At 40.8% G+C, this 122002-nt stretch overlaps 1 protein-coding gene and 1 pseudogene across 3 annotated transcripts; both read left to right on the top strand.

Annotated features, from left to right (window-relative positions):
* Window positions 1-43013: 43013 nt before the first annotated feature.
* Window positions 43014-108221, top strand: LOC148035829 (uncharacterized). Of its 3 annotated transcripts, XM_087677843.1 has the most exons (12): window positions 43020-43044; window positions 43125-43217; window positions 80287-80434; window positions 81161-81406; window positions 81988-83007; window positions 83098-84966; window positions 86714-87916; window positions 97852-97956; window positions 103598-103687; window positions 103794-103904; window positions 106172-107264; window positions 107376-108218. In XM_087677843.1, the coding sequence occupies exons 3-11, from the start codon at window positions 80324-80326 to the stop codon at window positions 107009-107011; spliced, it is 5595 nt and encodes a 1864-aa protein (XP_087533969.1). In that variant the 5' UTR covers window positions 43020-43044; window positions 43125-43217; window positions 80287-80323; the 3' UTR covers window positions 107012-107264; window positions 107376-108218. The 3 variants fall into 3 exon arrangements, with proteins under 3 accessions (XP_087533968.1, XP_087533970.1, XP_087533969.1); XM_087677842.1 differs by having other exon boundaries at window positions 43014-43217; XM_087677844.1 differs by lacking the exon at window positions 97852-97956 and having other exon boundaries at window positions 43014-43217; window positions 107376-108221.
* LOC148035830 (uncharacterized) lies at window positions 66307-69441 on the top strand (annotated as a pseudogene).
* Window positions 108222-122002: the final 13781 nt, after the last annotated feature.

The following is a 122002-nucleotide window of genomic DNA, read 5'->3' as shown; positions in this document are numbered from 1 at the left end:
TTGGTTTGTGCTTAGGTCTTTGATAAGCTCTCTCTTCTAAGTAGTTGCCTCGTGCAAACAATCCTTCGATACAATGAAAGTATGACAAAAAGTAACTCTTCAACAAATGGACTACCTTTCACTTTTGATAATAGGTCCACTTAACAAGCACCAATGAAGGAATGTTGGAGCATTCTACTTGTAGTTAGCAAATGGACTATCTATAATACCCATTTTTGTCAATTGAACCAGCATGGACAACCATATTAGCTATAGGTGTCTACCCAATGGTAGTAATAGAACCCCTTGAGGCTTGAGTACTATTAGCATGGCAGTAATCCTAACCATGTTGGTCACAACAATTTGAGCCATAAGTGAAGTAGCTTGAACTTCATTTTGCAGGTGAATTTTGGGCATATTGTCAACATGATTGTCCTCTTTTTCAAGCACTTCAGTTTTCTCATCCATTGCTAGCATTTTCTCTACATGAGTATCCTTTGTTTTAGGCACTTCATTTTTTCCTTGGATTTAGGAACTTCCACAACATGACTATTTATTGTCGCTTAGAATAATCCAACACAAGATTTAATTGTCTTGAGAAAACTGCGTGTGTAGAGCATATCTACGCCATAGCCTATAGCTCTTTGCCGGCCTTAAGAATACATAACAAGCCAGCAACCTTGAAACATAACTTGTTGTGCACACAATATATAGCAAATAAACAACAAATGCTCTCATGAATAGGCTACTATGAATCACAATGTATGTATTACGAACAAATGAGTGGACTCATGAAGGAGCTAAAAGTTGAAATTTTCTCATTTATTGAATAAAGATAAGTTGTTACAAAGCCAAAATGTTCAAGGCTTCAAAAGAAGATTGTTGTAGTCATGGTAATAATAGGAAATAATTATGTCTACATATGATTTTTGTTTGTAATGGTTGTAGCATCTTTCCTTTTAGCTTATTCTCATATCTTTGGCTTTGCAGGCACCTCTGTTGCAATATATGCTTTTGACGTTGCCTATGCACCTTTAACACATGGATCTATAGTTTCCTCATCTAGGTTTTTTGTACCTTCTTCTACATGAAAATACCTATAATGGCTAGGACCCAAGTCTGCACAATATGTTGTACTGCTACAATAAAGTCAATTACCATTTGCAATCTTTCTTTTCCATTTTATTTCCATCATCTTTATCTTTTGAAGAATACACTTACTAATTTTTGCCACTTTATCAAAATAGATGTTCAACAAGGTATCAGCATTGTCTACTTTATTGTGAGATGTGTTGATAGCACCCGCTCCTCCCTTACATCATCCTTTATGGCAAAAACGTATTATTTGTATTCATATACAATTGAACATGGCTTCTTTGTTATAATGTCTATTGTCGATTGACCTTGAGAAATTTATTTCTCTACCATCTTGTTTGGTGTAGAATTAAGTTTTCAATTCATTATAACTTGTACGTAAGAAATCACCAATTAGAGAAATGAAAATAATGCAACAACAACTCCTTGTTCCACCAGTAGCTATTAGATAGCTACTAGTTCAAGACTAAAAATTTGTGGGGGGCGCACCTATAAGAAATTATCTTTATAATGTGCATTCAAAGGCTATTAAGAAATACCCTTTCTTTACATGCTACAAGCCATTAAATGACCCCTTTTAATTTACTTAACTTACATGTTTTTATCAAATTATAATTAAAAATCCCTTTCGTAAATATAATCCTATAAAATTTACTAAATAAAATACCATTTCCTTTGAACTCATGTGGTATCTTACATGTTCTATAAGGTGGACTCCCCGTGGAAAAAACTAGTCCTACCTATGGTAATTGTCGGTCTCAAACTAGTCCATTGGCAGTTACTACTCCTAGACTGATTGCTATATCTTCTAGATTGATAACTACCATCCAGCAACCCTAGACTAGTAGTGTGGTAGCTATCAATCTATTAGTTTGGAACTCTAGTAGCTACCAATCACCAACCTTTGATTGGTAGTAGCTACAAGTGCTAGTCCCAATGGTAGCCACTTGGTAGGGACTTGTAGCTACCAACAGGACTATGAGCTAGTTTAGAGCTACTTGGTAGGAACTAGGAGTTACTAGTCCTAGTTGTAGCTACCTATTAGGGACTAGTAGCTACCAACTAGCTACGATTCTAAACTAGTAGACTAGTAGTTACTATGCCAAAAGGAGCCCCCAAATGGGTAGCTACCAGTCTAGGATTGGTAGCTACCAACAAGCTATGAGTTTGGTAATGATAGGTGGTATCTACTAGTCCTATAAAATGGCCACTATGAGATCCCTAGTTTGGTAGGTACCAACAACTAGCCACCAATTTGGTAATGCTAAATTGGCCGGCACAAATCCATGAAAATGGCAATTGTGAAAACCTCATATTGGTAAGCTAGCAAATCAAGGAGTCCCCTAGACTGGCATCTACTAGGCAAGGACTAGTAATCATTACAACAAGCTACTAGTATTATGATGGTAGGGTGGTATCTATCAATCTAAAAAAATGGTAACTATGAGATTCCAAGTCTAGTAGCTATTAGTCTAGGATTGGTAGCTACCAACTATCTAGTAATGGTAGACGATCCCAAAAAATGGCAATCGTGGGAATCCAAACTAGCAGCCACCACCTATAGTTTACTAGTCTAGAAGTGCTAGCTACGTGCCCCATATTGGTAATTGCCACTTCAATCCTCTCACCATCATGGATAAAAGTTAATTATATTTTAAAGCTCAATGGAAAACTAATTTACTTCATATCTTTTTTAGGATTACAATTGCTAAATAGTATTGAAGATGGTATTGTTTATGGATTAGTACTCTCTAAGATAAATGAAGACATGATTGCTTGTAATATTTCTTATTTACAACCTAACCCCATGGATGTCCACTCATGCATGGTAGTAGTACGGGGAAAACAATAAATATGATAGCTATGGTTGCATGGTAGTGCGACTGTGGCAAGTGCATCCTTGTTATACATCAAAAGGCCATAAGTAGTATAATTCTTGTCAAGATCAGACATGCGGGCCCTATCATTAGGTGCCAATTTTAGTGATGAGACATGTAATTAAATCATAGTTCTTATTATCTACATGATCATGCAATTGTAAATATTGTAAAACAAAACAATTTAATACCTCTATATTTAGGGTATTTAGATCTATCATCATAGTGCACTTTTGCTCCTTTGAACCATTGGTCGTGAGGATGGAGAGGGTGAATGTGAATCCAAATCACTATTGGATGATGGCATCGATACTAGTGAACTATATGGGGAGGGAGAGGAAGGTGGATGTCTCTTTTAATCCTTGGATGACCTATCGAGGGGTATTCTTTTTTTTTAATCCTTGCTATTATGTTGTACATATCATGGAATTATGTTTATCATGGTATTTTAGCAAAATTTATAATTGATTTTTTTAATTGCCACATGATCAATGACTTATCACACAAGGTACACGTGTGATACTAGTCACATTATGCTAGGGAGATAGATGGAAGGATACTAATATGTGTTGTGTTGTGCTGAGAAGATAACTAGACAGAGCTAAGGAAAAATATTATTTTTGGAGTGCGCACTTTAGTGCATGCAGTTTATGTGCTCTATAGTATAGAAAAAAATTTATTGAAAGCATTATATTTTGTATACACCTATTAGAGCAAGGACTTTGCGTGCACACATATGCAATAGATTTATTTTGATGTATTTATTAGAGAAGATAAAATATTTTTTTTATAAAGCTATTAGAATGGAGTGTATTTTGATTTTGTACAAAAGCAAGTTGTGCAAAGTGAGAAAAAACAAGAAATAGAAAAATGATACTTTCAATGTATTTTGGATATAAAAGCTTATTCTAATATTATAAATATATGCATGGGGGAGGTGCTCACCCATGCATAAGGCGAGATTGTACCCAATCTTGTGTCATGCATGCTTTCTCAATTTCTCTTCTCTCGTCTCTATTTTCTTTCTTGTTCAATTTTATTCTCTTTCAATTTTGGTTAATAATTGGTTGTTATATGGTGACTCACTATTTTCTTTCTTGTTTAATTTTATTCTCTTTCAATTTTGTTTAATAATTGGTTGTTATATGGTGAAGGTGCTCAACATTGGTATCAGAGCTAGGTGATTGTTGGATGTGTCAACATAATTGAGTAGGCATACATCTGTCTTTGCAAGCAACATCATTATCAACATTAAGAGGCTTGCTATGGTATGTTGGCCCAAGCTATTGCATATTGGTTAGTGGTTCTAGATTCTTTTTCCCTCGCTAATTAGAGTATATACTCCCTTTCGAAGGTAAGAAATCTCTCTCCTCTTTCTCCATCAACCTTTAGGAGTTTTTTATGTGAGGTAGAAGCTTGTACTAGACCTTTTCCTTTCTCTTAACATGAATAAGGGAAATTTTTAAAAAGTACTTATACAAAAAGGGCAAGCTAATGTATTTCCCTTCAACCTTTCCCTTCAACCCTACCATTGACTTGTCCACTCGAGAATCATCAATGATGCCAAGTTATTCTGCTAGCTCTCGACTGAGCTTGCAGGTCCTATGCAATCCAATCTTTCCCATTCCATAGAGCCACGGCTGCCATCATTCGTTTATCAAAGCAAAAAAAAGGTTGAAATCTTTTTAAGCCTTAAAGCTTTAGGGTGTTAAAAACTTTAAAGCTTATACATTCTTAAAAAACATCGACATGTTAAAAATTGTAAAGCTTATTAAAAAGAAAATGCCAACAAGCAGGGCCCACATTTATTTCAAAGAAGGAGAGGGACTTTTTGTCCCCTTCCTCACAACACATGTCTCATCGATTGGCGCTAGTTTAGAGTAGTCGTTCATCAGTACTTGTGTTTACCACTACTAGCATAGTCATGCCTAGTGCTCACAAAAAACTTTTTTCTCATCCAATGGATAAAAGGAAGAGGTTTAACCCCGTATGGTTTTAAGGGAAAAATAGTGGTTTTATAACAAAAATGCCCAAAAAATATCCAATTTTCATCAAAATGGGCTTCAACTTCAACCAGTTTTTTAATATCTTACCTAGAAAAAATCTCAGGTAAGTTACTCACAAATATATGTGTGCATCATGTGGATTCAAAATAATGTATTTTTAAAATATCATTTTTATACATTTTTTACATACGGAAGGGTGTAATATAAAGGGGTTATTTATAGATTGTATAGAAAAGGGTTATGTTTTATTCAAGAAAAATTCAAAGGTAAGGATATTTATAAATAGGCCTTGAACACATGTGATGTAGAGGACATACATATAGTAACTTCCCCAAAGAAAAAATACATAGATAAGGGTATTTATAAATAGGCGTTGAACACACGTGATGTAGAGGATATACATATAGTAACTTCCCCAGAGAAAAGGGTTATGTTTTATTCAAGAAAAATTCACAGATAAGGATACTCATAAATAGGCCTTGAACACACATGATGTAGAGGACATACATATAGTAACTTTCCCAAAGAAAAAATACACAAAATGACAGTTTTATGTGAACATTGGTCACACCAATATCCCTCTCCTACCACAACCACTGCCAACCTAGCAAACTAATGTCGATGACTTCCAAATTTGGTTTTCTTTTCTTCTCTAACCTTTGTTGGCCACCTAGTTTACCCCAACTAAAACTTCCTTAGTTCAAGTAAAGCTCGATTAAAGTTTTTGCCGAAAGGATTTGTTTCTTTTCCCATCTTCCTCATTGATTATTTCAATCTTTTAAAGGGGGCTATTTTCAATTGGCTTCCTTCCCAAAATCGACTTCTTCTCTTTGCTTTATTACTATTTTAGTTTATTTCTTTCATAGACACTAAAGTTTAATCTTTAAAACTCCAAGCATGTAATTCACATGTAAGGAATTCCAAAAATTGATTGTTTGTCTATATAAACAACTTGGAACATACCAACATGTTAGAAGAAGAATGCAAAGAGTGAGTCTAGCTTCCACAACAACTCTCTACACTAATAAAGACTACACTTTTTGCCATAGCTCCAAATTTCAATACATCACATACCAAAGGACAATTGGAGTATCCGCATTTTAGAGAGGTATGAGAAAATTCAAGTTTGATATCCAAGTTATATTAATTGTAAGACTTTAATTATATTTTAAATATCATTAATAAATTTATTATACTTTTATTATTTTAGAATATTTATTTACAAATATGTTTGTTGCATGTTAAATTTTTAAGAAAGAGAAAAAAGCATGCACATTTTTCTTAATCTTTGAGACAAAAGTTGATTTTTTTTAACTTGAATTTCATTAATTAGACATTGTCATTACATGGTCACTTTGTTCACAACAATGTATTGTTTGTTTTCTTTGTGTTAAGTTGTGATACATACCACGTTCTTACATTGGATGACTTGATGTGTGTTACCTCAAGAACTATGAGTATTTATTTGGTATGGTATTTGCCAGTTAATCATTTTCATATTATTACACTAAAACATTGTTAAAAGATTAACATGGTTTGCCTTAGTTTGAGAGATCAAGTTTTTGACTTGGGATTATTTGCCAAATAGATGATAGTCCTTACCAACTTAGGTGATTCAATATCTATATATCTAAGTGTCTAGCTATCAAATTATAACTAAGTATTTATACAAATATTGGCAAAGCACCTATTGAGGAAGTTTATGGCAATAAATTTCCTATCCTTATATTATCATAGTTGTTGGTGTTCTAGAAACTAATGCTTAGGTCATTGACAATCTCAAATCCTAGTAGAGGTTATTATATTATTATATAGATCGCTAGAGATAAATTTAGACTATAGTCCACTTATAGAAGTAGTATGATGAAGATAGTTGTGTTATGATTCTATTGAAAAGAGAAGACTACAAAACATTGATCGACATCCAAAGTTCAATTTAGATGTAAGATTTAGATTGTCCATCCCTCCTCACTAGCAAATACACAATTCTTTCCTTATCAATTTGTTGAAAGTATTCAAGGGAACATCTCCAATTGTGCTCGCAGTTGATGGTCCACATTTGTTTGAGGCTGATACTCAAAGTTTAGTTCCTAAAACATTCTTTGACCATGACCACACAATTACTAGAATACGAAATTAATACCATAGGTATTATTTAGTCAAGTATAGAAATCATTCTGTGGAAGAATCACAATGGATTCAAAAATCAACGATTTCTCCACAATATGACAATCTAATTAGTGCCTACCACTTAGAATCACATTAAATATCCCATGAGCACAAATTCAATACACACTACAATATATAGACCCAACACCGACGTTTAAAGTGATAGAATTATTCATAGAAAAAATTGCCCCTATCATCACTATTCGCATCAAATCTGTTGCTATACGCATCGCTATTTGCGTAGCGACGCAAATAGTGATGCAAATAGTGACAATTGTAGAGTAAATTTTTGATGCAAATAGCGAAGGTTACAAAGGGAAAAAAATGTGATTGAATATTCTTGCACAATTCATTTACCAATGTAACATACATATAATGTTTAAAAAGTATATGTAATGATTTTCCAAAAACAAGAAATCCATTGATTGTAAAAGCTAGATACAATCAATTTGAAAAAGTATTACTCAAGGAGCTTTTTCATCACTTGCTTCAACTCGAGACAAAGAGCTTCACTTCAAGCTTTCATGGTAGTCACACCCTAAGGTATGCATTAGGCCCATTGATCTTTTGCTTACTCCAACTTGTTCCAAACTTCTAAACCTTTCTAGGGGAACATTTGGGCATTTGTAAGAGTTCCATTATATCTCACTCCATTAGCCACATTAGTAGAAGCCCCATGACAACCAATGTGATCTGTGCTACATGATTTGGTTGTCCTAACTATCCCCCATTTTCTTACAAACTCTATTTGCACTAAATAAGGAGGAAAAAACTCCCCTTAGGTAGGGTAAAGATGGCAAATACAAGTATTCAAGTGACTACATATACCAATAAAGCAAAAACATCATATACAAGGTTAACATACTACATCATCAATGTGTTGCATGATAAGCGACATTGGAATTTCCACTATGAGGTTCCACTATGAGATTTTGACTGCTAATGGGTGATTCTAAAATTAGCATCAAGTGAAATATCATCATTAATCTCAGTTGAGAATCAAGGAAGATATGGTGGTATCCTGTGATCGGCTTGGATATACTATAACCTTTGTTCAGCCTACATGAACTAAGAGAAGGATCTAGTGTGATTTTTGGGAGATGCTATCCGTGTTAAGGCTATTTGTGTGTCTAGAGGAATCGATATGCGTTTAGGAGGGTCATGTTGTAACCTACATATTGATAGATATTCTGATGAGGTTGAAAAGTTGATAATCAACGTGCTTAAAGAGCTAGAGCTATGTTTGTTGGGGAACTATGCGAGCTTTGTGAAAGTCCATCATCCATGACAAAGAAAACCTTTGCATTCCATGTCTCTATAGAGATTAGGAGGGTCATCTTTTGTAGTGAGCCAAGCTACATATATGGGTTGTTGGTCATGTCGTGAGATTTGGAATGATTGTTGTAGTTTGTGATTGTGAGAAAGAGAAGAAGATTTTTTGTGTGTCTTACTCACCTCCCAACCAAATATACCCTCTTCCCACCTTCTAATCGGGTCTCTAGGGCCTATTTTCATGGTGCACCCGATCGGTGTTCCCAAATAGACAAGTCCTACCCAATTTAGCAAGAAATTTGGGGGTATCCCCCGAGCTTCGGACCTTGGCACTTCTTGCCCTTGTCCAGGACACACTAATTAATGGCCGTCTTGGGCTACTTGCCCAGCCGAAGGTTACTATGTCTAACATTCTCTCCCCCTTTCAAAAATCATTGTCCTCAATGATTAGTGATGGGAAGTGTCATCGAATCAGAGTTCCTGATTCCCATGTAGCATGAGTAACTGGTAGACCCTTCCAGGCAACTAAATACTCGTGGAGAGTACGATTGCGTAATTGTTTCTCTCTCCGATCTAGTATCTTGGCTGGTCCATGCTCAACAACTGAATCCTGTTCCTGCAAAGGTACCATACCATCGATTAGATTATCATCACGTGAGGTATACTTTCTTAATTTGCTAACATGAAACACTAGATGAACACGGCATCCAGGAGGAAGTTCCAATCTATAAGCTACATCACTTAGCTTTTGAATAATTTTTCACGATCCACAATATCTTGGAGATAACTTTGGACATTTGCCAGTCGATAAACTAGACGACTTGGCTGATACTTGGAGAAAAACTTTTTCTCCTAATTCAAAGATCCTACTTGACCTTTTCTTATCTACAAAATGCTTAGCCCTATCAATAGATTGATGTAACTTGGCTTGAGCAATTTTAATATTAGCATGTATGTTAGTAAGAAATTCTACCGCAGCTCGGCATTTCTCATCTGACCTTACTGTACTAGGAAAACTTGGATTCATTCCATAATTTATTTGAAAAGGAGACAAACTTGTCACCTTATGAGGTCTGTTGTTATACGAAATTCTAACAAAGACAAATGCGTATCCCAATCTGTTTGTTTATCAGATACATATGCTCTTAACATGTCTTCTAGTATCTGATTGACTCTTTATGTTTGACCATTTGTTTTTGGGTGATCACCACTTGATATGTTTAAAGACACTTTTAAACAACCAAAGACATGACGCCAAAAATGACTAGTAAACTTAACATCCCTATCAGACACAATGGACATAGGTACACCATGCAACCTAAACACATGATCAATAAACAAATATGCGACTTGTGGAGCTTCCAAACTTTCGCAAGTGGCTATAAAATGAGCCATTTTACTAAAGTGATCCACTATCACTAGGATAGTGTCTTTTTGTCTATGGGTTCTAGATAAGCCAATAATGAAATCCATGGAAATACTTTTCCAATTAGATTCTGGAATTTGTAATGGCATTAGCAGACCTGGTGGCTTCACTCTTTCTGCTTTATTATGTCTGACACACTAATTAATGTCCATGTTGGGCTACTTGCCCAGCTGAAGGTTATTATGTCTGACAATGATGGAGTGGCAAGTCATCTCAAGACCTAGTTGGTGTCTTTTTTAGGGTGCTAGTGTGCCATGGAGTTACTTTTAACATGTGATTTGAAGAGGGAATATCAGTGCGCACATAATGAATGTGGTTGATGAGAGACTTGACTTAATCTAGGTATTTGTACTACCACAAGCATGACCATGTGCTCTTTGACTTCCTTGATTTGGGCATTTTCCTAAACCATCTGCTCAACCACTTGATCTAACTTTGCAATAAGATTATTATGTTTGATGGAATGCCTAATCTCATGTCAAAAAGTGTGGCATTTAGTATGCTATATGTACCATATTCATGCGATTCCTCTTCATCATGATATTGCTCAAGTATTGTTTCACATCCCTCTTTAATTTGTTAATGGATATCCTCATTAGCATTGTTATTTTCCTTATTTCCAACCATTTCTACTCACTATCAATGTGCAATACAAATATACCTCCTGTCACAAAAATGGCTATAACTTTTCACCACCACAATATCAGAATGAGGAACTTTTTGGTTCAAAATGAAGCTAACACATAGCTCTTTGAGATGAATTATCACATAGCTAAAATATTCTTTCTTTGCTATAGTATAGCACCTTGTTAAGTAATTGTTTTGTCCTCTCAAGCATTGTCAAGCTTCAAATTGAGGTCTCTAAACTTTATAATAGCTTGGATATGACCTAGTGAATACCACTTGTAATCACGTATATAAGCTCTATATAAACTTTGAAATACCCTATAGCATCTACAATAAAAGTGAATAATGCCACCAAAATGGCCCCTAGTATCATGTTGCTCTATAATAACATGGAAGCAACTTGTAAATGGCTTGGAATAGCCTCTAGCACTTGTAAATGGCTGAAAATATGCCCCAATAAATGTCCAAGTGCTCTCTTACTCTTGCAAGAACATGTATCCTGGTAATAAAGGCCAAAAGAACCTAGAAATAGCATGTAGTCCTTCCTATAACCTCGTCGGCCTTGTTTGAATGCTCTTCACATGGAATATTCAAGTCTTCAATTTCTCCACTTTTGATACGTATGTGAGGGATAAATCAATGAGACAAACTTCACACATGAGCTCCAAATCACCAAGAGGAGGGCAAAGTGTATGAAAGCAGGGAGAGAGATGGACAAAGGCTAGTCCACAAGGGTAGCAGTCATGCTCCCTGTTCAATCCATTATTCCTTCACACAGTAAAGTCAACTATAGTACTACTCACGCATACAAAGATCAAGAAACCTAGATCTAACCATGGTTAAGTCAGTATGACTTAACCTTATTCAACTAAGGTTAAACACTAACCACAGACTATGAGCTTGAATCTCAACATTCCCCCTCAAGCTCAAGTATGGTACTTCATTCCAAGTAGCTTTCTGAAATGCATAAACTTATCTTTACCCAATGACTTGGTAAAGATATCTGCAACTTGGTCTTCTGTCCTCACATGGACCAAATCAATGTCATCTGCAATCACTTTTTCTCTAATAAAGTGATTGTGTACTTCAATGTGCTTAGTCCTAGCATGATAGACATGATTACTAGCTAGGAGCACAGTGCTCATGTTGTCACAATAGAGTGTGATAGGCCTGACTTCTTACATGTCCAAATCATCGAGAAGCTTCATGAGCCATGCAGCTAGTGCAACACCTCTATAATATGCCTCAGTACTAGAGAGTGCAACTGTAGGTTGCTTCTTACTGCTCCAGGTGACCATACTACTACCAAGGGAAAATGCATATCCACTAGTAGATCTCCTGTCATAGGCACTTCCTGCCCATTCAACATCTGTATATCTTGTAAGCTCCAAAGGCTTACCATGCTCATAGAATAGACCATAATCTGATGTAGCCTTCAGATATCTCAAGATCCTCCTCACTGCATCCAAGTGAGGCTTCATAGGCTTTTGCATGAATTGGCTAATCAATCCAACTGAATAGCTAAGATCCAATCTAGTAATGATAAGGTAAATCAGGCTACCCACCATTTGTCTATACATTGTGACATTCTCAATCTCATGTCCAACATATGCAAGTAGCTTAATATTTTTCTCCAATGGAGTGCTCAAAGACTTGCAATCCAGCATACCTTAGTCAACATGTCTTGTGCGTATAGTTTTGCAACAACCAAGTACCATGAGGTGTAGAGACAACCTCGATCCCAAGGAAACACTTCAGTTCACCCAAATCTTTGACCTAAAATTCATCATGTAACATTTCCTTGATCTCTCCAATTGCATGACATCATCACCTATAATTATCAAGTCATCCACATAGATGACTAACATCACATAGCCAGCCCTTGTCTTCTTTGTGAATAGGCTATGATCATCATTTCCCATAGTGAAGCCAAGTTTATGTAAGCATGCATTTATCTTATCATTCCAAGCTCTAGGTGCTTACTTCAACTCATGCAATGCTTTCTTCAATCTACACACAAGTGTAGGAAAATCTAGATTTACATAGCGCTCGGGCTGATCCATGTATACTTCCTCAACCAAATCACCATTGAGAAAAGCATTCTTCACATCCATCTAATACATACTCCATCCTCTAGATGCTGCCAATTCAATCATTGTTCTCACAGTTGCCATTTTAGCAACAGGGTTGAATGTCTCCTCATAATCAAGACCATATTGTTGTGCATACCCTTTTGCCACAAGTCTTGCCTTGTATCTTTCCCATGTGCCATCTAATTTGCACTTCACTTTGTATACCCATTTGCAACCAATAGCCATTTTTTCTTCAGGCAAATCAACCAAATCCCAAGTGTCATTTTTAGCCAATGTTGAATATTCCTCATCCGTTGCCTTACACCAATGATCATCCAAAATAGCTTCAGAAAGCTTTATGGGTTCCTTGAAGCTAGTGAATTTTGCCATATATGCATAGTGCCTCACTGTATAACCAATGTATTAAGCCTATCCATAGGCTTCCTGACTATTTTGGATCTCCTCAAACTGAGGTGCAGTATGAGACTCTCCTCTCTCATGAGGTGGTGCATATCTATGTCTCACACCAAGAGTCACAACTGATGGAATACCAAACTCACTATCCAAGCTATTAGTGCCAAGGGAATCATAACAACAATTGAGTGGCCCTATAACATCACCAATTTTTCCTTTGTAATGGCCCCGACCACTACATAATAAAGCACCCCTCCCTCTTTTTCATAAAATAATGAATTTTTTTTAAATCCCCTCCCCCTATCGTGGCCGAAAGGTGCTGGGGGGGTGGAAAGAACAAGAGGATGGCGGTGGGGGGAAAAGGACGAGAGGATGACAGTGGGGGGAAAGAGGATGAGAGGGGAAGAAGGAGAAGACGGAGTGATGTCGATAGTAGGGGAGGAAGCCAAGAAGGAGATGACGCGGTAGCTCACATGGGGGCAATGACATTGCAGAGGAAGAAGTGGAGGAGTTCACGATGACAATGAAGAGGGGGGAGGCCACGTGGCCAAGCACCCCCCCTTGGGCTTAACGGCCAGACCACAACGCCATGTAGCCAACAGGTAGAGGGTCGGAGAGATAACCACCACACCTCTTCCACACGTCCCCTCCCATTAATAACCCCCTTTCCCATTATATAAACCCTCCCCCCCAATCACAATAAGAAAAAGAGGGAGGCCTTGGAAGGACTATAATAGCACACCAAAGGGTGATACACAAAGAGAGAGAGAGAGAGAGAGAGAGAGAGAGAGGGGGGGGGGAGGGAGGGAGAGGAAGAGAGAGGGAGAGAGAGAGAGAGAGAGGAAAAGAAGAAGATAAAGAAGAGAAAGAAGAGACAGAAGAAAGAGAAGTGAGAAGAGAGGAGAAGAAGAAGAGGAAGAAGAGGAAGAAGAAGAAGAAGAGAGAGAGAGAGAGAGAGAGGGAGGGAGAGAGAGAGAGAGAGGGAAAGTTCTAGGAGATTCCTCCCTTCCCCTCCTTAGAGGGTGACCACACGCGTTGCTCTTCTCCCCATCTTCCTGCAAATTTAACCCCCATCACAATCAAGAAGAGTCACCTCGGCACACTATCTCTCCAACAAGAGATACAGGGAGAGAGAGATTCATAAGTTGAAGGTATGGCCCCCAAACGGAGGAAGACACGTACCAATAGGAATCTCACATCCAACAGTGGAGCCATCGGCCACAACGTTATTGCTAATATAATTACAACATTGGGTATGGATAATTCATATCCAAATATCCAAGTACTATTTGCCATCTTCTCTATTCGTGAGTCATAGGTTATAACGCTTCGACATGCACATGAACTCATGTAAAGGGGTAGCTTGAATTTATTCCTATTGTTATGATTTTGGCATTTTGTTTGTTCTTTTTTTAACCTAACCTAGTTGCATACGGCTTATTTGCTGATAGAGCAACTATAAGGAAGAGTTAGCCAAGGGTTATGAATGGCATAGTCGTAGAAGAACGACATCAAAAGATTGTGCATACAAGTGCTAGGATAAGGCTTAGTCAAGGGTTACAAATAACATAAATGCCAAAAATAATATAACATTAAGAATCACGAATAGAAAGTCCTAATTTAAAGTTTGAATACTTCAAAAGTACTTAGCCCAAGAGCCCAAATATTAAGAAAAACCTAGATTCTAGCTCAATGCAAGGCTTGTCAGAGTCTAGTTACTTGGGATCACCTCTCGCACTTATCTTATCAAGTATTTACACATTAGGCCTATAACATGTTTGATATATGAGAACAATTTTATGTTTGCTTCATGGATTGGCTAAGAGCTAGTATAATGAATTAATCATAAGGATTAAAGCTAAAATGTTTTGAGATCCCTTTGATAACTACGACTTCCACCAATCCAATTCAGGGTTGGATTATCGATCAAGGTAAGTGACCTATAGAACTTGTGTCTTGTACAGTGTCAAAACCCCTAACAAATGCCTTAACTGAAAGAAGGGTGTGCTAAGTAATTTTTATATGGGATCACTCTTGATCCCAAGGGGGAGAGTGAATATGGGATGGAGAGTTTATCATGACTATTCCTGCAATGTTTGGAAAAGGTCACCATTGTTTTTGTCAATTGATTGAATAACATCCTAAAATGCTTTTACATTAAGCTGATTGTGGGATGTAATTTGGATGATTATTCCAAGTGCTTGTGATTGCTGGAAAATTCATGGCAGTGGTCCATAGTGACAAGTTGCCATGGGAAAATAAAGGAATGTTTTCTTGGAAAATGATATTAGGTTGATTGCCTTGATTGAGCTTGACTCTTAATTGGATTAATTAAAGAAGGATATTTTCCGTGGGTGGATCATCTTAAAGGTCACGCCGCATTTCAACCTGAGAGGGCACTACTCGATTCATAGGCCAAAGGTCGAGTGGTGAAAAGGCCAACCACCGAAGTTGTGTCTCACTCTTAGGTCACTTGGGTTTAGTTGGAGCTCTAGACACCCCTTGTCTAGATTGGAACAGAGTTGTAGGCTACCTTGAGCCCAACGTTTGTGGCGTTAGAAGATCCTATTCTAGATCATGGATGGAAATCATGGTGCCATGTGATTTGAACCAGGTACTTCTTTTGGACAAAAGGGATACATAATTTCTCTTGTATGGGCAAGAAACAAAGATTAACCCGAGGATAATTTAAGGAACTTGCTTGTCAAAAGAACTACTTGCTCTGTTTTCATATTTATATCGTAAATTACGTGAACGAACCATGTTCCCTAAAAAGGCCTAATTAAGGAAGCTAATTTTGAATGTCACCCATAATTTGATAGGACCTAATTAGAAAACTAAAGCTATTAAAGGAAGTGGGTGGGTGGAACTCCTGAGGGGTCTATCCTAGGGCACAGGGTGGTCCCAGAGAACTAGGAGGCTTCTCACAAGGTTTTACCGTCATTCGACATTAAAGTATTGTTAATTTAGGACGCGATTCATGCTGTTTTAGGGGACCACAATGGGACTATGCCCTACCGGTAGAGAGGTTGAGCAACGCATCCCTCTCGTTTCCCATTCTCTTTGAACCAAGTGTGGCAATGGTCTAATTTGGCTTGGGTATCTCTATGTAAAGTAGGATGTCCAAGAGCCGATGCTAGAATGCTATCAAGAGATCCTGATTACTAGGAACCCAAATTTCAGGTCGATCCTAGTGGGTTTGGCCGTGAACATTCTATTACGAGGCAGACCCGAGAAACCCTAGGCGACAAACCCCATGTCATTCCATGGGAGTGCTGAGCGGTATCACTTAAACTCGTCTCTCGATGGACCGCTAAAAATGTGCTTCGACAGCCAATAGACGGGCATGTTACAATTGGTATCAGAACGAAACTTCATAATGATGCATGATTGATTAATGTATGGTTGGTAGACACATTTTAAATAGAAGAATCTAAGTGGTATGGCTTGATTGTCAGGCACCTTTGCACCCATGAATGCTGACATGCAAGAGAAGAAATTCATTCTCAAGCAAATTAAGGCACCCGAGTTTGATGGAGAAGGGATAGACGTCGTAGTAGAGGCGGAGATATGGATTGAGTTGATGGATGATTATTTCTCTGCTTGAGGAACCGCTTTCTCCAATCAAGAAATGATAGGTAAACTTAAGTTAGTTGGCCAAGCTCGAATATGGTGGAAGCAATGGTGCAAAGATCAAGGTATTTCGGGAACCGTTGCCACTTGGACTCAGCTAAAAGATGTTGTATGTGGAGGATACCTTCCGCCAACCTTCCAGACTTTGAGGATAAATGAATTCTTCAAGCTTAAGCAGCTAGAATTAACCATGGAATCCTAATACGCAATGTTTGTAACCCTACTAAAATTTGCACCACCTATGGATATTGCACAGCAAGTATCCAAGTTTTGCCATGGCTTGAACACTCCTCTAAACCACCATCTTGAAGCAATGCATCCAACGGACTTGCAATATGCATTACTTCGAGCAAAGCCAATTGTCCAAGAACTTAATTCAAGCAACTATGGCAAAGATGATTTATGTGATTAGGACAAGAGATGCCACACGTGCAGAGAGATAGGGCACATCCATAGGAGATGTACCTACCGTCAATGCTTCCACTACAATGAGCTAGGACACATCCAAGTAGACTGCCTTGTCCAAAAGACATTGAGCCTCTAAGAAAACAAAGCTACACAGGTGCAGTCTATGGATATATAAAGGAATCAGATGAAGACGAAGACCTAAATCCTACTACACCTCTTCAAGATGATTAGAAATCCTAGAAGTCCTATCGGCATGTAGCCCAACTTGTATTGGAATAAACTTTACTCTTGTAACCACAATTAACTCGAGTAATATGAGTTGCAGCTATTTGGGGCCTAGAACTTGCAAATGATTAGAGATACTCTAGCAAGGAATCACACTTATAACTTGCAATGAATTTTCCTTAAGTGCTCTTCTCGACTAATATAGATTGGGTCTTGCCAGAATGTTGAAGTTTGGGAGTATTCTTTAATATTACAAGCAAGGCCGATTGACCATGGACCTCAGTCCAAATCTAAAAAGAAGACAAATCGGAAACAAAGTTTCCACGATAAAGGACCACTTCAGTCTGCTCAAAGGATTCTAGGAAAATTTGGTCTAAAGAAGAAAATTCTACCAAAGACAACCAAGAATCTTGTGACCGCAAGTGATAAAGCTTCACGTTGTTTCTATTGTAGGGAGTTAGGTCATTTCAAAAGGGAATGTCCAAAGCACCCTAAACACTGACGTTTCAAGTGCCACAACATTGGACATAACCATATCAATTGTCCCAATAGGACTCAAAGAGAACTTGAACTTACAAGGAATAAAATTGTACAAGCTCCAGTGATCCAGAATATACTAGATACTTAGGACAAACCTAGAAGATATCCATGAGATGTAACTACAATAAACTCTTCTCTTGTAATCCAGACTCAATTAGATCTAATGCAATAAGATGTTGTTTCAAAAGACCACATGCTTATGAGTGATCAGAGTAGTGCAGTGGACACACGGTGGGTCCTAACCCACAAGCCTTAAGCTCCATCAATGCTTGTCTTCCCCAGTTCCTCCGAGATGAGGACATCTCGATTTCTCTAAGGGGGAGAAGGTCTAATGTCCCTAGCCGCTACATAAAGCACCCCCCCTCCATTTTTCATAAAATAATGGAATTTTTTTTAAATCCCCTTCCCCTATCATTGCTAACAGGTGGCGGGGGGGGGGAGGCCGCAGCAAGAGGATCATAGTGGGGAAAAGAGGATGACGAGGAAAAATGGAGAAAAGGGTGCAATGTCGACAATAGGAGAGGAAGCTGAGAAGAAGATGATGCAGCAACTGACGTGGGGGAGATGACATTGCCGAGGAAGGAGTGGAGGAGTTCACGATGATGATGAAGAGGGGGGAGGCCACGTGGCCAAGTGCCCCCCTTGGGCTTAACGGCCAGACCACAGCGCCATGCAGCCGACAGGTCGAGGGTGGAAGAGATAACCACCACATCTCTTCCACACACCCCCTCCCATTAATAACCCCCTTCCCCATTATATAACCCCCCCCCCCCCCAATTGCAAAAAGAAAAAAAAGGAGGCCTTGGAAGGACTCTAACAGCACGCCGAAGGGTGGTAGAGAGAGAGAGAGAGAGAGAGAGAGAGAGAGAGAGAGAGAGAGAGAGAGAGAGAGAGAGAGAGAGAGAGAGAGAGAGAGAGAGAGGAGGAGAAGAAGAGGAAAAAGAAGAAGAAGAAGAAGAAGAAGAAGAGGGGGAGAGAGAGAGAGAGGGAAAGTTCTGGGAGATTCCTCCCTTCCCCTCCTTAGAGGGTGACCACATGTGTTGCTCTTCTCCCCATCTTCCTGCGAATTTAAACCCCATCGCAATCAAGAAGAGTCACCCCAACACACTATCTCTCTGACAAGATGCAGAGGGAGAGAGAGAGATTCATAAGCCAAAGGTATGGCCCTCAAATGGAGGGAGAAACGTACCAATGGTAATCTCGCATGCAACAATGGAGCTAATAGCCAGGATGTTATTACTAATACAATTACAATGTCGGGTATAGATAATTCATATCCAAATATCCAAGTATTATTTGCCATCTTCTCTATTCGTAAGTCATAGGTTATAACGCTTTGACATGCACATGAACTCATGTAAAGGGGTAGCTTGAATTTATTCCTATTGTTATGATTTTGGCATTTTGTTTGTTCTTTTTTTAACCTAACCTAGTTGCATATGGCTTATTTGCTGATAGAGCAACTACAAGGAAGAGTTAGCCAAGGGTTATGAATGGCATAGTCGTAAAAGAACGACATCAAAAGATTGTGCGTACAAGTGCTAGGGTAAGGCTTAGTCAAGGATAACAAATAACATAATTGCCAAAAAGAATATAACATTAAGAATCATGAATAGAAAGTCCTAATTTAAAGTTTGGATACTTCAAAAGTACTTAGCCCAAGAGCCCAAATATTAAGAAAAACCTAGATTCTAGCTCAATGCAAGGCTTGTCGGAGTCTAGTTACTTGGGATCACCTCTTGCAATTATCTTATCAAGTATTTACACATTAGGCCTATAACATGTTTGATATATGAGAACAATTTTATGTTTGCTTCATGGCTTGGCTAAGAGCTAGTACAAGAAATTGATCATAAGGATTAAAGCTAAAATGTTTTGAGATCCCTTTGATAACTACGACTACCACCAATCCAATTCAGGGTTGGATTATCGATCAAGGTAAGTGACCTATGGAACTTATGTCTTGTATAGTGTTAAATCCCTAACAAATGCCTTAGCTGAAAGAAGGGTGTGTTAAGTAATTTTTATATGGAATTACTCTTGATCCCAAGGGGAAGAGTGAATATGGGATGGAGAGTTTATCATGACTATTCCTGCAATGTTTGGAAAAGGTCACCATTGTTTTTGTCGATTGATCGAATAACATCCTAAAATGCTTTTGCATTAAGCTGATTGTGGGATGTGATTTGGATGATTATTCCAAGTGCTTGTGATTGTTGGAAAATTCATGGCAAGGGTCTATAGTGACAAGTTGCCATGGGAAAATAAAGGAATGTTTTCTTGGAAGATGATATTAGGTTGATTGCCTTGATTGAGCTTGATTCTTAATTGGATTAATTAAAGAAGGATATTTTGCGTTGGTGGATCATCTCCAAGGTCACGCCGCATTTCAACCCAAGAGGGCACTGCTCGATTCATAGGCTGAAGGTCGAGTCCCCTTGTCTAGACCGGAACAAAGTTGTAGGCTACTGTGAGCCCAACGTTTATGGCGTTGGAAGATCCTATTCTAGATGGAAATTATGGTGTCATGTGATTTGGACCAAGTACTTCTTTTGGACAAAAGGGATACATAATTTCTCTTGTATGTGCAGGAAACAAAGATTAACCCGAAGATAATTTAAGGAACTTGCTTGTCAAAAGAACTGCTTGCTCTGTTTTTATGTTTGTGCCATAACTTACGTGAATAAACCATGTTTCCTAAAAAGGCCTAATTAAGGAAGCTGATTTTGAATGTCACCCATAATGTAATAAGACCTAATTAGAAAACTAAAGCTATCAAGGGAAGCAGGCGGGTGGAACTCTTGATGGGTCTGTCCTATGGCAAGGTGGTCCCAGAGAACTGGGAGGCTTCTCACAATGTTTTACCTTTAGGTATTGTTAAGTTAGGACTTGATTCATGCCATTTTAGAGGACTGGAATGGGACTATGCCCTACGGGTAGAGAGGTTGAGCAACGCATCCCTCTTGTTTCCTATTTTCTTTGAACCAAGTGTGGTAGGGGTCTGCTTCAACTTGAGTATCTCTACTAAAGTAGGATGTCCAAGAGCCGATGCTAGAATGCTATCAGAGGACCCTTATTACTAGAAACCCGAATTTCAGGTCAATCTTAGTGGGTTCGGGCTGTGAATATTCTGTTGTGAGGTGGACTTGAGAAACCCTAGGTGGCAAACCTCGTGAGTACCGAGCAGTGTTGCTTAGACTCATCTCTCGATGGACCGCTAAAAATGTGCTTGGACAGCCAATAGGCGGGCACGTTATAGCCTTTGCCTTTATCCACATTTCTCCCCTCATTGACATACTTGTGTCAGTGGACAAAGATGTTGTAGTCCTCAATCTACCAACTATGTAGTAGCATCTTTAGAAGGCCGAGAAATTTTTGCACTCTCATTTGTACTTGCATGTGCATAAGTCTCTTGACAAACATCATCATCATTGATCAAGGTGATCTTCTTCTCATGCCATGATTTCAGCTCATCAAATACTACATCTCTTGAGACCAATGTCTCATGAGTAGAAGGATTGTAGCATTTGTACACTTTCCTATCTTGTACATACCCAATAAAGATGGCCTTTTCTGCCTTTGGATCAAGCTTCTTCCTCTTTTCATCTGGAACATGTACATATGCTAAGCATCCAAAAACCTTAAGATGGCTAACGTTCAATTTTATCCCATAAAGCCTCTCATGAGGAGTCACCTCATGTATCCCTGTTGTTGGTGTATGATTCATGACATACACAACAATCATTACAACCTCCACCCAATATGCATGTTGTAGGCTCTTCTCATTCAACATGGCTCTAACCGATTCCATGATCACCCTGTTTTTCCTTTCTGCCACACCATTTTGTTGTGGTGTGTACGCGCATGTCAGTTGCCTTTAAATCCCATGGGATGCCAAGAAATGATCAAAGTCTTTAGAGACATATTCTCCACCACTATCAGATCTCAAGCATGAGATGTAGCAAAGCCAATTCTTTATCCACATGTCTCTTGAAGTCCTAAAAAGCATTCATGGCATCACTCTTGTGCTTCAACACATACAACCATGTATACCTACTATAGTCATCTATGAATGACAAGAGTAACATGATCCCCCAAGAGATGCATTCTGTGAGGGTCCCCATACATCAGAATGTACAAGCTATAATGGTCTAGTTGTAGTGCTTAAATGCCTCATAAATGGAAGCCTTGATTGCTTTCCAAATTGACACGACTGACATACATGCCCCAATTCCACATGGACTTAGGGAGTCCAGTTACTACTTGGTTATGCTACATATTCTTCAGCTTTTGAACATTTATATGACCAATCCTTTTATGTCATATCTCAATGTCCCTTATTGTAGCATTGTCATGTGAGTACATAGCAGCATTTAATGCTAGAATTTTTGTATCCAATGTAAACATCCTACCATTTCTTTTGCCTTTAGCAATGAATTTGCATCCTTGACCATACTCTTCAATGTAGGATCCATCTCTATTGAATCTAACTTGTAGATTCTGTTCAGCCATTTGTCCCACAAAAAGCAAGTTTTTGGTTATGGAGGGTACATGTAACACATCATAGAGACTATTTTTCCTGTTACCATGCATCATCAAGGGAACAGTACTTGTATGCATAATGTCATGCTGTGTATCATCCCCTATGCAAACATATCCACGAGCACCTTATACCAATGTGTCAAACCACTCTCCATGAGGAGTCATGTGGTTAGATGCCCTTGAGTCTATATACCATACATCACATGTTGCATAGCAAACAAACATGTCATCCTCCTGCATACCATTAGAAGAAGCATAATTACCATGTTGCCTTCCTCTTGCTCTCTGATCATTCTACTTCTTGTAACAATCCTTATCTACATGCCCGTATTTGCCACAATATTGACGATCCTTATTTGCATTTGATTGTTGTCCACGACTCATTTGAGGCTGCTGCCAAGTGCCTCTTCTTCTAGATGAATAACCCCCTCTTCCACGAGCATTTGAGGCACCTCTATTTGCTTGAGGCTACCTATTTTGCCATCTAGTACCTTGTTGTCCACGGGCTGCATATGCATTTTCAGTATCTCTTCCTCTAAAGTTTGATCTTCCTCTTCCACCTCTACCCCTTTGATTTGAGTAGAAGACACTGTCCCTACTGGTTTAGACCCACTGGAACTTGTATTGAGTCCAAGTTTCACTTCTTCATGCAAAAGAAGTGCGACAAGTTCATCAAAGTCAGGCTGCTCCTGACATACTAATATGGAAGTGTCAAACTACTTATACTCCTCTCCAAGACCATGGAGGGTAGTGGCCACCAAATCATTATCCTCAACTTCAGCTCCAATTGAGCCTAGTTGTTCTACAATGGTTCTAATCTTACTGACATAGTCTTCAATAGACCTTCCATTGCTGGATATGTGGCTGAATTTTTGCTTCAATTACGTTTTTCTCGTATGAGTGACATGCCCATAATTCTTCATCAATAAGTCCCAAGCAGCTTTTGGGGAAGTACAGTTTGCAATTTGCATAGCTTTTGTGTCTGACACACATAAGGATAGCCAATGCAATACCTTGCTAGCCTTTTCCAACCATGTCTTATGTGCCTTTAATCGATCCTGTGTTGGAGATCTATCCTCCGGTAGCTTGGGCTCATCTTCAAGACCTGTAACTAGGTCCCAATAGCCTCTTCCAATTAAGAAATTAGACATCCTGAATTTCCATAGAACAAAATCATTGTAGTCCATCTTCTCACCAACTATCTAAGTGATAGTATCCTTCTCTCTTGTGTTTTCCATTCCAAAGTTTCAACTTTACAAAACAAGTTTGAGTGTAGAGAATCAATCTCCCAAAATGCTAGCAGAGGCAATATACTTCAATGACCTATAGTGCAACCAGTTTTTACTGAAAATTTTGCATCAATGACCACTATTGCATTCTCAGCCAGTACATGTGCTTCTGTTCCCATTCAACTGCAGTTACAATGCATCAAGCTTCTCAAGCTGAACAACCTTTACAATCTAGGCCATGCTACCACATGGAAAAGAATACATATAGGCATATATAGGAAGCTTCCCAATTACATGGGGATACTCAGAGAAGATTATGTATACGGCAAAGGTTATCTTCAATGAACCTAATACGTTGTCGTCGCGTTAAGAGTTGAAGGTCTACTACCGGGGCTTTTAGTGCAGAATAAGAGTTTAGGATTCAAGATTCGGGAAGGGAAAATGGATTGGGGTTTAATAAGATCCGGGATTTAGAAATGATTTAGGTACGAAAGAAGAATTCAAGCCTTTTCACTATGTACTTAGCATACATGAACAGAAGGAATAAGATTAACTTGATTACATCAAATGCCTCTGGATACATACATCATATCATAAAGGATATTTTCAGATTCTCAATTCATTTATGAATGTCAAATGCAAGCTCTAATGGCATTTATTTCAAGTACATAGATGGATTTCAACCCTTTGGTTCAAGTATATTGTTGATAGATTCAAATGCATCCAAGATTTGGGCCAAAGATACATGAAATGAATTGAAAAAGTATAATTTTAGCTTCAGCCCTGTTTTAAAACAGAAAATTCCAGCCAATAATCAAGTTCAAAATGAGTGCATAAACTCAAGAGAAAGCACTTCTAATCATTCACGAACAATGTCCTAAAGAAAAGAGGTCATTTCCTTCCCATTTTTGCTCATAAAAATGGACCATAACAATGGGCTGTCCTGTTTATGACTGGTTATTTCAGCCCATAACAGCCCATAAGTCTTCAATATCCTCACCCTTTTCTTGCCCCAAAGTCACTCAAGTACTTGGGTACAAGTTGGGCTTCATTGGACCAAGAATAAGGTAAACAAAATGAGAGAGGTCGTGCATAAGAGCAGGCCAAATCCTCTTCTCTCAGATTTCCCTCTTTTATAGACTGTTTCAGCATGCATTTTCATCTGACCAAAGAGGCAGAGAAGTGGAGCTCTCACCATGTTTACATCTTCAATCATTGGGCTTGTTGATCTTCAGTTTGCATGCTCCATTTCATGCACCATAGCTCCAGCTCACTCTAGTTTGCCTCAGACAGTGCAGCCCGCATTTTGCGCCGAAAAACGTGGGCTGCTCCTTGCTTAGTCCCTGGTCACTTTTTGACTAGCCTAGGTCACTTGCTGGTCACTTAAGTCTGTTACTCCTAGTCCCATGTGGACCTAGTGGACTTTTGGCAGTTTTTGGCATCTTTCTTGGGTTCTGACCATATTTTTATACCTGAATTAATGTGATTTATCCTACAGACTATCAATTCCTTCTAGATGACCAAGTTGTAGGTTCCCATAGACTTATTTTTCATAAATATATATGGTATAACTAAAAATTATTATGCTAAATATAAAAGAACTTGCATAATTAAGGTGGTTATTGGATAATGTCTGAATTTTGTATGCAAATTTTCTCATATAACTTCTAGTGAAGCTCTTCTGTGTTCATAAGAATCCCATGATTTATATTATGAACAGTAAACTCTTTGACATTCACCCCCTCCTAACCTGCACATCCTCCGGCATGTGCCATTTCATAAGATTACAGGTCAAGGAGGGTCTTCTTCTTCATCTTCATTCTCTAAGTCTTTTTCTTCCTGCATATCTTCAAGTAGAGGGCTTATATTTAAGTCATCAAGTTCGTAAGTTGAAGATTCTCTTCATTTGAAGAGTTTGATTCTTTTCCCAGCTATTGGAATCTTTATCATGGTCCCATCCATTTCAGCCAAAGAGTAAGTAGCATTATTATGTACTACTTTTACAACATATGGTCCAAACCATCGCTTGGCTAACTTCCTATGAGCACTATATTGATTGTCCAGGCTGCTATCATAGACAAGAACCCAATCATTCTCTTGAATAGCTCTTTGACAGAGTCAATGATGCTTGTCAAACCTCTTCTTATTCTTTAGTCTTGCTATTTTTAGCCTTTCAATGGCTGTTTTGACATCTTCTGGCCTTCTTTCAAGTTGCCTTATGCGTAAAGTCAGCAATTCTTCTCTATTCATGCCTTCATCCAAAGGCAAGATACTCCATGTGACAATGGATTCCTCAATAGGCATAACGGGTGGCTATCCATACATGAGTTCAGCTGGCATATATCCTGTTACTGCACTATGGGTAGTTCTATCAGCCCATAATGCGAATGGTAGCATTTTAGGCCATTCCTTCAACTTTCCTTTGCATGATTTCGCTAAAGCTTTAAGAATTGGTTGATGGCCTCTTTTACTCTTACCATTGCCTTCAGGATTGTAGGCTGAGGTAAGAGATAGCTTAATTTCCAATTGAGCAAAGAAATGGCGAGCCTCATCGGCATCCAATTCTCCTCTATCAGCAGTTACTTTGGCAACACATCCATACCTGCAAAATACTTCTTCAAGTAAAAATCTACAAACAGCATGAGTGGACTTTGTTGTCAAGGCTTTTCCTTCCACTTGATTTGTGAGATCTTCTCTAGCAAGTACTAGATATCTCATGTTCCAAATTCTTGTAGGCATGGTTACTAAATCAATAACCCATCTATAGTGAATGGATAAAGGATAGGTAGGCTGAAGCCCATCTCTATGCTTTACCATAGAATACATTTGACAAACATGACAAGACTCAACAAAATGCTCAATGTCTTTATACATGTTTTGCCACCAAAATTTCTCTTTTATTTTAGCGAAAGTGCCCCATATGCCTCTATGACCAGCCAATAGGCTTTCATGGAATTCTTGCATGACCTGTCTTTGTGTCTTTTTATCTCCTAAGACACGAATAGGCGCCCTTCCTTTCTTTTTCGCATGCCTCCAAAGGTAACCATCTTTAAGAAAAAAACCATAGGCTTTTCTCTTAATTCTCTTGAACTCTTCATTAGTCCAACCTTCCTTCTTTGTCATAGTACTTAAAAATTGGCCAATTTTAAGCCAATCATCTGCATAATATTCTTCTTTAAAGTGTGAACAAACCATAACAAAACATGGAATATGCTGTTTACTAGCTATCCATTGTCCTTCTTTGGTTGATTCATTCTTCCTTGCTGATGTAAAAGTTGTTTTAATAGCTGAACCTTTTGTTCTTGCTGTAATTTTTGTTGTACCTGCATTAACAACATCATTTATAAACTCTGATTCTTCTTCATCCATCATTTCTTCTTCATCCGTATATCTGGCACGTAAAAGCATGTCAGCAACTGGATTATCACTACCTGCAATATGTTTCAAATCAGGATTTAAGGATTTAATATAGGCTATCCATCTTAGCATGACTATGTCAGGAGTGGAACAGTTGGCGATCATGCCCAAGAGTGGAAGGCAATCTGTCTCAACTATAACATGTGCACCCATGAAGTACTCCCTGTCACATTTTAATGCAGTTACTACTTCCCAAAGCTATCTTTTAATTTGAGTATACCTTCTTTGTCGTTCATTAAGAACCTTGGCTCCAAAACGGATTACATATCTGTTGCCTTCAAGGTTGTCTTGTCCAACTGCCCATCCTATTCCAATAGGACTTGTGTCTACTATGAGTATAATGGGCTGTCCATTAGAGTAGTTAGCCCTCTTTAAAGTGGGGGTTGAAATCAGTATTTTCTTGAGTTTTCGAATAGCCTGAGTGTGTTCTTTTGTCCATAGAAACCTTTGGCCCTTTCTTAAAAGCTGATAAAGACTTTCAGCAACATGGGCAAAATGTGGAATCCAAATAAGGTAGAAGACACATGCACCAAGAAATCTTCTCACCTCTGAAACATTTGTACATTCTTCTTGCATTTTGCTGATAGCATCTATTTTGGATGGAGAAGGCTTTCGGCCATATGGACCACACATATGTCCGACCACAAGGACTTCTTCGACTCCAAAAACAAATTTAGCTCCTGAAAGAGTAAGATGGACTTCTTCCAATTTAGACAAGATTTGAGCACAATCATTAATATGATCAGAGACAAACTTTCGACATCCAAGTCCATTAAGTTCTTCATTTTTCTCATGAACTTCACATCCTTTAATTGGAACATCGTCAAGAAAAGGAAGAGTCAATTGAGGAATATAATCCCTCAATACTTTATGCATAGCATTCATCATGTGAGCTACTGAATTTGTAGCCCCTTGAGATAGAGTACACATGCGGACTAGGCCAAGAGGCGTCTTCATTGTGGTAATGTCATGGCTTTCCAAAGCAAGCTGAAATTGGTCGTAGCCTGAATATAAGTCTCCCATGGAATAGATTGCCCTACCTGTAAAAGCTTCAGCAAACTCATCCACAATTGGTCCTGATCCAATATTTCTAATAGTGACTTTATTGACGGGTTGTAAATCTTGAATGAATCGTAAAGATCCGTTCTTCTTAGGTACGATAAACCAATGGTTGGAATATGGAGCTGAAGATGGCTCCAATATTCGCATTTTAATCTTTTCATTTAAAAGTTCCAATAACTTAGGCAAATGAGCCCTTGGAACTGGAATTGGTTTAAGATTCCAAGGCACATGTGGGACCGTAAAAATTACCATTGGTACCACAATGCTTGGATCCACACAGCCAATTTCATGTGGCTGAAATGAAAAAGCTTTACCATGGTTCTTTAACATCTGCATGAAGATTTGCTTTTCAGATGGCAAGAGAAAAGAGTCTTCACCAATTTTCAGCTTTTGTAGACTTTCTGCTGTAAATTGATGACCAATATCTTTAGGATCACGAAGGCTTGGTCGTTTGGATACCCTTTCTGCCAGTCCTTCGCTTTCAGGTGGAAGAGGAGTAGCTACCGGTTTGACCTTCTTATCAACTGTTTTATACTTTGTTTCTACTCTTGCTTCATCCTTGTCTGGCTATCCAAAAGCTTCATAATCTGCAAATTCTTGAATTATGTCATACATATCCAATGCACATACCTGTATGGACTGATTTTCAGCTTGATTTTCAGCATGAACGACTGTATAAATTTCAGCCATTGTATCAATATAATTCAGCCCATAAAATAGTCCTGAAATTTCTTCATCTTTAAGTAAAACATCAATTTGCTTCAGCTCTTGCTCCATATGATTTAAATACTTTCTTTCAGCCTTGTTCATGGCTGAAAACTGTTTATAACAGCCCACACCATTGGCTGAAAAAACCTGCAAATCAGCTTTTGACCTTGCCTCCTTCATATGTGGAGACAATTTTTTGTGGCATGATGCACTGCCATAGCCTCCACTTATAGCAGCGCTACCCGAAAACCCTTAAATTCTCGGGTATTAGGAGAAACAGGATGATCTCTCAATCGATCCCTATTACGATGGTGATTAACACAAACAGTTAGGAATTGAACAGCTTTATCATTATCCTTGCTTCTTATCCGAGCATATGATGAACCATCATCAAGAGCCTTTGTCTCTAAACGAGACTCGGAAATAAATGGTTGTCCAAGAATGATAGGATAATTGCAGGAATCTTGAACAAAGAAATGAAATTCATCTTTTACATAACCAATAGTAACTTGTACATAAGGACATGCTGCATAAAGATCGCCAAAAGAGTTATTGGTTGCCTTCATGCCCCATCTTGGGTCCACATCAATGGGCCATCCACCATTCTCATAGAGACTTCTTGACATAACATTAATTTCCGAACCATGGTCTATAAGGGCAATGCATGGAGTTTATTTCTCACCAATTTTAACAACAGTTTCAGTAGTCGCCCTTGCCCAATGGGTATGGGAATAGTGACTACTAGGAATAAAGTGAGTTTCACTTTCTTCTTGCATATTGTGAAGAAGAGTCTCTTTCTTATGCATGGGCTTCACTTTAGATTGAGAAGTTTCCACCATTATAGCTTCTTCAGCTTCTGCTTCATAAATGTCTTCATCTTTGGCTTCTATGGCTGCAATCAATTCTTTGATTGCCTCCAACCGAATCCCTTGAGTTTTCAGCTTCTCTTCATCCTGCAAATATATATGAAGTACTTGCAAAAAAGCATGTATAGATTCTTCAGTTTCTTCACCAACATATTGTCTTTTTCGTTTAATTGCATCAATTATTACATCATGAAATCCTCGTTTTGCAATACCAAGAATTTCACCTAATGTAAATTCAATTCTACTTCCAAGAATCCTTTCTTCTAGGATCCGTTTAAGATCCATTGCGGTCTCCATGTCAGATTGCAACTTGTAACTGGGATGTTTGCTTTTTCTTTTTCCTTTTGTCTTTTTTGCTTGAGGGGCATCTCCCATGTCATATTCTGGTGGCGGCGGATTTTCAGCAGCCTTCTGTTGGTCTGGTTTACTTCTTGTTATGCGTTTAGTTGGTCCTGAAGAAGAAGGACTGGCAACATCTTCATCTCTTCTTCTCTTTTCTTCTATCATGGCTTCTTGATTATTAATTTTAGCTAACCGGGCAAAAGCTGAAAATGAATCCACAGGCTCGGACCATCCGGTTCTCCCTCGAATACATTGACTGGCAGTGGTTAAATCATTTTTAGTTGCCTTGCCTTGCTCCATGCATTCCAAGGCATGCGTCCACACTTTAGATTTTGCATTAGTTTTACATGCTTTAACAATTTCATTAGTTGGCTCAATTTGCAACCCGTAAGTTGCAGCATCAACAGCTGCATAGGCTGTTCTTGTTGCCAAATCCTCCAATCTTTTCTTCATGCCACCGTTACCGAAGTTTGGCTCAAGAGGAAGCCCGGTTTCGGTTGCATGAATTTTACCATTCTTCCAAAAGACTAATTTTTGTGCTTCAGCTTCACGGAATGCATTGCACTTCCTCTTGTCATGCTGAAGGCTATCACACCAAATGCAGCATCTTTTGAAGCCTTCTTGTGCAGGCTTTTGGGCAGTTGACCGACCCCTTTCTTCTACTTTTACATCAAGCCTTTCTACTTTAGAATTAATTCCTGTTAAATTAAGATGGAGATCCCTCATGCTTTTAATTAGCTTGTCCATGACATTCTTCTTTGGAGAAGGAACATCAGAATTTCTTGATTGCTCGGTCATAGAGACAGGAGGACAAGAAACTGGAATAGGCTCCTTCATAGATTCAGTTGTTGGGGGGGTTGATCCCCATCTTAAACGCAATCGCTCTCTTCGAGCAATCATATTAACTGCTTCAGTGGCATCACTCCAAGAAGTCTTCAATCCCGACTCAGAGTCAGGGTCTTTAAGTCGGTCAGTCAATTTCTCCTGAAGAGAAGAATCTACAGCCTTTAAAAATAATTCAATCTTTTGACTTTCCATACCTTGTTGGTCATCAGGATCTAGTTGGGCAAATTTGCTTTCAAATTCTCGATGAAGAGCAGTAGCGATTAGACCCTTATTGGGCCTTTCGACCCATTCGATGAAGACTTTCTTTGTCATAAGGCCAGAGTCTTCAAGGAAAAATTCTTCTTGAAGAGCCTTCTTGAACATAGTCCATCCAGCATCTTTTTGGAAAAGACCATGAATTCGGTCCTGGAGACCATGCACAGCCAAGCGAGCAAAGTAACGGCTCCAGGCATGTTAAGAAACTCCAAAGAAGACCATCTTGTCTCAGTGTAGAGGCGGATAAAAGAGGACACATTTTGTCCATTAAATTGCTTGAGCTCATGTCCAACTGCTTCTAAGGCCTTAATGGCAGCAACATCAATCCGCTCTTCTTCTTGTCTCCGTTGTTGTTGCAATTGCAACTGCTGTTGAAATTGCAGTTGTTGTTGTTGGCTCTCTTGCATCAGACGAACCAACTGTTGCAAAGCATCGCCTCCCGAACTTGATGATTCTCCCATTGGACTTCTTCTTCCGCAGCGAACCTTCACGTCAGGTTCACCACTGTCGTCGCGTTAAGAGTTGAAGGTCTACCACCGGGGCTTTTAGTGCAGAAGAAGAGTTTAGGATTCAAGATTCGGGAAGGGAAAATGGATTGGGGTTTAATAAGATCCGGGATTTAGAAATGATTTAGGTACGGAAGAAGAATTCAAGCCTTTTCACTATGTACTTAGCATACATGAACAGAAGGAATAAGATTAACTTGATTACATCAAATGCCTCTGGATACATACATCATATCATAAAGGATATTTTCAGATTCTCAATTCATTTATGAATGCCAAATCCAAGCTCTAATGGCATTTATTTCAAGTACATAGATGGATTTCAACCCTTTGGTTCAAGTATATTGTTGATAGATTCAAATGCATCCAAGATTTGGGCCAAAGATACATGAAATGAATTGAAAAAGTATAATTTTAGCTTCAGCCCTGTTTTAAAACAGAAAATTCCAGCCAATAATCAAGTTCAAAATGAGTGCATAAACTCAAGAGGAAGCACTTCTAATCATTCATGAACAATGTCCTAAAGAAAAGAGGTCATTTCCTTCCCATTTTTGCTCATAAAAATGGACCATAACAGTGGGATGCCCTGTTTATGACTGGTTATTTCAGCCCATAACAGCCCATAAGTCTTCAATATCCTCACCCTTTGCTTGCCCCAAAGTCACTCAAGTACTTGGGTACAAGTTGGGCTTCATTGGACCAAGAATAAGGTAAACAAAATGAGAGAGGTCGTGCATAAGAGCAGGTTGAATCCTCTTCTCTCAGATTTCCCTATTTTATAGATTGTTTCAGCATGCATTTTCGTTTGCATGCTCCATTTCATGCACCATAGCTCCAGCTCTCTCCAGTTTGCCTCAGACAGTGCAGCCCGCATTTTGTGCCGAAAAACGCAGGCTACTCCCTGCTCAGTCCTTGGTCACTTTTTGACCAGCCTAGGTCACTTGTTGGTCACTTGTATGTTACTCCTGGTCCCATGTGGACCTAGTGGACTTTGGGCAGTTTTGGGCCTCTTTCTTGGGTTCTGACCATATTTTTGTACCCGAATTAATGTGATTTATCCTACAGATTGTCAATTCCTTCCAGATGACCAAGTTGTAGGTTCCCATAAACTTATTTTTCATAAATATACATGGTATAACTAAAAATTATTATGCTAAATACAAAATAACTTGTATAACTAAGGTGGTTATTGGATAACAATGTCTAAATTTTGTATGCAAATTTTCTCATATAACTTCCAGTGAAGCTCTTCCGTGTTCATAAGAATCCCATGATTTATATTATGAACAGTAAACTCTTTGACCACGTGCCGAGGCACATTCAAGCTGAACAAGGAGTGCCCAATCAAAGTCTAGTGTGCAAGGGAGCTCAATTCATACTCCTAGGACAGAGAATTCACCACAGTGGATATTGTTGCAAATACAAGTTTTTGAAAATGTGACAAAGAAAACGCATGAGGAATGCACCTTTAAGGGAGGATAGGTGTCCTGCTGTGTGCCATCTGCATCATGGCTGTTGGTGATAAACCTCTCTAATCAAAGAACCAGCTTCTTTATGTACACAGGAGTCTCCCAAGCCTTCGAATTACTCATGAGGGAGCGGTAGCTGCTACAAAAGTATTGGCTTTAGCAAGGGCAGCTGCAGAAGTAGCTAGAGATGTTGCAGCTATCACAAACTAAGGTATCTGGGACAACACGAGTACTAATTTTCCTTCAGAAAATGATCTTGTTAGGATAGAAAGGTTGAGGCTTAGAGAGATGGAGACAAATCTTTTTCAAAGATCTTGAAACAAGGTCTTATGTTGATGATTGTATGGTTACATCACAAAATTAGTCAAACCTTTTTGATGATTGTGTGGCTTCATCAAGTGATCAGTCAAGCATACTGAAGGAATCAAATGTTGCAAACAATGTGAAAGAAGGCAATCTGATAGTGTAAGCAAGGTGCAGAATGTTACGGCCAAATCAAAGTGACGAGGTGAGAGATTAGCAAGGAGAGAGAGTGTAAGGTGCAATGATGCGTAGCAAGCCTTGTCATTGAAGACCAGCTCAGGTGGCTTAGCTTCTGCAGATCCATGCCTCCTCAAGCATAGTCAGCTCTCGCCCCTTTCTGTGCACAAGCCAGCTCTATGCTCGAGGAATAGCAAGGCTGTTTGTTTGACATCTGGTGCCCAAGCTTCTCAAAGTTCAGCCGTTGGTCCACTCTCTGATACCATGTACGAAAGTAGGGAGAGAGATGGACAAAGGCAAGTCCACAAGGGCAACAGTCGTGCTCCCTGTTAAATCCATTATTCCTTCACACAGTCAAGTCAACTGTAGTACTAGTCACACATACAAAGATCAAGAAACCTAGATCTAACCATGGTTAAGTAAGTATGACTTAACCTTATTCAACTAAGGTAGAATTTGTAGGTCATTCTTAGATGCTTTGAGTTGAATTAAGAAGAGATTTTTCTCTTAAATTCTTGGCTATGGTAACTTATCCTTATCAAAATCTTTATTTGAAACTCTCTTGAAGCAAGTCTCTTTGCCCTACAAGCCTTGTAAATGACTCATAAGCTTTTATCCCTTACAGTCTTCATTGAATGTAATCATGCAAAGATGATTCATGTTGTGGCTTCATGTATGAATGATGGGATGCAAAGTTGTTTATGATACATGTCAGCATATTTCATAATTTGTGATTGCTCTTACAGTCAAGAAAACAAGCTTGCTTTGATACAGGACTTATGAGATAATACTCTTGTGCTCTTTGCTAAGAACATGCAGTTGGAAGCTCTTTTAACATCCTCAAGGACTTAACTTAAAACCTTCAAACCTTCTCATATCCCTACCATCTCCGGAGTCTAAGCTCTTGAAACCCCATACATTCTTTCCTCTCAAACCCCTGTGATTGAAGTACCTCTTGAACCTTTAAACACTCACTGTAATCTACTTATCTCTTGAAGACACGTCTTCATCTATCTTATCCAGTTTCTTTGCCAAAGCCATGTGGTGACCTTTAGCCTTACGCATTGTGACACTGGGCCCAAGTCTGGAGTGTCAACCTCATCTATTGGAAACCAAAGCATCAAAGTGTACCAAAGTAGATCTAATGGAAAGGCCTGATGGTGTCCAAGACAGCTCCTAGTCTACCATATCTTTGAATCAAGCCATCTGATCAGGAGACATACATGTGAAGATCTCCTATAGCTCTTTGTCACTCATCCCTCAACTCATAGTGCTGTCCAAATATTCACAAAGGTCACCTACACATACAAAAATTGATGTTAGCATAATCAATATAAAGATTCAAGCAAAACACGGTAATATAACTCTTTAAAAAAATATCTTACTTAAAATGCATATTCTAGAGTATCCTTATAAGTGATTCATCAACGAATTGAGTAAGTGGATGCTCCAAGTTGGCATAGCCTATGGTCCCATGTCAACCTCCTGACACAACTCCGCATACACTGGAAGGTCAATAGAAAGGTCACCACAAAAAGGATGAGTCCACCTCATTCTCAAAGAATTCTTAGCCTCCTATCTTTCTATCATTGTTACCCGATTCTGCCTCCTCTACATGCTCCAAGATTTGGGTGGCTTCCACCCCTTGCAATATCGACCCCTCTATCTGCATATTGTCCTCATCTATGCTGGGAACAGTGCTTTCATCATATACTCTTGCACTTCGGGGAGCTAAAGGTACAACATACCACCATCGAGGTTGACAGGGGTTTGGATAGAAAATTGCATGTTCAAAACCATATACAAGAGAGATTTAACACTTGTGACATGTACCATGTCGTAATAAAATTTTAAAAAACATGAGTTCATGTACCTCGTCGAACAGTTGGGGATCGGCTCCTTCTAATACCACTTTGAATCACTACACATCGAATAGGATCATGGAGAAGCTATGATAATCCATTGTGATAATACTTTGCAAGTTCCCAAAATACTCCATTTCATCTATAACGGTGTTTGGATCCGTGGCTTGCCGTCAGCTCTCTTGCTCAAACTTTGCCATGATACCACAATCCATTGTGGAGCACATTTTGTCGATATGCTCCACGCGAAAATGTTATCACGCAACCACCTGCACTATATATTTTATACTGTACATTGAAATAGTAAATTAGTTGTCACATATAAAATCTAGATACAATAGCTTATAAAACATGTGGTCACCTTTGGACTACATCCCCTTGAGAATTTCCACTCCTCAATTGAGACCTCCACCCCTTTGCAAGAGGCTGCGATCAAAGCTCCATGTAACCATCGCGTTGACATAAATCGCAACATCTCCTCCATGCCCTCAGAGTCGAATCGGTCGATGGCACGTACTACGTCAAAATTCAGATTGCGCTTCTTCCTGATCTTTCCTGGCTTGCTCATATCTAGTGAGCCACGTCTCCATGGAGGAATGGTGTAACATACAAAAACGTTGACATAAACCGCAACATCTCCTCCATGCCCTCAGGGTCGATCGGTCGATGGCGCATACTACGTCAAAATTCAGATCGCACTTCTTCCTGATCTTTCCTAGCTTGCTCGTACCTAGCGAGCCACGTCTCCATGGAGGAATGGTGTAACATACAAAAGCGATTCACTTTCTTCTCCATTGCAACATCCATCCTTTTTTCTACCGCATTTTCAACCATCACATCTCCAATCAATCTATCATCGTCCTTCAGTGACCATAGCATACTATTATCTGAATCCATCGTTGGTAGCCACTATGAAATATGCACTAATGCCTCAAACGCCAACCAACCTTCAACCATGCTACCTTCTGGCCAAGCTCATTGTCACACAAAGCTTTTCGGGGTTTTCATGAAGTGCTTTAAGAAGAACATCCATCGCGCATGGACAGGTCCAACAATCTCCACTTCATCTACAAGATGCACCAAGAGGTGGGTTTGTATCGTGAGCATGCTAGTGGGCAGGTACTTCTCAAAGAGACTGATTGTCTCCATTGCTCTCTACCTTGCAGATTCAATAGAGGATGTCTTGATCTCCTTCTGTGAGATCCATTGCACTAAATTTGATAACCTGTAAATTGCCCAGTGTATTTCTGAAGTAAGGCATCCTGCAATCGCGATCGGTAGTACAAACTGTCACAAATGAAGAAGCATTACAGACAACGACTACACTCCAAATAGCAAAATACGTAAGTCACTTACAGTCCATTCGTAGTACAAACCTGACATATCTTATGCCAATCATGGGATTTTAGCCCTAATAATTGGTCGTCTTTAGAAAACGTGGATCTGAGAGAACGCATCATACCCGTCGAAGTGCGGATAGACCTGATAATTTACTTCACAAAGCGCTATTCTTTAGTGGATAAAACCTAGTTGCAAGCACCATCAGCACGATTGCAGCATGCCTCCATCTTACCTACCTTCTTCAAATCCATTCATGCCCCTGTAGTGTCTCTCTTTCATATGATGTGGTCCCATAGTAAGCTTCCCACATTCTTAAAATATATGCACAGGATCCAACAAGTGGTTGATTTTTAAGTAGATCCAATACAGTAACTCGTAGAAAACTGAGAACAGTCGCATTTCGTTTGGATGCAACTCCGTATGGACCATTTTCAGCTCGTACCAGCTTTGGGCGTTTGTTCATACTAGAGGTCATCTAAGAAAACATTCCCTCAATTCATGACCCTCTGGCAAGAAAGTGGTGTGTCCTTGATATTCCATCTTCTTCATGGTTCGTGACCTTCGGGATTTTAAGTATGGCCTACACAATGGACATGCATGATGATGATAAAGTAAGGTAACCAAACTTGTCCTAACACCTCTATCTTGTGAATATAAACTTGAATGAGCTATGATAGATATTACCAACGAGAATGGAATCCTACTTACATGAGCACTTCCCAAATCCCAAAAAGTCATGCATGGTCCACATGACAATGGCTCTTATATTGGCGGACTGTCGACCATTGCACTTGCTCATATCTTCCATGACGACCCCCTGCTCCCACAAAATCTTAAGCTCATCAACTAATTGATAGAGATAAACGTCCATATTCTTGACTTTGTAGTAGTAAGAACAAGCAAGCTAAGGAATAGGTGCCCTTTCTTTGTAGAAAGCCATGGTGGGATGTTATAGTTATTAACAAGGACTACAGGCCACACAATGTAAGAAGTTAAGCGGAGACCGAATGGGTTCACGCCATCCATAGCAAGACTGAGCCAAAGATTCCTTGGCTCTTGTGCAAAGCTTGGAAAGGTAGACTCAATGTGGCTCCATGTGCATGAATCCACTGATATTCATTGGACTCCATCTATGGATCTATTCTGCACATGCCACATTGTCAAGCTTGCCATGCCTAACTTACGAAACATGTGGTGATGTATACAGAGGATAAGTGGAAAGTGTCTAAGAACTTTTTGAGGGATGGTTTGCCCTTGCAAGTCCTGTTGATACCTGTGAGCACCACACTTTGGACATGTCTCCATAGTCTCGTTTTCTCCTCAAAACAGCACGCAATCATTTGCACATGCATGGATGCTATTGGAGTCCATGCCAAGCTTTTGTAAAACATGTCGCGTATCATCATGAGACTCAGGCATGGTATTTGCAAGTGGTAATATATGATACTTTAGCAACCTGAAAAGAAATCATAAAACACCTTGAAAAAGCACAATTATTTTTTATAATGGTGCCGAAAAGAAATCAACAAAGCGTATGTAGAAGGTACCTGAATAGCTCAGTCACACTCGTATCGCTCCACCCGTATTTTGCATGCACACTTAGGAATGCAAGTAGTGTCTTCAGGTGAGATACTCAACACCCATCATATAATGGTATGGATGCTTCCTCCCTAAGTGGATTAGATGTCTGCGCATCCATGGCCATCAATGCATCAATCCTTGCCTCCATCTAATGCTCCAATATTGTAGGAAAGCTTGAAAGGCTATCTATCTCCTCTGGTATTGACGGAATAGTCTGGGTAGTGCCTTCCAAGTAGTGGATTGGCTCAGGCACTCCATCCATCAAATGCCCACGAACTCTTCTAACTGGCCGCAATAGGTGCACTCCTCCTTGGGATGAAACGTCACCTCCCTGTGATAAATTTTACGGCCACATCCAATGTTTTTGTATATGATATTCAATTAGTTTGCAAATACAATGCATAATTGATATACAATTTTCTTACCGTTTGCTCAAAGTCTAAGATCGCCTAATCAATTATCTCCGATTGAAACTTACCAAAGCGTCATACATGTTCTATAGACAATCAACGTTTTCATCTCATTGCCAGCTTACATCAAGAGCAAGGACACAGGACATGCTGATTAAGATACACCTTGCAATCTTGAACATCACGACCTTCATCATTTTCCATTTCGTCTACATTACGACGAACAATTTGTTTTTGTTCTCATTCTCTTTTTCTTTCTTAAATTGTTTGAGAAGAGATTTCTTCTCTTGTAACTCAACAAAATTAACGTAAACTAAAGTCTTGGTTTTCACCCCCTTTCTTTGCACCTTTCTTTGCGCTCTTCATTTTATGTTCTCTCCCCTTTCCCTTTCATGTTTATTCTTGATCTTCCTTTCTTCTTCTCCCTCTCTTATTTTCTATCTTTCTTTCTCTCTCTCTTTCTCTCTCTCTCTTTCTTTGTGGCCCCTCTCTTTGTTTCTCTCCACCCCCTTACGAGTGGGCATATTACAGCATGTAAAGTCTAATATGCTATGCATGGGGGTGAGGGGCTAACTACCCTATGTCGGAGTGTTCCCCGTCCCATGGTATTGCACCAAACCTCGCCACCTTTTTTCCTTTATGTGTGACGCGATATGCAGAGTGCAAGAGGAGGTAGCGCAAAACATGTCAAGAAAACCATCTATTCACCTCCAAGTCCAATCTCTCTTTCAATTTACCTAGCTTGAAGACACATGTCTTCCACGTCTTCTCGAAGTGTTGAACACACCCAAGGTGCACCTTTAACAAAACCTCTCTCTACTACTACTACTGCTGCTGCTGCTGCTGCTGCTGCTGCTGCTACTGCAGCCACCATCCCACCTTTCATATATTGATCAATAGTTTTAGAACACAAGAGTACATCTGATGCGATAGCCATTTCTCTCTTCCTCTTCCTTTCTTCTTCTCCCTCTCTTATTTCCTATCTTTCTTTCTCTCTCTCTCTCTCTCTCTCTCTCTCTCTCTCTCTCTTTCTTTGTTAGCCCTCTCTTTGTTTCTCTCCATCCCCTTATGTTTTTCACTCATTCTCCTCTCTCCCTCCCTCCCTTCCTCTCTCTCTCTCTCTCCCTGATATCTATCATATTTATTCTCTCTCTCTCTCTCTCCATGATATCTTTCATATTTATTCTCTCTCTCTCTCTCATTCTTTCTTCCTTTTCCTTTCTTCTTCTCCCTCTCTTGTTTCCTATCATTCTCCCTCAATGCACCATATTCTCTGCCCTCTCTCGTTTCTTATCTCATTTCCTCTCTTTCTCCCTCGATGCACATCATTGTAAAAGAAAACAAACAAAAAAAGAATAAATTAAAGAACAAGAACAAACCCTCTCTTTGTTTTTCTCTACCCCCTCGTGTTTTCTCATTCATTATTCTCTCTTCCTCCCTCTCTCTCTTTATTATGTTTCATGTCTATTCCCCCTCTCTCTCGTTCTTTTTTTCTTTTTCTTTTTCTTTCTTCTTCTCCCTCTCTCATTTCCTCTCTTTCTCCCTCAATGCACATCATTGTAAAAAAAAACAAAAAAAAAAAGAAATTAAAGAACAAGAACAAACCCTCTCTTTGTTTTTCTCTATCCCCTAGTGTTTTCTCATTCATTCTCCTCTTTGCCTCCCTCTCTCTCTCTCTCTCTCTCTCTCTCTCTCTCTCTCTCTCTTTCTCTCTTTCTTTATTATGTTTCATGTTTATTCCCTCTCTCTCTCTCTCGTTCTTTCTTCCTTTTTTCTTTCTTATTCTCCCTCTCTCATTTCCTATTTTTTTCTCTCAATGCACCTCATTCTCAACAAAAACAAACAAAAGAAAAGGAGAAAGAACAAGAACAAACCAAGATGGGAGCAATGCACTCACCACAAAGGCCCGAGGATGGATTCTTTGTCTCTTGTTTGCGACAATGGCTCCTCTTCGCCCTTCATGCACTTCCTCCTCTTCTTTGCAAAAGGCAACGGCGATGAGAAGCTCTCCTTCTCTCTCTTTCTCTCCCTCTCCCTCCCAAATCATGATCTATTTCACTCTCTCTTTCACTCTTTGTAGCAAAATGCTGTGCTCGGGTTTCGACCCATATTTTTTTGTCTGAGTACTGTCGCTATTTGGGTCGCTATTTCAAATAATGATGCAAATAGTGACGTCGCTAATATGCGTCGAAACTACTCGTCTCTATTCCCTTATATCCTTGTAGTGATTATTGGTCTTATCTTACATGAAACATATTGAAATACACTAAATGTGGGCTTTCACATGCCTAGAGTTTTAAACATGACCTATTTTTATCTCTCAACATTTGACGCTAACCTCCATAAGCTAAGTAATATTGCCTTTTATGAGGGTTTTTAATCCCCAAGGTGCTTAATTGTCTTAGATTTGTGCTTGCCAATTTGTGTACTTCTTTACCTTTGAATACCTTTGTTCTTGGAAGGCATTTTATTCTCATTAACACATCTTTATTGGCCTCTTTGGTGTTGGATGGCCCTTCAATCACATGAATACCTTTGAATACCTTTATTCTTGGAAGGCATTTTATTCTCATTACACATCTTGGTTGGCCTCTTTGGTGTTGGATGGCCCTTCAATCACATGAATCGGGCCCTAGCTTAAAGAGGTTTGGAGTTTATTTTAGAGAATTTAGAGTGTGGCATTAAGCTAGATATTGAGAGCTACTTTACTATAGAAAGATTCAATTGATATTTTCTTTAGCTTAGGCTAGGCTAAAGCGGACCAAACTACTCACTAAAGGAGCTGAGTTGTGGGTGTAGTGACCCCATGAAAAGTCAATTACAATGGATTGAAGTACTTTGAGCTAAACTATACTTGTTTGGTAGTTGTCAAGTTGGAGGAGATCGATCAACAATATATCAAGTTTATTATAACTCTATTTACTTTATCACGGTCATCTTAAGGGGGGATAAATGTCTTATTTAAGTTTGAGCACATTGTTTCAACTAATTATAAGATTTTGGGACAAGTTTAGATGGTGTATATATTATCTTCATTGTTTAAAATTTATTGGTAGGTGTATGTGTCCTCATACAAGCTTAAGCAACATGGTCCAACTCTCATAAGACGAATCCCATTTCTTGAGGTGATCTATGACTACTTGCTAAGTCAACATGAGCAAGATGAAACTCCAAAGTGTGTGAATTAGGAGTGCATTATTCATAATCAAACATGCATATAATCCTTTGTATTATAATTCCCTCGTTAGCATAATCAACTTTTTGTATAGGCAAGGCGCTTCATGGACACAACTTTTGATACATGATGCATCCAAAGTTGTATGTTAAACTATGTGAGTTGGAGGGCATCATTCATAGGGGATTCATAGTCAAATTGGCACATGTACATCTATGCTAAATCACAAAGTGTGCAAGTCAAAGCACTTCATTCGCAATGAAACGAGTACATTTAAGCTACTTGCTAGATTATGATTGGGCTATAAGCCCTTTTTATTATAACAAAACAACATGACGTAATGTTTGTGATAGGCAAGATGCCTGCATGGATATAACTTTGGATACATAATGCATTCCAAAGTTGTATGTTGAATTGTGTGAAGCGAATGTGCTTGTTCATAAGCACAAAAACTGTTGAGCTGGACTATAGGCAAATATTGTGATAAGTTAGCTATGAGTTGGGATGTAGGAAGAGTTGGACATGAATAGATTTGTGCTTTGAGGGATGTGGGAAGTAGGGATCAAACTCACACACTTGTTGAACTTAACCCACACACAATCCACTTCACCATGACCTTGTTGGTAGGATGTAGGAAGAGTTTTCTCCGTTCAAATTGTTTATTTCACAAGGGTGGGATCTAATTTTTAATATCCCCATTTGTTAGCATTGCCCTTTAGGGCATATGGTTATACATTGTGTGGTGATAAGGTGGTGGGTGCATGTCCCAAAAAAATTACCCATTGTTAACTTTAGTTAAGTGGTCCACATAGCCTTGAAATGTGTGGATATCTTGCTTTTCAATAAAGAAAAAACTATTTTAGAAAATTAAAGAAAAAGTGTGTTCTCTCTTTCTCTCTCAAAAGGGCAATGCTCTTGCAATGATTCCATTCATTATGCATTGATTGTGATACTCTTTTGACATGGATAAGCACAACCTTTGGGGGTAGGCCAATCTTGTTCCAAGGCAAACTCTCTACTATGTACATTGCTTTGCAATCGCTCTCTTGATAACTGCTTTGGGCATGGGGTCATGACATACACAAAGACTTGGAAAATGCAAGGAAGGGTTGTTAAGCTCCAATGTGACTCGTGTGAGTAAGAAGAAAAACCTTGATATACCTATGGAAATGTGGGTTTAACAAGGTGCTATGAAGATTTGCCCTTACAGGTAGTGTCTAGTCTGCTAATTTCAAATGTTGAGATGACTAACGTAAACGCGTTCGACGTAACTGTTAGAATGTGGATCAGGCCGTATCGATACGACGGACCTTGTCAGGGGTATCACACTTGGGCGATCATGCGTGCACCGACAATAATGGGGATACAGTCTGCAGTTTCCAGGTATGTATGGTCGGCATTCCTTCGGCTCCTCATGATCTGAGACACAGAGAGAGAGAGAGAGAGAGAGAGAGAGAGAGAGAGAGAGAGAGAGAGAGAGATCAGAACCATGATCGACGCTTATTATCATGAGAGAGATCATTATCGATGCTGATTATTATGCCTTAACAACGAAAGGACCCTCCATGAATTTCGATACAATGGCTGATCTATGCTGCAAGGGTTTATCATTCTGCGTGCTGTAGGCACTGTCTTACCTTTAAATTTTCCTTCGGAAAATTGGAGTCTGTGTCACGGCATGTCTCTTCTGTCCATTTTGATCTTGTGTGCTCATCTTCCCAACCAGTTCCTTGCTATACTGTTTTGCAACAATGCAAGTATGATTGGATGCTTCGTCACTGGGTGTATGAGTGTGCATCTTTAGGACTGTGCGCTTCATGGCGAGTAGGTTTCGCCGGCATTTTCTGTCTTCGATCTATCATACACAAACTTTATGGATGATTCGTCACTAAGCATGTGAATATGCATCTTTAGGTCTGTGTGCTTCATGCTGAGTAGGTTTTGCCTTTGAGGGATCCATGCACTCTAGACCTTCAAAGAGAAGATCTCTACTTAAAGACTTTCAATTTCTTTTGGTTTTGAGCTTGGGTGGAGAGAATATAGTGTTCTTCACGATCCTATTGAAAAGAAGTATGCACCAAAATGTCATCCATAAAAAAATGCCACTAAAGCTGAAAGTCTCCACTCATTATTCTACTTATACACCAACTATCATCCAAGGAGATTGATAGATGCCACAAGAAGTTTGAAAGATCTTATTATCATTTTGCTAAAAATGGGCAAGGCAGTAATGTGATCATGGATACAAGATGTAAGTTCAAGGAAGAGGTAACTTATTCGTGAATGACAATCCACATGAGCAAATTCTCGAGGACATGACAACCCATTTGGGATGATCCTTCTTGTGCATCAATTAACTTCAAGAGGGCAAGTGCTCTAGAAGATAAGATACGGTTCAAAAGCTTGAGCTCATCCAAGTCCCTTCTCAACACACAGTGGTGGCTTTGCAAGGGGTTCCACATTGGGGACAACTTGATTTTGGCCAGGATAGAACTATTGAGTAGTTAGGTCAATCATCATTGCAAGTTACAACCAACTTTAAGGATTAGGAGTTTGGCCTTATAATACTCTAATTGAGTGGAAATCTAAATCCTTGTGAGTTGAAACTTTAGTCTAAATAGTATCTTTAATGGTGCACAATTCTTGGTATGTGGTTTATCCACTAGTCAAAATGAGTGGCTTGTTTGCTCCTCTAGGTCTAGAGGTGTGATTGAAAGTCCTGTTATACATGCAAATGCCTAACCAAAGAGAGAGTTGCTCCTCTAGGTCTAGTGGTGTGATTGAAAGTCTCGTTATACATGCAAATGCCTAACCAAAGAGAGAGTAGTATGCGTGCATGTGTGAGCTAAGTCCCCCTTCATCTTGTTTTATTGCTATGTTGGGTGGTTGGTTGTCTCTTTGCATGTTGTTTGTGGAGATTCCTTGTGTTTGAGTTGCATATTGGGATACCTTCACGTTCGTTGTGTCTAGCGATCCATCTCCTTTATCTCAGCTAGGCCTTCAAGTTCTTATAATCCTTTTGAGTCGTATGAGCCGAAACCCTCTCTTGTTTCTCCTTTTGGTGCGTAGGAGCTGGATAGTTTTTAGTATGTTAACTTTAATAGAGGAGGCTCTCGAAACAGATACCCTTCATCAGGTATGTCTCTACCATCTGTTTCATTTGAGCAAGTAAACCACACTTCTCAACTCCCTTCCATCCCACCACTATCTTCTCCACATTCTGATCTACTCACATCTTCATTCCAAAATCTTGGATCACATTCCACTTCTGCTCAAAGCACACTAGGGGTTGGATCTTCCATCTCCGCTCCTAACACCTTCTCATTGTCCATTCCACCATCTACCTATCCTCCATTCACTTCACCTCTTGGTGCATTGTTAGGGGAAATGCCATCCTTAAACACTGTACCTTCCACATACCCCCACTTTACCACATCCTTCCACTCTGGGATGGTTGTGATGGCTATCCCCCTCACTATCCCCAGACACTTACAATCCCCCCTCCCTTTTAAACGCAAGGATATCCATTCTTTGCTTATGGATTGTGATCACACATTCCTTAGGTTACTGCTACGTAGGGATTTCCATCCTTTGCTTCTCGTATCCCTATTCCATTGCCCTTGCTCACATTTGGATTCGCCATATACACTTCTCACATGCATGGTGGGCACTTTGGGATTACTTTGTAAGTGTATTCCACTCTATTTCTCTATCCTCCCTACCCACCCTACCCCGATTATACATCTTCTCCATCTCCTAGTACTACCACTCCTGGTGCAATGGCCAAGGATACCTTCACAGATAAGATTTGTTTTAACGCATCAAATTTCACCACTTGGTCAAACTTCATGCAACAAGTGCTCGAATCTCAAGGACTTTGGGAGCTCTTGTTGGTATTGAGCCTATGCCGTTGATTAGCTCACCTTGATCACATCTGTCAATGGAGAGTCCGCAATGCCATAGCCAATGTTGAGTTAATGCAGGGTTGCTTATTGAGTTTCACTCTCAATTACAGCATTTTTCCCTTACTTTTGAGCATTGGAGTCATCTCATTGATTGCTATGCCGCTTGAGATCGAACTCGACGTATCAATCTTGATTTTGAGCTTCAAGAGTTTTCCATTAACGAAGGGGATGATTTGAAAGCCCAGTTGGCAGCAGTTACTCGCCGAGTTTGCCACTATTGACTCCCTGAGGTTAGTCGATGATTAGGTTACGTTCTTCTTAAAGAAGTTACCCAACAAATACTTCCATTTTATCTAGCACATTATTTCACTACCTAGATTGCTGACCTTCTAGAGTGTTAGGTTTTGCATTATGTGAGGTTGCATGATCAAGTCCACTTGAAGTCCTCCACACACATCCATTCTGAGGGGTGAGGGTTGGTTGCCTCTTCTTCAGAGGGGAAAACCAATAGTGGCAAGAACTCGCAAGATGGGAAGGCAAGTCAAAACAAGGGTGACACCACTTTCTTCGACGGAAACAAAGAAACATGATCCCATTGGTAGAAATTCCTAAGAAAAATAGATTTTGTACACATTGCCAGAGGTTGGGCTATGTGGATGAGGAGTGTCGTACCAAGCCCAAGGTCTTCCTCCTAGAAAACCACAAGAGACTGTTGCGACTGCCTCCACTCCGGCTGGCCAGGTCAATGGGGCCACGCCTCCTGCTGTTGTGCCATCTTAGCGGCTATTGATATGTGGCACGTAGACAGCCTCAACAACCTATCTCTTGTTGGGTGTAAAGTCCCTTAATCTTCGTGTGTATAAACTTATATGGGTGTGAACACACCCTTATTTGTACCCATATAAATAAATTTTATTCTTTGTGTACTGTGACTTTTCTCGTACTCATTTGTGGGATTCTCTCGCTCTCACTCTTGACATTGCTCCTGCTCCATTTTTGTCTCGCATTTCATTGCGCACTCATCTCAACAAACTGGTATTAGAGTTGCAGCAAAGGTGTGCGCGCTTCTCGAGGTAGGCAATAGGTCAGGTTGTGCAGGCGACAGCTTTTCAGGCCAGCTCGGCAATCCATCGCATTAGGCGTCCCTCAAACCAGGCAGGCGTAGGTCGTTGGCTAGTTGCACATCACATTTTCAGCAAGCGTGTGCAGGCGGCAAACTGCGTGTACCGAGGCGTTGACTTCTCGTCATGTTTCGGGCAGGCATGGGCAGACGATAGCATCGCACGACTGACGGTGACCAAGCGATAGGTCAGGCGTGAGGTGACAAGCTTGGTAGAAACCATGCGACATCATGCAGGTCAACGACATCACGTTTCGTCAATTTTTCTTTGTTATATTTTTTTAAAATTAATTTTTGCAATATGTTCCCCTTCTCACTGATGGGGGTTCACACGTGTAAGCATAGTTCTCAAATTTGTGCATATTTATGCCCAAAAATTTGGGGGTTCTCCTAGATTTGATGCTACTCATGCATAACAAACATTGGACCCGGAAATTGCAGAAATTGTGCACATTGGCCTTGAAAATTTTGGGTCATTTCATGTATCAGTGAAATTTTGCTCAATTGAGTCAAATTTATTAACATTGGTGCACATTTGGACTTGATAAATTTGGGACTTTTGCAAAATTTCGCTAAATTTGCATGTTTTATGCTCTCAGGAACATATATTAATGCAATTGGGGCAGATTGGTCAATGAAATTTTGGGGCTTTTGCTGAAATATGTGAATTTTGGCAAAATTGATGTGTGAAATGCACATTGGGGACATTGCTGAAGCAATCTTGGTGCTATAAGCAGTGAAAATTGAGTTTATTATCTCCCACTTCTGAGATTTTGAAGAAATTGCAGGGAATTTTGGTTTTTTTGTGTGTTATCAAAAGTTTTTTTGGACACATATGTATGTAGTACACATATTTGGTAGCTCCCATTGAGTTGATGTATTGCTGAATATTCATGGTGCAGTAGTATTAGTGATCACTTGCAGATCTGGGATTGTTGCAAATGTATTTTTGGTGATATTGCTGAAGTCGGAGTCACTTTGCAATGGTGTTTGCATGGATTATATGCTAAAATCTCAGTTATATTGTTGAAAGTCATTCCTTCTACTGCTATACATGAACTTGGATCAAATCTTGCTCTTATCTCCTAAAATTTTGGGCTGAATATTCAGCCTAATATTTACTGCCATAAAATACAGCATTGGTACTTGGCACTTTGTTGAACAATGGCCACTTATGCTTCTAGTAGTAGTGACATTAAATCCCTTCTTGAAATCAAGAGGTTTGATGGCATTGGCTTTGATTTGTGGAAGGACAGGATCATAGTAACATGGGACGGAGAACGGGAATGGGGTTGGGTAAAGGACCATCCTGGGGATGGGGGAAAAAGCGGCAATTAAAAAGTTGTTTTTTTTTAGTATTTTAAAATCACACTTAATCTACTCTAAGAGAGGAACATTTGAAGGACACATTTGCACCAAATAGAAGAAAATAAAGCATCATATTAGGAAATCCAAAAGACTCGTGACCACTCGTTACTCAAGAGTCAAGCCAAGGCTCAAACTACAATGACAAATGTACATAGAAGATGGGAGGAGAGTGTAAATACTAAAGCCAAAAATAAATACAAAATGTTAAAATGCCACATGATATAATGACAAATGCTAAGTATGAGGGTAAATCGTAAGTTTCAAGAGTCTAGAGTGCTCTAGAGAGTCGAGAGTCGAGACTAAGCAGTGGGTTTGACAGTGCGATGAAGCGGAATCTCCACGAACTCTGTGAAGTCCTCGACGACCTATTGCTACTCCTCACCTATGCCCTCAAGGTCCTAGAGGACCTTTTGAGGTAGCCAGGAGCAGGAAAATACCAATCAACAACAGGTGAGAGTTTCTATAGGCTGTTGAGACAGGGCAGCAAGAGTAAATGACTGATTTTCTTTAATTCTTTGCATCTACAAGTTGTTGAGACAGGGCAGTAGCAGTAAATGGCTGATTTTCTTTAGTTTTTCGCGAAAAAAGTCTGAATTTTCTCTCTTCTCAGCATTCTTTCTCATCTCCCGAATCTCGGCCTTTCTATAGCCTTGCTTCAAAGATTATAGCATTGAGATTACCAGATGTTGAGAAATTTCAGATTTCTTTGTTGTAAATCCTAATTTGTTGTAGAAATTAGGGTTTAACAGTAGTGTTGGAAAGCGTGCCAGAAAATGGAAAGCTCTAAGACTTGGATTCGTTAGTATTGAAGTTGTTTCGAGTCAAATTCAAGTGGAGGGACCAGCAAATCAATGAATTTGGGGCATTTTCCATCTCCATTGAAGTTTCGAGTGAAGGCCAATTGACTGCCTAAATCAAGAGGCAAACCAGATTGAAGACCTGCTTGTCGCTTTGGATAGTAAGGGGAGTTGGAATACCAGAAGGAATTGGGAGAATCCCATCATACATCAACTTCTTCTTCAATTAAGTTAAAGAAATATTGAAAGGGGTGCTAATTTTGGGGCCAATAGTGTGTCCATTGTCCAAGATTGTAAGTTAATTTGCAGATCTTAGTTTTGTAATAAATGTGATTGCTATAACTAAGTTGTAATTAGGAAATTATCACCTATCTACGAAAGGAAGGTTGGTTTCATATACTATGTATCCCATTGTGCAAAGCACAACTAGACGGACCCTAAGCTGTTTGCACCGGCGGATTACACTACCATTCTTCTTCACATGATACTTCAAAACCTTTCCTTCATCATCGACATCCTCGAGTGGTTGGGTAAGCTTGTACTGTTTTGTGGTGTGTTAGGGGTACCATCCCTACTCTTGTCTTATGGGTCATTGTTACTTAATCGGCTACTACCCCCTAAAATTAACTTTCCACAAAAAAAAAAAAGTTCAATGTGGTTCCACCTACCTTTGTAGGGCTTGGTCAGCCATTGGGCAGTCAACGAGCACCCTTTGTCCAATGCCTTGTTCTCTCTAGGGTGACTACTTGGATTTCCTTGGTAAGATAAACATTGCCTTTGTAGTCTTGATAAGCCACTGGACAGTCGACGTATACCCTTTGTTTGATGCCTTGGTTGCTTTGGGGTGGGATGCCTTGGGGTAAACATTGCCAGCTTTTCCTTTCAAGCTCAGTTTTGGGCTTGAGAGAGGGTGTTGAGCTAAAATACATTTTATAGCTGATTAGCATTTTTAAACAGCCCCAAAGTACACTTAATTAATGAAAAATGCAGATTTGGTGTGCGGTTTGAGAGAGTTTTAGTGGTTCCCCAAAACCCTAATTTTTTGGGGCACCCTTCAACATCTATAAATAGACATGTTGCCCACCATTCAGCCTTATCCTTTTGTGTAGGTTTCTCACTCTGCCATGCAAATTTCAGCCATTAGCCATCAACCATCCACCATATGCTATCCAACCATCATCGACTACAACCCATCATTATCCAGTCCTAGGCGGCTTGTTTTCAATCATTGCTCTATTGTTTGGAGGTCTCCATTTGTTGCCTCATCATAGCTCTTGATGAGTTTGCATTTTCAGCATTTGGTGCGAGGCGACTAGCTATTGCTATCTCTCGTACTAGGCGACTATTGTAGTACTTGCGTTTTTGTTGTCTAGTAGGTTGTCTATATCAGCAAATACCTCTCTTGTCGTCACCTCAATTCCTTGATACTTTGGTGATCAGTGTTTGGTGTTTTCCGCACTGCGACACTCCCGCTGGTGGTCACAACACTTGGGATTTGTCTCTGGTTGACGTCACTCTTCGACATTGGATTGCTTTGCCCTTGGGCATTCTGTACACTCATACATTCATTCACTTCAGAGTTTCTCCTCTGTGTGTTTGAGTTTTGAGTTTTTGCATTTTGGGTTTGAGTTTTACTTGTCGCTGTCCAAGTCTTTGTGTTTTAGTCTTGGTCTACATGTTATGTTTCCTTAGTGCAAACCCTAGCATATCTTCATAGTAGAAAGATCCTTACACCCCTCCATCTCAAATGTAGTCAAAAGCTCATGGCATACCACTGTTGGGAGACGAAAATCTCTCTTGAAGTCTATTAAATTTTATATCCTGAAAAGAAGTGGAGAAGGCCTATATCCGTCATCTTGAACATCTTGTGTAGTGCATTCTTTGTTTTTTTGACCTTGTGGGTATGATCACTTGTCAAGATGAGATAATCCACATAAAGTGTTTGTATCACTAGCCTTGTCTGAATCATTGTAGGCCTGTAATTGCAAGTCTCCCCCCTAGGAAATAATAATGCATGTGACCGAGTACCTTGCAAGTATCTAAAGATCTGCTTAATAGTTTGCCAATGTATAGTTCGTGGGCTATGCATATTCTTGCTCACCTAAGATATTACATACTGAATGTTAGGGTGTGTATTGCAAAGATAAATAAGATAGCCAATAGCCTGGCTGTAAATTGCAAGGTTAGACATCTCTTCACCAGCATGCATAGACAGCTTTAAGCTTGGCTCCATAGGAGTGCACATAGGTTTGCAATTTTGCATATTAAACCTATGTAACAGCTTATCCACATACTGTGACCGTGACATGATGAAACCATGCTGATTTTTGGAGAATTGAATCCCCAAATAATAATTTAGATAGCCCATATTTGGCATAGCAAATGCATATTTCAATTCAGCCCTGAAATTTGCAATTTTTACTTTTGAAGGTCCAATGAGCAACATGCCATCTACATAAAGAATGATAATTAGCAAGTCCCCCCCTTCATTCTTAATGTATAGAGTGGGAGCAATTGGATTGTTTTTGAACCCTTTGCTAGCCAAATATGCATCAATTTTAGAGTACCTATACAATGCTCATGTAGCAAACAAACCATGAAAATTGTACCTTGAACTCTCGTGTCTAGTGGACTGAGGTGGAGCTATTGAGCAGAGAGAATGTTGTACTTCTGAGGATCTTGAAATGAAGCAAGGTAGCCTCTAGATGTTGGATAGTAGGAAACGTAGCAGTGTATGGTATTGGGGACAGGTAGAGAAGAGAGAAAACTGCAAACGCAACAAGCTGATGATGACATGGCAGTTTGACAACTAGTAAAAACATAGGCATGATAATGTGGTAGTTTGAACAACAGCCGTAGATCATATATGCAGCAGTTCAGTAGGTCGACAGATGATGCGGCTGATCAGCAAATGCAACATAAATTGATGTGGATTGCATTATGGAGGTTGGAAACAGGCACCTGATGAAAGTAGACAGCAATGGGCAGCTTTGACTGAGATGTCCTCTACAAACAGGGTGTGGGCAGGGAAGCTAGAGGGCTCTTGAAACTTGCAAAAACGAGATTGAGCTGAATGGAGGGCAGCCTACCTACTATTTGTAGAAAGTTTTTGAACCTCGTATCCTGCACTGTTTAAAAGCTTTTTTGAACTATGCACCATTTTAGGATTTACATTAATCAAGCATTTTTAGGGCTCTTTAAGAGGCTAATTTAGTATGTAATGCTTATGTTAGCTCAACACAAGTTGACTATGAGCGGCCTTTTGAAGGTACTTGTAGTTGAGGTGGCCAAAGTGAGCATGCCATAGCTCAGTTTAAGTTTGAGAAGAGAGAAGAAGAGAAGTAACGGCTGATGAAGTCCGAGTCTTGTAGACTCGATTCTTCTCAAGACTTGCACAAAAAGCTTGTCAAGAATCTCCATCAAGAACTTGGAAAGAGTCCTTATCAAACTCGACCGTGGGACTAAGAGCACAAATCTTCTTGTTGAAAGAAGATGATATCCCAAACTCGAAGTATAGAGAACTTTTGATGTGTGGGCACCTTTGCCTTTGATAGGAACTGAAGAGTTGTCACCTATGAGAATTTTCCCATGCATCGGACACATACGAGCAATACCATTTATAGAAGAAGTCATGTGGCGAGAAGCGCCATTGTCCACAATCTACTCACGAGACTAAGGGGCCAATGACGTTGTATCAGAGGGTATTGGAGGAGCATCCTTAATTACCCCCAAATGGAGGAAGGCAACCGATGAAGAAGTTACCACCATTCGAGTCCTTTGTAGTTTTCTCCTTCTTAGTGTCCTCCTTGTCCATATCGGGATAATCCTTTCAATGACCAGTCTTGCCACAAATGTGTTATTGAGGACGCGAAAATTTATTGCTTTGCTTAGCATTTGATCAAAAGTTAATAAAATCTGCAAATGTGACTTGCACATGTGAGATGCAAATTAATTATTTCATAGTGTGGGATCTAGGACCTCGAGATATTAGTTGGTGCCAAAGAAAAAAGTTGTTATAAGTTATGTGTGACAGATACTAGGCGGAACTCGGTGTCAGATCTTGGCCTAGTCCAATTTACTGGCCACCAATTGGCCGCCTAGATCTTGGTACTAGGCGGTACTCGATGCCAGATCTTGGCCTAGACCAATTTATTAGCCACTAATGTCAGTGGTGACATTAGAGACTAGGCCTTAATTAATTAATTAGTTAATGGTGGTCTAAGGACTGATAACTCTCAAGGATACTTGGAAGACAAATTGGCCTAGCTAATATAAGTATTGGTTGGTGGAATTATTTTTTTGGACACTAGAATAATTATTAAATTAAATTTCAGAGTTAATATTTTGAAAACTAAATTAATAAGCTGGATAAATGTAGGAAAATGGGATTAGAAGGTTGCCAGTTAGCAAAAATTGCCCATGCAAGTGGAAATAACGTTTTCAGGGGCTGGTGGAAGTCTATTCCAGCCATTGTGAGAGAGAAGAAGGGTGTTAGAGAGCATGGAGATGCTCTTGATGCGATTTGCAGCCACCAAGGACCATTCCTGCAGAAGATGACAGCAGTTTGGCGCCTTCCGGGAGCAAGTGACAGCAAGAGGGGCAACAGTCTTTTTGGTGGTCCTAAGCTGTAGGTGACAGCTTCCATGGCTATTTTAATGGGGCATCAGCAGCTTTTCAGCATTTCTTGTGATGAAACTTTGAAATTTCTCTCTCTATAGCATTCTCTCTCATTCTCTTGTCATTTTCCAATTTCCTTAGCATTTTTCAGCAGTTTGAGTCATTAGAGGTGGAGATATTGAAAAATCTCTGTTGTAAACCTTAATTTACAACATAAATTAGGGTTTGACAGCCATTAGAGAATCTCGGTTGTACTCCATCCATTTGTAATAAAAGCTAAAGAAATTCTGCAAGGGACATCAAGTTCGCGGTCAACAGGTTGTTCGTTCTCCAAGATTAAAGTGGTAACATTTGCATTATCGGTTTATATAATTTTATGCTTGTTGTAACTACTGTAAAATGAGGTCATTACCACCCTCTCCGAGGAGGAAGGTTGGTTTCAAATGTGACAAGTGGAATCCTTGGCTTTATTTTGTTTGGTCTTCTTGTCCTTCTTCTTCTTGTATTGTTCTTGCCCTTCGGTTTGGAATACTGTCCTGCCAATGCTTGTGATTTGGGAGCATTCTCACCTTTGAGTTGCTTCTCTTGGTCCATGACCATCGGAACCAACTTCCTCACTTAAGGGTATCTATTCGCCCTGAAGCAATCAAGGCAGAATATAATGCACAAAATCGGGGCAGTAACTGCAAAAAAAGAGTTGTCACCATGTCCTCCGAGGTAATCACCTTTCATGCGTTTTGGACCTGCATTTGCAATTGCTGAAGGTTATTGACACACTTTTGCATGGAAGCAGACTTGGACAAGTTCAATGCCTACATTTGTATCTTTAGAATCACATGTTTCGTAACAATCATTCGATTATACAATTGGTCTAATTCTAGCTATATTTCTGGAGTAATAGTCAAATGCTTGATATGAGCTATAATAGTTGGAGTGCAAGAGAGAAAGAGGAAGGGGTAGGCGTAGGTATCCAATTTATCTCAATGTACCTATATCTTGACCAACTCAGCTTTCTCATCAACAGAATGCTTGGAGGCATCATGAGCTGTAGGATAGTCTATAGCCTTGGTCACAAGATTTGCCAAACCATAGGACTTTAGAATGGTAAGCATCATTATCCACTAGGGCCTCATTGGAGTGTTGAGTCAGTTCGGGCGTGGAGTACAATCGTTTGAAGATCACTCTTGAGCAAATACGGTTTTCTCCCTGGAGAAGTAGTATCTCTTGCATTTGGGAACTGCATGGGGGGACATCATCTTGTGTGTACCAAAGATCCATTATGAATGAGAGATAGGCATGATCATCTGCAACTGCAATGGGACGTTGGGATATTGTGAGATTGTGTATATGAGAGGTGAGCATGGGGAGAGTGAATATATAGTTCACCATGTTGGCGCCATGTTGGTGGGGCTAACATGTGAATGCTCTTGATGAGGAAAATCTGGCTATTCTATTAACTATAGCGAATCCATGTGTCATACCTATCTCAATGAGGTAGCACCCATACTTAGTATATTTTGTTGTGCCTTGTGAGATACACTGCATCCCCAAATTTGATAGGTCCAGCTCTTGTAACATCTCCTTTGATATGCCAGAAAGCATGTTTGGTGGTAGGATGTCCGGATATGAAATTCCCACAACAAGATGACATCACTCTCTCTAGATAACTAATAAATGTCCTCATCTAAAACTATATATGGTGATTGTGTCAAGAAATGACTGAGCAACTAGAGAGACAATAGGGTTTACAGGGAGGAACACAGAGTGTGTATGGAAAATAGTGAGAAGGGAAGAGAAACTCAGATGAACAAGATGATGAATGAATAAAATAATGAAGTGAATATGATACAAGGGTGCCATAGCATGAGGGATGCCTTGGAGCAAGGAGTCTGCCAAAGAAGCCTTTGAGTTTGCAAACACAGGGATGATGAGGTGTTGTATGGAGTAGCGAGACTGCCGTCGAAGAGGGGCCTCCTGAATCCGCAACGTAGGGATGATAACTGGTGATGCATGGAGTAGGGAGACTGCAGTCGAAGGGTGAGGAGCCTCTGAGTCTAGAAACACGTGTGAAGACTGATGCCGGCTGTGGGGAGTGACGTTGGAGGTGAAGGAAGAGCTAGAAACAAAATGCAAATGTAGACAATCTCTGATGATGAAAATGCTAGCAGGAAGTGTAATGCTTGATGAAGGGAAGGGGCTAGGAACCAAAACGCAAATGTCTTAGTATAGAAAGATGATGCTAGATAATGATGGAGACTCTAGGTGAGAGTAGGATCTCCAAGGCAGCAAACGCAAGGATGGACTGTCACCTGAAAGAGAAGATCTAATGCTAGGTAGGTGGATGTTGATGCCAATAGGGGCGAGCACCAAACGCAAAGGGGGAAGGGCTCTGCAAGCTATCGCCTGTGTGTGGATGATGACGCTGATAGAGAAGGTGGCAGCCCTATGGAGGAAGGAGACTGGTGCTTGGCAACAGGGATGGTGGAAGGAGATGAGGAAAAGAAGATACGAAGGTCTCATGAACAAAACAAGTGTAGTGAGTACGATGTTGTGCCGCTATGCAGACACAATGTGAAAGACTCTAGAGTGTATCGTCATCCGGTTTTCTTATTGATCTAGAGAGTCAACGCTATCTTAGTCATTAGTGCTAGTGTCCATAGTATGGTTAGTTCCAAAATAAGGGATTTTTGGACAAGTTTAGCTTTTTAAAAAAAATATTTTGGATGTTATTTCTTGTAAATATTCTAAAAAGCTGTCCAAAACTTTTAGGTTAGGGTGATACGCAAAAAGAAAGTTGCTTATTCAACTAGTTTGGGAGATCTCATGCAAAAAGAAGGGCTTCCGAAATTGTGTGGTGTGTGATCGTAGTTTACAAGCAGCAAACAACGCTCTGAATTGGGAGGAGTGATCTGGAAGAATTTTGAGCAGGTGGCTTGGAGTTTTACCCCCCTTTCAAAGCTAACAGAACTATCAGATTTGGGGTCTGAGCAGCAAAGAAGAAGTTAATGTTTGGTGCGTGTTTTTGGTCTACCAGGGAGCTCGAGGAGATCTAATACTTGGAGATTGCTTCCAAGTAGTCCTAGACAAGGATTTTGTTCATCTTCTCAGGTTCTATGAATACATAGTGCTTTGATTCGTTGAGCTTTGTCTTTATCTTGTGTATCTCTTGTCTATTTTTTTCCTTTTATTTTATCTTCTATTCTCTACTTGCTTCTCTCTCTGATTCTCGATGGATATGACCTTTTGACTAAAATCCCTTCGACATTGGTGAACCCGACGTGAAAGGTCATCGGAAGGAAAGACAGGATGGGAGAATCTTCGAGTACAATTTCTAGTGATGTTTTGCAGCAATTAGTGCAGAATATGAACATGCTTATGTAGATATAACAACAACAACAATAGGTGATGCAGGCTTTTGCTCAAACACGAACTATTGTGATAAATGCTCTGTTGACAATAAAGCGTGAGATGAAGTTGTTTAATGGTAGGAATATATCTACATATTTGTGTACCTATGCTCAAAAGATTGAGTTCTTTGGAGTGGCTAAACTTGCATAGAGCCGGTATTTTGTACGAGTCACTGTACATGAATTGAAAGCTGGAGTTACTGAATTGTACATGCAAGATGTTGACTGGGTAGCTTTCAAGAAGACACTCAAGGAAGAATTTTACATTGAAGATACCATTTTGATTATCTGCAAGACGTTCTAGGAGTGGATTCTACAATTTCAATAAGGATCTTGTGGCTACAGAGTTATTAAGAGAATTTGAAAGTCGGTTTGAGCAGTTAGATCTTGTAGAACAACAAGCTTTTGCAAGTTAGAAAATTGAATTATTTCTACAGGTGGCAAATCCTGAGCTTCAAGAGAAGCTTGATGATTTGTTAAAGGAGACTATAGAGACAGGGCTTAAAACAGAGTGGAGGCATGTTAAGGAAGCTGTTATTTTGTACAAGCCACTGTACATGAATTGAAAGCTGGAGTTACTGAATTGTACATGCAGGATGTTGACTGGGTAGCTTTCAAGAAGACACTTAAGGAAGAATTTTACATTGAAGATACCATTTTGATTATCTGCAAGACTTTCTAGAAGTGGATTCTACAATTTCAATAAGGGTCTTGTGGCTACAGAGTTATTAAGAGAATTTGAAAGTCGGTTTAAGTAGTTAGATCTTGTAGAACAACAAGCTCTTGTAAGTTAGAAAATTGAATTATTTCTACAGGTGGCAAATCCTGAGCTTCAAGAGAAGCTTGATGATTTGTTAAAGGATGAGACTATAGAGACAGGGCTTAAAACAGAGTGGAGGCATGTTAAGGAAGCTGTTACTGCACTGGTGAAAAAGCATAGAAGAAAAGAAAGATTGGATGTATCTAGCTTGTCCATTGTTACGGGCAAAACAATTGATGTATTTGGTAAGCCATTTGCTTCTATGGCTGTACATGTTCCGACTGTTAGGAAAGATGTATTAGATGAATTGGTTAAAGGCATGTGGGATCTTCAGTTGAAGGTTGCAAAATTGGATGAGAAAGAATAAGAGGAAAGGAGATAGGTAATAGCACCTAAACCAGGGAAAAGATGTATGTGGTGTGATAGTTTGCAGCATGAAAGGAAATATTATGTTGGTTATCAAGAGGCCTTGGTACGACAGCTCATCTTTTGGAAAGATAGCAAGATCCATGCACAAGAAATGGGATTGCCTCTTGCTTTGAATTTTGGAAAGGGAGGTGTGCAAAGGTTGTTGGAAGACTTGGCTGTTCGAAATGCTTACATGGTTGTACATACTTCTACGTTTGATCTACAGTTGGATAGAATGTCTCACCAAGTGATGGTTGGTCCGAATGTTGCAATATGGACACATGCTTTACATGCACCTAGAAAGAGAAAAGTTACTGGTAGTGAAATGTCTCATGCAAAGCAAGACATTCGTGACATAATTGGTTGGGAATCACTGATAGATGCATATTTAGTAAAGTGTGAAACATGGATGTACTTGTGGAAGAAAAGCAGAAGAGACGTAAAGATAATGTAGGGATATCTAAGAGAGTGACAGGAAGTGTGGATCTTCCTAAAGTTGCAAATTAGTTACCTCACGAGCATGTTATGGAAGAGGTTGGGCAGGAGCAAAAACATGATAGCAAGCAAGAGGGCAAGCAACTTGGATATAAGCTACAATTTGATATTGAGATAGCCATGGATGCCTTGAAAGATCCTATAGTGGAAGAGTCAGCCATTGCATCTATAGATTTTCTTAATGTATTTGAAGAGATTTACGAAGCCCGTGTTTTACTTGATGCAGGGACTCAGAGGAAGATTGATGAAGTGCTAGATGCACATGATTTACAAGATACAGTTATCATTTCTGAGATAGTTTATGAGCTCGAGGATATACCTTTAGAGGATGTTAGATGTGATGCTCCACAAATGGAGAATGTTTCGGATGCTTTATCAAAACCCTTGATAGGCAATTCAAACATACTTCAAGATATGGATTGCTTTACTATTTTTGGTAATGGGTCAACATATGTTGGATGCAAGTGAGACAGTTTATGTTTGATGTGGTACATAATTGCCAATATAAGCAAATTTTTATGTGTTGGACTTTGAAAGAGCAAGCATGTTGCTATGTACTTGTTGATGGGTGTATTTTGAGCATGTATATAGAGGTTCCATAGCCTCTAGTGTATGATGCGCACCCAAGGCCTTATGATCCTAGAGAGGGCACTAGGTTTGGTTCAAGAGTTATGTAGATATTGAGTATTTTGATCTATGATCCAAGAGGATGCCTTCTTATGTGCATGATGAGCGACAAGTTGACGCTATGGATATTTGACCCAGGTGGATACATCGGTGGCACATATCGGAGCATGTGCAGGTTCAGAGGAGGTGGATGTCGCGCTGCTACGCGGACACTGTGAAAAACTCTAGAGTGCATCATCATCCGGCTTTCTTGTTGATCTAGAGAGTCAATGATATCTTAGTCATTAATGCTAGTGTCCATAGTATGGTGAGTTCCAAAATACAGGATTTTTGGATAAGTTTAGTCTATTTTTGATATTTTGGATATTATTTCTTGCAAATTCTAAAAAGCTATAGAAAACTTCTAGAATAGGTTGACATGCAAAAAGTAAGTTGCTTATTCAACTAGTTTGGGAGATCTCATGCAAAAAGAAGGGTTTCCAAAATCACGCGGCCAGCGATCATAGTTTACAGATAGCAAACAACACTTCGAACTGGGAGAAGGTGTGATTTGGAAAAATTCTGATCAGGCGTTTGGGTGTTTTGCCCCCCTTTCGGAGCCAACAGAACCATTAGATTTGTGGTTTAAGCAGCAGAGAAGAAGTTAATGTTTGGTGTGCGTTTTTGGTTAACCAGGGAGCTCGAGGATATCTAATGCTTGGAGATTGCTTCCGAGTAGTCCTAGACAAGGACTTAGGTTCTATCAATACACAGTGCTTTGATTTATTGAGCTTTGTTTTTATCTTGTGTACCTCTTGTCTATTCTTTTTCTTCTCTTCTATCTCTTATTCTCTACTTCCTTCTCTCTTTGATCCCTAATGGATACGACCTTTCAACTAAAACCCCCCCGACAACGGGTGTAAAGTGATAAAGAATGAATGGGAGGTGTTGTATATATAGGCATGAATAGTCTCGAGTCTTGCTCACTGAAGTCTTTTGAACGGCGCTCGGACACTCTTGGAACGTGTCTCCATCTTGTGTGTTGACTCCCATCTATATCCAATCACAAGTTGAAGTGTGCTATGTGGCTTTTGGTGTGTTTGTGAGTAGAAGATGATATGTTTATCTCTGAAGTTTGCTCAGATGCACCTATGTTGAAAGCCAAGCTTCCTTCTTTGAAAGGGTGGTAATGACCTAATTAACACTTAATTACAGCAAGAAGCAAATTCACATAAAATGAAATGCACACTTTACCACTTAATCTTGGACGGTCAACACTCGTTTTGTCAGTGCAGTGGTGCGGAAGTGTATGACCAAGATTGAGAGGTGGAGTGAACATGGAGAGGAGAGAGAGAGAGACAGAAGAACGCAGATATGTAATATGAAGAATGTTGAATAAGGAATACAGATATGTACACGGGCGCAGTTCGTATGTCTACATATCTCCACCTCGATGATTTCACCCTGCTGTACACCTCGAAGTCTGCAGCAGCCAGCACGATCTCTGCCCCGAATTGAGCCAGAATCTGTGATCAGAGAATGCCAAAGTGTGCTGGAAATCTGCTATTTATAGCATTAAAAATAGGCAGCAAAAATAGCAATCGGCTTGCCAAAACTGGCCATCTTCACTAGAACCAGCCGACTACCTGTCCAACTACTGTTGACGTGGTGTTCTGATACGGCTGTTGATGTGGCTGCCTGTCCAGGGGATGACTAGATAACTATATCTCTAACACCCCCTCTTAGATCTTAAACATGTTGGGTATAAAGTCCCTTTGGCTGTAAAGTCCCTTGATCTTCGTGTGTATAAGCTTACGGGTGTGAACACACCCTTATTTGTACCCTAACATATAAATACATTTAATCTTTCTAGTTGACTCATCTTGGGATTCTCTCACTCTCTCTCTCAATACTTCTCCTACTCCATTTCTATCTCGCACTTCATTACACACTTGTCCCAACAAACTAGTATCAGAGCTGCAAAAAGAGTGTGTGCTCTTCCTGAGGATAGTGCAAGTCAGTTTTGCGCGTGCAAAGGAGGAGTCAGGCCGTTCACCTTTCAGCCAGTCAATGGGCAGTAGGCATTTATCTTGACTAGTCGACCAGTCAGCTTCGTTAGTTGTACTTCTTTAAGCCAACGTGGGCAGCAAGCTAGTTGGCGACGGTTGTTTTGACCAAATTGGTTAGGCGCAGGTCAGGAGCCGACTAGTGTGAAGTGATAGGTCAAGCATGACAGGTCGAGCGTGGCGCAATAGGTCGGGTGTGGCACGACATGCTAGACTGTTTTCTTTGGTCAAAAATTTTAAATTACATTCTGCAGACTATTCTCCTTCCCATTGACCAGGCTTCACACGCATCAGCACAGTTCTTAGATCTGTGCATAAATATGCCCGAAAATTTGGGGATTTTCCCAGATTTGATGCTGGTCATGCATAACAGTGACATTGGACCCGGAAATTGTAGAAATTGTGCACATTGACGTTGAAAAATTTTGGGCTTTTCATGTAGAGTGAAATTTTGCTCAGTCGAGCCGAATTTAGTGACATTGGTGCAGTTTTGGACCCAAGTAATTTGGGGTTTTGCAAAATTCTGCAAAATTTTACTAAATTTGCTTGTTTTATGCTCTCCGGAACACATATTAATGCAACAAGGGCAGATTGGTGAGTGAAAATTTGGGGCTTTTACTGAAATTTGTGAATTTTGGCAAAATTGATGTGCGAAATGCACATTGGGGACATTGCTAAAGCAATCTTGGTGCAGTACACATGTTTGGCAGCTCCCATTGAGTTGATATATTGCTGAATATTCATGATGCAGCAGTCTTAGTGATCACTTGCATATCTGGGATTGTTGCAAATGTACTTTTGGTGTTGAAGTCTGAGCCACTTTGCAGTGGTGTATGCATGGATTATATGCTAAAATCTTAGTTATATTGTTGAAAGTCATTCCTTCTACTGCTGTACATGAACTTGGATAAAATCTTGCTCTTATCTCCTAAAATTTTGGGCTGCAATTAGCTGAATATTCAGCCTAATATTTACTGTCATAAAATACAGCATTGGTACTTGGCACTTTGTTGAACAGTGGCCACTAATGGTTCTAGCAGTAGTGACAGGATGCAAGGCATTTTGTTTCTCAAGGAGTGTGATGATACTCTCTTGGAAACTAAGCTTGTAGCTATTGAAACCAGCCTTTCTTCTTAGAATGGGTGGTGATAACCTGATTTAAGAGTTAATTACAGCAATAAATAAATGCACATAAAATGAAATACACACTTTACCATAACATTCTTGGATGTGTCGCTTGTGGTATTTCTTTAGCTTCCATTCAATTGGAAGGAGTACAACTCGAGATTCTTCAATCTCCTCCTGCTAACCAATTGTTTTATTGCTGTCATAAATGATCAGCAAGCCTTTCGGGTCATTTGCCCCTTGATTCACCCAGGACTTCTTCTTCAATTTGACCATTGGTTGGCCAAATGCTGCCCCAAATCAATTCGGGATGGGCTGGCTCTTGAATCCCTTGATAATCTTCAATTATCAGCTGCTGATTTCAGTCCCTTGAGCCTTCAATCTTTGGCACAGATCCCAAGGTGGTTGCTAAACCCTAATTTCTGCTGTAAATTAGGGTTTATTGCAGAAATTACAGGTTAGCCCACCGAAAATGACTAAAATCTCCTCCAAATGGCTGAGAATTGCTGAGAATGGCTGAGGATAGGCTGAAGGAGATGAGAGAATGCTGTAGAGAGAGAAAATTTTGAGATTTGTCGCGAAGAATTGATCAAAATCAGCTGCTGCCCTGCTGTACCAGCCCCAAACGGATGCATCAACAACAATAGGAGCATCAGAGACTGTGATCTTAAGGAGAAAGTGCATCAGCAGTAATTGTCAGCTTCCCAAGGTCAAGAATATGCAATCTCCATTACCAAAATGGTCTCCAATGGCTGGGAGCCCCAAAAAGTGGCAGCAACAGTCCAACACCTCTTTCCAACAGCTCCAAAATGAAAAAAACGAGATTTTCCTCTCCCTTCAGTCCTATTTAGCCTTTCCTCCACTTGCATGGGAAAGTTTTGCCAAGTGGCAGCTTTCTTAATCCATTTTCATCAATTTTCAGCCATTTAACTAATTTATAGAATTAATTAATTCAGCCCTTAATCCATGCCCAGAAAATTGACCTTGCCCATCCAAAAATTAATTGGCTAGGCCATTTGCAACCCAAAGTGGTCACGTGCATTAATTGACCCTTGGAGAAGCATTAATCCATTAATTAATGCCTAGTTTCTAGTGCCACCACTGACACTTAATGGCCAATTAATGGTCCTAGGGGGAAACTGACACCATAGTTCACCTAAGAACCTACAAGTATAACTTGTTACAACTTTTGCCTTTGATACCCATATTTTTCACAGGGTCCTTGGGCCTTCAACTGTAAAAAAGTAGCTTGCACCTCACATGTGCAACACATGTGCATCTTTTAATTGCACATTTGATTAATCCTTTAATCAAATGTCAATTAAACATAAGCAAAGTATCAAATTTTCACGTCCTTGTGACAGCCATGATAGATGAAGATTGCATATATTAAAATGGTTGTTTGATGATGTACTTACAAACATTTGGCGTCTTAATATGGCTTATGCCATATGAGATTGGTTGATGGACACTTATGAATATACAACTCCAGTAAAGCGAGTGTATCTTATGCGTAAGCCTGTGAACATTAAGTTGAATGAGTCTAAGTGAGCATCCGAGCATTTGAGTGCTTTCATAGGGATTTTGAGTTATTTTGCAGGACCTTAGTTTGCAGCCCTTCAATGATAAATTGAAAGCTATTTTCTTGTTGACGACTTTGCTTGATAGCTGGGAGTCTTTGGTTGTTTCACTAAGCAATAACCCTGCTTTAACCTTTGATGGTGTTAGGGGCTCTATTCTCAATGAGAAGTTTAGAAAAAAGTCCAATGGACAAAGTAGTGGTTCATCCTATCGTCTTAGAGACGGGTCAGAGAAGAGGAGCAATGCATGAAATAAAGGCAAAAGTAGGAGTAAAAGCAAGAGCAAACAACAGGATGTTACTTGCTATTAGTGTGGGGGTAAAGGGTATAAAAAGCACAACTGTTAGTACTTCAAGAAAGAGCTAGAAAGAAAGAAACAGTAAGGAAAGAAAAAGAAGGATGATAATAAAGATGATGACAACTCTCCCTCAAAAGAAGTTGCAATGGCAAATGTTGCATCTAGTGTGGTCATTGAAGAGCTCTTTGACAGTGGAGAGATACTTGTTGCAGCCTCATGCAATGATGTAGATATTATGGCAGCAATAGGTGATATGCACATCACTAAGAGGGAGGTGATTGATGCCTTACTTTCAGCTCATGATGGGCTGTCCTAATCATGGATAGTGGACGGCAGTGCGTCCTTTCATGTTTCTCCCTCTTGTTACAATATAGGCATGGGAATTCATCCTAAGCAAGGGCATATGAGGGCAGATGGATGTGAATGGCCTTAAGAGGTAGGGGAAACCCTAACCCTAGCTTGGCAAAGGCTATATAAACAGCCTATGGGTCACTATCAAGGGTGAGATAGAGTGTACCCAAGTTGTACTTTGAGCAACTCAGTAAGTAAGATTTTATTCTTGTACTTTGAGCTCTCATCTCCCTCTTGTGCATATTTTTCTTGTTGCAACTCTGATTTTCCACATGGTATCAGAGCCTCCTTTGATCCTTTCAGCTTCCTTTAACCTCAGCTTCACTAAGTGCAAAAGAAAAGCTTCATTCTCTCATCTTGGATCTTCAACCTCCATAGTGAGGTTGACCCCTTGACCTTGGAGGACCTGGGGAAGCCAAAGGAGAGCATTTCAGCTCTTGACCTCAACTGAGGATTTTTTCCCCAACACAAGGGGACCAATCCTGGCACATTAGAAGGCAACATTGGGCGGCATGGAAGGCGGCATTGCGCAAATCGTCAAATCAACACAGATCTGCAGACGTCAACTCCTAGAGCTCAGCACGGCTTGTAGACGTAGCAATCCTACCAACCACTGTAGGGCTTTCAAAGCCCCCCCAGTGGGCTATCTCCCTCTAAGAGGGTTTGGTGAAATTCTTCTTGTGTGGTGGTTACAATCAACCAAACCCCAACTGTTTGTTTCCTAGCAGCCATAGCCAGAAAGCTTCAAGCTTTTTTATTTTTCAAAATTTTCAATGTATGAGTACTAATAGTGATTCTAATCACTGATTGATCTTCTCCAAAGTTAGTTGAAGGTTTGAAAGCTCCATTTTAAAGTTCTTACCCTCGGTGGACCTCTTTAATTCATCAAACAATCCACATCTTACATCTCAAGTGGCATAAACCTTGAGATGAGTGCTTGTAAGCACTAATGTTGCATTTTACAATCATGTTGCTAGCTAGATATTGACTCAATCTGGTTTTTTATTAGAAAATTAAATCCATCAAAGTGCTTTATAACATTTATCCCTTTCTGCTTGGTTGTAAGATTATGTGTACAATTATAAACACATAGACCATATCCCAATATTAGTCTGCTGGTACATTAGAGATATGAGTGTTATTGTACTCTCCTCCGATTCATCCAAGAGCATAGAGTTGATTGATAAGCCGTGCTCCGCCAAAAAATCCTCTAATAGGCCCCATTATCGGGAAGAGCCTGAAGTCCAATCAAAGCTCACCTCGTTAAAACCTAGAAAAACAGTAAAGCCTAAATCAAGGGTTGTTCGAAGAACAAGACCACCTCAATCTTATCTTGAGATATTGCATATGTATGATTTTCAACCGTTTTCAACTCTACAACTTTAAAACTTGTTTATCAATTCTGTTATTCGGTTGTACTTGGCCACCTGTAAAGGATTAGACATTGCCATTACTTAAGGCAATTGGTAAGACCTTCCTATAATGCATAGTAACAAGGGATGGAGGGGACGGTAGTGTGGGACGGGGGGACGTAGTCCCAGGGACGGGACCGGGCGGGGACGTTCCAGAATGGACAGACGTCCCGTCTCCGAGTGGGGACGCCAGTATGCCAAGCGGGGACGCGTTCCTGAAACGAGTGCGTGTCAGGGACGCCAACTAGGGACGGCCCAGGGAGCTGTTGGGCCATTTTTGAAAAAAGAAAATTTGATTGTTTGGCTGCCAACGGCCATTTCCGCCATGCTCTTGCCAATGTTTCCTATATAATGCTCCACTCTCAAGCTACACTCATACTTCAATGCCAAGAGTCTCAACTTCTCAAGGCTCTTTCTCTCCCTCACAAGTCTCAAGTCTCAAGGTTAAAGGCCGGCGTGCTCAAGGCTCTTCCTCTCCCTCTCAAGTCTCAAGTCTCCACTCTCTCCTCCCTTGGGCCTCTCAAGTCTCAAGTCTCCACTCTCTCCTCCCTTGGGCCTCAAGCCTCAAGGCTCAAGGCTACCCTCTACATTGTACAAGCTCTCTCTCTCTCTCTCTCTCTCTCTCTCTCTCTCTCGGGCCTCCAGCCTCAAGGCTACCCTCTAAGGCTTAAGCTCTACTATCTACATACATTGTACGATGTACATGTATTATATTACATGTTCATTGTTACTACATACTACATAGTACATAGACTATACTACTTAGTACTATAGTCTATAGTACATACTACATGCTCATTGCTCTACTATCTACTCTCTCTCTCCCTCTCAAGTCTCTAGAGTCTAGACTCTTCTCTCCCTCCCTTGGGCCTCATAATTCATTGCTCAAGCCTCAACTTTCAAGGCTCAAGGAGTCAAGCCTCAAGGGCAAACTTCAAAGGCTACTTCTCATCAAACTTTCAAAGTTTCTATCATCTATGGCATCTTCATCGGCTTCCCCATCTACAAACCAATCCACATCTACCGCGGCATCCACCTCTTCATAAAATGATAATCATGAAGGAACCACCGGCCCCACTCGAAGGAGAAGACCCTCGATACATCGATGGTCATGGTGGGGTGAGGTCGATTGCCCTATGTATGGTTTGGGAGGCAATGCTAGAGCATGGATATGCAAACTTTGTGGATACAAACGTAGTGGTGGTGCCAACAAGGTGCGAGCTCATCTCTTGAGCGAACCCGGGAATGAGGTGAGATATTGCACAAAGGTGACCCCAGAGAAAAGACAAGAGCTTCTTGATAAGCTCGCAATCTATGGAGTGGCCGAAGCGGCAAGGCGATCTCCACAAGTGGCCATTGATTCCAATCTCATGGTGGGGTTATGAGGACGTCCTATGGAGGCTAGCGGTAACTTGGGTAGAGGTGTGCCATCACATACCTTCCCATCGACACCTTTTGCATATAGCCCATCCGCATCGACCACCCCATCTTTTCGTCCTCGCCAAAGTACCCTCGAGGAAAATTGGAATCCTCGCTTGAAAGAAGAGACGGACATGGCCATGGCTCGTTTCTTCTTTCATGATTACATTGCTTTCCGTGCGGCTCGGTGAGTTTTTAGTGTCAAGTGATAAATAATAAATTATTATGTTCATTTAACATTATTATTTATCATTATATTGATTCCTAACATGCTCTCTTTGATTTATGAACATTGAATAGGTCTCCATACTTTAGAGCCATGGTTACAAAGATTGGGGAATATGGTTCTTCCTATGTTCCCCCCTCTTCGAAAACCCTTCGCACCACGCTTCTCGAAAAGGAGAAGAGGAGTGTTGAGGCTGCTGCGGCAAATATGAAGGAGCTATGGGCCAATAATGGTGTCACACTTGTGGTGGATGGATGAAGTGACACCCGCAAGCGGTCTATTCATGGAGTGGTGGCCTACTCTCGTGGAGAGATGTATTTTGTCGATTCACATGACGCCTCCGGCTCTGGGAAGTCCGCTGATGTGCTTGCTGCGGAGTGGGCAACAGGTTTAGAAACCATGGGAGCTGAGAATGTGGTGACCATTTGTGCAGATGGCGAACCGGCAAATCGAGCAACAGGGAACATACTTCAAGCCACATATCCTCACATCACCGTTTCTTTTTGCATGGCCCATTGTCTTAACAATCTCATCAAAGACATTGGGGCCCTACCATGGATAGCTCTTGCCATGGATGAAGCCAACAAAATTGTCACCTTTGTTCTCAATCATGGGAGGATTCGCCATGAGTTCACCAAGAGGTCAAACCTCTCTCTGCTCAAATATTCAGAGACACGGTTTGGTTTCAACTTTCTCATGTTAGGCCGCTTGTCCACATGTAGCGGGGCATTACGAGGACTCTTCCTTAGTGATGAGTTTTCTAGCATTCCAGAGGTTGCCATAGCAAGGGGACAAGAGTGCAAAGCACGAGCAAATGACACGGCATGGTGGGAAAGTGTGAAGCGCATTGACACCATGATCAAACCAGTCATGGACCTCTTGAGGGTTGTCGATGGCATGTTGCCATGCATCGGCAAGGTATATGAGGCCATGGATTGGATGATAGAGTGCCTCAAGGTTTATGTTCTTGATGAGGACTACGATGAGATCAAATCCATGTGTGTGACAAGATGGGATGCCTACTACTCCCCTCTCCATGCAGCAGCCTATATGGTGGATCTCGAATTTCAAGGTTGCAAGCAGGAAAAGGACAGAGAGGTTAGCAATGGCTTCAGGATTATCTTGGATCGTCTAGTGCCAGACATAGGTATCAGGCGCAAAATTAGAGATCAATTGCAATTATATCGTGAGAAGAAGGATAGTTATGGATTGCCAGATGCACAGATGGATCGCTTCAAGATCGGCTCAGCACTTTGGTGGGAGGATTATGGTGTAGATGGTCCAGAGTTGCAGTGATTTGCCATCCACATTCTCTCACAATGTTGTAGCTCCAGTTGCTTGGAGCAACTTTGGTCAGTGTATAGCCACATCGCCTCTAAGAAAAGGAACCGCCTTGGAGTGCATCGTGCCAATGATTTGGTCTTTGTGAGTTCCAACTTGCGAATGCTTTGCAAAGGCATGGTGAAGAAAGTCGATTCATTCATTGAATGGGAGCAGGCACAACAGGATCTAGAGGTTGACCCACTTCACACAACTGAGATTTTGGAGGACCTTGAGGGCATAGGTGAGGAGGAGCCACAGGTTGTCAAGGACTTCACAGAGTCTGTGGAGATTCCGCTTCATCCCACTGTCCGACCCACTACTTAGTCTCGACTCTCGACTCTCTAGAGCACTCTAGACTCTTGAGTCTTACGATTTACCCTCATACTTAGCATTTGCCATTATGTCATGTGGCATTTTGACATTTTGTATTTATTTTTTGGCTTTAGTATTTACACTCTCCTCCCATCTTCTATGTACATTAGTCATTGTAGTTTGAGCCTTGGCTCTTGACTCTTGAGTGATGAGTAGTCACGAGTCTTTTGGATTTCCTAATATGATGCTCTATTTTCTTCTATTTGGTGCAAATGTGTCCTGCAAATTTTCCTCTCTTAGAGTAGATTAATTGCGATTTTAAAATACTAAAAAAAAACAACTACCATTTTTTCCCCCGTCCCCAGGACCTTTACCCAACCCCGTTCCCGTTCCCTGTCCTCGTCTCTGTTCTCGTTCCCCGTCCCATGTTACTATGCTATAATGGCCATGGCCTATGCAGATGTAAGGTCTCAAACTCGCAAATTTCATGGAAAAGATTTCCATCCCTGGCAAGTCTTGGTAAAATACAAAATAATGGAAAGAGGCTACTGGCCCTTCATAAAAGGGATCTAAGTAATTGACCCATCCAATAACCTTGATGTAGAAGATGATGAATGGGCTCAAGCCATCATCATGCTTCATTTAGATGAATCTTTAATTCATTATATTGACCAATTCTCCACTGCCAAGGAAAAGTGGGATGAGCTTGAAAGGCTCTACGGTGCTATAGGGAAGAACTCCAAGATATTTCTCAAGATTGAGTTTTTCAGCTTGGAATACAAACAGGAAGAAGATCTAAGCTAGTTTATTTCACATATGAAAGGGCTCATGACACAACTTGCCTCCATTCAAGCACCCATGCATGATGAAGATGCCATTGCCATCCGGGTAAAGTCTGTGAAGAAAGTTTTTCCAACCCTCGTGACTACCCTAACTAATATCCCGAACTTAACTTTGGCAAGTACCATCAAGTCTTGCCTGGATGAAGAAAAAAGAAACCATACTGAAGGAACTTTAGGAGTCACTTCCCGTGAGCAAGTGTTAGTCCATACCGCTTCCACTAAGTGCTCCTTCTGTCACAAAAAATGGCATATTGTAAGCAATTGCTGGAAGAAATACCTTGACAAAATGAAGTGTAACAAATGCAAAAAGACCAGGCATATCACTAGTAAGTGTCTCAGTGTTCCACCAGTATTTAAGGAATTGGAGGCCAACTTTGCCTTCCAATCCACAGATAACCGACTCTTTTGAGTCTTGTAACATCCTCTACCTATGAATATCATTGTAGCCTGATTTATAAAGGCATCCCATTTGATTGAGGGGGAGAACTTTAACATGTCTTATGATGCAATGCCACCTTGGCATTGAGGGGGGGTGTTACAATATAGGCATGGGAATTCACCCTAAGCAAGGGTATCTGAGGGCAGATGGATGTGAAAGGCCTTAAGGGGCAGGGGAAACCCTAACCCTAGCTTGGCAAAGGCTATATAAACAACCTATGGATCACTATCAAGGGTGAGATAGAGTGTACCCAAGTTGTACTTTGAGCAACTTAGTAAGTAAGATTTTGTTCTTGTACTTTGAGCTCTCATCTCCTTATTGTGCACATTCTTCTTGCTGCAACTCTGATTTTCCACACCTCTTTGGAGTCATTTTCTAAATAAACTGTAGGTTGCCTAGGCAAGGTTTACTTGGGCAACAATTATGCATGTGAGATAGAGGGTGTAGGTACCATTCACTTGGCCCTTGAAAATGGCCAAGAGCTGTTTTTATAGGATGTCAGATATCTGGCATAAAGAAAAGTCTATTGTCAATTGTGTAGCTTGATGCAAGAGGATATTTTACTACCTTTGGTGGTGGATCTTGGAAGGTCCACAAGGGCTTTATGCTGATTGTTAAAGGCAGCAAAAGGGGGACTTTGTACTATTTGCATTGTAAAGCATTACCTGGCAAGTTTTTGGCTGTGGCTGAAGTTCATTCACATATGAAACTTTGGCACAAAACACTTGGCCATATGAGCCAAAAAGGCCTTTAGGTTCTCTCTACTTTAGGGAGATTTGATGTAAAATGCTTTGGTCTTGACTTTTGTAGTGATTGTTGCATATATGGAAAACATGTGAAGTCTCCTTATTACTTTGGTGTCAGTAAGAAGTTCAATGCTTCTAATTTAGTACAATCTGATGTGTGTGTACTATGCGTGTTAATTCACATGGGGGTGCATGGTACTTTGTCACTTTTTATTGATGATTTCAGTAGAAAGTCATGGATGTATGTGTTAAAGAGCAAAAAGAAAGTATTGGATGCCTTTAAAAGGTTTCATGCTTTTATTATCATAGAGAAAGGGCTTAAGCTAAAAGCTATAAGAACGCATAATGGGGGTGAGTATGTTTCTAATGAGTTAAAATTTTTTTGTGAGATGCATAGCATTAGGAGGAAGTTGACAGTCCCTTACAATCCTGCATCAAATGGTGTGGTTGAAACATATAATCGCACACTTTGTGAGAGAGTCAAATGCATGCTATCCACAGCTAATCTCCTGCAACAGTTTTGGGAAGAGATTCTTAAAACTGTAGTTCATGCATGCAATCGCTTTCCCAATTATGCAAGCGTTCTTGAAGAGGTTTGGTCTAGCAAACCTGCTCCATATGACCATTTGCGTGTCTTTGGTTGTGATACCTTTGTGCATGTTCCTGTAAATCAAAGGACTAAACTGGACATGAAATCCATCAAAGGCATCTTCATTGGATATGGAGATGAGGGAGAGATGGGTTATAGAGTTTGGCTTTCTCAGGACAGGAAGATAGTACGCAGCGGAGACGTAGTATTTAAGGAGACAAAGTTGCTGAAAAATGCTACACATGGTGACCTTGACAAAAAGAAGGTCAAATTTCAGCATGAATAGCCGGCCATTCAGCAACCATTAGCTGAAGATTTTGTTCTTTTGATGCTGAAAACAAGTAGCAACCTATTGTGCTATTGCTAGAAGATAATGGACAGCAAATATGCACAGGATGGAATAGGACAACAAGAAGAACATGCTGAAAACAGGTTACAGAAGCAAGAAAATGCTGAAAATCAGTCACTAGGTGATGGTGTGCACATACCTGAGGATGTAGGTCCATTGCCTAACAATATAGATCATTGGGTAAGAAGGTCTACACATGTCAGAAGGTAGCTATATGAAAGCTTGCTATGCAGGAAGAGATGAAGCCTTTGTATACGAAAAACACATGGGAGCTTGTATCTTTGCCCAAGGATAGGAAAGCTATCCCTAACAAATGGGTTTACAAGGTGAAATGTATTGATGGAAAGCCCAAGTACAAGGCACGTTTGGTTGCTAAGGGCTATACAGAGAAGGAAGGCATAGACTTCTAGGAGGTTTTTTTACCAGTGGTGAAGATGACTACGCTCCATGTTTGTTTGCTCTCACTGTATCCTTGGATTTAGAGTTGGATTAGATGGATGTGAAGATTGTTTTTCTTTATGGTGACTTGGATGAAGAGTTGTATATGAAAGAGCCTAAAGGTTTTACTATTCCAGGGAAAGAGCATTTGGTTTGTAAGCTGAAAAGCAACTTATATGGGCCGAAACAAGCCCCTAGATAGTAGTATAAAAAGTTTGATACCTTCATGCGTAGCCATGGATTCAAACGCACTTATGCATATCACTACTTATACACTGAAAAGGCTGATGATGGAAGCCTTATTGTGTTGGTCTTATATGTGGATGACATGTTGATTGGAGGACAACATAAGAGTACTTTGAATGCTCTCAAAAGGCAGCTGAGTTTAGCCTTCTTAATGAAAGATTTGGGGACCATTGAACACATTTTGGGCATGCGCATTAAAAGAGATAAAGGGCAGCACTTGTTGTTTCTCTCATAGGACAAGTACATCAGCAAAGTACTTGAAAAATTTAACATGGTTGATGCTAGGCCTCTTGGTGTGCCTTTAACGCCATATATAAAGCTTAGTAAAGCTGATTGCTCAAGGGATGATGCATCAAATAGTACTATGAAGGGCATACCTTATGCATCAGCTTGTAGTTCTTTGATGTATGCCATGGTTGCAACTTGCCCTGACATTGCTCATGTAGTGAGAGTTGTCAGTAGATTCATGTCTAACCTTGGCAAGCCACATTGGGAAGCAGTGAAATGTATCTTTAGATACTTAAAAGGTACACATGAAAAGTGTATATGCTATAGAAAGGGTACACTAGAGTTGTAGGGATTCTGTGATTTGGACACGGTAGGAGATTTGACACTAGAAAATCTACCAGTGGGTATGTCTTTACTTTGGTTGGTGGGGGTTGGGGCTATTTCTTGGTGTTCAAGGTTGCAGAAAATTGTGGCATTGAGTACTACAGAGGCTGAATATATTTCAGTCACAGAAGCTTCTAAGGAAGCTATCTGGTGTCATGTTTTATGCACATATCAAACACATAGATGTTCGGTACCACTTCATTTGACATGTTTTGGATGATGGTCTTGCCACACTGACTAAGGGCAAAACCCAAGATAACCCTGCAGATGTTCTCACTAAGGGTCTTGCAAAGGCTCAATATAAGCATTGCGTCCAATTAGTGGGAGTTGGCTAGCTTAAAGATATCATTTCAGGCCTTTAAGTGGAAGGTTGTTGGGTGTAAAGTCCCTTTGGGCGTAAAGTTCCTTAATCTCCATGTGTGTAAATTTATACGGGTGTGAATATACCCTTATTTGAACCTTAACATGTAAATACATTTTATTCTTTGTGTATCGTGACTTTTCTGATACACTCATTTTTGGGATTCTCTCACTCTCACTCTTGACACTGCTCTTGCTCCATTTCTGTCTCGCATTCCATTGCACACTTGTCCCAATAGGACACGGCAAGAGATTGAGAAATCAGGAATGTTGATGAAGTAAAACCTAGGGAAGTGCCTTTGGAAACAAATTTGCTAAGTGGTCCTCTGTTTTATAGTAAACTAGATCGATAGTCTTATCCAAAAGCTTCTCCTAGAGGAAATGGTACTGGATCTCAATATACTTTGTCTTAGCATGAAAGATGGGGTTTTGGGCCAAGCCAATGCAATTTTCATTGTCGCAATGAAGTGTGATAAGACTGGTTGGTGGATAGCCAAGCTCCTTCAAGTACCTCGAAGCCACACGGTCTCGCTTGTGGTAGAAGACGCCACTTTATACTCCACCTCAATCAAAGATAAGGCAACTGTGGGTTGCTTCTTACTGCTGCATGAAACATCATTTGCACCTAAGGTAAAGCAATAACTTGTCATGGACCGCTAATCGTCCACATCACCAACCCAATCTGAATTACTCCAACAACTGGTAAGCACAAGATCTAAACCTTCTGCACCCATTGGATACAAGAGCCCTAGATTGGGGTCCCCCTCAGGAACCGCAAAATCCTCAAAGTAGCTTGCCAATGCATCTCTTTAGGTTTACTAGAGAAGTGGCGTTTAATGGTACCTAACGCCAATTTGATGGTCAAAGATGGCGCAGAGACACTCGGAAATGGAAGTTGCCTAGCCACTTTAATTATTGGCCAGCCAGTTTATTTTTAGGGCACCAAAATAATTATTAGATTAATTTTCAGTATTTAAAGACTGAAAATTAATATTTAATTATGAAAAATGTTGGGAAAACCATTTGGAAAGGCTGCCACTTGTAAAAAATGCCTATGCAATATTGAAAAACGTCTTTAGAGGGGGAGAGACATTTTTATAAATTCAGCTTGTAAGAGAGAGGGAGGGAGGCTGTTGGTTTGATTTGCAGCCATTGGAGGACCTTCTGAGGCAGCCAGGGGCAAAAGAAGATCAATCAACAGCAGGAGACAGCATCTACAAGTTGTTGAGATAGGGACTGATTTTCTTTAGTTCTTTGCATCTACATGCTGTTGTGGCAGGGCAGCAGCTGCACTTGATTGATTTTTCAGTCATTCTTCATGACAAAACTCTGAATTTTCTCTCTACAACTTTCCCTCTCATCTCCTAGTCTATTCACAGCCTTGCTCCTAAGATCTCAGTATTTGGACCCTTGGAGATTGAGAAATTGCAAATTTCTTTGCTGTAAACCCTAATTTACAGCAAAAATTAGGGTTTAGCAGCAGCCTTGGGAAGGTGCCAGAAATTGGAAGCTCCAAGACTTGGATTCAATAAGGTTGAAGGTGAATTTCAGCTGAATTCAGGTGGAGGACCAGCCAGCCATTGAATTTGGGGCATTTCCATCGTCTATGAAGTGGGTGAAGGCCAATTGAGTGCTCGAATCAAGGGGCAAAATAGATTGAAGACTTGCTGGTCACTTTGGATAGCAAGGGGAGTTGAAATACCAAAAGGGATTGGGAGAATCCCATTCTAAATCAACTTTTCCTTCAATCAAGCTAAAGAAATACCGAAAAGGGCGCCAATTTTGGGGCCAATCGGGTGTGCATTGTCCAAGATCAATAGGTAAATTTGTATTTTTCAGATTTGCATTTATTGTTTGCTGCTGTAATTAAGTTGTAGTTAGAGATTTACCTCCCTATCCGAGGAGGAAGACAGGTTGCAGGATCCGCCAAAGGTGAATCAACATGGGTTGTGGCCTTCCAGTTCGGATCCATAGGAGTCATTAGAGACTTGCATCTGTCCATCTCAAATGTGGTTAAGAGCTCTTGCATATACTATTGTTGGGAGATGAAGATCCCCAGCAGAGTTTGATAGATCTCATGCCCTAAGAAGAAATCGAGAAGTCCCATGTCCGTTATCTTGAACTTCTCATGAAGTGTTGCCTTGGTTGCCTTAACCATCTGTATGCAATCACCTGTCAAAATCAAATCATCCACATAGAACACAAACAAAGCACGTGCCCCCTCTGAAATGTGGACATAAAGTTGTGGATCGGCCGTGGAGCACCAATACCACAATCTTTGTTGGAGGAACGAGTCTATCTTCTTGTTCCAAGCACATGGAGTCTGTTTGAGGTCATAGAGGGCCTTCCTCAACTTGTATATCTATCCATTTGATGACGAAAAGCCAAGAGGGGGCTCAACATAGATTTCCTCCTTCAAATCACCATTGAGGAAGGTGGACTTCACATCAAGTTGATAAACCGGCCATCTCCTATGGCTGGCTAAGGCAAGAACAGCTCGAATGGTAGCCATCCAAGCTGTAGATGCAAAGGTGCCATGGAAATCCACCTCTGGCCATTGGGTGAAACCCTTTGCGACGAGCTGCACCTTGTGCTTATCTCGAGTACCATCATTGTGATATTTGGACTTGAAGACCCATTTGACACCAATCACCTTCCTATGAGCGGGTCGAGGCACAAGGTCCCAAGTGCCATTCCACTCAATAGCATCCAACTCCTGCTCCATAGCCTTCTTCCAATGCAGTGAATGCAAAGCCTCCTTCACCGAGGTGGGCTCCCTATCTTGCATAAGACGTATCATCAGACAATAGTCAGAACAAACAAGCTTGGTGGAATGTGCTTGGTTCCTCTGAGAACGCCGTAGGCCATCTTGTGGCTGCCACTCCTGAAGGATCCCCCCAATCCCTGTCTCATGGAGTGTATCACGTGCCCAACAAGGAGGGGGCCAGATCGCTTCTCGTCGCTCTGCATTTGCTAAAGTCTCTGAAGCATCCACAGACAACAGCTCATGTGGGATGGCCAATGGTGAAAAAGAATACTTATCTAAAGAAGAAGTATCTCCAAGAGACATTGGTTCCAAAGGAACAATCTTTGGTGCCCAACTATCTTCGGGATCTCCAAGTACAGGGTGCTCCTCACCCCCCTCTGAAGTTGGAACCTTCACAAATCTCACATCATGACTAGTGTAGACATCCTGCTTAATGGGATCATACAAGTGGTAGCCCTAGAATTGTGAGCTATAGCCCACAAACACATGTTTCTTCGAAGCCACTTCAAACTTGTCCCTCTTAAGTCTTCGGGATATGAACATAAGCATCACATCCAAATATCCTGAAATAAGAAACATCTAGCTTGGCTCCAAAAAAAGCCTCATAAAGGGTCATACCAACCATGGCTAAAGTAGGTGATCGATTGAGAATGTGGACAACAATAGCCATAGTCTCGGCCCAGAGACGTTGAGGTATTTAACGATACTCTATCATGGTGCAAGCCATCTCGATCACACTCTTGTTCTTCTGCTTCAATATGCCGTTCTCTTGAGGTGTGTTTGTGTTGGCAAACTCCTGGTGAATACCACGATTTGCAGAAAACCTAGCAAGCTTATTAGAGACGATCATTTCTCCTCAAAGAGCCAGCAACCCTTGAAGTTGGAGAAGGCCTTCGACTTCATTGTCAAGAAGTACGCCTATGTCATCCTGCTAAAATCGTCAATAATAAGCATGAAATACAAACTCCCCTTAAGGGAGTTTGTATTTCACAAAGATTTGTAGAAACAAGCTCCAAGGGTGTTAAAGACCGCCTCAAAGCCTTGCTGGGAATGGCATCATTATGCTATTTGCCACAAATGTAGGATACACAAGGTTGCTGGCTCACCACTATGTTCTATAGGTTGTTCCCTAGAAGCCTTCTGAAGATAGTCATAATTCAGGTGGCCAAATTGAGCATGCCATAGCTCGGACTGCGTCGGTGAAGTAAAAAAAAAGAAGTCAAGGCAGAAGGAGACTTCAACTTGTAGACCCCATTCTCCTTGTAACCTGTAGAAATAACCTTTCTCGAGCCACACTCAAGTATATGAAAAGAATTTGTATCAAACTCAACCAACAGGCCAAGAGCACAAATCTTGTGCACGGAAAGCAAATGGTAACTCAAACTTGGATGAAGGTAGTCATAATTTAGGTGGCCAAATTGAGCATGCCATAGCTTGGACTACGTCCGTGAAGTAAAAAAAAAAAGGAAGTCAAGGCAGAAGGAGACTTCAACTTGTAGACCCCATTCTCCTCGTAACCTGTAGAAAGAACCTTTCTCGAGCCACACTCAAGAATATGGAAAGAATTTGTATCAAACCCAACCAACAACCAAGAGCACAAATCTTGTGCATGGAAAGCAAATGGTAACTTAAACTTGGCTCATATAGCACCTCAAAAGTATGAGTATCATCTCGTCCATCTAGAATCAGCTGCATATCACCCCTACCTTGTATGGAAATAGAAGAGCTATCTCCTATGAGAATCTGCCCATGCGAAGGCCATAAATGGGCAATATGTGCAGAAAAAGGGGTCATGTGCCAAGAGACATCGCTGTCAACAATCCATTCTCAGGGGGGTGGGGCCGTTAATGTAGCATCAGAAGCCTTTGGAGACGATACTTGAACCATCTCCAAATGGAGGAAAGTAGCTGATGAGGGAGCGGCTACCACTCCTGAATCCTTTGAAGCCTTCTCCTTCTTGGTGTCTTTCTTGTCCTTGTTGGTTCAATCCTTCTTCTAATGAGATGTCTTGCTACAGGTGTGACAAGTAGAGTCTAGGGTCCTCTTTGTCCTTCTTTGGTTTGTCGTCCTTCTTCTTGTTGTCCTTCCCCTTCAAATTCATGCATCGACATCTCTTTACATGATAATATTTACTACATGGATTTTTGATTATGCTTTCATCAAGAAATTGTATTGTATATACTATAGTTGGCATTACAAAATGCTTGTGATTATTGCATGTATCTTGGAGCTAGCGTAAAGCTCATTTAAATGTATATCTTGTGCTTTGATACTCTTAGGAATCACATTTCATATCCCATCTTGTCTTGGTGCCTTGTTCTACACTTTTGTCAATCTCACACTTCCACTAGGCCTAACAGTGCATGTACTCCTCATTTAAAAAGAGGTGAATTGTTTATCTTTGCACGTGTTAGTGTTGTGAAAATTTGTAGCATGACAATCTTTTGCTACATCAAAAGGGGACATATTCCTGTACCTCAGATTTGAAGATCGGTTGGATGGATCAAATTATTCTCTTTGGTGTGCCATGCATTCTAATTGCTAGGGGTTTTTGGATAGGGCAAGAGCTCTTTCGTCTCGAGACAGCAGCTACATCCACTTCTTTTGAATCATCATCCTCATCAAGGGGCCATACCAATGTCCAAGTTGTTGAGAAACAGGGATCCTTGAGCAAGGTCTAGCTATGGAGGACAGAAGTCAATGACAAGAAGCATGATGACTGAGACTAGACACATTGATTGTTACTTAAGTGAATTAGGTTTCAAGATAGATTAGCTTGGACTCATAAACACAATCTTGAGTAGAGGGACAAGACTAAAAGTACAAAGTACAATAGCATTCATCAGTTAACTCAATGTCAAGTACATGCTTTTATAGTTGTAGGATGGTTCCCCTTTTCTCACTGTGCTGTGGGATTCAGGCAGCTTCTCCTAGGCTGTTGCATGTCCCTTGCCCTATTGCTCCATGCAAAGAGGCTGTCTTAGGAGTGTGATTGCACAAATCTCAACACAAGCTGTAGTTAGTGCATTAGCATTGGCATCCCAATCAGCTTCTCTAACTAAAGAACCATGGGATGGGATTCCCGTGATGTGCAAGCCATGTCAATGATTGCCTTTACTGAAGAACGATTGAGCATTCCTCACATTTACTCATGCCACATTTCCAAATTAGCATGACATAGTATGGATTCGCAAAACGATTGTAGGCTGATTGGATGGACTGATAGTTGAGTGAAGACAGCACATTCACTGTTTTTGAATGTGCTTATTTTCTCTTGTAGCTGCTTTTAGCTATTGGATGTCATTTATTGGTTGAAAACATGGTAAATGACCTACGAATGTGTTTAAGAAAATGTCATTTATGACCTTTTGGCAGGATTGGGGAAGGTCAATATATATTCTTATATTTTTCAGGGAAGCTTGATATGCATTCTGATCTCTTTTCTAACTTTTGCTGTTTGATGCTGCAGCAATGGAACTTGCTAGAGTTGAGAGTAGCAAGGCTGGATGCCTCAAAAAATGTCTTCTCTGCATATCAATGCTGCTGCAGATGGGGATCCTAGGAGTGAGAAAGAGGAGCAGAATCTTCAGGATTCAGGCTGGTGTGAAGTCAAAAAGGTAAGATGAATTTTCATATGCTGTAGTTTACAACGAGAACATTGGGGTTGTTGGCAATGCTTATGTATCATCTTAAAGGGTAGATGTTGCTTGCGTGAGGCATAACCATCAGGTCCATGGACTAGTTTGAGAACTCATGCTTTGTTTGCAAGGGCTAAGCAATGGGTCTTTCTGGAATGTGTGCTTTCTCTGCTAGCATTTGCCTAGACATGTTTCCTGTTTTCAAAGCCACTGATATCTGCATTAACCATATCATCCATTTCACATACTTCTGGACAAGCATAGCCACTTCAAAACCAGGTTAGGTTTGATGATGAAGATGAAAGGTTACACTTTCCACTTGTAGAAGTTGGGCTTCTGCCCACCTGAGCTGGAAGATGAAAATTTCCTTCCTGTTGCGCAAGCTGGGCTTGTGCACAGACCCTGGGCTGAAAGTTGAGAGTTACGTTCCCTCTTATACAAATCAGGATTTTACACAAACCTTAGGAAAACTTTTGAGACTGTGTAGGACTATGATGCATTACATCCTGTAAAGAGCTCCATACTTACGTAACATGGTTGTTCAATATAGTTTTTTTTTGGGTTTGAGAAAGTAGGCGATTTTTAGTTTCGTGACATAATATATCCTGAATCCCCTGTCTATACAAGAAGTTTTCCTCAATGTTTCTTGTTGGAAGAATTGTTTTATTGGCTAAGATTTTATACACAAGCTTTGCGTTTTTGCAGAAAAACAGGTCAGGAGCAAAGTTTTCAGCTGTAAAGTCAACCTTCACTGTTAAAAAGCCAGTTGAACTGTCAGTGAAGGCAAAAAATGATGGGACAGCTGCTTCCAAGCTACCTATAATATCAACTGTTATGCATGAAGGCCCTCCATCTCTTGTTAAGGCAAACCTCCCAAATTCAGAAAATCTGGGGGTTGGCCATGAAATCAGAAGTGAGAAGCTATTAGCAGGGACAGCTAATGATTGTTTGGTAAGTAGATTGCAACTTGACGAAGACTTCTTGTACAGTAAAGAACTAGTTTTTAATTTGAGTTGGACTCTTCTAGGGTGTTTATGACCATGCTATACGACTGAGGGGCAAAATGAGCCTGATTAATATTTTGTAAAATCACAAGTCTTGAATGACAGTTCTGTTCACATTGAGACCCCAAGGCAAGGCACATAACTGCTGTAGTTTTGATTCTGTGGCTTTTGAGATCATGCTTCATGGGTTAGTTGCTTCATTATGCTACCTGATTATCTCCTCTTTAAGCTTGGAGCAAACTGCCTCTCCTTCATTGCTTCTGCAAAAGAAATCCCCACTTTTTGTTTTTTTACCAATGTGTTCTTGTTCTCTCCCTCTCCAAAAGGGAAAATGAACATTTCGCAGTAGATTGTGCAGTGTTGCTTTGCCGTCTTGTTCCCTTGTCTTTGATTTGTGGAGAGCAATAAATTATTGTTGATTTGTTTATAGCCATCAGTGAAATGATGTCTTTTTATAAACTTTTGGTGTGATGATTTTGTGTTTCCTGCGAGTTTGAATATAACAGCTCTCTCCCTTTCTCACTCAAGGGTGTGATAGAGGCAGCAGAATATCAGCTTGGTGCTAATTTAATAGATACTCCAAAGTTCAAATGGGGGAACTTGGAGGATGAAGATATCACAGAAAATGTTTTGCCTGGAGTTCAACTAGAAAAGCATGTGGAGAATTCCTTTGACAGCATGCTTGTCGGTAGTGAAGATTCTACAATACTTTTAGGAGGAGGAAAACAGAGCTCTACAAAGGAGTTGAATGGCTTGAAATGTGAGGATACCAGAAAACCATTCTTGGATTATGACCAGATATGTGATATCAACACCCCTTGTGGATTCCAGGACCCAGATATTGTCGCAAGTTGCAATAAACCTGACCCAACCAAAAGTGAATTTACAGAGCACACTGCAGAGGTAAATGTTTGTGAATCATCCTCTATTGCAGAGGATATCAACAGTCTGATGCATTCACATGAAGAAAAGGACGAATCACCTGATGAGGTGACAGAAAACATCTCTAATCAAACAGATACTTCAGAGTTGTCTGTGGATCCCAGCTCCAGTAAGATGTCCACAATGACTTTAAAGGCAAAAGAACAGTCACCTCAACAGGAGACTATGCAGCCTTTTCTTGAGAATGCCAATCAAAATGCAGATGGAAAGAGAACGTCGAATGAGAGAACTTTGGAATTCAGTGTAGCAGCGAGCATGCTGATGGAAAGATTTGAGGAAACTGAGTCAGGTGAAAGCAAAGAAAGGTTTCGGCAACGACTTTGGTGCTATCTGTTTGAGAACTTGAATAGGGCAATTGACGAACTTTATTTCCTTTGCGAGTTAGAATGTGATATGGAGCAGATTCTAGAAGCGCTTCTTGTTTTCAAGGAGGCAGGTCTTGATTTCAGCGAACTGAAGTCTAGGGTTGAGGGTTTTGAGAAAGTCAAAAAGCAGTCACCCGCATCTCAGGTTCTTTTTGCTGGAAACTTGGGAGGTACTTTAGGTGCTTTAGGTGCTTTCTCTGGGAAGGTTGAGCATAGACGACCTCATGCCATTGCTTGGGAGGTAATTGATAAACTACATTTCCTGCTCTTATAGTCTTGTTCCTGGGTATTTGAGGTTTCATAATTGTCTAACTGAGACTTTTGGATACAGGTTCGCCGAATGGCATGTTCTCCTCACAGAGCAGAAATATTGTCGTCTTCCCTGGAAGCTTTCAAAAAAGTTCAGCAGATAGCTGCTCAAAAGAATACGGTTTCCCAAACGAAAAGGCGAGATGCAGCAAAATTACTTGAAATAGAACAGAGCTGTAAGGCTCTTCCATCTAAGGTGGTTCCACCTATATATTCTCATCCAAACATTAAGGAAGCTGCTTGTATTTTTGAAGAAAACCAGAAAGTTAGAGCCAAGTCCAACAGGATTTCTAGCCAAGTTTTGCAAAGTGGAAGCGAAAAGACTGCTGATAATGAAGTGAAAGATTTGTGTGATCCCATGCAAGTGGTACAAAGTATTGGTTCCAGGGTGCCATTAGCTGCCAGGGGCTCTAATCCTGCCAGAACTGTAGAGTTTAGTTTGACATGTGAAGGTAAGGTCACTGAACTCACTCCTGGAAAGTTGGGTCTGCCACCTACAGGATTTGGGAAAGGGCCAACTGCTTCGACAACTGTGGAGAGAGGCAAGTTCTCTGAAAAACGTGTTTCTATTGTTGATAATGAGAGAGAAAAGAAAGTGCCAAAGACCAGGAGTTCTTTGGATGCATGGAAGGTAAAGAGAAATTGGGAAGATGTGTTGTCTTCCCCTCTTAAGAGCTCAAATAGAGCATCACGATCTCCCTGTGCTGGATGGAAAAGCACAGACAGGGTAAAAGTATTGCATGATAAGTTGATGTCTCCTGAAAGGAAAAGGAAAAGCCCTTCAGAGATGAAAAAAGAGGTAGATGAAAAACAGGCCCGTGCAACAAGGATACGTAGAGAGCTTGAAAATGAGCGCGTCCAACGCTTGCAACGTACAACCGAGAAACTTAACCGTGTAAGTGAGTGGCAAGCTGTAAGAAGCAGCAAATTGAGAGAAGGTATGCATGCTCGCCAGCAAAGAGGTGAGTCACGGCATGAAGCTCACCTGGCTGAAATTGCTAGGCGTGCTAGCGATGAAAGTATCAAAGTGAATGAAGTGCGTTTTATTACTTCTTTGAATGAGGAAAATAAAAAACTCTCTCTTCGACAGAAGCTGCAGGATTCTGAACTAAGAAGGGCTGAGAGGTTACAGATTATAAAGATAAAGCAGAAAGAAGATATTGCAAGGGAAGAGGCAGTCCTTGAGCGCAGACGGCTTCTAGAAGCAGAGAGGCTGCAACGCATTGCAGAGACACAGCGCAAAAAGGAAGAAGCAAAAGCTAGAAGGGATGAAGAACGTAAAGCAGCAAGTGCTGCCAGAGAAGCAAGAGCAGTGGAGCAAGTTCGGAAGAAGGAAGTAAGGGCAAAAGCACAGCAAGAAGAAGCTGAACTGCAAGCACAAAAGCTCACTGAAAAACTTAGAGAAAGTGAGCTTCGTCGTAAGGTCTACTTGGAACAGATAAGGGAAAGGGCTGCTATGGAGTCAAGAGAGCAAGCTTCTCCATCTCTTCGTCGTCCTTCTAGCCGGGATGGAAATTCAAGAAGTGCCAGCCAAGGGGTTAGTGATAGTGAGGCTAACATTGAGAAGGATGTCCCAGTGTCTCGACAAGTATCTGCAGGCAAAGGCTCAAATAGTGGCACTGGAGTGCCACTAGTGAAGTCTGCTACCATGGGCTTGCAACATCAAACTTTCAAGAGAAGGATTAAAAGAATTCGTCAAAGACTAATGGCTAAGAAACATGAATTTATTGAGCCACCTAATGGAGCTGAAGGGTCTGGGATTGGCTCGATAACTGTTGCAGCAGCTGCCAGGTCCAAGATAGGCAGGTGGCTTCAAGATCTTCATAGACTCCAGCAAGCTAGAAAAGCTGGAAGTTCAGGTGTTGGCTTTATAATTGGCGAGATGGTGAAGGTATGTCTGCAAACCAGGTTCTCTGTGTGTCTGTCTGTCTATCCCTTTTCTCACCCCTTGTAAAGGTTGCTGAAATTAAAGAATAATTGGATTTACAAGTTTTTTTTTTCTTGCTAGCAACTTGGGGTTTATTTTTCCAGGAGTGAAAATGGCTTTCACATGCTGGCCAGATGGCCTCTTGTGCTGTCTCTGTCCATGTTGTGCGTGCATGCATGCGCATGCGCATGCCCACTTGGATCACAAAAGCCTTCTTCTCATTACCCTGCAGACCAGCTCAGCATGCATGCGTATGCCACTTGGATCACAAAGGCCTTCTTTGCATTGCCCTGTGGACCAGCTCATGGCAATAGGTGCATTACAGGTTCCACGGTGACCTCACTCTCACCTTCCAGAGTAGGTGCAAATGGTGCCTACTCCTCTTGCTCAATTGGTGCCTCCTGTTACTTCACTTGCATGAGCTTCACATCTGCAATGCTGCTTTTCACATGCTCATACCTCCTTCCTGATGCACCTTCAGCTGTTGGTCTGTTGTCCAAACATGCAATGATAGCTTGTATCTCTGTCTTTTCTCTGCTATGCTTTAACTTAAGGTCTGCAGTGAAACTCCTCATGTCTATCTCGGTTTGCTCCTTCACAGTTTCCCTAGAAGGTCTTTTCCATTTCTGCAAGTAGTTTTATCAACTTCCATGTTCAGAAGAGTCCTTTTCTTAGAATGTTCTGACTGTATCTCTCATTGAATGTGATGCAACCTTGACAAATTGGGTTTGCAGTGCAATGCCAATATAGTGGAGAGGATTTATAATTTACTGAAGTAATTTGATGACAACTCATGCAAACTTTCACCCTCAAGTCTAGAGAAATTTAGGTCCCAAGAAGTGAGCGAGCTGTTGAATTGAGATTGACTGAGATTGTCAATCAGGTTGCCCTAGTTTGTCTTCTGTTCCAGCCCCGATCTTTTTTATATAGCAAAAGGGACAGGTCTGCCTGACTTTGTGTGTTGTAGTTTCTATTTGTTTCTATTTGGGTTAGGTTGGAGTTACTCAGTTTGTTTTCTGTTTAGTATGTGGGCTTTCAAAAATGTGTTGGCCTAATAAACCAGGTAGTTATCCTTGGGATTGCACAAGGGGTAAGTGGTGGTGATTTGTCAGCAATAGTCAGAGTCCAGGTCAAGCACCCCATCTTTGCTTTCTCTCTTTCCAGCCTCTCCATGTTAATGAGTAATCATGACAATACTGGTAATCTTGACATTGACTGAGATATGTTAATATGTTCCAGTTTAGGATTTTGGGCTGAGAAACTTTATATATGGCACACATTACTAATCTGAGGTATAGAAGCTTTTTGCAATTTGGAGATTGTACTACTCTTAGGACTGGAATTTGGTGATTATACAACTGTCAGGGACTTCACGTTTCCACTTAGTAATGATGGCAAAATTACATGTTGTACAATCTGTTGGTTTTTTAATCAAAACTTCCCTTTATCAGTTTCCTTTGTGAGCCTAAAGGCTAATGAATAAAATTCTGTAGGCTTTTTCCCCTTGATGTGTTAAGATTTTGGATTGAAAGAGTTTGAAGTTGAAAACCTTGGTTTGAAGCAACTTCTTGCTGTCATTCACTATTTCTTTTCCTGAACAAGAACATGTTTTTAAATTCTAGGCATTTTAGTTCATAGTCTCACTTGGCTAGCATACAAAAGTCTCAGAATTAAACTCAAATTCAATTGGTGTGCCTTGACAAATTTGCAGTATATGGATGGTAAGGATGCAGAGCTTCATGCAGCACGACAAGCAGGCCTCTTGGATTTTGTTGCCACAGCACTTCCTGCTTCACATACCTCAAAGCCTGAAGCTTCACAGACAACTCTCTCCTTGCTCCGCATACTGAAGGTTCTATTGGCACTTCCTGCAAACCGAAGCTATTTTATAGCTAGAAACCTTCTACCCCCTCTAATCCCTATGCTATCCACAGCGCTAGAAAACTTCAGCAGTTTGGATTCAGCTAGTGTGGTTGGCACAAGTCTTATCACAGCTTCTGTAAACTGCACTGCTGATAGAGTTGCTGGTGATGAGAAGTTAGATGCTGTTGGAGAAGTACTAAGTGGGCTTTTGGAGAGTGTGACTTTAATCATGGGGCACACTTGCCTTGATGAGAGCCAGTTTTCAATGAAGGAGGATTTAGCAGAACTTATCGTTGCTTGTGAAGTGATCCACCACTTGCGTGACTTGTTCTCCTTGTTTGATAGGCCACAAATAGAAGGGGCTCCCTTTCCAGCTCCTGTACTTTTTGGTTTGAATCTTCTACAGTCACTTACAGATCCCAGGGGCAAGCCAGCTGGGTTACCCTATGATGTTCGGCTAAACATGATGTTTGAAAAGCAAGAGACTGCGTATAAAAGTATAAGTGACAATGTGGCTGTGGCTTCGAGTTCTTCTGATGCAATTCAGACTTCTACCAAAGCAAGTGGTGGGATTGCACTGCAGGAGCAGTTTATGGTTTCCTCTGGGAGTATAACCCAGCTTACTGAAGTGACTTCTGCATCTGGGAGTATTGGTTTGTCAGATGCAACCCTGACTGCAATTAAAGAAAGCAATGGGGAAGGCTTGTTGATGGAGCTGGTCAATTCTGCTCCTCTGGTCAGTCCAAATATTGAGATGGGGGCAGGACAACATGTAGCAGAAAACTCAAAGACAAGTGAAAAATGTCTCAAGTACACGGATGCCAGTGAGCAAACAGCAGATTCACTTCAGGAGTCTCTTGCTAACACATCTGCTGAAGGTAAGACTCCAGAGCATAAAGGTGAAAGGGGACAAGTGCAGCTAAGCACTCCAAATGATGGTCGTTCCGCTGGTTTCCTTGTCTCTGCCATTGCGGAGACCGGACTGGTTGGCCTTCCCTCACTGTTGACAGCAGTACTACTACAAACCAACCCTCGATCCTCTCCTGATCAGGTATATTGTTGCTTTCACTGTTACATCTTACAAACTATTGTAGGTTGCACTTTCTATTAAGTTGAAGCAAGTTCATGGCCTAGTTTTTTAATGCATATGTATAAACTGTCTTTTTGTAAATTCCATGATCAACTCTGTTTAGTGAAAAAGCTTGTAACTTGTTTGAGGATCAGAATGATCGTGGTCTTTTAACTTCTTGGTGTATCTAATTGCTTGTTCGTGGTGAAAAACTTTTACTGATCATGCCAAGAAAGTCTTATACTGAATTCAAAATCTGATTGACTGTGTTGGACAGGCTCCTTTCGGCACTGGCTGTAATTGATCTAAAACTGAGTTGTGAACACTGTTGAGACTCTTATGTGTAGTTCCATATTAGGGAGATCCATAGGTCTCTTTCTGGCCATGTATGGGACCACAGTTTTTGCCCACTTGTCATATTGGTCCACCTCTCTACACACACGCGTGCACGCACGTGTGTGCGTGTGATATTGGTCCACATGTATTTATGTTCAGACCAGATCAGGTCAGCCAGGTTTCATGCTGCATGCCTAGCTGGAGGTTGCACACTCTGATCATAGTCATGCCTGTTCTCAGTTTCCAGTTTTGGCTCCATGATTCTGCCTTCACATGTTAATATTCACTCTTTTTCTTGTCCTCTCCTCTGTTCCATCGTCATATCAGAGCAAAGATCCCTATTGATGTCATTGAAGCTTACCTGTCATGGACCTGCAATTCTGGTGACGAGTCTTCACAGCTGATTATGTTTGCTTGTGCAGCAGCATTCAGGGCTTCTCGAGCCTCCAATGTATGCTCTTGTGGCAGAAAAATTCTTTGTTTTTGCAGATTTCAGCCAGCCTCTGAATGTGGGAGCATTTCTTCATGATCGTCAAGGTGTCTGATGACCACTGCAGTCCGTTCTAGATCAGCCACATGCCGTCCAAGGCAGAGGGCTGCTGTGATCTTGTAGCAGTAAGCAGGTGATTTCACTGTCGGTATGCATTTCTGTAGATACCTCACTTCTTCTATACTGTTTTTCCTCTTTCATACTGTTCTCTCTGTGCCAGCTCTCCACTCCCTAGAGAAGTGCCTCATTTTGAGATATCTGTAATCATCCAAAATTTGTAGTGGTGTTGCTATATCTGTTTGTGTGCAGCCCTTGAGCATCTGTACTGATCCTTGCAATTTTAGTTGGCACTGATGGCTTCTTGTTAATCCCCAGCATCAAACTGACAGGCAACAACTATGAGATTTCTGAGAGAACCATCAAATCCATGTGCAACAACATTGCATAAATGATTGAAGATGAAATCCTGGTCCAGGATGCTAAGAATCAGTGGCATATATCAGATCAAACAGCCCTTGATGCTATCACTCACTCATTCTGGAGGAGGTCCTCTCAATCTCTCTGCACTTACCTGAAGGCTAGATATGCCAGGACAGAAAAACTTTGCCATGATCAATTAGTGGAGCAGCTTGTTCATTTCAAGCTAGAAGGTCCTAGTTTACTTGAGCAAGTGCAGAAGCTTATTGATTTGTTGGATCACCGTAAGAAGTGCAGCAAGGCTTCCATAATGATGAGTATGTGATTTGTACATTAGCAAAAGCTTCTAGATTCTTCCATGCTTTCAGAACTGCCATCAACGTCCAAGGCAAGTTGCCTAGTAGAAGTGTGACTGCTATAAGCATGGTAGACTTCATTAAATAAAGGCTATGCATGGACTTATGGGCACAATGATGTTCTTGAATTTGTAGTTGGGGATTGTTCGTACGATCCTCATCTACAGTTAGGGCTATTGGCATAGGCTTATTGCAAATATGCTCTTGAAATGCAATTAGGACTTGTTCATATGATCCTGCAGTTCTAAGGCTTGAGACACCTAGCTCAAAATCTGTTGGTTTGGGTGCAAAGTTCACACACACATAGACACGGACACAGCAAGTAGACACAATTTTGAGGTTGAGGTTGAGAGAGAGGTGTGGGGGGGCGGGCGGGGGAGGGAGGGAGGGAGGGAGGCAACCAAACAGCTGTAGCAGAGTTGGTTAAGTTGAACAGGGTGGTGACCAGATGGTCTTCGGTTCAACTCCTACATTCTGCATGGTCATTTAGCATAGGTGTTACAAAAAAGGAGAATTGAACCCAGGTCAGTGGCTTGATAAAAACAAGTGGCTTACCACTAGGTAGCCACTTGATTATGCAAAAAAGAGAGATAGGGAGCTTTGATTGATAAGGCAGCAGTAAAACAAGCGTAGGTTCACACAGACAGCCAGGTCATCAAGAAAGCTGTTCTCAATAGGGCGCAGACACTGTTGAGGCTTTCATGCAGACAGGAGCAGGGTTAAGTAATCAGTGCAGACAATCAGGTAAACAGGTGCTCAGTCCTGGGTAAAATGGAGTGACAGAGACCAGACAGGTTGCATTTAACTGCTAGACAGACATGCGAGAGAGAGAGAGAGAGAGAGAGAGAGAGAGAGAGAGAGAGAGAGAGAGCCCTGCCCTGCGTGTCGCCCCCTGCGCGCCGCCCTGCCCCGTCGCCCTTCGTTGCACCCTGCGCGCCGCCCTGCCCTGCGTGTCGCCCTGCCCTGCCCTGCGCGCCGCCCTGCCCTGCGCGTCGCCTGGTCCCTTTCCCCAGGGCAGCGCAGGTTCGACTGGACCCTGCAAAACGACCCTGCGCAGGATCGACCTGACCTGACCTGTGTACTCCTGCACACACATACAGAGAGAGAGAGAGAGAGAGAGAGAGAGAGAGAGAGAGAGAGAGAGAGAGAGAGACGCCTGAACGAGTGCACGCCTGTTCGCCTGTGGTCCCCTGCTTTACGTCCGCGTGCAGAGCTAAGGCAGCCAAGAGCGAGAGAGAGAGGATCGCCTAGACCTGTGCGCCTCCTGGAGACCCATCTGACGATTGCCGCCTGACGACTTCTTCAGAGAGAAGACAGCAGTATGGCTGGCCTGGATATGGATTTTCTAGACCGGACGGTGGCAGCCCTTGGCCCTGATTCCGATACAGAGGAGCCGGAGGATATGGTGCCGTGCACGGAGGAGATGCCTCTGGGTTTTGAACTGCCGCCTGCGGGCAAATGCTCCAAGCATACTTCTGACGAGCCAATGGGTCCTCAGGAACGTTTCTATGCGCAGGTTGCCTCTGATCTTGTGAATTCGCAGGAGATTGACTGGGAGCATTTGCTGGACTTTGCCAATACTCTGCTTGGCGATTATGTCCAGCATAATAATGAAACTTTTTCTGACGCGGGAACTGATGATGTGCTGGAAGCCACGGTGGACCCGAAATCAGTCTTGCGGTCCTTCTCGGTGTTTTATGACCGTGCCGTTATACTTTTCTTCACTGGCAGGATCCCAGTGCTTTCACATATTCGCCAGTGGATGCACCATTTATTGCAAGGGGAGTGTGTTGAGGAGATCTTCCTTGGACCTCGCGGCTTTTATGAGGTGTTGTTGAAATCGGAAACACATCGAGCTGAGCTCCTGTCCAAGTTGCCATTATTCTTTGATCGCCGCTTGGTCCATGTTGTACCATGGCGCCCTATGGGCGACTTCCAGCGTCTGCTTCAACGAGAATGCCCGGTATTGGTGGAAGTGGGAAATTGTCCGGCGGTCTATTGGCCATTGTTGAAGGATGCGATGGCAGTTGTGGGAACAGTGCTGGTTCCCCTAAGACTCAGGGCTATGAATCGAAACCGTTTATGCATGTTATGGGACACGGCCAGGAAAAGGCCTGCGTGGCTTCGCTTCAATTGTTCTGGCATGCATCCTTTGCATTTTCGCTTGAAATGGGGCAACTTTGCAGGACACTGCTTTTCATGTGGTAAATTGGGGCATTTTATGGCCGAATGCCCTGAAAGGCAACCGTCTTCCGAGGATGCGCAGGTTGTGCTGCCTAAGGATGGCATGGTGCTTGATGCCCCGGCACAAGAGGCCCTTCAGCCACCTAATGTCATGGATAAAGGCAAACAACAGGTCCCGGGTTTGGATTCCCGTACCACTGATTGGATTGAGGCACGTAAAAAAAAAGGTAAAAAGTTGGATGCAGGCCTGGCGGATCCTGGGCCTAATGCTTCACAGGATTCCGTACGCACGTATATGCGCAGGAAAGAAATGTTCACTTCACAGCAGGCTGCGCGTACTATGGCCCCGTTTGCCCCCCGTAATCAGTCTACAAGGAAAGTCTATACAGACGGTCCCAAGGGCCCACCTGCTAAGCTGGCGTTTGATACAAAAGGTAATGTGATTACACCCTGGGATCGGCGTTATCCCCGCCCCACTCCCAAGGCAGTGGATTTTCCTTCTACCTCTAAAGCAGGTCGCCAGAACTCGTTTGCAGTATTGGCTGATTTTCTGGATGAGGGTGTCCTGGATGCTCTCGCGGAAAAGGTGAAATCGAGGCAACAGGCGCCTCATTCCTGACTTCCTTTTTTTGAAGATATATGAAGATAGCCACGTGGAATGTGCGAGGCATTTGCTCTCGCCATAAGCAACATGCCATGTGGACTATCTTGCATGAGAACCAGTGGGATGTATTGTGTGCAGTTGAGCACAAAAGTCATGGTGAAGCCGGAAAAGTTGTGGATTGTCATGGATTCCGTCTGTTTTATGCAGGGACATATGCTACGCACTATTCGGGCGTGTTGATGATTGTCCATGAGAAATACCACCCTGTTCTTGTTAACTTTGCAGGGCTCCATGTCACTTGGCTGAAGGGGGTTTTTGATGGGAGATTTCAATATGTGTGTTGACTCTTCTCAGTCCACTTCAGGGCATTCGGTCATGGATACGCCGGAAAGCCGGGTGTGGAATTCCTTTGCTTTGCGCGTACTTAAGCAAGATCTTTGGTCATGGCTTCACCCTTCTTTTTCAGGGTTTACTTTTCATTCCGCACAATATGCAACTACTTGGTCGCGGTTGGACAGAATGTATATCATGCAGGGGGATGATTTTCTTCCCGAGATGCTGGAAATGAAGGTCTTGCAGCAATATGCGTTGTCGGACCATTTCCCCCTCCAGCTTGAGATGCGGGCACAACCTATTGCACCTTTTATGCAGTTGCTGGATAGGCTCCCTTTACGTTTCAACTCCTCTTATTTGAAGCATCCAAATTTTCAGGGCTATATGCAGCAATTGATTGAGAGGTTCTTATTGGACTTCGCCTCTGAGGGCTTGGCTTCATTTGCACGGCTGCTCTCTAATGTGCAGCGGGTTGCTCGGCAGTATGGGATTCATTATGCCTCTCTTTGTCGGCGACGTCGACATGCAGCAGAGGACTTACTGGCTTTGGTCCGTTCCTTGCTCGTGGATTCCCCAGATGATGATTTTCTGCTGTCACTGGAAAGGCGTTTGGCCCATCTTATTCAAGTGTTTCAGTTGAAATCTTATCAGCATGCCAAGCTGCATAACTTGACTGATACATTGCAAGATAGTGCCTGCCAGTCTCATAAGTTCTTTCGCGCCTTGCATGCTTCTCCGGCTCGCGAAAGTATGACTAGACTCCAGGATTTGGAAGGTTGCATGGTCACTGATCTGTAGACCATTGTCAATATGTGCAGAAATTATTTTATGGAACTTCTTGGTTCTTCTTCCTCGCCTTCTAGCCAAGTTACGCATGTCCGCTCGGTCTTCTATCATCTGGTCCGCCAGCAGGTTCCACTTGATATGCAAGCCACTTTGAAGGCGGATATTTGCGAGGAGGAGGTTATGGATGTTTTGTTGCACCTGCCTAAGGATAAAAGTCGTGGTTGGGATGGTCTCACTAATGAATTCTTTGAGAACTCGGCCACGCAGTTGGTGAAGCCATTGGCGGTCATGTTTCAGCAGGTTTGGGAAACAGGGGTTATGCCTTCCGCATGGAAAGAAGGCCTTATCAAACTGATTTCAAAGGTCCCTTCGCCGTCAATGCTGCAACACTAGAGACCAATTTCTTTGATGGGCCCGATGTATAAAATCTTCTCCAAAGTGTTGGCGAATCGGCTTCACAAGCACCTTTCAGCTATTGTGCATCCTCTCCAATATGGTTTCATTAAGGGCCGCAACATTCTGCATAATATCTTAAATGTACAAATGGCTATTGACTATGCGCGGCACTCCAGTCAGGAAGTGGTATTGATTCAATTGGACTTGGAAAAGGCGTTTGACTATGTGGACTGGTCTTTCATTGCAGATCTCATGTTTGCTATGGGCTTTGGTACTCGGATGTCCTGATTGATCTACACCATTAGTGCTGCGGCTTCTTTAAGAGTTATGCTCAATGGTGGGGTTACAGAGCCATTTGTCCTTGCACGCTCGGTCAGACAGGGTTGCCCTTTGAGTCCTCTCTTCTTTGCCCTTGCGACTCACCTGGTCCTTTCAATGTTATCCTCAATGGCGGCTTCTGCTCAGCTGGCAGGATTGTCTCTTCCTTTGGGGCAGCACTTCATTAGCCAATCTTTGGCTGATGACACCTTTATGATTTTGTGGGCGGACAGGGACAACATTTGAAAGGCATTAGATGTTTGGACGCTCTTTGGTCAGGCCTCTGGTCTTCGCATCAATGCCCTTAAGTCAGCCATTCTCAGTTGCACGGAGCCTGATTTATAGTCATTAGGCTGGTAGGGCCAGGTGGTTTCCCGTGGCTCCATTGTCAGGCATCTTGGATACCCATTGGGGATGGATGTACGGCCAAAGGACCTACTGGAGTGGATTTCACAAAAATTGGCGGCGAAGTTTATATATTGGAAGTCGCAAGCGTGGCCATTCCATGTCCGCCTCAAAGTGGCTCAGACAATTATGCTACCAATGCTAACGTATTTCTTGCCATTGCTGCCGTGGATGCCTACTACTTTGAAGGCTCTCACTCATCCCATTCGTTTCATGCTATGGAAGAAGGATTCACTGCAGGCAGGCATTTCGTGGATTTCATGGTCACATACATGTACCCCTAAATGCATGGGTGGTGGAGCTATTTTGGATGCAACAACTCATATGCTGGCTCTTCATTGGTCTCTTTTTCGTGCCATGTGTGTGGATCATCACCCGTGGACTATCATAGCCCGTTATTTTCTTGAGCACAGCGGGCTACGCCATGGTAACACACGACTTCGGGCCTCTTGGTGGCATGTCCTTAATGCTGACTCTCGATTTTCCAGTCTCTCTTCCTCTTTGTTACTGCACTTGGTCGGCTCTTGGAAAGTGGTGTTCCAAAAGGCCCGTTGGCATCCAATGGGAGACCGCTTGCAGACTAACTCCTTTCAGCTGGAATTGTTGGCAGTGTCGAGATTACTTTCATGGGAAGACAAACATCAGCTCAGACCGAGATTTAACCGCATGGCCCGTTTAGGTGTGACTTCGATTGCGGATGCTACCCTTGCCACTCGCAATGTCCTCGCATCGTTTCGGACTGCTAGGAGACTTTTTAGGATCTCGCGCGGATATTTTGGTTTATGGGGAAAGCTTTTGTCGGAGCTTCAGGGTAGGCAACCCTTTCCTACCCTGGTTGTGGATCGTCCTTGGCAGGATTGGGACCTTGCAGGCCGATTGAGTCTGGAAAAGGCCTCTACTAATCAGGTGTATCATCTTCTCATTCAAGATCACCAATGGCTGGGTGTGAAAGCTAATACTGTTTGGGGACTGCGGAAATCGCTGTCATGGTGGCAGGCAACGCTGATGGAGGGCTGGCTGAATAAGGCACCTTTCAAATGCAAGGTCTTTCTTTGGCGGGTAATGATTGGTGGTCTTCCTCTTGCCTTGGCCCTTTCCAAGCGTCGAATCTCCAATGGCAATTGTTTCTTCTGTACCACTACTGCGGAATCGGCCCGACATCGTTTTCTTTCTTGCCCGCTCGCCAAGAATATCTGGTCACTCTTGTCGCAAATTTGGCGCTCAGTGGTGGGGTCCTCACTAACTCCTTTCGATTGGGTTTTTGTGCGCCCAAAGTACCCCACACCGCCACAGTTACATATGAAGATCTTATTTCACTTTTTCAGATACTGGGGATGCTGGCACATTTGGACCACGCGCAATGCTTTTCTCTTTGATTCGGCCTCTAATGTACCGAGACATATTGCCAGGCTTAAAGGGCTCTTGCATTGGCAGCTAGATCTCATCCGGCACTCCGACTTGCTCCCTTGGGAGGATTTGCATCCCTGGCATATGGCAATTGCCGCTGGGTCGTTGCCACGATTGGTGTAACCTTTTTAGTGCATTAGTACGGGGGTTTCCCACACGTTGGCCTAGGGCCCTCGTGTCTCTTGTAATCATGTAATCATGTAATCTTGTACCTTTTTACCGTAATTAATACAATTACCTTTTACGAAAAGAGAGAGAGAGAGAGAGAGAGAGAGAGAGAGAGAGAGAGAGAGAGAGGTCCAGCCTGTGGGGATTTGGAGACCTGCAGACCTGTGAGACTGAGTTGCTGACACACACACACACAGAGAGAGAGAGAGAGAGAGAGAGAGAGAGAGAGAGAGAGAGAGAGAGAGAGCAGGACTGACAGTCGTCATATCTCAGCAGTACAGTGGCAGGCCTTTGATCCTCCTGGTCTGTACTTGTGACTGTCCTGTGGTGCTCTGCATCAGGAGTGGGTGTATTCAGATTGTGCTTTCAAATAAACACCTGTGTCCTCACCGAAGTGATTGTGGGTTGTGCACCCTGTCACACCTCCCTGCAGAATGACACATCAGGAAGATCTGTAATAACAGTTTAAGGTGGTTGACCCTGCCACCATGCCTGAGCTTAATACAGCTTGCATTGATTAGGTTGTGGAGGCATTGGGACCAGATTCTGAGGAAGAAGATGATATGGTACCATGGACTTAGGAAATGGCTCCATGCCCTGATACACAGCCGGCTGTGAAACACAGTGAACATGATGCAGAAGATTCCATGATGATGTCTGAGAACTCAATTCCTTCCGAGTCTATGCTGCACTCGTATGCACAGGTTGTAAATCACTCTGATGAATCCCATGACTTGGATTGGAACCATTTGCTAGACTTTGCTAACTCTTTGCTGGGTGAATATGTTCAACATAACCATAGCAATATTCCAAATTGTGATGCAAAGGACATTGTGGATACTCATGCTAACACATAGAAAGTGCTTCACTCCTTTTTTTTACTTTTCATGAGCATGGGGTCATCCTTTTTTTCATGGCCACGATTCCGGTGCTGCCTTGGATCTGTCAGTGGTTGACTTCTATCCTATGGTGTGATTGTGTGACTTCTACCCTAGGGGCTTCTATGAGGTCATGCTTGCATCGTCCAAGGATTGAGATGACCTTTTGGGCAGGCTGCTCCTCTTCTTTGATAGACTGAGGTGGAAAAATTCCCGGTGGTTTATTGGCCTTTGTTAAGGGATGCAACGACAGCCATTGGTACTGTTTTAGTGCCCCCAAGCATGCAGGTGGGCAACAGGAACTGATAGTGCATGTTGTGGGATACTTCTAGATAAAGACCTCATTGGTTTATAAATTTTAACCTGAAATTACCCTCCTCTTTGAGGAACTCTAGGGTAGGAGGGTGTTTGACCTTGCAGGAATAAGCCTCTTCGCACTCTGCAAACATGAGGAGAGGCAGACTTTTGAATGTATTATCATTAATGGCAAATCAAGCAAACTCTTGAATAAAAGTTTCTTGGCATGTAGAAGCTCATAACATACTTGAAAATGCTTTGGAAAAGCTTACTTGGGACTTCAATTGGGCCTAGTATATTCTAACATGACTAACATGAGAGGGGCTCAACTATTATAATTAGGTAATACCTAACGTGAACAACAGATCTGACTCTGGCATTTTTTAAAACCATCAAACACTCCATGAATAAAGGTTGCAAACTCATTCTTGTTATGGCACTTAATCTCAGTATGCATGGGGATAATGACATAGATCACTTCTCAGTCTGATAATGTATCTAGCGTTTGTAGATATTAATTGCAACTAATCTTATGTGGATAGGCTGCAGCTGTACTTCCTTCAAATTTTGAAGAGGTTGCAACGGGTGTATTGAAGGTTCTCAATAATCTTGCTCGTTTGGATCTTGGATTGGTCCAAAGTCTATTGGTATTGTGGTGCACTCTGAAAACCGGCATGTTTTATTACTAGTTGTTGAATTTTGTTTTCTGTGAAGCTCTTTGAAGAATTAAATTAATTCAATCATGTTCTCATTTTATTTGAACCTAAAGTAGTGTTCAAAATAGTACCTTTGTTTCACAATCATTAAATATGATGCCAAGTAACAGCTTTGAAGTTATACTCCCTATGCAAATCAGGTGAATTTTTAGTATTTCAAATGAAGTTGGCAGATGACTTGTGCCTGTGAGCAGGGCTGTTCATAAAACAGCTATTACACATGCATGGAATGCTAGAACTACCATTCATGCATCAGTAATTCCTACTAGGAATTATCTACAAATTGGGCTGGAAGCTTGATTCTTGCCTGCATTACACTGGAAGCAAATCTATATATGAAAGCCACAAATTGGAACGTCTATAGCAATGTGAATAGAGTGTCCAACTTAATACCCTGATTAACCCACCAATGCATACTGATTGTGCTCCAAAAAAGCACACTATATGTGGATGCATTGTATTTACATAATGCCAAAACAGCCTCCATTCATTCAAACTACAAAGGTCTTGCTCAAACATTCTGCGTGGCCTCTGCATTCATTGTACAGTGCCATGCCATATGTGACCATAGTTCTGTGTGCATCATGAGAAGTAGTACCATCAAGTCCATGCCTGAGGGTGCTCCTCTCACTATTTCCAATGATAACTTAATTACAACAAAGTCCAATTTCTAGATTGCACCACTTGCTTATGAGGAACTGTTGACTTCTTAGGAACATGCCAACTGTCCAAAGCCACACTTTCTTTTCCTTTTGGCTGCAAATTATTATCATTGGCATGCATTGACTGACCAACAGCTTTAGGCTTAGCATTCTCTTATTTATTCGTACAGCTTGAGATTGTTTTTTAAGAGAATCCTTTAATCGTGACTACAAGCAAAACATGCACCTACAAAAACTCACAAGTTCCATTTAAACTATTCGGCTCCCTTACCTTTGACATTCACCTCTATTGAAATGGTCGGTAATTTCTCTTTATCAATATTCCATAAGATGCAAAATCTGTTTTTGTTGCCTGGTGGCCAAGGCTGATAGGTGACCTTTCCCAAGCTATCTGCTATACCTGCGAGATGTTCTCACAAGTATTAAGGAAAATCCACTACCTCAACCCACACAACAACAATGCAGAGTCGAAGAATGATAGTCTTTAGTGGGAGTGGGGAGTCGATCAATCGACTTAGTTTGACTTTCAAGAAAATCTTCATGAAGTGCATCAATAACGAATTGTGCCTCTGGAGAATCTTGTGGTCCAGAATTGAAAATTGTACCCTTTTGAAATTTTCATCAAAGATGCTGTCTTTTATTTTGTCTCAGTGACCATAGCCTTATAATCCAGCAGAGATGCTGCACAAGGCCGAAAGCAAAATCTATTGACGAGCTGTATACATAGGCTGAAATCTGCAGCTAGGATTTGGGGTCATGGTTCACAGTAAGCTGAATTTGACGAGCTGTACACATAGAACTGAAGAAGCAAATGAAGATGCAGCAGCCATAAAATCCTCAATTGATGCAAATAAATGAAGGCAATAAAGTTGGTGCAATAGATACAAAACTGTTGAAGCAGACTTTGGCTGTCATTGGAGAGAGAGAGAGAGAGAGAGAGATTCCATGGTTTCAGCGGATTTGGTCCTCCTTGATGTGGCTACTCCTTGGCTGGATATTGTTGGCTCTACTCCTTTCGTGCTGCCAGCATGATGTTTGTGTGCTAAGTTTTGATAGCCTTTTGGCTTGACTTGTGAATTGTTAGGATTTTTTATGGTTGGACAAAAGGCCCGATGTATATACTTTTACTTATTTAATGTAAGCTTCTTCATGAGAGAGAGAGAGAGAGAGAGAGAGAGAGAGAGAGAGATTATCGAAAGGAGATGAGGTTGGTTTAGGAATTGGTAGTGGATTTAGTTTTGGTGTGGGTAGAATACCCTGAGCTGTGGATGGTGCGGGTAGAGTACCCTTAGTTGTGGATGGTGTGATTTTAAGTGTGGGTTTGATGCCCTTAATTTTAAAAAAAAAAAGAAGAAGAGAGAGAGAAAAATTAACGTCTACATAAGGCCAATGTGGCCTATAGACAAAATCCAGAGAGTACATCCATGTCTAATAAGATGAAGATAACATTAAAATAAGTAAGTGGCGTGTGAAACAATGCTGAGAATAACTGTACGATCGGACTATGCTAGACTAGAACAATGTCTAGTGATGCCCCATCGGTAGAAAGAAAAGGAAAACCTAATCTGTCAAAACTATTTAGAGAAACTGTGATGGAGACTATAGGCTGTAGTTGATCTCAATAGTTGCACACAATTTGAGCTATGATGTGGTCCCTAACTGCTCCATTGATATGCATGGTGATAAGTCTTTAGTGTCTTGTGATAATGGCTTTGATCCGGCTATGGTGTGGCCTCTTTGGATGTGGAGCTGATAGACACGGTTGTCATGCTTGACGACATGAAATGACACCATCCAATGTGACTCCACGTCATGGAATGGAAGGTTGTATGATGGCTCTATCTTTGCTAGGCTAGTAGTGTCATTAGGGTCTGATCTATGAAAAAAGTTTATCACTGCTTGCTGTGTGGGTCCCTTTGGGTGAGTTGGCTTCGTGTCTCATGGTAGTGTTGTGCAGTGCCTTTGGAGCTCCATGAGGAAGACCTAGGCATCTTTGGTCCTTGTGGTCCAAAACCATTACGGAAGGGGTAGTGATACTGTCCTTGGATGTCATAGTATACTGTACATTTGCATATGTAGTGCTTCTTTGTCTTAGGCTCTTGGCCACAAAGTTGGCAAGTCCTATCCTTTGCTAGAGTATTTGTCCATTTGTCTATCTCCATTTGTAGCCTATGAGAGGAGGTGCAAATCTGTCCGATAGCAGCCCATATGTTGCGGGAGAGATGGGTCTCTATGCATGCTAGCTGAATAGTGAATTCAACATCAGAGAGACACAAGAAATGACTCTGGTAGAACTCCATCCTCGATCCTAGAGGGAGTGGTGGGTGAATCCATGACCTTGTCGTCTTAGTACTCAAAATATCAACTTTGATCAGGTGGTTCAACTCTGATCAGTTGAGAGAAAGTGTAGGGCAGGCAAGGTTGTAGTCAAAAGGCGGAAGGCGGTCAATATCCAAACCATGTAGGGTCATCCAAATAGTCATGTGTGAAAACCAACAATTCTTCTCACCCTCTGTTACTACTTGTCTAGATGAAGTTAGTGCCAATCCGGAGCATCTATGATGTGGGAGCTCCCATAATCTGTGCCAAAAAGTCATTGCCCTAAAGAGTGTCTTTGTGACTAGAGGTGTTGCCTCCTAGATATGCTTTGACAATGGATGTGGGGTGGAGGGCTTACTCCCAATCATACATGCTATCATCATGATCAATGGCCTTTCCATGCTATCCTAGCAATCATAATATTATCTCTCTATTCCAATTTGATCTCAGTGAGTGGGCTAAGATACTTATGGTACAAGTTGCAGCCCCATATATTTGCTTCATATAGTAGTGTAGGTGTAACTAGGGTGTCAAACAACCATAGTTTGGTGTGTGGTTCTTTGAATTGTATGTGAGCTCATTGAGTCTGGTCTCTTGAGTGTCCCTAGTGATGCATAGCCTCGTGCCAAGCATGCCTCTAATGCCCCTCTCAACAACAATTATGGGCTAGAGAAGGTGACTCTTAGATAGACATATTTCTTCACATGCTCCCCTATGTCTCCTCCAAATGTGAACTGGTACATGGATCTAGTCACCCATGCTACTACACAATGGGTAATGAAAAGGCTATGCGCAAAGCTTAATTTCATGGAGTTCTCTACTTAGTCATTATATGTCTTCATTATGTTGCAGTCCATTTTGAGGCTTTATGTGCAATTTTCTTTCCTTTGCTAGAAATAAAAAATGGTTTTCAGAGATTGACAATTAACAAGGATCAGTCAGAAATTTTGGTAGGCAAATATAAAGGAGCCATTGTGGGATGCCCTTACATAGCTCTATGCAATTCGAAAGCATGAATATGAGAGAATTATTACAGAAATAAAATTTTTTAAAGCATAATGCATGCTTATTCATGATTGATTGATAAACAAGTGGTTTGACCTCTCTTTGCAAGGCTTCATAATACAAGGTATGTATAAGACTCTTTATACTGCAAGATTTTGAGGTTGTGCCATCACAAAATCCTGAAAATGGAATGGCTGTTTGGACCATAGCTAGAGACAATGTTTGTTTTTCTTACAAGCAAAAAATGCCTGCAAAAGCCTATTCCGTCTTTCAGGTTACCATGTGATCAATAATTTGTAGAAGTGGCCTTCCAGCGATCTACCTGCTGTTTGAAATTGTTCATTGCTTCTGAAATGAAAACTATTGTTTGGTGTTTGCTTTGCCTATTTGCACACTCTTCTAGAAACATATCTGATGCCACCAGTGTGGAGCAGTCTCATTGAGGACATGTTACATGATTTGGCATGTCCTAAGAAGTTTACACCTACTAGAGCAACAGTCTTGCCAACTCAGGTGCAAATTGCCACACTTGCTTTGAAAACAGTCTCATTTTTTGGAATATTCCCAAGATTTTGTGTTGCACATTCATGCTTCTTCGGTTGGACTAAATTTTAGGCCTTTTGGAGTGTATCTAGATAATGCGATACAATGCTACATTTTGTGATATCAATCAATGTTTGTCCTTTTCTTTTACAGGTTGCTACAGCAATCATTATGTGATTGCATGGAGATAAGATGTTTGTGTTTTTCTAATGCTTCTGATTGTGATGGTCTTTCTACAGTATTGGTTTCAAAGGGAAAAAAGATTACACCCTTCGGTTGTGGTGTGACTGAGTGGTTCTAGGCATTCTTTCTGAAGTTTCCCACTATCAATGCAGAGTGTTAGTTAAAGATTTAAACTGTTTGTCTAGCTGTTAAAGAGGCACATGAACTGTACTTTTTGCCAACAAAGACACCTGTCTTGAATAGGATGTTGTCTTAATTGATGAAAGGGTATTACATTTTCCATAAGAAAGAAGTGTTTGGCATTTGGGGATGCATACCAGCATGGCTAGAAACAATTTACTGCCCAACTGCAACAGATTCGAAATGGTGTCTGTTGTTACTAAAGAGTGTAAACTTTATGACTGGATACTTGGACAGTATCAGAAGATCAGCCAAGTTCCCTGAAATACAAATATCTACAATCACTGCAGCTCCAGTCTACAAATGTTCTTAAGCCATGGGTTACAGATTACACAAACATGTTTGGAGTATGAGGTGGTTATAGCAAATTATTCTCGGGTTTCCTTTAAAAATGTGTTGTTGGAGCCTTATATGTTGCAGGTTTTGGGTCCTGTGGACAACATGGACAGCAGACCATCATGCAACTAATCACTAAAAGATTTTGCTTCCCTTGATGATGTCAAGAATTCATGCTCTGTGTTTCCCAATGTTTTAGATATGCTTTTGTGTGATGTGGGCCTCCTATGACTTGTGGATTAGCTTGGTTTAAGATTGCTTTTGCAGAAGGAAAAAGCGTGTTTATAGAAACAAAACTGCCATGAAAGAATGGATAGTGATATTTTGTGTTGGTATGGGAACAGGCAATGCCAGATCTCCAGATGGAGTTCTTTCACCTTGTTAGTTTCCTCCTTTCACATTGCACATGCAAATGGAATACTTCCACAGATCAGGTATAGAGTGCTTTTTTATCTGTATGTTTGAAATGGTTTTTCTAGTTATCATGTTATAGCACAAACATAGGTGGCTGAACTTGTTCCTGAATTCTTCACTCTGCAGGTTGCATCTCTGTTGCTAGAAACACTGTTACTGCTTGGATATTTTGCATTATTGCACCCTGGAAACCAGGCTGTTCTGCGATGGGGGAAAAGTCCAACCATTTTACACAAGGTTACTTGCTCACATGCAACATCTGGAACATGCAGCTTTGCAGCGTGCTAAAAATTGCAATATCATATAGTGAAATGCTCCTATGATTACATTTCCATGAATAAATAAGTCCATGATGTAGTCCTGCTAGTACATCACATGTTTATAATGAGTTTCACTGTGCATACCTGTCCCATGCTGCAAAGTTTGTTAAAACATAATTTTTTGATAGTCATATTTGAGAAATCCAAACAGGTATGCATATGTGTGGTTTCATACATTCAAAACAAGGTTCAATCAAGTTTGATAGTTGTGGTTTCATACATTCAAAACAAGGTTCAATCAAGTTTGATACAGTTATAGGCGGGCTCCAGATGTTCTTTGTCAAAGTCATAGCTGCTATGCTGACATGTTCAATCTCTTCTCGAGTACAACTGCCTTTCATTGTTCTGTATTAAAGGATATTAAAGTGTTCCTAATGTGCTTAGGGCAATGAGAATGAACCACTTGAATGGAACTATAATACTCTTTGATTAGCAAAGTACCTTGGCGGCAGTTTCACAGTGAATTGACTATTCTTTTCTTAAGGTAATGCATTCAGAAGTGAACTGTTGGATATGCACCACTCATTTCTAAACCAAACATAGACATTTTGTCTTAGCCTACCTATGGGCAGTTGGTACGAGGAGATTTAGCTAGATCCAAGTATCTGTCAGAGGTTATATTGGCACCTCATATGTTTTCACTGCTTTTGGTCCCTCTAGTGGGGTGCTCATTTGGGTTTTTACTATACATAACTCTCTTAGGCTCTACACTTCCATGCTTGTACTTTGGCATCTCACTGTGGAGGCATTGGACATGACAGGTGTTGTTCTTGTGGCATGGACAGGAGGCTACCATAGCTGCTCCTCTTCACTATGGTGATGGCAATTGTATCTTGTGTTGTACACTAGCGGATTCTATTCCATGTGTCGTGTTCTTTGTGACTGTGCTTTCATGTTCATGTTTTGTTTCTAAGCTCATTGGTCTTGTTCCTTTGCTTCCACATTGCATCACCTTGACATGTTATCACACGTCTAGGTTGTAAATGTGCCATGATTATGGCTTTCGAAATGGTCCTTGGGCACAGTGCTGCAGACCCAAGCTCCATGGCTGGTTGATATCATTACTGTACATCCCATTTCTGCTGGCCGCTGATGTGTGGTGACAGCTTGTGCTTGATTAGTTGTGCCTATATGTGGTGGCACTTGATTTATCACTCCTTTGTTTATGGTTTTGAGTATGTGCTAATTGGTGTGATAAAGCCTGACATTCTAAGGTTGGTTCATGCTTTGGATTTTTAGCCCATGGTTCATGTGTGGCTCGTGTAGATAATATCACTACTTTTTTTTTTCTGTAATGAATATCGCTACTATCTTTGTTTCCATGTTTTCGCTCTTGGTGGCATTTCATTCCCCCTCTATGACCTCTATGGCCTCTATCCCCAATCCCCCCCAGACTGCCTTGAGAGGTTTGTATATAATCATCCACACCTTTTTTCCAAAAAAACGTGCACTAGATCAAAGTGAAACTTGACAGAATGTCTTGACAAAATCCATTAAGCTTATCTTTGTTTTGGGTGGGGTGAGACAAGCTGTTAGGATCACCTTTCTTAGGTCATGTAAGCATCACACCTTTATGCCATCCACACCTGTGCTAAGCACGATGGGTTTGAATATGCTGGTGCTTAATCTAGTTGGAGGCTTTGCTGACTCTTCTTTACACTGGACAGCATTCCAGTGGCTCCAAAATTTGTCCAAACCACATTAAGCCACATTGGGTATATTATGTTCCCATATGAATGGGGTATATTATGTTCCATATGAGCGATTCAGCTAAAATCAAGCCCTCCTTGCTCACTGCTGCGGTTTTGGCAGATCCATATGAATGGGGTATATTATGTTCCATATGAGTGATTCAGCTAATTTCAAGCCCTCCTTCTCACTGCTGCGGTTTTGGCAGATCCATTTGTTCTACTTACCTCACTCAGTACCTTCCTTGGATAATTCACAAATCACCTAAAGATATGTATATGCTTGCGTGTCCGATTAGTGTGTAGCTCACAAGGAGGAGCCTATCTTTTGCTTTGATGATGAAGAAAATTAATACTATTATTCCCATACCTAACATATAACATTTTGGGCAATCCAAGTCATTTAGAATTGTAGCATGGTGCTCTTGACCATTTACATTTGATGTCTGCAGCACGCATGTTATGTCCAAATCATAATTCATGTTTGTGATTGCAGATATGTGATCTTCCCTTTGCATTCTTCAGTGATCCTCTCTTGATGCCCATATTGGTGGGCACGTTGCTGGCAATTTGTTTTGGAAGTGAACAGAATCGTGATGTAGTTCGCGAAGAGCTAAGCATGGAGATGCTACTCTCCTTGCTGAAGTCATGTAGAAGTGAGACAGCTGTGTTACATAAAGATAAAGGATCAGAGGATATTCAAGCAAGGAATCAATCAACTGTGGCTGCTCAAGGCTCCCAGATGAGTGCGATAATGGAGGAATCAGAGGAAGAAATGCAAACTTTACAGGCTAATGATTCTCTGACTTTCAAGGATGATGTGAAGAAGGTGAATGGGGATTCAGCTGGCTCAGACAGTGATGCTATTAGTACTGCTCGGCAACAGGGGGCTCTGCGATCAAGTATATCAAAGCCATTAACCACTGATGCTGTACCTTCTCCAGGCAGAAAAGGTAATAGAGTTGCTTCCAAGAGTGCTGCTACAACTGAAGGGGAACCGTTTGCAAAAGAGCCCTCTGCAGGCAGAGGCACCTCAAATAAAAGCCAGGCAAGAGTCAATTCAGGTTCCACCATCTTGGAGAATGGAAAGAAAAGTAAAGGAGCCAGCTCTCCATCCATCACTGAGACCTCTTCTAAAGCTCTTTCCACTAATGTAGGCCTAACTCCCAGTAGGAAGTTACCTACACCAGTGACATCTGATCAATCAGCAGAGCGTGCTGCAGACTCTGACTGCTACAGCTGCCATCCATGTCTTCGTTCCAACTTCTTGCTACAAAATCGCTTCCCCACTTGCCTCCTTGACACTGCCCAGGATTTTTTTGCTGTTGAAAGATGAGGGCAGTTGGAAAGATGCAAACACCTGTGGGTCAAAATGTTAAAAGCTGCAAGTGTGAAGGAGGTTATAAATCCACCCTCATGCTTTGCAGGCACAGGGTTTCCTTGATACCCAACATCACCTGACATTTTGACACCTGATGAAATCACTACCTGCGCTCCATTTGACATCTTTGAAGTCTCATTTGAGATATCATTTATGGTACAATTAAGTTATCGAGATGTTTTGGTGCTCTGCATCGACCTTTACAGAGGTGTGTCTGAACATCTGAAGTTAGTCCAATTATATGCTATTTTTTGAAATGAAAGCATCCATCACTTAATATTGACCTTTCATTTGGTCTTTTTCCTTACTTTTATTGCAGTCTATGAACAGCAATACCTGTCCGTGCACAAGGTGTGAAGCATGTGACAGACCAATTGAGGTAAAATTCGACACCTCAAAGGCTCCTTTTAAGGGCAGTTGATCAAAGCCTGGCCAAGGCATTGCATGTCACCATTAACAGTACCCTTGAGATGAAGATTTTCCAGTGCATTACAACACTAAATCAGTGACCAACTAGAGTTTGTTTAGAAGGTGACAATTGTACGAAGTTAAATGTCGCCATTTTTGATCCTTGGTTTGCTGGTTGGAAAAAAAGACATGTCCTTGTACAGATGCTTTTACTGGTGCACCAACTGGAGAAGGGAAAATTATTATGTTTCACATCCTTACCATTAAACCAAATACACAAAGAAGCGAGAACAGGCTAGCAGCTCAACCTGTATGGCTTGGCCTTTCTCCATGAACTAACTATTGTTGAAGGCTACAGATTGTATATAACGTCCAGGTCAATGTGTGTACAAAAATATGTTGAATGCACAGAGACTGGTTTTGTAGCGATATCCAATACCGAGAAGCTCAGTTTTTTTCATACAAGAATGAGTCTAAAGTGGCTCGTTTGTTGAAACTTGAACATGTACAAGCACAAGTGAGGTAGGCTTTTCTAAAAACCTATTAAGAGTATCAAGGATTCTATGAGAATGGAAGCATGAAGTAAATACTTAAGCCATTTCTTCATATTGTACATTTCCTCTGCAAAAGAGAGTCAAGTTATTCAATGTTCCATTTCTGTACTTGGTAAGAACAACTTTTCATGTCTATCTACAATACTTGTAGGGCCTTACTCTATGACAACTTTTCAAATGGGTTATTTTAGAGCTTATATCTTTCCATTAAGTTTTGTATCCACCTATGGTTACAACTTAATGCGGTTTTTCGTCTATCTAGAGCCACATCCTTACCAGGCAAAATGCGCTATTATAAAGCAGGTGGCTGTTTATTGGCAGGATGTTTATTATAACACGAGTGATAACATCCTTTATGTAAACCAGGCATTATGACACCAAATACCTCACATCATCAAGGAGTATACAGCCCATCATTGCATAGCCAAAGCTTCATGAGTTATTAAGGCAGCACAGAATCCACCTCTTCCTGTGGTATCTTATTTTGGAGTTGGGAATGTTTTTGGAAAGTGGTATTGTTGAAGAGCATGAGCATGCACACTCTCACACATGCCACATGCTCACATGTGCACGCCTGCGCGCACACAATGTGTATGCTTGTGCATGTGTGTTAAGTATTAATTGAATCTCCAACTTTCCCATTGATTTAACTCATGGATTCTCGCATCACTATCTAAATCCAAGGAACTATAAAGGAATTATTTGAAGCTACAGCTAGCTTAGCATACATATTATCTTGTGAGCTGTAGTAGGCTGCAACATGAAGGATGAGAAGCAATTGGGAGTGGGGTTTGTAATGTGAACCAGTTATAAATGGAAGCATGCCACGAGTTCACAAGTATAGCTACTAGATCAAAGTGTGACACTGCCTATTAGGGCTTAATAAGCAAAATAGAGTGAGCTAATATGGTTACTACCACTTTTCTATTGCTTATTTTTACTCTTATACTATGTAGTAATGGCTCCTATTTGTTTCTGATCTTGTTGCTCCTCTTTCATCCTTTCCTCTCTCTTCCTCTTCTTCCTCCTAGGTCTTCTTTCTCCTCTGTTCTCCCTTGTTGTTTGTGCCCTCAAGAAAACACATGGTAATGTATGTGGACTTCCCCAATATTGTAGTTTTTGTCTTCTAGTTTCTTTTCTATGTTATGTTTTTTTGAGGAGGGCATGATAGGAATGTGGAAAGACAATAAATCAGGCAATGTATATATGATAATATTTATTCGTGTCTAAAAGCAAGAGTAATGTGCCAATGCATATTAAATCCTATAATTGAATATAGCATTTTAAGTTCCTAAACCGTGCGCTTAAATCATTAAACTTGGATTGTGATGTATAGGGAATGGTGGACAAAAAATACAAAATGAAGTTATAGATGAGCATTAAATGGAGGTTTTAACAATTGATTCCTTCAACTATAGCAATATCTACAATGATCAAGCCAAGTTCTCGATCAAAGCCTCTAATGATCATCTTGACATATAGCACAAAGCTCTAATTGTGGATTGTGGGTATACAAGTGATGAAATCTTTGAAAGTTGTCTTTTTATATAGTGACTTTGTTTGCGAAGGGTAGTTTTAGTATGTAGTTTACACTTTTGTGATCCCTCTATGCACTTTTGGAGAAAAATATGGTTTCACTTGGATGGAAGAAAAGTGCCCTATCAATTTTCTTATCTATTGCGCTACTACATTATAGGAACATGGGCACCAAAAGAGAAGGTAATAAGTTTAAGGCATTCATTTATCCCATGCAACGTACATTTGCTTGCCCATACATGCCTTAGCCCACATGTGGTGGCATGGCTTTATTGGTGTATGTTGCACATGTATGCACTTAGCTCACATGTGATGGCCCTTGCTTTCTAAATGCTTTATTGGTATTAGTTTTTGGATTTATAATAGACAAGTAAGAGAAGATGACATTTGGCTGATATAATATAAATATAATGTGGTTGATGTAGAATGCACTTGACCAAATCAGATTATAAGTACTATCTCTAGGTGCAAACGTTGGATATGATGTGTGATCCTAGGTCAATTGCAAATTATGGGGCAAACCAATAGGATGAGCCTATAATCACTTGTCCACTATGTCAGTATAACCAGCACGTGCAGACTTGATTAGGGTGGGCATCCAACAAAAGCACTCTTGTTGGATCTTACAAGAATGTTGCTTTATATAAACTCTTTATTACTCACGATTAGTTGTTACAAATGGTATGAAAGAAATTCCATCACTTAATGGTAATCCTGTAGCTAGAGTGCATGGATTTGGATTAATATGGAAACTAAGATAAGTAGACTTGCATCTTACGAGAAGCTATGGTTGAGTGATCTCTTTATAGCTTGTTTGTGTTGGTTTGTTAGAATTGTTACAAATCAACCACAATTTCTTGAGATAAACCGTTTGTTGCTCTATTGTGTGCAAGTTCATTCTCATGCCATGGCTTCATGGCATGAGAATGAGCTTTCACATTTCAAAATTTTAGAGCTTGTGGTAGTAGGGTTTTCAAGCTCCTAGTGCAACTTGTGTCAATAATAGTAGATGATGAAACATCTCCACCTCATCATATGGTAGCATGCCTCTAATGTCGTCTTGTAGACACCATCTACAATCTAGCCATTGATATGTAACCTGTGAACTCTTGCACTAGAAGCCAAGTTTTAAATATTCTAAAACTTTTCCAAGCTTCATGAGATAGTGATTTTTAATGCAAAATGAGCTACCATTTGCTATGGGGAGATTTCACATATCAAAGAAAAAGCCTCAGAACTTTACACATTACAAACATGCTAGTCATAAGAATGGTAAATGCATGTAACTTGATCCCTTAAAATTGTCTAAGCTACACATTTATTTAGCTTCTAGTAGAATATTATGTGTAAACAATGATTCTCACTAGTTGGTCGTGTATGAGATTACCAACAACCATTATGATTGATTGTCCCAAGGTAGCCCCATCACCATTCTCATCATCACCAAAGCAAGAAAGGCTCAAGTCTAGATTTCAAGATTTACACATTTGCTTAGGGATTTGAAAGCTTGTCTATATTCTAACCCCCAATCATAAACTATGGTAATAGTTGATGGTTTATTTGAGCATGATTTTGAATTGCCTCTTTCTTCATAGTCAAAGTAATTTAGTGCTTTACATCCTTGCCTATTTGTCCAGTGTTGAGAACCTTAAACTATTTCCTTAGTACTAGAGTAGTTATTGAAGGAAAAAATCCCCGATTTGAGATTAAATGGATGTACCTCCCAAATTGTGACTTCCATGGTGAGGTCAATAAAGTTGTCTCAAACACCACCAAACTCAATTGTTGATGTTGTTTGGAACCAATGTATTTTTTGGGAAGAAAGTCCAAGAAGTTCTAATTAAAGTATAGCTAGCCAAAATAAAATGTTGACAAAAAAGATATGAAATAAGGGATAAGAAAGTATGCAAATTTTGTGTGTGGGGTCAATGTGGCCTATAACACTACACACATACATTAAAAGAAATGTATCTCTCATCTAGGAAAGATAAAAGACATACCTATGAGACTAGATGTTAGGCCATATTCTATGTAAGAATATGTATGTGGTACATATGTAAGCGATACTACTAAAAAAGAGAAGAAAAAAGACAGAGATGCTCTTTTCCTCAACAAAGTATCTCCCTCAAGTGGATAGGTAGTTGTGTGGTGCTGAGGTGCCTTGACATTTATCTCCTATGGTGTTCAATGATGATTCTAGTTTCTCTATGATAAGGATGTATGGGTCTCCTCTTAGTTGGACATGGGCAAGTCGCTTGATGTCACTACTCTATGTAAGGAGATACTCCTTGAAGATAAAGCTCATCTATGATGTAGTCCTACAAGTTGTCTATGAGTAGTGATGGTTGATTTCCTACTTGATTATGTAGTAAGGAAAAAGTTGTGAGGACCCTTTGTCTAGATGGACTTGGTTGTGGGGGCTTCTTTTCCATTGAATAGAAACGCTGTGCCTCCAAAGCTCCAAAAGGAAGAATCCCAAAAAATTCTGATCCTCAAAATGCATCACCTATCCTAGAGGGGAAAAATCTCTCAAAATAGACATTGATATTTTTCATATGTCATTGTCTATATCACAAAGTTTTCACAAAATGCATCACCTATCTTAGAGCGGCAAAATATCTCAAAATACACATTGACATTTTTTGTTTACCAAAATATGCAATGCTTCTCAATCTTTGGTTCTTTGTCTCCATACCCTACCATTTGTTTGATATGATATGTTAAGGTGTGGATTTGTCCAATAGCTGTACATAACCCATATGACAACTAAGTATACATAAGCTTGATTAGGTGACGAAACCATCCTCAAAGAGATGGAGAAAATGACTCTACTAGTGTGCCATCATCGTGCCATGTGGGAAAATGGGTCTAATTTAAGTCCTCTATGTATCTAGTCTTAATATGTTTACTCTAGTCACATGGTTCAAGCGTACGATTGAGTGTAGGGCAATTGAGGTTGTAATCGTAGGAGGGGGTCAATTTTGTCAATCTATAGACCATGAAAATTCATAATTGCACCCATTTGAGCATACAAGCAATGTTTGCCACCCTCCCTTATGAATTTTCTAGATGAGGCTAATGCTAGTCGTGAGTGTCTATCTTGAGGGAGCCCCCAGAATCTATGTAAAAATGTAATTGCTTGGAATAGGGCCTCAATCACCATACATGTTGCCCCCATCCTGTCTTTGATGATCTCGTATGGGGTTGAGCTCTTTGCCCAAATCGTATATGAAAATCATGATTAGTGATCCATATGCCCCCATCCATTACAAAAATCCCAAATGACTACTCCATAGAGAAGTGTGGGTGTAAATTTGGTGCGTGGTCCATGGAACTATATGTATACATATACTCTCTCTAATGCACCCAATTTACTATCAAAAGTAAATTGATACTTGGATCTTATCACCTACGCAACTTAGTTGTTGAAAACCATAACCTATATCTATTTCAAAAGCTAATAGTGTATCCAAATGTATCTATAGGCCCTTGGGTTGTTGGCCTACTAGGTCAAACATTGTATAAATGACTATACTAATTGACTGACGCTATAACTATGCCAGCTATAGGTAGGTGCAAAAAACTAAATATAATAAGTGATAAGTCAATGGCAATGTGAGGATTATAATGACCACTAACGTGCTAATTGTAGATGTGCAGATCCATCTAACCAACCAGTTATTTATCAATGTCCACATGTGTTGAGCTTGCCATCTCAATACTCCCCCTCAAGCTCAACTGTATCTCTCCAACTCCAAATAAGTTTCGAAATTTCCAAAGCTTATATGCATCCAATCCCTTTGTAAAAATGTCAATATCTGATCTTGTGTATTGACATATACCAAGTCAATCTCTCTTGCAAGTGCATTCTCTCTCACAAAAGTGGCAATGCACCTCAATGTGTTTGTCCTAGCATGGAACATTGGATTCCTAGCTAACTATATGCCGATCATGTCGTCATAGTGAACGTCAACTTGACCATCTTCTTGTACATCCAATTGTAGCCATACCACCTCACATGCTACCATATCAACACCTTTGTACTCAGCCTTTGTACTAGATAAAACAACTATAGGTTACTTTTGGCCGTTGCATGTAACTATTGCACTACCAAGGGAAAACACGAATCTATTGGTAGGTCTTCTGTTAGAAATGCTACCAGCCCAATCTACATTTGTGTATCCAAACACATGTATATTCTTATTTGCCCTCATAAAAAAATCCATAATGCAAAGTGGACTTCACATACCTCAGTATGTGTCTATTTACATCAAAGTGAGGTTTTCTAGGCATCTACATAAACTAACAGACAAGGCCAACAACATAGCTTATAGTCATGTAAATCAAACTTCCTATTATCCTTCTGAACATAGTAGGGTCCTCTATCTCATCCCCAATATTGGCACTCAACTTCACATTTTGCTTCAATGGTACTGAAAGAGGCTTACATGCTGTCATACCATACTTGATAAATATATCCAAGCCATATTTCCTTCAGGGCATCCATATACCATCATCACATCTAATCATCTCAATACCAAGAAAGTACCTCAGCTCACCCAAATCCTTTATCTCAAACTTCTTAAAAAATCCTTTACTTCAACAATCCCATTGTCACTGTCACATGTAATAATCAAGTCATCCACATAGATGACTATGATGACCAAGCTTGCATCTCCTTTTCTCACATAAAGTGAGCGATCAACATAAAAAATATAAAAGCCAATGTTGAAAATATACTCTCTGATCTTGTTACACCGTGCTCTAGGTGCTTGCTTTATCCCATAGAGTGCCTTCTTTAATCTGCACACATATGTTGGATGTTCTAAATCCTCATAACCTGTTGATTGCTCCATATACACCTCTTCTTGCAGTTCACCATGCAAGAAGCCATTCTTGACATCCATTTGCTATAAAATCCAACCTTTGGCTACTACCAAAGAAATCACACGCCTAATAGTTGCCATTATAGCAACTGGATCGAATGTCTCTTCATAATCTATACCATATGTTTGAGCTTAGCCTTTTGCAAGTAGCCAATAACTTTCTTATCCTTAAACAATGGTATTAGATTCCAAGTCTTATAATTGGCTTTTAGTGCAATCATCTCCTCATCCATTGCTACATCACAATGAGCATGACCAACAACATCCTCAAAACAAGTGGATTCAACATCCTCAACCATTTTTACCATATAAGCATAATGGTGAGTTGCATAACCTCAAAACCAAATCTTTTGATAGGGTATCTGATCATGTTAGATCTGCGTACCACTGGATTACTTTGTGAAGCCTTTACATTACCATGTGCTCTCTGTACACCTAGTGTTTTGAATAAAGGAATACCAAGCTCATAATCCAAACTCTCTAAACAACTGGAATCTTCATCAAATCCATAATGACTAGTAGATGAATCATTACCATCCGACACTTTCTTCTTCCTTTTGTCTTTACTTGCAACACTTGTCGATGCACCTAAAGATGGGGGGCTACTTTTTAGTTTCCCAAACCAAGGGCTAATGATAGATGTGGTACTAGATGATGTTTCTGGTCCATTAAGGCTTTGCAATTCTTTTCTTTTTGCATATGACTATTGATCTTGGTTTTTTACAAATCAGATTTCTACCACAAAATTTGGTCAAAATCCCTATCAAGAGCCTTACCCATAGCTTAAACCCTACATCTTATCACTTTTGGTTTACTCTTCAAGCATTAGGTATGCTACATTACTTCACGACAACTCTAGAAAGTGGGAAAACAAGTTCTTAGGATGAATGTCAATGTAAAGCGTAAAAGGGATGGGTTATCTTAGTGAAGGTGGAAATGGATTACACCTAGGGGTTGAGTGAGTGCATAGAATTTTTTCCAAGGACTAACCTCCAACTACAATTGGGTTCCACCTGCATCACCAAGATTTGGGATCTATCACCACCATTAGAGGATACCTCACCCTTGTACAGAAGTCAATATCCACATCATGGTGTCATTTGGATCTTACACAAAAGCTTACAAGCATGGACCCCCTTTGTCACATGCTTATATATATATATATATATAAAAGAAATTAAAGTCAAAGCAGCTTTTGGAAGTTGATTTTAATAATTTTAATAAATCTTAGGAAAAATCGAATTTCAAAAAAATTTATATGTAGCCCAATCGATTTCAACCTCTGGTCTATAAAGTTGTAGAAGAATTTTTTTTTCAGATTCTTCACCGATTTGAAGTTACAAAGGCACACATAGTTGGCTGCATGCAATTTTCTTCTCTCTTTCACCCTTATCACATAAACTTTCCATTTTATCCTTATTGTAAATATATTGTAATAATGTGCTTCGTGCATCCATCTCTTGTAATTTAGCTCCCTTTCTTTAGCTTATCTACCACTACCCTTGGCTTCTTGCATCATGATCAACGTGGAGACTTGTCCCATCCACTATTCTCCATATTATCAAAGATGCCATACATAATCTAGGTTTATGTTAATCAAGAAGATTAGCTTAATCTAATCTCTCATGGAGGTTATATAAGGTGCTCATGGAGATGTAAAGAGTTATACGATCACAAGCACATGAGAGCACTCTCGATCACCAAGCCCCAAAGGGGAGTCACTAAGAGCATATTATGCAACACCCTCATGCTAGTCTATCTCTTTGAGGTAAGCTATAAGTGAGCCCCAAAGGGGAGTCACTAAGAGCATATTATGCAACACCCTCATGCTAGTCTATCTCTTTGAGGTAAGCTATAAGTGAGTCTCTTTTTTTATATAGCATTCCATGAATATATAATGGCAAGCTTCCTCTACCTCTTCTCCTCTTGTCTCCCTCTCTTCGCATCTCTCTCCCTCTCTCTCATATTCTATTATGACGTCTAGATCATATGGTGTCCAGATCATATGTACTCTCTTCTCATTCTCCCTCTACATTCATACTTAAAATTATTAAGTAAGACTTTTCATATGCTCTATTGGTGGGGAATTCTTATTTCTTCATGTTATATATATGTTCATGGGAGAAATTAAGAGCCATTACCTCCTTCTATCATCTTCGTTTCTCTTAAGATGGGCTACAAATTCTCTCTTGTGAAGTTGTGTTTTAGTTCTTTCTATTCACTTAGGAAAGGGATGTCCTAGCCCATCCTCCCTTTGGCTAAGTGGTGCCATTCTTTAGCTCTCTTAGAGAGGATTGGAGACTGGCTGGGTAAGAGACAACAACCCACTCATCTTTTTAGCTCTCATTTTGGTGCCCCCATTGAGGAACTTCTCAAGCTACACTCTACAATTTCTATGAAGAAAGAAACATCTAAGGAGTTGTCCTCTTCCTCAACGAGTGTTTGTCAAGGGATCACTAATGAGAAATCTTCATCAAACCCTATTCAAGGGATTCATTACTCAAGAGTACCACTACGGTCTTCAAAAGAAACTCAAGAGAAGAAGAATATTTATTGGCAAACGACACGTATGCAGGTAAAGCAAGTTAATTACACACATCCTTCTTTACTTTAAGAGAAATCTTGCTCTCATTAAGTCTCTAGGTCAAGACATTGTGTTGAGTGCTTTGTGTCTAGTGTAAAGATACTCCCTAGGGAGTCTTGTCTTCAAGTGGTGAAGGTGCTTTCAAATTCAGGGATTAACAAGTTTTTGGAGGGGGAGTTATACATCAATGGTGTGCGGTATTGGCGAGAGGCTACATATGGTGATGCGCTTCAACTACTACTAGCAAGAAGGCTCAAAGTAATTTAGAAGGTAGCTATTGAAGCCTATGAGCTTTACAAGGCTGATGATGGTCATACTAAAGCTAGGCTAATCACTGGTAAGAAAATCCTTCGCATCTCTCAAGTGGTGGGATCTAAGAGGCCAAAGCTTCAACAACATGCTTCATGAAAGTCTGTAGTGGAAATTTGTAGTTCATGCATAAATGAATAATTGTATTCTCTACAACTTTCAATCATTTCAAAACATTAGGGTGGATGTTTGCATTATTAGAAAGATACATTTTCAGCAAAGGTTGGTCTTCTATTTTGGAGTTAAGAGGTTGAGAGAGATCTTGTTGTTCCCTGACCCCATAATATTCACTATTTTGGATTATAACATCTCCTTTAATGTGCACACATTCATTCTACTCTAAGTGCATCCCATGAACCATAGGATTTGTAGGGACCTATCCATCCTCTTGTTAGGCAAACCGTGCACATAATAGCTAGGACAAAGCTCAGGTTTCAAAATATCATAAGGAACTTATTGAGCCCTCGTCGTCTTGCTGAGATTAATGCATCTATGAATTCATTTATTCTATCATTAATAAGATATGACTTGGGCCTAGATGTGTTCATGTTTGTTTTGTATTGAGCTAGATATATCTTTCTATTATGATTTTTCCAAGCTTTTTTGGGTACAAAGGGGAGAAAGCTCTAGACTTTCTAGATGACTTAGAAATGGATTTCCTAGTCACATGCCGAGATGATGAAGCGACCAAAGTACATGACTTCTCTTTAGTTCTAAAGGGTGATGCTCGAGTGTGGTATCAAGCTCTCCCGGAGGCTACAAGGTGTAACTGAGAGGATCTCAAGACTGTATTCTTGCATGAGTACCAAGATATAGAGCCTCTTGAAGATCTTTGGAGACAACTCCTAGATCTTCACCAAACCTTACCAGGAAAGTACCAAGCATATGTAGGCATGTTTATAAAATTGTAGAATAAATGGATAGCCTCCTTAGTCGAGGGAAAGAGAGTACCTAATTGCTTTAAGAAAGATTGTTTTCCGGCCGGCCTCCTTAGTCGAGGGAAAGAGAGTGCCTAATTGCCTTAAGAAAGATTGTTTTCCAGTCGGACTCTACTCTCTACTAAGGGAGAAGGTCAAAGGTAAGTTTCCCACATCCTATAAAGAATCGGTCACTTATGCTAGGGAAAAAGATAGAAAATTGAAGTATCAAGCCTAATTGAAGGGGGGAGTTGAGCCTACGTAGGTTTTACCAACCATGCCAAGGCCTAGAGAAATAACAGAGGTCCCACCCAAACCAAAAATGCCACAGCAAGAGCTCCTACAATGCATTACTGATCAAATTGAAAGCCTTTTGTTGAATTTAGTGCAAGGAGTACGGCCCCCTCCCCTTACAAATGAAGGCAATCGGGGTCCAAGGAGACAAGAAAGAGAGTAGGTTTACTATAATTGTGGGGAGACTGGCCATGGTATGTACTTTTGTCCTCATCCCAGACATCTGCTAGGAAATGGGTTCCAACCAAGGAGGGGACAACAAGTGACACCACCTAGGGAGAGGATTGTTCCACCGAATCCACGGCCTCCACCGCCTGTTCAAGTTCTCTAGCATCCTCGACCACTTGCAGAGGTGCCGCCCTTGCATATTCATCTGCCATAGAATCGTGACGTCAGGATGATGAGTTTGGATGAGAGTGATGTCAAAGGAAAGGCCAACATAACAGAGGTTGAAGTAATGCCGGTGAAGAAAGCCCATAGAATTGAGAGGATGGAGCCTACACCACCAGAGGAGGTTGAAAATATGGAAGAAGAGGCAGAGTCTTCTAAGGCTTCAAAGACAGGTGGTAGTAAAAAGAGAGGGCTCGCTCACGTCGACGCGTTGAGCTAGATGAGTTTTCCCTAGGTAAAGGTACTAGAGCTTATAATTTGCTTGCTTATGTGAGGGATCAAGGGCCAAACATTTCATGGCCATAATTACTGCATCTATCTCCAACAGTGCGGCGACAATGGTAAAAAATGGTAAGCATTAGACCCATGAAGAATAGACACATGAATGCAATTAAGGCTAGAAAGACAAAAGATAATGTGTCTCTAGTGGAAGCCGAAATCAATGGGCAAAGAGTATCAAATACATATGTGGATGGAGATGTAGAGATTTGTGTCATGACGGAAAAGTTGATGCATCATTTGGGATTGGAGGTAAGTGAAACTACTGAATTTGGAGCCAAAATGGCTAACAATGTAGTATAAATTATTTGGGAGTTATAAAGAAAGTCATGCTAAAGGTGTGTGGAGTGCGATTGGAGCTTGGCATGTATGTGATGCCAGTGAAGGGGAATGGCTATCCACTCATTCTTGGGCAACCATGGCTAAAGGGAATGAAAGCCAAACAAGATTGGGAGACAGGGGCTTTAGAGATAAGGCCATAGAAGGGGCTACAGAAAAAATGAAAGAGCACTATCTAAAACATGAAGGAGGATCGGCACGAGGATCTCGTGTTAGAGACCTTTGCTAATGAATGGAGTTCTAGTGAGGATTGGTCATCTACAATAGAGAGCAAGTCTTCTAATGAGGGGGAAGAAAGATCTCTAGAAGTGATGGGGAGTACATTGAAAGGCCCTTCTAGTAGTGAAATTGCACAGCAGCTTCTAAAGGTCGAGAAGAAGGGGTTAGAAAAAATGTTGGCTAAGGATCTATCAGCTAAGGAGAAGGCAGTCTACATGGAAGTGGTGATAAAACACTCTGCACTTTTTATTTATGATTATGAACACATCACAAGTATGACAACATTACAACATCACATTAATCTAAAAAATGGAGCAAGGCCAGTGGTGCAGCAACTACGACGGTTGGGAGCAGTTCAACAAAACACTCTACTCATTGAGGTGCAATGAATTTTGAAGGTAGGCTTCATCTATCCAATAGGGGACTCAGAGTGGGTTTCACCTATAGTGGTGACACCAAAGAAGAACGAAAAATGGTAGATTTGTGTGACTACAAGCCGCTAAATGCTGCAACAAAGAGAGATCACTTTCCCCCTCCCTTTTAGGATGAAATACTCAACGAGGTGGTCGGGCATGAGAGATACACTATTTGTGATGGGTATTCAGGTTGTTTCCAGATCTGAATAGCTAAGAAGGATCAACTAAAGACCACCTTCATCACGCCTTGGGGGTGTTTTGCTTACAAAGTAATGCCATTTGGATTAACGAATGCCCTAGCTACCTTTTAACAATTCATGAATTATGTATTCTAGCCATATTTTGGTAAGTCCATCAGGGTCTTTATTGATGATTTTTGTATTTATAGTTCTAAGACTCTACATCTAGGGAAGGTGGATGAAGGTTTCAACCACCTCACACAATTGGGAGGGTAGTTAAACCATGAGAAGTGTCGTATTGCCGAAACTAGTGAAACTTTGTTAGGGCATGTTGTAAGTGAGAGGGGCATTGAAGTGGATCCAAACAAAATTAAGGCCCTATTGGCAGTGCCATCACCATCTTCTGTGAAGAAACTAACCTCTTTCATTCAGAAGGTGTAATATATTGGGCGGTTCATTCATCTCCTCTCTCAATTAGTGTTTCCACTACAATAGTTGACCTACTCTAAGGAGCTCCGGTGGAGTGACAAAAGCAAAAGGTGCTTTCATGAGGTGAAGAAGGCTCTCAGCACCCTTTCCATAATTTTACAACCTTGCTCGGATCAAGAGTTTTTTGTTGATCCGAGTTTTGGGAAAGATACTCTAGGGGCAGCACTAATACAAAAGGATGCTAAAATTGACTTGATGAGACCGATTTACTTTTCTGGCAGAGTAATGACAACATTAGAATGAGGGTACAAGATGGTGGAGGTGATGGTTTTGTCTCTAATGTTTGCTGTAAGTAAGTTTCGTCCTTATCTTCTTCCTAGGTCGTTCACAGTGATCACGACAGAAGAGCATTTTCCCTATGCCTTACAACACATGGATGTTTCAGCCAGAATCGCTAAGTGAGTGATACAACTCCAAGATTTTGACTACACCTTCAAGGTGGAGGACTCTACTCGGGCCTCTGCCTAGCTGATTTGTTGACTCATAGATGCCATCAAAAGAAGGAAAAAGAGAAGGGAAAGGTAAAATAGAAGACATCTCCTCTTGAGAACCCACCATGGGTGGAGAATGCCCATGCCCTCTACTTCGATGGGGCCTACAAGCGTATTAAAGACAGAGCATCAGAAAGAATAGTGGTGTTCAGTCCCAAGGTGACAAACTTTATGGAGAAGGTATTAGCCTAGAGGATGTCCATTCTAACAATGAGGCAGTATATAAAGCATTGCTTTTAGGTTTGAGGTGGTATATCTCACACGGTGTTAGATGACTTAAATTTTTTGGGGATTCTATGCTAAATGTTAAGAAAATGAAAGAAATTTGGACTTGTAAAAATGATAACTTACCGTGAAAATGAGAGAAGCTAAAACTCTCATGAGGAAGCTATAGAAAGCCCAAATCTATTTTGTGCCAAGGTGCACAAATGACGACGCATATGCTCTAGTAGCTGAAAAATTGGAAGAGGTAATGGTGGGTATCATTGCAGTAAAGCTCCCCTTGTTTCAGGGTAAGTTTCAACTACAAGATGTGCTTTATTTTCTAGAGTATAGTGAGGCACCTACACATATGAATAAGAGTGAGAAAAGGTGGTTGGCTACTAAGGCTACTGAATACCACTTGATAAATGATGTGTTGTATTGCAAAGGAAAGG

This window comes from Lygodium microphyllum, chromosome 5 (assembly GCF_053477565.2).
Source record: "Lygodium microphyllum isolate KBCC chromosome 5, Lygodium_microphyllum_v1.1.10, whole genome shotgun sequence".
Classification (NCBI taxonomy): Eukaryota; Viridiplantae; Streptophyta; class Polypodiopsida; order Schizaeales; family Lygodiaceae; genus Lygodium; species Lygodium microphyllum.
This window is presented reverse-complemented; position numbering and strand designations above follow the sequence as displayed.

Excerpts from the sequence above, each read along its gene's own strand:
- LOC148035829 (XM_087677842.1), top strand. The coding sequence starts at position 80,324 with ATGCCTCAAAAAATGTCTTCTCTGCATATCAATGCTGCTGCAGATGGG. Across the intron at positions 83,008-83,097 it reads CTCATGCCATTGCTTGGGAG|GTTCGCCGAATGGCATGTTC; the intron begins GTAATTGATAAA and ends TTTTGGATACAG. Across the intron at positions 84,967-86,713 it reads TAATTGGCGAGATGGTGAAG|TATATGGATGGTAAGGATGC; the intron begins GTATGTCTGCAA and ends ACAAATTTGCAG.